This window comes from Alosa sapidissima, chromosome 14, assembly GCF_018492685.1.
Source record: "Alosa sapidissima isolate fAloSap1 chromosome 14, fAloSap1.pri, whole genome shotgun sequence".
NCBI lineage: Eukaryota > Metazoa > Chordata > Actinopteri > Clupeiformes > Clupeidae > Alosa > Alosa sapidissima.
The window spans coordinates 11,464,473-11,608,651 of NC_055970.1; the positions used below are offsets into that span (position 1 = coordinate 11,464,473).

Below are 144,179 nucleotides of genomic sequence, written 5' to 3' on the forward strand. Positions count from 1 at the left end.
TACATAAATTATCCTTCAAGAAACCTTTGATGATTGCTGCATATTTTGGGTCTGTAGATACATCACTCGTGTCCTTTGAGGCTGCGGACAGACCAAATTACTTCCTGCGGGTGGACAGGGGTGGCCATCTCAGGCTTGCGAAGTGGCAGGACAGTGAGGCCTTCTTCAACCAGTGCACGTTTGTCCTGCACCGGGACACCTGGATCCCCGGCTACGACTCGCTGGAGTCCTTCTCCAAGCCGGGCTTCTTCCTGCACTACATGGTCTCGTGGGTTCACCTCATGAAGTACAACCACTCCGACGGCTTCCGCAGGGCCACGCTCTTCAGGCTAGCAGGTCAGCAGCACTCTGGGCTTGTATGTATGTGAGAGAGATAGAGGGAGTGTGTGTGTGTGTGACAGAGAGAGAGAGAGGGAGAGTCTGTGTGTGTGTGTGTGTGTGTGTGTGTGTGCATGCATGCGTACATTTGGAAGTTCTGAAAGGTTAGCCAGTGCATATGTTTACATGCTTTTGTGTGAGATGTTGCAATGATGTGTGAGTCTTAATTCAAGTGTGTTAACTTGTATCGTATGCAGGAATGGCCAATTCTGGCACTTGTGTCCAAGTCTAAACTATTTACTTGGAGACCAGACATGGCACACAGCAGTAACACTCTAAAACCATGACCATCCAGTGAAATGTGGAAATCTCTAAACTATGCGGGCCAGTCAGCCGGCCTCAAACTCAAATCCTCGGGGGGTCGAGCAGGGTGTATGGTGTGTGTGTGTGTGTGTGTGTGTGTGTGTGTGTGTGTGTGTGTGTGTGTGTGTGTGTGTGTGTGTGTGTGTGTGTGTGTGTGTGTGCGGGGGGCCCTGAGACAGCTGAGGCTAAGAACAAAGTGTGTGTTTGCCGTAAGCCACCCCCCGTGGGCTGCCTCTCATCTGTCCTGTTGCGCACACACACTCATTTACTGTGCTAATGGCCGCTTTGTGGGCACCGCCATGTTTGGTGTTTGGCGTGTAATGGTGAGCCGTGCAGCTGTTGACTGGCACACGCCCACCCTGGTGAAAAATGACAGCTTTTGTCAATGGCGAGTGGCTGATGGCAAGGCACTGCTTTAATCAGGGGAATGTTGAGATCTGCGGCAGCGGCCACGTCAGGCGTGTGTCTGTGTGTGTGTGTGTGTGCGTGTGTGTGTGTGCGTGTGTGTGTGTGCGTGTGCGTGTGTGCGTGTGTGTGTGCGTGTGTGCGTGTGTGCGTGTGTGTGTGTGTGTGCGTGTGTGTGTGTGCGTGTGTGTGTGTGCGTGCGTGTGCGTGTGTGCGTGTGCGTGTGTGTGTGTGTGTGTGTGTGTGTGTGTGTGTGTGTGTGTGTTTGTATGTATGTTTGTGTACTGTATGTGTGTAATACTTTATCTGCTTGTTGCCAGGTGTTTATACAAACATGTATGTATTTACACGCAGTGAAGGGGGATGGGAGGTAACAGTGTTCCCTCAGACAATAATATCTTTCTGTAGGGCAGAATAGAACCCTGAGAGTTCAAGAGTGCAGCACGCACATCCAAGTAGTTGAGTACTGGGTGCTGGACAGGAAGGCACAAGCAAGTAGAAGAACGTTGAGTCCGCACACCAGAATCTGCTCCTTAGCGTTTTTTTATTTGTAGGCTATATTACCACATGTGACGTTTCGGGCCCCAGCCCTTCATCAGACAAATCATCATGTCTGATGAAGGGCTCGGGCCCGAAACGTCACATGTGGTAATATAGCCTACAAATAAAAAAACGCTAAGGAGCAGATTCTGGTGTGCGGACTCAACGTTCTTCTACTCAGAATAGAACCTTGCTCATTGTCTCTGGTACAGAATCTCCCAAGTGTAGTGGCAGATTTGAAACCCTTAGCAACATGAAGATCAAGTGATCTGTGCATCTGACGGCCAAGCGCTGTGTTATCAGGGCACCCAGCCGAAGGCTCGTGTTTCGGGGACGTGAGAAGCCCACTGCCCGTTATGAGAGTCCACTGCCCGTTATCATTTCTGTCTGGACGACGACCAGGAGCAGGGCCTGCTGAGCCAGCCCAATTACCCTGGCTAAATATACCAGCGCATTTGTTTTTGTTCATGAAAAAGTTGAAGCATTCACAGAGTTTGCCAGCAAAAGCCGCATTGGGTTTCTGGCTGAGGTTGGGGGCATGCCGGGCAGATTGGTTGAGAGGATAAAGAGTGACAGGGATATTCAGCTGATTCACCCAGTGGAAACATGGGGTCATGCTGACAGACAGTGCCTCTGCATGTAGAGGTCAAAGGTCACTCCAAACATGAGGTGATCAGATGGTGATTTTATCACACTGTGCATCTATTTTATACAAATGGTACAAGTATACATGCAAAAATATATACTATGTGGTTGTTTGTTTTCATGTTGTATCTGCTTGAGACTGAGTGAACAGATTTGATTTTGTTTGAGTTTCAGAGAACTGCTTACTGAAGTACATAGTTATCAGTGTCCCATACATGCACCACTGCTACCTGATATTCCATGTAGCACTTTAGTGGGACCCTCTGTCAACCGACAGATATACCCGTATCATGAGCGTGTTATGGCAGATACCCCTTTCTGGCTCCAGTTATCAAGGCAGTTGCCAAATAATTTGATGGTTTCAGATTACTGCTGTCAGTAATTACATGACAGCTCTCACAAACAGATTGCTAACAGTTCCTATTAAATGATGTTACTAAGCTGTCAGGGCATCACTGCATGATGCTAATCATGACAATTAGTGATCATGGTGTTATACATTGTTGTAGTACAGGGCTTAAGGACACTCTGGATATCACAGTGACTTGCAGCCTGGTTACACTGGGAGCACAACTGAAGCGTGGAGCGTGAAAATAGTTTTAGTAGTGTTTACAATGTGCACAGCACTTACGTCTGCTCTAGCCAGGTCCACTGATTACAGTGGAAGCTAATTGTTGTAGCATTCGCTCCATGATCGGAAGTCTTCGTGCCTAGTGTAGCCCCACTGTGAGGCCAAGAAATGCTGCCTGTTATAGTATTGTTAGGATGTGGTTATGTCATTGTCATGTTAGAGGATTCTGTTATATTGGTAACATAGCAACGAATTGTTTGTCATTTTACAGCGTTCAATTAATAATACTAATGTTGATATTAGTTTGATGCAAGATCCACTCTAAAGCTCATGATGTTGTTGTGTTCTCTATAAGCCCTGTCTTCAGAGTACCAGATCGGACCACGGTGCCAGTGGCGGTACGAGTCATGTGTTAGCCCCTGCTTCAGGACCTGCAGCGACCCGTCAGGCCAAAGCTGCATCACTATTCTAAAGTAAGAACCCGAAAGACGCCTCACAGTGACCCGCTCAGCCGCACACCACACTTTGTGTGGCTCACTAGCCACGGCTGGCCGCTCAAAGCCAGCGCTGTGAATATCAGACATCCACTGAATGTCTGGGGACATGACTGCATCGAATGAGTAACATGGGGCCAATGTGGAGCTGTGTAATCTGAGTCCAGTGAAAGTTCTTTGTGCTTCTCATATGCTGTTTTTGACCAGTGCATTTTGTACTCATAAGGTCATTATACTATTATAAATAAACATGCTATCAAAAGGCTGTTTTTTTTACCTCATTAATTCAAAATAATGCTTAATTACTTTTCCAAGTCCTAGTTAAGTTATATGAACACTTTTAGTTCTATTAAGTTATATCAAGTTGTATTAAGATCTTGTTTTTGTGTGTTTATTCTGTTTAGAGTGGAGGGATGTCTCCCTGTCTGTCCAGCTCACATGGTCCTGGATGAGGTCACCCAGAGATGCGTCCATCTGGAAGACTGTAAGACACTGACAGATATTAGCATCTGGTGCAAACGTTCAGACAACGTTGGCATAAATATGCCAGATGGATGTGCTCAGATTAGTTGTTAAAGTACTGTATATAAAAAGTTTAAGATGAACCAAATGTACTCATATTCACGGTTTGTAAAGTGGAAGAGCACTGTAGTTTGAGTAGACCTCATTTGCCCTTGTTTCTCGAGCAAAGTTCACAAGCTCTGTTTACAACACCCCATAATATCATTGCAGTGCTATATCACATTACCTGAATGTTGAAATATTCAGCCTAACATCTGCTTAATTAAGCTTGATGCTCTAATCTGGCTTCTCAAACTCCTGGTGATGGGGTTTCACTCTTGCCACAGGCGAAGCATTAGCCCTTCTCCCTCCCCCCTCTTTTCCACTCTTAAATGGGCGCTCTTATCTAACAGTTGCCTTATTGTTTGTCCGCAGGCACTAAGCCCCCAGTTGCCGTTCAGCCCATTACGCCGTCCAGCACCGCGGCAACACCTGCAGCTGTCACTTCTGCCACCACCACAACCACTTTGGCCCCCTCCACCACACGTGCCACTCCCCCCTCCCCCACCACCACCACCACCACCACCACCACCACCACCACCAGCGTCCCCACTCAGGCCCCATCAACCACCACCTTTGCTGTGGAGACCTTCAGCACCACAGTACGTGCCCCAACCACCAGCACTGACAAAGTGGTCACTCCAACCACTACTGTTACCGCCATAGTGGCCACAGGGTCAACCCAGCCCTCAACCCCCAAGCCATCTGCGCTACCAACAGGCACATTTGAATCCTTCTCAGCGACGGTCAGACCGGTGGTGGTGGACTCTGTGAGGACAACTGCGAGGACGTCGGCTGCCTCTCCCTCCACAGTCCCTGTGGTCACCACCACGGAGACCACAAGCAGGACACCCAGCCCCTCGACCACTCCTGAATCTGCCAGCACTCAGAAAACGACTCCCGCGTCCCCCACGTCGCTGTTCTGGCTGACCTCCTCCACGGCCAGGACAGGCATCACCTCACCTCCCTCCGCCACCGCCACCAGTCCCCCCCTCCCCTCCCTCCCCTACTGTTGCTGAACCCACCAGCACGACTCCGGGGCCCACCAGAGTGAGCACTCTGCCTGCACTTCCAGTCTCCACCACCAGGGTTACCAGTGCAGCCACATCCAGCACAGCTATGACCTCTCCCCACATCACCAGCACCTCCAGCACTAGGGCCACCATAGCCTCTGAGCCCTCAGTAGTGACTGGCAGGACAACAGCCTCCAGAGTCTCCTCTACTACACCCACAACCAGATCTCCAGAGACAACCCAAAGCACAACTGAGCATCCTACACCATCAGTCAAAACAACAACCCATGCCACTGAGACTAGGACTACTGTATCTGTTACAGAGACTACATACTCACCTGCAACTTCCCCCACTCACACCGTAGCTTCTACCACAGTCAAGACCATTCCGGAATCCACTACAGAATCAGCCACACCTAGTGCTGCTTTCACCACTGTGAAGACAACACCATCCAGAGCCCCGCGGACAACCCAGCCTCTCAGCTCCACAGTACCAACAGAGCAGACAGTGCGGACGTCCCCCACAGAGCCTCGGACATCAACGACAGTTGTTCCTGAGCCATCCTCCAGCACACTGGCTTACACAGCTCCAACAAGGACAACAACAATTGCTGTGCCTGCTTCGCCTACCTCAGAGCAAGCAGCTACCACGAAGAAAACTACCACAGTGGTCGCTCCAACAGCACTTTCTCCTCTGACCACTCGTAGTACTCGTACAACGCCACCACCTGAGGTAACAGCTACAACAGAGCTAACAACTACAAGAGAAACAGCGTCACCCACTGCATATACCTCAAGAACATCTGGGTCACCAGATGTGTCAACCACTGAGAAGATTACGACGACCTCTGCGTATGTCACTGTGGACTGGAGGCAGACTACGACCAGTCAAGCAACCACTTCCCACGCCACGCCTGTCCAGCCTGTTCTTACTGAAATCACCTCAACCACAAGACTTCCTGAGAGACCCACAACAGCAGAGCCCATTCATACAGTGTCCACAACTTCACAACTGCCCATTCATAGAGTGTCCACGACCACTCTTTCAACAGTACGGCAAACAGAGTCCACATCATTGTCTCCAACTTCTGCTGTGTCCCAGGTGCCATCCACAAAGACCACAACATACAGACCACACGTGGAGGTCACCAGCACTACGTCCCAGCCCAGCACACGAAGAACGACAGACTGGCAGACACGTCCTCCTTATCCAGAAACGTCTTCCACGCCTGTTGCTGTCACACACAGAGTGACCTCAGCCACCAAAACTTTTATATCACCTTTTCCCACAGGTGAGGCCACATCCACGAAGACCAGCACAGCTCCACCAAGCCCCAGGACTACGACAAGCATTGCCACGTCATCCACTGGATCAACTCTCTCAACAACAACAACAACAGTAGCAACAACAACAACAACAACAGCAACAACAACAAAATCTACAACACCCACGGAGAGAGTGACTAGTAGAATTCCAACAACCACAACAGCAATTCCAGAGGTGACGACAGAGGATAGACTCAGCACGCTTTCAACAACTGCAAGGACACCTCGACCCAGTACTCAAACCACTGCTGTGAGGCCGGTGACCTTACATCCACATACGGACACCACCAGAGTTCCTCCAGTAACAGGGAGGGTCGAGGTGTCGACAACAGCAGCCACCACATCCCGGCCCTCGCCATGGTCACCCGTAGTCTACACAACCTCCACCCCAGCGACCTCAAGACCAAGCACTCCTGCAGAGAGGGTCACCACCAGAGTGACCCCTACTACCCAAACTACACGGACCACGACAGCGCTTCGAACGACGTCCAGAGTCACTCCGTCCACGGCAGCGTCCCCTGGAACCCCCACTGAGACAACCACTGCAGGCACCACCATTGCCAGAATCACAGAATCCACAACAACAACAACAACAACAACAACACCAACAACACCAACATCACCAACATCACCAACAACATCACCAACAACAACACCAACATCACCAACATCACCAACAACATCACCAACATCACCAACAACAACACCAACATCACCAACATCACCAACAACATCACCAACATCACCAACAACAACAACAACAACAACAACAACGCCTTTGTCTTCCACGTCCACAGTGAGGCCGCCCCCCGGTTCCCCGACGGCATCAGAGTCTGTGTCGCCAACCCACACTCCTCGCACCACCATTAGATCCGTAATTACGGAGCTCACGACTGAAACTGTGGAGACACTGCCTACAAAGACCATGACAGTATCCTCAACGCCAGTGGTCACTTTGACATCAACAGTAGCACGACCCAAACTGACCAACACCACCACCACCACCACCTCCGCCGAGAAGGTATCGACCACAGAAGGAACTACCTCTGCCTCCACACCTACGCTGGCTATTCGCCCCACTCCAGAAGCCACTTCAGCACTGACTGGAAAGTCCACTCTTGGGCCAGACGGAGTGACGACATCCACCTCTTCAGCACCAGTGACCTCTACTCTTCCCACGCCACTCTCCACCAGAGCAACCGAACCCGTGAGGTCAACAGAGACATCGTGGTCACCCGTCACTCGGTCCACCTCAGAAGAGTCTTCCGAGGCCCCAGAAACACCCGCTGCTTCAGGGGAACCCACCACCATGACTGCCCCATCTACCAGGATGTGCACAGTGAGTTCAGTCTCACTAGACACAATACACCACCTTGTACTGTCATACCATTCAGCCTATATATACTGATAAATAATTTAATATTTTGTGTTAATTTAGTAACACACTGATACTGTAGGCGTATGGGCAAGGGTGTTTCGATATGTCAGTATGTTAATTGTCTTTATTATGTTTAAATGTCTGATTACACTGGAACTGCACTGTATAAAGTGTAGTGTAGTTTCAGTTTTAAATTAAGTAAGTATAAGTATATATACTCTTTTGATCCCGTGAGGGAAATTTGGTCTCTGCATTTATCCCAATCGGTGAATTAGTGAAACACACTCAGCACACAGTGAACACACAGTGAGGTGAAGCACACACTAATGCAGTGAGCTGCCTGCAACAACAGCGGCACTCGGGGAGCAGTGAGGGGTTAGGTGCCTTGCTCAAGGACACTTCAGCCATGCCTACTGGTCCGGGTTTCAAACCGGCAACCCTCCGGTTACAAGTCCGAAGCGCTTACCAGTAGGCCACAGCTGCCCATACCTAATACCCATAATTAATTAATACCCATAATACCCATAATTAATATCCATCTCTTTATTTTTACCACTTTTCTTTCAGCCACCGTACTCAGAAATGATTGATGAATGTACCAAGTACATTTGTGTTGGTGGACAACTGGTTTTGTTCAACAAGTCTCAGAGTTGCCCATATGACTCCGTTCCCCCTAACTGTGGCCTTCTGGGATTTGCTATTCTCGTGAATGGAGACAAGTGCTGTCCTAAATGGGATTGTCCATGTAAGTACTTCACGCAAAGACACCTTCACACACGCACAAACACAGCAAACACACACACACACACACACACACACACACACACACACACACACACACACACACACACACACACACACACACACACACATACCGGTACATGCACAAACATTAGAAGAAAGCAAATGTTGATGTTGATATGATGAGGTTTATTTCTCTCTTCTGAATCCTCTCTGGGTGTCTTCTGATTTAACACCAACAGGTCGCTGTTCTGTTTTCCCTGACCTTAATGTCATCACCTTCGATGGCAACAGCGTGGCCATCTACAAAGCAGCCTCCTATGTGGTGACCCAGCTGCCCAATGAGACTGTCAGCATTCTAGTCCAAGAGTGCCCAGTTTCAGATACGGTAAGTAGACCGTTATAGAGCTACCTGAAACATCTGTGCTTAGTATGAATGAAAGGTGTTATCATCAATAATTGTTTTCTTGCAGCTACTGTGGAACTTCACAAATCTCTGTCTGGTAGCTCTGAACATAACACACAAATCACACAATGTCCTCATCAACAGACTCCAGAGAAGGGTGAGATTTGTCCTCTTGCTCATTAAAAAATAATAATAAAAGTTAGGTCAATAAAATACATGTATTTTCACAAATCAAAGTCCTAACTGCCTTTACTTGGAATATATTCTGCAGTTATATGTGAACTCCAGGTATGCCAAGCCCCGCTTTAGGAAGCATGGGTTTGAGATCCTGGACACGGGCAACATGTATCTGATCAGGACTCCTACAGGACTGAAGATCCAGTGGTTTCATAGCACTGGCATGATGGTGCTGGAAACGGACACATACAACAAGAAACTGCCCACCATGGGCCTATGTGGTAAGTACTTCATGGAAGTGTACATATCCCACGGTTGATTTTTATTGTCAAAAATTAGTCAAATGTACTAATAATGTACTACAAATGTACTAATACCGGTAATACGTTTATTTATATATCATAAAGTTTATGTTACATTGGAATTCAAACATCTTCTTTTGTTGGTTTCTTTCTTTCTTTCTTTTCCTCCTTGTCTCTCCTCCTTTCCTTCTCCCCTCCCACGGAAGGTTGCTGTGATGGCAACCCAGCTAATGACCTGACCCTTTCCAACGGCACCACGGTGGGGGAGAGCGAGGACCCCGCCGTGTTCATCGACAGCTGGCAGCTCCCAAACACCACCAGCTACGTCAGCCAGAGCCGCAGGCGCGAGGTCAACTGCTCCACCAGCGACTGCTCCCAGTGCCTGGACATGCTGCACAACAACAGCTTCACGCCCTGCCATGACTACGTACGTGTTCCTGCTCTCCTCACAGTCAATGTAATGCTACAACAAAGATGGCTGCTGATAGGAGCGATAAAGAGTGGGATGTAAGAGAAGAGTGGTATGTGTGTGAAGACAGTGGGATGTAAGAGAAGAGTGGGATGTGTGTGAAGACAGTGGGATGTAAGAGAAGAGTGGGATGTGTGTGAAGACAGTGGGATGTAAGAGAAGAGTGGGATGTAAGAGAAGAGTGGGACGTAAGACAGTGGGATGTGTGTGAAGACAGTGGGATGTGTGTGAAGACAGTGGGAGGTGTTGTAAGATTTGTTTTTGTTTTGTCTGTATTTTTTAGTGTTTCATGACCAGACATGGAACTTTGGGGAGATATCAAATACAGACAGTATACCCTGTGCTACACAAAATGCGTATTGATTTATTTCTGAATGAAAAAGGTGTCAGTCAAGTTTGCATTGTGTGGTTTTAGGTTCCACCTGCGACATTCTGTGAACTGTGGGTACGAGATGCGGAGTATGTCAACAATCCATGTGTGGCACTGGCTGCGTATGTTGCCTCTTGTCACAAGTTCAATGTCTGCATTGAATGGAGGAGCCCTGACTACTGCCGTAAGTTCAGACTAATAATTAATAAGTCCACAAATACTCCCACTGGTGTAGGAGGGGCGGTCAAATTCTAAGTGATTCTAAGTGGTGCCCAAACCTCAAACGTACTCAAACGAGTATCTGAGATATGAAAGGAAGTTGTTTCCTGCACATCCGATTCTATCAGTGACACTCATTTAGATGTATTCATATGTCGAGTTGTGGGGCTGTATTTTCTAAACGTGAATGTTTCTGACCCCTCAGCCTTCCACTGCCCTGAGACTCTGCGCTACCAGGCCTGTCTGACCACGTGCACGGCACAGTCGTGCCCCAATCATGAGTTTGAGTATGACCCTGAGCAGTGCTCCGGCCTGACTGAGGGCTGTGTGTGTCCAGAGGGGACCCTTCTTCACCGGCCCTACTCATCCCTCTGCATTCCGCCCAGCAAGTGTGGTATGGAGAACCTAACATCTGTCTGTGCTGTCTGAGATCTGTGCTATATCGGATTATTCTCTAATTGTAAGAAAGTTGAAAAAACCCTGCAATTGTGCAATTTCTTGCAATACCAACACATTTTTTCAACAATTTTTTACTTACAGTTTGGCAGATCAGAGACAATACACTTTGTTGGCAGGCATTTGATTTAAAATCTCATACAGGCTGGGGCATATTATTAAATGCCATTCTTTTAAATACAACATATTTAGCTCAAAAAGACCAAAGTGACTTATAAGTGTAGCTTTGCTTGCAATGCAATTCTGTTGCTGAGTGTTTTTTGTACTCTGCTATTTACATACAGTATGTACCAGATAAATAGCAGTCTTGTATGTAGTGTTTGTTTTACATGCAAATGATGTTCATGTGGAAGGATACAGTTTGTAAAATAGTTTGTAAAAATCTTTTTAATTTTTCATAGAGCCAACTGTCGAGCCTCCATGTAGCTTATACACAACTCCAACAATATCATAGTGTATTTGAAAGGAGCACTAGCACTTGTTTTGACCAGGGAAAGCTATTTGTTATGGCTCCTGTGCCGACGCCGAATGATCCTCATCCTTCACAACTCTCCCTTGAGGGTTTCTGTCCTTTTGAAGCGAGCTGAGGGTCGTGTCCTGTTTCTCCCCAGCATGCACGGACAGCTTCGGGACGCCGCGTGCCGTGGGGGAGGTGTGGAAGGCCTCCAAAGATGGCTGCTGCATGTACAGGTGTGAGAACGACACCATCGTGCCGGTGGAGTACAACTGCACGGAAACGCCTCCCCTCGAGTGCAAGAGAGCAGGAGAGGTGGTCATCAGCCTGGCCGATGACAAGAGCTGCTGCCCACAGAAAGCCTGTGGTGGGTATTACAACTGGCACTAACGTGGCTGTGTGATGAAACAAAGAGCTCAATAGGAATGCTACAGGCTACCAAACATGTGTCTTTACTACAATAATGGGATTGTGATGGTGTAATTCTTAGGGAACCCTAGGGATTGTGATGGTGTTGTAGTTAGGGAACTCTAAGGATTTTGATGGTGTTGTCATTAGGGAACTCTAGGGATTGTGATGCTAATGTGACTTTTCCATTAAAAAGAGTTCAATAGGAATACTACCAAACATGCTTGCCATTAATATAATTCTGTATTAAAACCATAATAATATACATATACATCAATTACAATGTTATTTGTTAGAAATCTGATCTTGTGATTTGAGCATCTCTTTGCAAAACTGTTTTCCAGCAGTGTTGTTGTTTTGCAGTGTGTAACCAGACTCTTTGTGATGCTGCACCTCCTGAGTGTAAGTTTGGAGAGAGGGTGGTGTCGTACTTCAGAGAAGACTCCTGCTGCCCCGACTATGCCTGTGGTAAGTGGACTCACCGCTCGGACATGAGCCTCTGCATGTGAAGCATGCTTCATTATAAACTGACAGTAGTGTGTGAGACAGCAGATTTTATATTGTGTGTTGTACGGAGGAGAATGTAATAAACTACTGGAATTGAATCTTAGCCATGGCTAATGGCACAGCCAGTGGTTCAGCCAGTGGTTCTCAAATGGGAGTACGCGTACCCCTGGGGGTACGTGAAGGCACTCTAGGGGGTACGTGAGATTTTATAATATACATATATTTAAAAAGTAGGATCCATGCAAAAATACTTTAAAAACAATGGTTCATTTTATAGTTTTAAATGGTTATATGGTCACTGTTTTCACTACATTAGTTTGAATCATTTGCAATAAATTTAGTCAGTTTTTTTCCAAATGTTTGAATTTTGTATGTGTTTATCAGTTCCAAAGTTTAATCAATTAGACACTGATGGCACAGTGCTCTGTTTTAAGTCTTTTTTTCTCAACTAAAAATGCTTTGCGTTGGATAGGGGGTACTTGGCTGGAAAAATATTTCACAGGGGGTACATCACTGAAAAAAGGTTGAGAACCACTGGTCTATGAAACAAAGGATAGAGACTGCAAAGTGTGTTTCTCTGTAAACTATTAAAGCTCATGTATATGACGTATTTTTCTCTCTACAATATTAAAGCTCATGCATATGACGTGTATTTATTAAAGCTCATGTATATGACGTATTTTTCTCTCTACAATATTAAAGCTCATGCATATGACGTGTATTTATTAAAGCTCATGTATATGATGTATTTTTCTCTCTATTAAAGCTCATGCATATGACGTGTATTTCTCTCTATTAAAGCTCATGCATATGACGTGTATTTCTCTCTATTAAAGCTCATGCATGTGACGTATTTTTCTCTCTATTAAAGCTCATGTATATGACGTGTATTTCTCTGGCTGCTGTTTAGAGTGTGACACTGAGCTGTGTGAGACAGAGGTGCCACCCTGTCGGGACGACCAGACCTTAATCGCCACAAAGGCTGATGGGAGCTGCTGCCTGGCGTACATCTGCAGTAAGTCACAAATATACAGGCGTACATCTGCAGTAAGTCACAGATATACAGTACAGGCGTACATCTGCAGTAAGTCACAAATATACAGGCGTACCTCTGCAGTAAGTCACAAATATACAGGCGTACATCTGCAGTAAGTCACAAATATACAGGCGTACATCTGCAGTAAGTCACAGATATACAGTACAGGCGCACATCTGCAGTAAGTCACAAATATACAGGCGTACATCTGCAGTAAGTCACAGATATACAGGCGTACGTCTGCAGTAAGTCACAAATATACAGGCGTACATCTGCAGTAAGTCACAAATATACAGTACAGGCGCACATCTGCAGTAAGTCACAAATATACAGGCGTACATCTGCAGTAAGTCACAAATATACAGGCATACATCTGCAGAACAGGATGTCTCAAGGCTGGTGCACAGAGAAGAAACTGTTCACAACATTCTGGAGATGGCCTGATGGTAGCTGGAGATGGTATTTAGCTTTACAGCATGTTTGAAGCCTGGCAAGGAAGACCACATGCACACATCTTCCTTCTCACAGGTTTGGTGTTGGTGTTATCAGGTGTCTTGGTACTACAGTAACTCGCGTGTGTGTGTGTGTGTGTGTGTGTGTGTGTGTGTGTGTGTGTGTGTGTGTGTGTGTGTGTGTGTGTGTGTGTGTGTGTGTGTGTGCGCGCGCGTGTGTGTTTGTGTGTCTGTGTCTGTGTATGTCTCTATGTGTGTGTGTGTGTGTGAACACTGTCAGTATGTGACACATGCCCAGAAATTATTCCAAAATGTGAGGAGGGGGAGCTGCTGACGGTGGATGCTAACAGCACTGATCGCTGCTGCCCGGCCTATCAATGTGGTAAGGGGAGGCAGACTGACATAACCACCTCACGATTCCCTCTACTCTAGATTTGTATTCCTCTGCAGACCCTACCTGCCCCTACACCCTACATGCCCCTACTCCCTAATGCCCTGCATGCTGTCTAGACCCTACATGCCCCTACTCCCTAATGCCCTGCATGCTGTCTAGACCCAACATGCCCCTACACCCTAATGCCCTAATGTACAACATTTTGTCGCCACCTCATTGCTCTGCACTTCTGGTAGGCATTACACATACAGCCTACCAATTAAAAATCAACTTAACTGTTCAAATGCTTGAAACTTGAAATGCTTATGGCATACTGTACTTACCCAATGCAGTGTGAAATCCATTTCATGAGCTGATAATTAGTCTGCTATTGTACGGTAATCACACTCCACTATGTGTTCTCAGTTTGTGAGCCATTCCGCTGTGCAGAATTCTCCTGTCCGCTGGGTATGGCTGTATCTGTAGACAGCCTGCCAGGCCGCTGCTGCCCCCAGCACACATGTGGTAATGCATTCACTGTCTTCCATTCACTCTCACTGTGTCACCGGGCTGTGCGTCTTCTTTAACCACCATCTATCTGATATGTGTGTTTTACAGAGTGTGCATGTGACAAGCTTCCAAGTCTGAAATGTGCGCTGGTAAGTACTACCCAGGTGTGACTCAGTTTACCAGCAGGCGACTCTAATTCTGCTGATTTACGTTTGTGTCACTGTGCGATTTATAGCTTTGTGGTTGGCTTTGTTTTTGTTGTCCAGGGAGAGATCATGCAGCCTGACAGATCATATCAGTTTGACCCCATTAACCAGTGCGGTTGTAAGAAATACAAGTGTGGTGAGTGAATCATCAGACTATGACTTTGTTGAAAGCCAGTACTGTTGTCTGAATCTGAAGCAGAGATTGAACACATTGATTACATTTTGATTACCTGTTACTCATGGGCCTTCTCTGATTGTTTAACACTCTGTAAAACGCCATGAGACATGTGCAATGTTTTGGCGTTCTGTAAGTGATATTAAATTGAAATTAAAATTTTGATTAATTCATTGATTAAATATTGATTAAATATTGATTCATTCATCGATTAAATATTGCCTTCTTGCTTCTATTTGGTTTGCAGCTATATGTAGAGCCAGTCACCTCTATGTCTCCATACACTGAGTGACAGTGTAAAAGTTCATGTAAATGTTACTCTGATGGTGTGTGTGTGTGTGTGTGTGTGTGTGTGTGTGTGTGTGTGTGTGTGTGTGTGTGTGTGTGTGTGTGTGTGATGCTTTGATTACTCAGTGCGAGACGCTGTCTGTGTGAACGGGGAGAGGGGTGTGATGCGGCCGGGTCAGACCCTGGTGGAGCACAGCGATCAGGGCGTGTGTTCCACCACACACTGCACACACACACTAGACCCGCTCTCCGGCTACCACCTCATACGGACCACCAGCACTAACTGCTCTGCTCAGTGCTACCCGGTAGGGGAACACACACACACACACACACACACACACACACACACACACACACACACACACATATGACTGAAAGCACACTGCCACCATATGCAAAGTTGTAAAAACAACCCAGAATTTATAATGGACGACTCTATACTACTTTGTACTGTCTGCATATTAATGGATTATAATGGGTACAGGACATCCACAATAACTTGTTTTTTTAGTTCATGATGTGTTATTTGTTGTGGTTCTCTCAGAATCAGATCTACATCCCACCCAAAGACCTGTCCTCGTGCTGTGGGGTCTGTAGGAACATCTCCTGCCTCTACAAGAATGAAAATGGCTCCGTCACTCTGTATAAGGTACAGTAGGCTGCTCTGAGATGGCACATCTGCGTATTATTAGGACATCCTACACATGGGTTAAACCTAGTCCTAGACTAAAAGAGGACTTCAAAGAAGATCCTCACCAAAGTCTAAGACTAGACTTCATATGAGAAAGCCGAGCCTAGTCTTAGACTAAAAGCTTTTTAATCCATTGAGTTCATAAAAAAAAACTGTCCTGTAATGTTTAATGTTATGTGTAATGTTATTCCAGTCCATGAAGCATATTTCACCTAACCACCCCCCCCCCCCCCCCCCCCCCCAGCCAGGGAAGACGTGGGTGTCCGATTGCATGAGGTATGAGTGTGCAGGGACCCAGTCTGGGCCCACCCTCATCTCCTACTCCTACAGCTGCCCCCCCTTCAATGAGACCGAGTGCATGAAGGTGAGCGGAGCGCACTCACCACACTCACACACCACGCACGCCACCACACCCAGTGCACTCACCACACCCACACACCACGCACGCCACCACACTCACCTCACCCACACACCACGCACGCCACCACACCCACCACACCCACACACCACGCACTCCACCACACTCACCACACCCACACACCACGCACGCCACCACACCCACACACCACGCACTCCACCACACTCACACACCACGCACTCCACCACACTCACACACCACGCACTCACCACACCCAGTGCACTCACCACACCACACACGCCACCACACTCACCACACCCACACACCACGCACGCCACCACACCCAGTGCACTCACCACACCCACACACCACGCACGCCACCACACTCACACACCACGCACGCCACCACACTCACACACCACGCACGCCACCACACCCAGTGCACTCACCACACCCACACACCACGCACGCCACCACACTCACACACCACGCACGCCACCACACTCACCACACCCACAAGCCAGCAGCTAGAGCACACTCAACACACCCAGCACGCCAGCAGCAAGAGCAGTAACCTGTGGAGCGGAGTGCACTCAACACACTCAGCACACTCACCACACCCAGCACACTCACCACCAAAGATTCTAGAACAGAGCTCCGCTCTAGAATCTTTGCTCACCACACCCAGCACACTCACCACACCCAGCACGCCAGCAGCTAGAGCAGTAACCTGCACTTTATCACAACTAATAACTCACATTCATGTCTCTGAAAACACAAGTTGGCTCATGTTTGTTATTTTTAATATGAACATTTACAAACTTTCAATAGATCCATATAATATCCAAGTGACATTCCTTTATATTTGTGGGGGACATCAATGGGCACTCTTTATCTTACCTTTCAAACAGTATTTGACATTTGCTTTCTTATTCTAGATTGGTGGTACCATAGTAAGTTACATGGATGGATGCTGTAGAACATGTGAGTACTATACAGTGCTGTTTATCAGGATGAACTTGTATTGTTTAGGCAGTTCTCTTAAGTGCCACACATAAGGATGAACTTGTATTGTTTAGGTAGTTCTATTAAGTGCTACACCTAAGGATGAACTTGTAATAGTCATTCAACTCCATGCCTTCTCAGTCATGCCTCCTGGTCATTTTATTGATGAAATGCAATACCTTGAGAAAGATCTTGCATAATTATTTTTAATTAGCAGCAGCATGGGTAATGTTATTGTGTGATTGTATCTTTGAATGTATAATGCTCAATGTAACAATGCAGAGCCATGTTAGTCTCATGTGTGGCACTGACAACCTATACTGCACTGTACCAATCCCACCAGGTACTGGACTTTCCCTCTTTCCATTCCCTGTTAGCCCTTTGAAACCTACAGTTAGCACAAACTGTGAAAGAGGTACCAGACAGATATGAGACAACCAGGCTCACCAGCACCATTGTTGATTCCCAACAATGTACTGTACTCCCCCCTCCATCTCACCCAACCAATGGAAAACAATATAGGACACATGCTTTGGAAAAGACAACATATTTATTAGTTTGTCTCTGTTAGCGACTCTTGTGATACGACTCAGTCTTTCCCCATTTTGCTCTGTATGGGCAGTGCATTGTTGATCGCCAACAATGTACTGTTGGTAGTGGCCAAGTAGTGAGTATTTGTGTAGCTCTTGCATGTCTTTGTTGGAGCGTGCGATTGAAACTATCGTAGCCAATCATCTAGTTGTGTAGAGTCTGGTATGGGGGTTCTATTGTAATGCATTGGGTAATATGGCACAAACAACGCAAACAACAGTATCTGACCCAGACTCGGATACTTGAATTTAATTTAATCAGCTTTAATGTTTTAGGTTTTATTTATTCTCTAAAAAAATCATTTTTTTGCTACTTCATGTGCCTTGTTACCCAAACAATTACACCTTTCTACAATTATTATACAAATGTACAATCATATTAAAACCAGTAGGATATATTTTCTTTCTAAGTAGATAGTGATCATCTATTTTGCCATTTAAGTATAAAACACACTTTTGAACAGAGGGCACATAATTTGATGTTTTATTACTTATTTTGTAATTAAACAATATGGAAAACACCCACTTCAACGATGCCCTCTATTCTGAAGTGTTTTTAATATTATTTACTAGTATTGCCATGATTATATTAATTGCTTTGTAGCCAAGTGGGGAAAGATTTGTTTAATACCACTGATCTTTGGACCAAAGGTGTGCTGTGGGATATGATGAAAAGTTATGATAGGCATTTTGAGCATGAACAAAAGTAATATGCATAAGAAGGGCTTTCTCCATTGTAATGGCATGCACAGTTTACTTAAAGGAAAATTCTGGTATTTAGTACTTTGAGTCCCTTTTCTGGTTTGTTTTGGATGAACTAGAGTGGTGGACACCGAAATTTTGACGATTGGTCCTGTCTCGACTTTTCTGACTCGTTTTAAATCGCCTTTGACTAGTCAGAGTGGCTGCCTACAGGCATGCTCAAACATGTCCTAAAACAACCCTTAACGTTTGTTTTCAAAACTGTGCAACTCACCGAGTGGTTAGTGATGTTTGTTGATTATTAAAATCAAATATACTGCATCGGCGCAATGTATGATTTCCAGCCGTCTTATTTGCTATTGTGGAACTATTTTTTCAGACACCTCACAAACTTCCGCTCAATATTTGAGCCTGAAGCATAGATGGTGGCGCAGTAATATCAACGTGCAATGAGTCTTCCAACAGAAATCAATGGGATTTTACAAAATGCCAAATAAAACACGACAGAAACTGTATTTCGCTAAGCTACTTGTTTTAGAACATCAACGAACACCACTAACCACTCGGTAAGTTGCACAGTTTTGAAAACGAACGTTAAGGGTTGTTTTAGGACATGTTTGAGTATGCCTGTAGGTATGCCAACTAGTCAAAGGCAATTTAAAACGAGTCAGAAAAGTCGAGACAGGACCAATCGCCAAAATTTCGGTGTCCATCACTCTAGTTCATCCAAAGCAAACCAGAAAAGGGACTCAAAGTGCTAAATACCGGAGTTGTCCTTTAACCTGTGCCTCAGCGTTGTAGTGGATGAATAGTGATTGCTTTAAATGACATTCTTGCCCATTTAATAACATTTCAGGTAAAGAAGATGGCAAGTCATGCCAGAAGGTAACTGTAAGGATGACGATCAGAAAGAATGACTGTCGAAGCAACAGACCGGTATGTTATCCACTCAGACATCTCTCAAGCCCTCATACCTGAGATATGTTCCAGTATGGTATGTGAATGTCCCACACCAAGCTGTCATTCAATAACCCTGATGCTTGCTGGTGATGTCCCCTTGCAGGTGAACATAGTGTCATGTGACGGGAAGTGCCCCTCAGCTAGCATATACAACTACAACATCAACACGTACGCACGCTTCTGCAAGTGCTGTCGTGAGATGGGTCTGCAGCGGCGCACCGTCCAGCTCTACTGCAGCGGCAACTCCACCTGGGTCAACTACTCCATCCAGGAGCCCACTGACTGCTCCTGCCAGTGGTCGTAGGTACGCCACCACTCCCCCTCCACCCAGTAGGTCTTCCAGTGCCAGGGGGCACCTGTCTCACGCCATGCCATCCCAACCTAGAGCTGGCACTACAGGGGGGCAGACCAGCTAGTGCCAGGGCCAAGTGAGACACTTCAGAGTAGGGATGCCATGCCGGTCTGAACATCAGGGCCTGCTTTTGGTGACACATTAACACTGAGGTTTGTTTTTGAAATGGTGGCATATTTATTTGACAGAAATTCAAAACTGTAATGTACAGGTAGTAAGACTGGACGTTAGGTTGAGGTCAGGTATCTGAAATTGCAGATTATCACACTGGGTCTTGGCCCACACTGGGGTTGCAACACAAACAGGACCCACAGGCCTGAGATATACATTTGTTTCCCTTGATTAGATTCAAAGCAAACCCTATTTTAATGGTTACCTCCTCTCCCCAAAAATGTGGTGTCTGAAAAAAGGCCAGGATATCCACACACAAAAGAAATTTTGAAGACCATTTTAATTATTCATTTATTGCAGAGGCCAAAAAAGAAGGTGCTTCACATTTTTAGAATTCTGTAAGGAGTATATGTGTGTCTAAAGAAAAACTGTAATATTATAATCAACACCAGTACCAATATGAAAAGAACTAGTCTTAGAGCACTTATCTGGAAAGTCTCGCCAAATAAACAGCATTGTTAGATAAAGAACCTAGGCATTTGTACAGCAAACTGGGACATTCATTATGTTACATTATTATAAAATAATAATATATTATATTCATTATGAAAATGGAGAGCTAAATTTTGACCAACAGACCACATCTGACATACTATGGTAACTTGTTAATGGATGTAGGTATTGTGATCCCTGATCATGACGATGCACAGTGTGGAATTATTCATTTGGACAGAACAGCTCTATTTAATTTAGCTGGGTTGACAGGGAAGCTTTATAGGATCATAGCACATTAATCTCATCCAACAGCACACTTCAATTGTTTTGAAATGTACATAAACTAATGTACTGGATTTTGTTCCCATTCAAATAATTTCTACATTGGCATATTATGAACTATGTTATGTTTTTAACCTTAGCTATAATAATACCTCAATGCACTGTATATTAATGATTTAAGAGGCTTTATAACCAAATTAGGAACATTTTGTTAAATTCAAATCAAAGCTGTATTTTGAGCACTTTATTTATTTATTTACTGGCATCATAGAGCAATAATTCTCAAACTACAACCGTGCATACATTTATTTTCGGCTCAAACCTTTTATCTCCGCAGCTTTTTACAAACTTTAAATGAATGTCAGAGATTGTAAAAATACGCTGACAAGAATATTAATATCACATTACATTCACACCCATAATGAAAAATTCTCTTCCATAACAAATACAGTATTTCTTTCACATCATGTACACCATACTGTACAAGCGCTTTGTCATGATTTGTGTGTGTGTGTTTGTTTGTATGTTTGTGTGTGTATGCGTATATGTATGTGCATTGAATTTGGTAATTGTCACAAATTTTGAAAGCAACACCCATAGTAAAATATGTGTACCATATTACATGAATATTTGCATTTCAATAAATATTTCCTTAGAAAATACTAATGCTTGTATGTGATATTTTGTAAGTTTCTTCACAAATATCTTACAAATATACCTACACGTTTAACTTATAACGTATAACACAAATAATAAAGTAAAAAATATGAATTTATCATTAAATAAATGACCTTACACAAAACCTTAAACATCTTCGTACTTGCAACAATCATTGCTCTGTTTTGATGTTTCCTGCACCAACTCATTCTTTGTTGATTTTGAAGGGGCTTCCACTGTTACCTTACATGCACACACTTCAGCTCTTCAAGGCCCTGGCAGTGCTCATGTTTACCCTGAGGCTGCAGCTGTCTCCAGGCCTACCCTGGCCCTCTCCTCCTAGTTCTGAAATATTTCTGATCCCCTGACGCTTTGCTGCATCTACCTTTGAAAGGGACTCTGTGGCCTACCACTAATAGGACAGATGTCAAGGTGGAGAGAGAGCGAGGAAAGCTCCCTGGAGACCCACACTTGAAAAATCACATTTCAACGCGGCACATGTAACAGTAGACAGGGCCAGTGGCGGATCAAATCCGCAGCGTACCCGTAGAACAATTCACAATTATTTTTCCTCCAAGAGATTATTACCGAGTCGTGCTTTCCGGTCCAAATGGTTTCCTAGAAATCGTATTCTCCGTGTAATTAGCTAATGGCTCTGATTCGATTCATTCATTCTTGTGTGCGTGCTGGTAATACTATAAAGCTAGAGGCCCCAGAGGCTCTGTTTGACTCACTGACTGGACACGGCGATAGGGGCTTGAGTGATTGAGGAGTCTTGAGCGTGCAGGATGCTCATACGCCACCTGTCGATTCCCTTCGATCCTCGAGACGAGTTTAGTCACCGTGGCTCTAACACACTAACAGCTCCCCCTGGTAGCCACGAGGCCCACAGAGGGTTAACTGGGCCCTGTAGCCACAGCACACATGACACATGTACATATGAACACATGCACACCACACATGCACACATTAGCGCACACACACGCACACACACAGACACACACACACACACACACACACACACACATACACACACATACACACACACACACACACACACACACACACACACACACACACATACACACACACACACACATGCACGCAAACACATACGCACACATGTATAAGCACTCACACACACATATACGCGCGCACACACACACACACAGACACACACACACACACACACACACACACACACACACACACACACACACACATTCACATACATTCGCATACATACACACACACATTCACATACATACACATTCACATACATACACACACACACACATTGTGACACAGAAATCCCCACACTGCTCTCTCTGCCACGGATTCAGTGTAATGTGGGCAGCAGCTGTCCTCCCCTGAAACACTGAGAAATTGTCCTGCACATGTCAAGCCACAAAACAAATGTCCCCAAAGGCAGATGAGAAAACAAGATGTCCACCAACAAGGGCTGCTGGGCAGGACAGACTGCCCTCTCTGTGGTGGAGAGATCAGTGGCAAGGACACTCTTCCACCACTGCACTGCTGGAGGACCCAGAGAATTAGCTGAAGGTGCCTCTGCTGGCTGTGTTACTGAGGAGGAGCAGGAGGGAAAAGGAGGAGGTGGGGGTGGAGGCGAAGGAGGAGAATGAGTTAGTGGTGGGGAGTTGGTGGTGGAAAAAGAGGAGGTGGTGGTGATGGTGTTGGAGGAGAAGGAGGTGGTGGTCATGGAGGAGTAGGTGGTGGAGGAGGAGGTCATGGAGGAGTAGGTGGTTGAGGAGGAGGGGGTGGAAGCAGTAGTGGCAGATGAGAAGAAGGAGATGGTGGTGGAGGATGTGGTTGCCAGCAGCATTTGAGGAGGAGGTGGTGGTGGAGGAGGGGCGAAGGAGGAGGAGAAATAGGAGGAGGTTGGCGTGCTCAGGGTACAGCAATGATGGATTACCGCCAAGTGTGCGGAGCGTGTCAGAGTTGTGGCTTGCACGCGGGCACAGCCTTCTGCTAGATGTGGGCTGACTTATCGCCGATACTGTGCCCATTGTGTGCTGCCGAGCGCGCCAGATTACACGCCGGTTAGCCGCCATGCTGCAGGCCCACGCAGTCCGACCCTTACAGGTGCACGGGGCTTCTGAGGGCTCAGCGTGTTGACACAGGCAGCCACACTCTGGGCCTCTGTGTCACGCCACCCTAGTAAACCTCCTGCCATGGCGACCACTGCTCTGTGCAGCGCTCAGAAAGGAGTGCCTACTGTATGTTCACATCAGTGGCACATTATGGACTAACTATGGTAAAAAAGGGACTTTTGCACAAGTGAGGACACAATACTTAGAATACTTATGAATAACATACATTAAATGGTAAACATCATAATATGTATGTTAGAAACATCATGAACTTTTCGTTAGTCTTGGCCAAACATTTGGCAGCAGAAGAGGAATTTTATATCAGTGCCATCTAGTGGCCAGACAGTTTTTTTCCTGGGTCAGGTTATCAGATACACAGATGCAGATACAGTCTGATAGCAAATCATTGCCCTTCCAGTTCAGTATCTTCTCATATGTACTTATTTTGTGTCCTATAGAAGTTCAGAGAGGACTGATCAGAGTTCATGAGAGTGCAGCCGGGTGGTAGTTGCATTGCGTACATTTCTGCCGCTCAGTATCATCCGCTAAGGGAAGCGCTATGAATCATGACATAGTTCTCTGTCCAACTGCGTCATAGTTGCGGCTGTGATTGAGTGTTTTTCCAAGCTACGTCACTTTATGCTTTAGGCGATGGTTTAAATGCGACCCCCGCTGCCCACCCCCCCCCCCCCCCCCCACTCTGTGTGGAAGACACCGCAAGGGAAAGGTCGCATAGCTTTGCTGGCTCAGATATGAGCGTCTGTTATCACAGCGACGCAGGGAACTGGAGTCGCCCCACTTAGTAACGCGTCAGCACAACTGGGTCAAGGTGGGCGACTCAGCGGAGCCAACCAGAACCCTTTGGACCCAACGCAACCACCACACCCATGGGCTATGAGTTAAAGGTCTTCAGTCTAGCTTGTTTATGGACCAAACATTAATCAACATTGACATTCTTAAACTTTCTAATTTCTGGAAATAGAGACTATATATATATATATATATATATATATATATATATATATATATATATATACTGTATAAATATATACAAATATAAATACATGTGACACATTAAACTTAAGTCTTTGTCATGTACGTTATTAGTCTCTCTGACTCTCCTCCTGACTAGTTATTAGCGAGATAAAACGTGAAAGTTGGGACTTATGTCAAAACAATACTTCAATAAATATGAATTAATGTGATTGTAAAAAATCTAAAAAAGACTGGAATTTCTGGGGTAGGCTACTACTGAATTTTCACAGTGGTATCATCCATCTGTTTTCAAAACAGGCCTCTTAATCATATATTAGGATGAGCTGTGTACTTAAGAAATAACAATCAACTGGCTGGGGCACCTGCACCGTACGCCGGCGACCCGGGTTCGATTCCCGCCCCGTGGTCCTTTCCGCATCCCACCCCGACTCTCTCTCTCCCATTTGCTTCCTGTCACTCTCCACTGTCACTATCATTAAAGGCATAAAAAGGCCAAAAAAAGAAATAACTATCAAATAAAAATTTGTAATCTGGCCCAAACATCAGACAGATGCCAAAACCCTCTGTTGACATTCCATCCTCTACATCACACTCTCAGCCCGGTCTTTTCTCCTAATCTCCCAATTTCCCCAATCACTCCAGCATAATTCCCTCTCAGGATCCATTTCAAATGTCAGACCATTTCAATCCTCAGATTTATTAACACCACACCAGTATTTCACATCGCTGATGACTGATAGAGGCTCTGTGAACTGGAGAAATTTTCTGTATGTTTCTGAATTACTCTCCAAAGCTAATGAAGAAATAATATGGCTGGATGCGGGCTTTAAGTGACCTGTGTCCACATCACACACGTTTTAAATCCAGATTGTGACTATGGCTCTGTATTATCAGGTATCCCGTTACCTTGGTCTGTTTAATATATGCCTGCAACCGGAGAGTGTAAGGATGGATTAAAGCTCTCCTGCACTGGTTATGATATCAATTATGTCCAAGAGTGTGAGGATGGATTAAAGCTCTCCTGCACTGGTTATGATATCAATGTCCAAGACCACCAGAAAGGGAGACCCAGGGCAAACATCTGCCCAGGATAACAAGGGAATGGGGTTCCCTGGGGAATGGGGTTCACTGGGGTACAACATTATGACAAATTCTGCTTTGCCATTTCAGCCTTTCAAGTGATCAGATAAGAGAGTAAAAGAAAACTTGCTTTTTACACATTACCAGAAAACATGATACACACACACTCATGCGTGTACACACGCACACACACACACACACACACACACACGCACACACACACACACACACACACACACACACACACGCACAAATACATACACACATATGCACACACACACTCACACAAGTATTCCAATATGAGCACGCGCACACACAAACTCAAACATACTCAATTCAATTCACACACATAACCTTCAGAAAAATCTTCAAGCTTAAAAAATGTGAGGAAGGGGCAGAACCCGAATCCGCTAACTGACAGGTCTACAGGTCAGCATCTCTGGGGAGCACACTCTAAATAAGACAGATGTCCTGCATGTACAGACTCACTGACTGGGCCCAGGCCATTATCTCACACACACACACACACTCACACACGTGTATTTTAAGGCCAGCCTCTGAAGCGAAAATACGTCCGACCTTAGCGTAGCGCTGTGACACGATCACGGCTCCTGCGGTTAACACAGCTGCTCGCTCGGCCTTCCTGCCCTCCCGTCAGTCACTCGGTCGGAGTGGCAAATCAGGGTGACCGCCTCAGAGGGGAACTCGAGGAAGCGTAAACCTCCCCGGCCAGGACAACAGTGGAATACCAAAGATTCAGCACATGTTGTATCTGCATGCGAGTTTCTGATGCACAGGGCAGTGCATAGATGGACCGGGCATTGTCAGGACATATCATACGTGCAGACATGATAGAGGACATAGCAGCTGGTGTAAATTTGTCTTTCTGTTTATATTTTTTCTTAAATTTGAGTAATGCAATCATACATAGTGTGTGAACAACTGGTGTTGAAAGTTGAAGTGGTTTATCACCTCTTGTCTAGATTCTTTTTTTTACTATTGCTGCTAACCAAAAAATCAGAGCCCCAAATTGCTTTGTGGTCATCTCTGATTTCAAAGTCATGTCCTCAGAGCCAGCTGTATCATACGGAACTGCACGCTTTTCCAAAAGATCTAATACTGGTTGCTTTTGAAAGGCAAGCTACTGAGGCTGAACTGGGAAGTTTTGAGAAAGTTGAAAGAGAATAGGAAGAAAAAAACCTGCTCCCTGTGATGGCCACCAGATGGTCCAGTGATTTGGCAGAGTTTAGTGGCAGTTCTTGATACGAGGCAGCCTGTACTCTCCTTTCTAGAACCTCTAGAGATGCTGAATATTTTGTAACAATAGTTCTTTGAAGTGTCCAAGATAAGTCATGTACATTTGTAACATTGTCTTTTTGTTAATGCTTGTTGTGGGAGTCAGACTACAGAGACATCAAGAGGGATCGCTAATGCTGCAGTGACAAGCCACGGCAATACTTTTTAGCCACAGTCAGTATGTTAGGACAAAAAAGCCAGTTAGTAGGCACATAATCACATCTGTATGACAAAGTATAATACTATATTGCATGTCATTTGCTATAATACAACAGCATATTACATGCTACTGCTAAATTAGCCAAAATATCCCCTGTAATGGTATTTTAGCGAGAATGATGCAGTCATTTACTTGAGTGGATCACCATTAAATAACATAAACAGTTCCTACTTCCTCTATGAGTCACAGAAGCATAACATGTATTTAGATCACTTTCGAAAAAAGAAACCAGAAAATCTACTACAGTGGTCCTTCAGGAATGTACATCAACTTGAGAATTCAATTGACATGCTGGTATAGAGCAAATTAATGTGCTGCTTGACCCCATGACAGCTTTAGGGAATTCAGATATTAACTAATTTTAAACATTGTCTCACTCTCTCTCCCACACGCACGCCTGCTTGCACACACACACACACACACATACACACACTTACACACACTTACACACACTGACACACACTGACACACATATGCAAAGACCCCACACACACACACACACACACACACACAGAGACACACACAGATACACACATACACACACACACACACACACACACACAGAGAGACACACATACACACACACATATGCACACACATGTGTACTGTACACACACATACACACAAGTACACACTGTCACACATATGCAAAGACCCCACAACACACACACACACACACACACACACACACACACACACACACACACACAGATGCATGGACATGCACTGGGCAGATCAATAGGGAACCTAAGCTCCAACTTCATTCTCAGTTACAGATAACATTTCAGAGAGAAAATAAAACTGGGGTGCAAAGTTGAACTGCAGCCAAGAACATTACAGCTAAATGCCACACAACAGCCAAAGGGCCCCACACAGCTATCAAGGCCAGCTATTATAATTCACTCACATTTGACCACAAAATATAACTCTATGGCTGTTGCCAGGACATGTTGTACTTTGACAGTATTTTAAACCATATGCCAATACAAATCCATACGACTAATTGATGCAAGCATATAAGTCTATAATTACATTTGATGAACATATACTTGTAAATGTCCCTTAAAGGTGCGATTTGTTAGCCTGGCGGGCCATCCTATATCATTGAAATGTATAGTCTGGAATCGAACCATTTACCTCGCTTAATCCAAGGGGCGGGCAGAGAATTGTCTTTCAAACTGCCTAGGCATGCAATAGGCCAGCGCTACGACCATATCCGTATCCGGTTGGCAAAACGGCAAATACATCCTTCTTCGAAAGGAATTACTTAAGTGCATTGTGTTGCTCAACTTTCAAAGAAAAGCACAAGTCCAACTCCTCCAAAGTTGACGCCAACGCCGATTCAAACAACCGCTCTTCGTTAGCCATAGCCACCTTCCTTGTTGTTCACCGTCACAGGACTGTCGTTATCCTGTTAAGCCCGCTTTAAGACTCTCTAACAAAATAGAGCGCTGTGATTGGATGAAGTCCACGGCGTCAGCCAATAGAAATCCCTATGGTTTGATACTAGACGTACAGGCTGAGCAAATTAATTTGCCGCCGCTAGGGTGCGTCTAGATTTCTAGGCTAGCGATTTGTAGGATTGTTACCGAACGTTCTGTAGGCCAAAATCAAAACACTGGTGAACGTTCTCAAGACTACCAGACGTGAGCCTCTTCTGGGTTGCCAGATGTAATGAAGACTTAGCTAACGTTAGTTGACCTGCAGCTGCTTTAACGTTTCTCCAACCATGACCCAACTACACATTACGGAAACAGTGAAAACAAAAAAATACCTCTCCAACCAACGTAACATATTTAGCTGAAGTTAGCGATGCAGATGAAGTTTAGCCTAGGCTACCTGTTGTTGAGAAATATGGCCAGCTCTGCGTCAGACTTGATATTCTTCGTTTGACGAAGACGTCACCATCTCAGGAAGCTCCTCCGATGTCCACTTAATTTGTTTCTTGTTTTAAATTTGGAAATTTGCCTGCCTCTCGTAGGCGTTCATGACTACAACTGACAGCTGTTGACAGTTGGCCTTTGCTAATTTGGCAACCCAAATAGGAGGACGCGCTAGCCCATTATTAATACGCTATTCTAGAATTAATCGTTCAAAACATAAACGAAAATTCCAAGAGATTCCGCCCCGTAACTTATTTTTTTTCATGGGTTTTACGGGTTAGAGTAATGTTGTCAAATAAGCCATTACTTCAATTCATCGTGTTTCCTTACTCTCTGACAACATATGGTGATAATTTTTGGAATGATTACAGTTTATTTTCCATTATTTCCTACATACTGGACCTTTAATATAAAACTGTCATTATGATGTAAGACCTTCTGGTCATTTCTCCTTCCTATTACTGGCTCATTTTTCACTCCTGCTGGCTAACCTTTAAACAAGCGCAGTAAGCTGGTGTGGCCAGAGGATGGGGTGACTGCAAGGGGCCCCTGTGGACGCTTTGTTGGGGGTCACGTATACCGCGGCATGTCTGCCCCCTGACCCCCGCTGCCCAGAAAAAGGCACAAGGGGGTAACCTGGGTGGCTCAGGCAAGGGTCAGGTAAGGACTGCCACCGATGGAGTTATTTATGAATGACAGCAGTTGCTAGGAGTAGGATGGGCCGCCGAAGGGGTCTTGCCGAGCCCAGGAGGGACAGGAAGTTGGTCAACAAGTCAACGACGAATGGGAGCGAGCCACTAACAGGTGGACAGTTTAGGGGCTTCTGAGCACAACCCCACACTCCGCTCCACCTGTTCCCGTTGTCACTCAGCCTGTCCCAGTGGACTGAGGCACACCCTCCATTTACTGCCTATACTATCTCAGTCAATGGCCACTTTTCCATGTGGCCTCTCACAGGCATATCTCATGTATGAACGTGGAAGATATACTGTGTGCGTATAAAGTTGGGGGCTGCCCAGGTCACATGTTCTGTCCAGTTTTGAGAGCCAGCCCTGTGATTGATTGATGAGCCGCTCCACCCTTTTGGATGGCGTGAAAGCTGATGCCAGGTCTATTTTGGGCCTGGGCACAGTGTTTAGGGACTGTGTGTGCCTCTCACGGAATGGTTTTAAATGTCACCGAAGACCCGGTGGAGGCGCACGACAGAAGCCTTGACGTGGCACAACTCAACCACGCCGCAAACACGTTCTCTCTTTAGCCGCAAGCCGACAAATTATAGCAGGTCTGTGGGGGACATGTATGACGCCCGCAGTGTGTCACTGAAGTGTAGAGAGGAGTCATCTCTTGACATTTCTCCTTGGTGAGGAGGCATAGGGTGTTTTGTAAGTGCTATCAGTCAGGAATATTAGCAAGGTTTATCTGCTCATGTAGAGTATAAATGAGATTTCCTCTCACACAGAGTGTTTTGAGGCCGGCTGGCTTAGGAGTTATTTTAGAAGAAAGGCCTCTCAATCCCTGCAGCTGTTACTCCGAGGCACCGCCAGCTTAGTAACTGTTTCACTTTTACTCGCAAACAGAAACCTCCAGAAACTTCGCTGACCAGCACGGGAACACTGGCCAGCCCAGAGTCTTTAATGCTGTGAAGATTTTTGGTTTTTAAGTACAACTGTTGAATAAAAAATCCTAATCCTTTCATAATGTAAACATGTATTACATATGTAAATGTATATGTATTACATACAGTATTGTAATGTAAACATTTTATCATATTGTTTGATTATCTGTATGGTCATTAGAATGGTACATGTTCTGAGTAATACAAATATAAGTGCTTCTAAAAATATATATAAAATATATTTAGCTTTTACCTAATATGCTATTTACAGTAAATACTAAATCCTTAATGTGTCCAATTTTGCTGCATAGACAGAGAAGTCCAACTATTAATTTGTCATAAACTTCAAGTGAAATCAGGTTATCAGTAATTGCATACACACATACAGCTATGGGTTTAATGTGACATACATGTTTCTGCGCACCAGTGCCAGCCAATGTTATGAACCACCCAAGACCCAACCCTACCCCTTTCTTACACCAACACCAACCCTGATTTATTTACTTTGTTTACTGGGAGCTCCAGCCGTGTGCGTGCCAGTATGGCCCTACAGTCCACAGTAGCTGGAGTCGGTGTCTGCCCTGTGATCCGGCCCTTCATCGCGCTGCTCTTGCCGATAAGCGTCATTAATTCCCTCGGCTGAAGCCAGACTCTATCTGTAGGCCACCTGGCTTCTGTGTTAGGACGAGGCACTGAAAGAGCCTCTGGAGCCCTAATGCAGAGCTACAGTACAGCAGCCGGCGCCCAACAACTGCTGCACACACACACACACACACACACACACACACACACAGAGCACGCTCTGCCTGGGTTTGATTAGCCACTTAAATTGTGCCTTTCCATCTGGAATGCTGTAGATGAGTGAGAGTGTGTGTGTGTGCTGTGTGTGGGTATGTGGGTGGGTGTGTGCACATGTGTGTCATGAAGGTGGGTGTGCATGCAATGCTTGTGTGTGTGTGTGTGTGTGTGTGTAAAAGTATGTGTGAAAGTGTATGTGTGTGCATGCACGTGTGCCTTTGCATGCATGAGTATTTGCGTGCATTTATGGCCGTGCGTGTGCAGCAGCAGGTTGGATAGGCTTTATGTTGAGTGGCGGTTGTATGACATTTTTGCCCCCTTAAAACAGGCTGGTTATAAAGGCCAGCTGTTGTGTGTGACAGATGCAAGAAAGTCACAAGGAATAAAACATAGCTTTGACATGAGCTGAGCCAATACTGTCTTGTACAAGACCTATAGTACCAACACACTCATGCTGTGTGCTGTTTCCTACCAACAGCCTGCTCAGAGAGCTCTTACCCAGTCTATGTGAACCCTATTTAAAAGTAATTTGCTTAAAATCTTTTCAGAAACAACCAACATATTTTAAAATCTTAACTTTTGGAATTTAAAAGAAACATAGCAAAATAAATGACTTAGTCAATTAAGTATATATAGCAGCACAAGACAACAAAACACCAAGAATACAAACAAAGAAACAAACAAACAAACAAAAGTGTAAATGGAAAAAAAGCTGTCCCACACAACAATAAGCAAGTACAGTTTATAAGCCACATGAGAAGAGAAGATCCCCCATAGATGAACCACTGAGTCAGACCCCCTCTCTGGCTCCCGCAGAGAGCAGGGCCATCCTACTGCTGCCAGACCTTTACCACGTGCAGGCCAGAGTCCCGTACCCTTGCCCATGGTACTGTACATGTTCCCAACAAACAAAGCGTTGGCTCACAGCAGGCGACAGTGACAGGTTAAGGCTTAAGTTACCCAAGCTTGTGAATGCACCTCCGCATGTCTGCTCCTTCTAGATACGGACGGACGTCAGGTAACCCCCTCCGTTTTAATTCACGCACTTGGAGTCCTCTGGACGACAAAGAGCCGTTCGTCCCTGCCGAGCGGTCCCAGGTTACTGGGCTGTCTGAGTGGCATGGTCACCGTGGCGTTGGCCTTTAAAAAGATCCTCGTGTCCATCTGCTCTGCAACTGTGCAGCAGGTGCGTTGGGGTACTGAAGTGACACACCAAACCAACACGGGCCCGGCCAGGCTGGGACACCCCTCTCCTCTCCTGGTCAAGCCGTTATTGTCTGTCAAATGGGGAACCTGTCTGCTATGGCTGCCTCAGTGGCATTGGGTGTTTGGCTTGGGTTTTTCTTAAAATCTTATATTGAGAGTTGACTAGACCTGAGGCCTCATTGCCTTTATAATCTGAATTTTTCTTCTGGAAATTATGTTTTGTAATTATGTTTCGTAGTAAGCCATTTTGCAGAAGCTGAAAACGTATTATTGGACTTCTTTTTTTAAGTTGAAGTTTGTTTTTATTACATGACCACTTTATAGTGATTAAAACATACGTGATGTAAGATGTTTAGCATAGCAACATGTCAGGCGCTTCCAGCAACTGTCCACAACCTTTGCTGGTCATCAAGTCTGTTTTGTTGCGATAGCCACTAGGGATGCTGGAAGTCTTCTGTTGCAGCAGGGCAGACTGACTGGCACCCGTGTAGTCACTGCTTCATCCCAGAGACAGCTGCTGTCTGCGTGAGCACGCCAGCCAATGGGGAACGGAGCCAGAGCCGAGAGGTTGGCACTCAGGCTTAACGTGGCCGCCCAGGATAAAGTTACTGGAAGACCTGGACAGTCCAACACACACACAGCCTCAGTGCATCCTCATTCATCAGCATAAACACACATAGCGTGAACCCTATCATCTTTACAGATGGAGGGGATATTAAGCGGCACTTATCTATTACAGTGACACTACCAAAGTGTCACGTACTGAATGAATTTGAGATACATAAATAGTAATGATTTGAGTGGACAATAATAGTTTATATGACACACAGGCATGGATCAGATGCTTCAGTCAAGAGGTATACAGACTTCAAATGTTTTAGAAGTAGGTTGCCCAAAAATAAAGTACATTTTGTTCATGCAAGATTTTTATGTCAGATGTATTTACGTTAGGGCTGCCAATCGATTAAAAAAAAATATTCTAATTAATTACATACTCTGTGATTAATTAATCTAAATTAATCGCATATATAATTTAAGTATTTTAAATATTTAAATTCAAATGAATCATTGAATAATCAGCATTAGTGACATTAAAGTTCAAAAACTCTTTATTATTATTTTCACTGTTCAAATAATGGCCATAATAATCTATGATATGATCTAATATGCTGAGGAAATAAATTCAAAAGGTCTCCGGGAAGAAGTTTTTTTACATACAAGGCATTTCAGGCCACAGATATAACCTAGAGGACACAATGAAAATAAATTAATACTCCCCTCAATGTCAATACTTATTTCTTTGCATTGATGTGCGACTACAGAGTTGATGAACTCCGGTGATATGCAAATTCCTTGCTGCAGACATTGCAAAGGACTTTATTTTCAATACTTTATTTTTACCAACATCATCAGGCCATTTTTTAAAAGTAAATGTTCCAATCAATGATCCAGGCAGCATGTTTTCTTCTCTCCTTCATTTTAAAGTCTAATTTTTACTGACTAGAACGGCTCGGGGTCAAAGGTCATATGGAATCGATTAATCTGCACTAATTTTTTTAATCAGTTATTTTTTCTCAAATTAATTAATCAAAATTAATCAGTTATTTTGACAGCCCTAATTTATGTACATAAATCTTAAAAGCTGGAAATAGGAACTATTGTTAAGTTTTTACCTAAATATAAAACAAACTTAAACCTCTTAATAATAAGTTGCAGAATGATTATCCTGAGGGCCTGTTTTCAACCAGCATTAGCTGGACTTTTTGAAGTGTACAAAACTATTCTAAATGTACTTGGTGCAGAGCATTAGCTGGACTTTTTGAAGTGTACAAAACTATTCTAAATGTACTTGGTGCAAAGCATTATGGGGTCACTGTAGGTCTCATCTGTGAAGAGTCCATTGTCACTGACCTTGAAGGGCCGACAGCAGGTGTTCTGCAAGCATAGGGAAGGAAGATGATTGAGAGAGAGAGAAAGAGAGAGACCAACTGGACTTCACACCAAGTTGTTGGCTATGAAAAGATGACAGCAGTGAAAGTGACTGGCATTTCTGGAAGGCCAGAGGAATGACACCAATCCTGAAACAGTGAGAGAATGTTTTGGGCTCAGAAAACCTCTGTAAATACATACTTATTCTTCTACTTTAAGACCAGTGAGATAAAACACAAGATAAACAATGCTTTTGAGGTGGCTAGAGTTTGACATCCTGTTTCTGTTTCTCACTCAGGGAGTATTCATATACACAACTTAAAGAGATAATATGCCACAATAACAAAAACAATTTGCCCCTTTTACTAGCAACTTTCATCTTCAAATGAATATCCGCAGTATATGGCCACATGAAGGACAGATAAACGCACGTGTCTTTTCGACAAGATTATACACTCTGCAGTTCTGTGGTCTGGGTCTTGCCACCCCACTGAAATGTTAAAAAGGATTTTTACAGTGCAACCACACCGCCCTCCACATTTATTTCCACCCAAGGTAAACATGAGTAAAAAGGTATAAAAAAATCATCTATTGGTGTTTTATCTTAGTTTCACAATGAAAATCATCTTTTGTTATCTTACAGTAGTTTCACAATGAAAATCATCGGTTGGTGGTTTATCTTAGCTTCACAATGTAAATAATCTTTTGGTGTTTTATCTTAGTTTCACAATGGAAAATCATGGATTACTGCTTGAAAGGTCATGCACACTTTAATTACCTTAAAGAAGTTTCAGTTACATTTTGTTTATATGGCAAGTTCTATTGCACATTTAAAACAACAGGTGGGGCAGCCGTGGCCTACTGGTTAGCGCTTCGGACTTGTAACCAGAGGGTTGCCGGTTCAAACCCCAACCAGTAGGCTCCCCGAGTGCCGCTGTTGTTGCAGGCAGCTCACTGCGCCGGGATTAGTGTGTGCTTCTGTTCACTGTGTGCAGTGTGTTTCACTAATTCACGGATTGGGATAAATGCAGAGAACAAATTTCCCTCACGGGATCAAAAGAGTATATATACTTATACTTAGGTGTTGACCCTAAGTGTTTTACAGTTGAGGCTGATACAACTTCATTTATTAATTTGTTTGTTTTTTATTTATTATTTTGTTTATATTTAATTCTTTATAATTATTTTTTTCCTTATTGTTTTCATTGTGAAACTAACATGAAAAATCAAAAGGTGATTTTTTACTCATCTACCAGGGGTTCCAATAAATGTGGAGGGCACTGTATATCACCAAAAGACGGGACTTGCCATGATAGCAAAACTTTTATCAGTACCCACTGTGCTTTTGTTGGTGTTTTGTAAGGATTTTGCAAACCTTTGAGAGGTTGATGTTGAATTGTTACTTTTGACCAAAACTCCTAACTGCTGCTTTAAGGCTCTCATTGAAGTGGTATATTTTCCATCATTGGCACAATAATAGTAGCCCCTTCCACCGTTAAAATAGTACTTGCTGCCTCGGTTATAACTGACACTGCCATTGATTCACCTAGAATATCTTCACATTCACAAAAGATTGCTTTGAACCGATGAGATTGAAAAACATCCCAAATTGCTGCTTTTGCACCTTGCTCTTTTTGGTATGTCACAAAGAGCATATTGGGCTGTATCTGTTTCTACAGCATTCACTTACTGTATATCCACTAATGTCAAACTAATTTTGCACTGAGCAATTTTCTACATGTGTGTACATTCTAAATATGTGCTCTATTCTGTATGGGCTCTAGCGGAGACATAGTATTGTCTTGGTTCATTTTTTGATGTAAATGTTTATATGTGCTGTAAATATGTGCTCTACTGTATATGTGTTCTATATGGGCTCTATATGGGCTCTATAGGAGACATAGTATTGTCTTGGTTCATTTTTTGATGTAAATGTTTATACTGTTCTCTGGCCTCCGTAAGTTCAGGGTCACCTGCTCTGTCTGGAGAGCTCGGGTGGCTTTAGGGCCTGAGTGGCCGCGGCCCACAGTCCTGCCCCCTGTTCTCATGGGAACGCAGCAGCTGGCCGTGGGGGTGCTGAACACAAACACAGCCCCATAAATCTCCCATCCACCTGTCCATGCACACCACCGAGCCGTTGGACAGAGCATAGCCTGAGATACTTACGTGCTTAGGGACTAACATCAAAACCACTCCATGATTAATCACTTGGGACAGTAACGCTGATATGATCCATGGTGAGAAGCTGTAGTGTAAATATGAGTTCTTAGAAGTAGTATGGTAGTGCAGTGTGGGAATGGGCCGTGACGCTTCTTGCTCACATGTTGAAATGCTCTTGCTGATGTCAGTTTGTGTTTTGGACTCGTTTACGACGCGCTGGCTTCCTGTGCAGGTCGCCATGTTCGTAAAAGCTGTCAGCACCACAGGGACTTCAATCGGCTGGGCCGTTGTCGAGAGCCACTTTCAAAGATGGGGACAGCAGTGCATTCTGGGTACTCGGATGGGTAATTTATATCCGGGGGGCGGTTTGGGAAAACATCCTGATGTCAGAATCATACGAATGGATTGGCGTCTGTGGTGACAACGACAAGGCCAGATACGTATGTGAACGGCTCACAGGGCCTGTAGGACCGGCCTAGAGAGAGGGGCTTGATTGTGGTGGATAAGTGATTGGCCATCTGACATCAGTGAGAGAGTCTATGGCATTTGTCCCCCGGACCCTCCTTTCAGGAAGTCACCAGTGACCCTCTTTTACATTGAGGCACAGGCACAAGAGTAGGACTCTTTGTTTTAACCGTTATCATTGACTTAACCTTTGGCCTTGCCAGTAGGGGGACTTAAATGTTCTCAAGTGTGGACAGGGCTACCTATTAATCTATTTACAAGACCCCTGGGATTCATTAGCATGGACAATACACATGACCAAGTCTAATTCAGATTTTACACCAAAACTGTTGAGAAGATGGAAAATGTATCAAAAAGACTACCATAACTATTAGCCCCGGCTTATACATTGATTTTGAAACATTTCTTCCGCTATGAGGTTAGTATAGGGGGGCAGTTAATATGGTATTAATATGGTTTTGTTTCTTTCAACTAGCATAAAACACTATCTTGTGGCTTATACACAATGTGGCTAATACACAGGAAATTACTGTAGTAAAGCATGGAGACATTATATTGTAGGCTAAAAACACATAAAGTTTCTAATAAAGTTAGCAGATAGTCATTGAGGCGTAAAACTAATTAGCGTGTGAGTAGTATTGGGAACACATTATCTTCTCACTGCTTTTAAGTGTAATTGTTTTGACACTGATAGGGGGTGGGACGCAGTTGCGTATAGGAAATGAAAGATCAAGCCTTTTGGATAGAAGCCTTATTTAGTCATTATGGACAGAGGCTGTTTTGTGTGTTTGGTGCACACTCTCTGTAATGCCATTCACAAACTCCCTGAACTCAATGAAATGTATAAATACCATGTAATCTTAATCCTACATGCTATTTGATGGAGTGAATGAATCATAAAAAATGCCCTATGAAAATGTACAGTAAATGTTCTATGTGGCAATAGAACAACAATGGAAGAATTTCAGACTGTAGGCCTACTCTTGCACACATCTGGACTGATGTTATGGCCCTAATGATTCAATAGCTAAACAAAGTAACTTAATATCCCTGCGCACGAAATCTCACAGCATAAACTAAGAGTGGCTAATGGCTCATTACACTGTTCTGAATACGTGTAGAATGATGGAACTGTGATCTACAGTAAATAAACCTCTCAACAACCAAAGTAAACATTTAATGATGACATTGCATATCATCACATACACTGTAAGTATAACTGTCCATGGTTTCCTCAAAGGGACACACACACACACATTTATTTGTAATTGTAGTATTCACTCTCGCTCCTTTAACAAATATTTTGAGCTGCCACTTCCTTTAAAAAACATGCTGTTTTTAGGACGGATGTTTGACAACCAACATCAGATTTACCAGTGCCAAAACAGTAAACGTTGAGGAGGAACTGTTTAATGGATGTGTTGCAATAAAGGCTTTGTCATCCAATAAGGGTGTTACTTAACTATTGCCTAAATCTCACTCCCATGAAATGACCCTCCTCTTTGTCCAGTGTGCTAACCACAGCTTATACAAATGTTATGGAGGAGTGGGAGAGCTATAGGCTAAGTGTTGTAGGCCTACTGAATGGACTGTTTACCAGTTACTTTACAATTATTGTGTTAGAAATTGTCATTCTTTTTTAGTAGAAGCCGAATACACACATAACAGCCCAAGTAAACAGAGGCCAAAAATCTGCTTTCTACGCATCTCACACTTCTTGACCATAACCCTGTAATAGAAGAAACCCATAAAACCAGCCATCAGTTAATGCAGAGACATCAGGGCCATGGCGGGGGCAATCAGCACAGTCACAGGAGAGATGGGGTCGAACAGAGCAACAGAAAAGGGGCCATCAGAGTGGGCAAGAATGCACAGGGCATGACTTTGGACCAGCAGAAAATAACTCCGGGTAACAGTAATCCAGTAAGCCCACTATGAAAATCTCAGCTCTGAGTGTGCATTACCAGCAGAGCAGTGCATCGCCCACATGCCAGCTAAGTATAGCTCTACTGGAAGCACAGGGGTTGAGTGAGTGTCCAGTAGGATCTGATTCATAAATCAGGCTGAGTGACACAAGCTCATCATCACACAGTTCAATGAGCTTTTAAATTAAGGTCACAACCATTTCCAATCACAACTTAGCATGTACTGCATGTATGTACTGTATGTCACTTAGCATGTACTGCATGTACTGTGTCACTTAGCATGTACTGCATATACTGTATGTCACTTAGCATGTACTGCATGTATGTACTGTATGTCATTCAGGTGTGAAAGTTGACCGAACTTGAATTTTACTTTTTTAGTTTAATTGAACTGCCCTTCTATCTATCTATCTATCTATCTATCTATCTATCTATCTATCTATCTATCTATCTATTTATCAAAAAACTCTAACTCTAAACTCTAAATTCAAAAACTGCTGTAAGAACACTGAATGTGATCTCCGTTGGTGATCATTCTCTTGACACTAGTGATGGGGACGAGACCGCCTATGCCGAGTCCGAGTCAAGACCGAGTCTTTGAAGGGTCGAGACCGAGTCGAGACCGAGTCTGTTGGTTTTCAAATACAGTCGAGTCCGAGTCAAGACCGAGTCTTTGAGGAAGCAAGTCCGAGTCGAGACCGAGTCGAGACCAAGACCATAAAAAAATTGCAGTTTTAATATTCATAATTTAATATCACCCCAGTTAATAATCAACAGTTAGGCCTACAGACTAAGCTAGATTGGGAATTGTTTAGAGGAGCAGTCTTAACGTCTTAATATGGACTATGCTGACCTACAGACACTCACCGGCAGCAGAGCCATAGAGATAAATAAACGGCTCTGACGGCAGTATCTTTGCATTGCACCATGGGATGTCATTTTCAAATAATGCCGGTCAACATTGCATTTTATTATTATTGTTGTTATGTGTTGTCTGTTTTTTTATATGAACATAAAAAATGCGTTGGTCTCGAGGACTCGGTCTGAAATTACGAGTCCTTCTCCTCCCACTGTGGTCCGAGACCGAGTCAAGACCGAGTCTTTGAAGGAACGAGTCCGAGACGAGACCGAGAAAGCAGAAATTGGTCTCGAGACCGGACTCGAGTCCGAGACCGGACTCGAGTACTACATCACTACTTGACACTGTGAGATCAAAATAAATACTGTATGATTAACAATATGATACGATGCATGGCAGGAAAAGGTCAAAGGACATGTCCATGTTTGGGAAAGGGAATTTCAGACAGGCTGGAATCCCATGATTTAACATGGAGGCTACACAGCATGTAACTGTAACATTATTTTTACCGAGAGGTTGTATCATTTGAAAAAGGCCTTGCATACTTGTTGCAGATCTGTTTTTCTATTAGCCTCAAGTGGAAAAGTAACATTTAGACCAATGAACACACAGAAAATGTATGTTGTAAGTCAGGTTTCAAGTGATCCCAGGAAATCAACTAAAAGATACTGGAAGGCTGATTACAAAAGTAAAGCAAATGATGTAATTGAAGAAGTGTGGGAAATGTTTAAGCGTGAGGGTTGTGGCAGTAAATAAACCAATCCTCCTTTCTGTGTGACTTACTCACCACTTCTCTTCTCATCACTTATCTGATTTCACTCCCTGAACCCTTATTGGCGGTGCTGTCTTCAACCCACTCCTAGAAGTGTCCAAATAAATCACAGAACGTGCTGCGATAAGAAAATATTTTACATTTCACAGTAGCCTAATGTGTAATTAGTTCAACCTCCACAACATTTAGTCATTTGTGCACATCATAGTAGCAATTTCTCCTTCCTCTGAATAAATTGCAAATGCTTTTGAACATGTATCAGTTGCTTTGTCATGTCAGTCAAAATGAACTATACTTATGAATGCTGAATAGTCGTTCCCAATAAAACTAATAGTCTTCATTTCATTGCTTGAGTCATTACCTACAAAATTGGTTTTATCAATTTTATTTATCAAATTCTGTCACAATGCTGTAATTGCAAAGAGCATATACAGTAAAACTGTGAAACGTACATATTCAATGTCTTGTACTCACTTACTCCCCTAACTACAGCAATTTGTAACTTTAGTTTTCAAATGGCTGCAAGTACTGTATAGTGCTGTCTTGAGCATTTTCAGGTAGTGTCACCGAGTTCTGACCTTTATTTGCATGGGAAAACACTGAGAGCATAAACTGTCGTAATGAAAAAATGACAAAGCCATTTGACTATCTTGTTCATAAACGATGGTGTCAAGACTTCTCATTTTGGTGACACTGGCAGTTTCATTGACATAGATACCTGTTTTTGAGGAATGGACTATCTATTTTGAGCAAGTGACGTGCTTTTGCAGGTTATTGCTGTGCAAATGTTAATAGTGATGTGAGAAAAGCACCAAAGCGACTGAGAAAAACTGTAATTAGACGTGAGACTATCTACACTGAAAACAAGTTGTGTTGATCTTCAATGGTATTATGCAAATTGTTTTTAAAATGTAATCTGCATAAAATGAATATTCAAATGAAATTCAGATAAATCTGAAATCAAGAGTTACTGTAAATTTCTGTGAGCTCAATAATACTGTAGGTTTCATGAACAGCGGAAATGTTGGTATTATTTCTATTATTCTTACTTGTTGCATTATAGTAAATAAATAAAAATTCATCACACCCACCATGCATCACTGCATTCTTTTTTTGATCTCAACCCTAAACATAAATCCTAATCCTAATTGTAACCCCTGCCATCTACCCAGAAAAATGTGCTGTGTGTCTCTGCGTAGGAAATATACTGTGCTATCCAATTACAGTAATTCAGTATTCAGGACATAACAGCAAAGGACTGCTAAAATAAAACTTTGAATCACTGTGTCGACTTGATAGACAGATAGTGATTAGGTCCCTGATACTGTCTGATAGCAGGCAGGTTTGGCCAGCAGTGGGGCTGGACTGCTACTGTGTCCCTAACTAACTAGGGGTCATTAAACCTGTGTGTGTCTCAGCAGGGGCCTGGGCCTGGTCCCAGGGAGCCAGTGCTCCATCTGGAATCCACATCCAGCCTCCCCTGCTGGGAGCCAGGCCGCTGGGGACATAGAGGGACCCGTTTAGCCCTGCAGCGGGAACAGCATGTCCCAACATGCCCGCCACGGTCTTCCTGTCCATTTCCGAAGGCCCTGAGTTTCCCCTGCCCTGCCCCAGCCTGGTATTTGGACCTGGTCAGGAAAGGGTCAAAACGACCACGGGGCAGCACAGTTACAGTAATGCAGTAATAGAGATGTGAGTCAGCTCGGCACAACTTGGCTCTGCGTGGCCACATGTTGTAATGGCAAAGCCCTATAGCAAAGCCCAGGCCATGGACGTGATGGTTAAGTCATCTGAGTGGCTGGTGATGGGGGACTGGGGGGGGGGGGGGGGGGGTCTCCTGCAGCTCTTGTTTGTTTGTTTGTTTTTGTACGTGTGGGAATCAAAACAAGGCATTACGGTGCGCTCAGCAGGACGTCTGCTACAGATGAGCCCAGATCAAGACAGTGAGGATGTAAAGGGCTACTGACCGAGTTTCTCAGATCCATCTAGCTGGCAATGATGGCCAAATTGATTTGCCAGGATGACAATTATGACATCTGAGAGTAAATATTTTCATCATGCTGTTTTGAAATCATGAATTGCCAATGAGCGTTCTCATTGGAAGGGGAAAACATATTCAACACAAAACATTTGTCTGTTGTATATGCATCCCAAAGCTGACAGAACACCACATATTAAATGCTGAAGATAATAAAAATACAAAACGCTTACTCTCAGTATGTTTACATGCAGCATTAAACTTAATTATGCCAAGGCTACCAAAATGTCTGAAATTTATGCTGATGAAAAAATATGTTTAAGATGTATGAAAAAGTGATTATGATACAGACTGCAAATCTAATCCATGAAAGAGCTAATAAAATATACAAGGAAGATGTCAGAAATTCTATATTCTCCATATTGAGAGACTCCATAAAACCCTAATGTGAAAAGTCCCTCAGCAGAGTGAAACTGTAGACAGAACATCCAAATTATCACGCTCGTGCGGAAATGGAAATAAGCTTCAGATTAGGACTTTTTATGAATGTCTAAAACGGCTGGAAAAGCGAGGCAAGGTAAAGAGATCCATGCTGGTGAGCTTCACCCCACTCTGCTACCCGGGTCTGGGCCGGTGGGAAAGCAGCCAGTGTTGAACCTGAGACCTGAGAAAGCTCTTACTGGATGCTCTGAAGTGAAATGTATTTCACAACTGTCTCCTTCCTCTCACCACTGCTCTCAGACTTTTTTTGATGGTAGGTAAAGGGGGCAAGGGTGTGTTTGTGTGTGTGTGTGTGTGTGTGTGTGTGTGTGTGTGTGTGTGTGCATGTGTGTCTGTGTGTGTGTGTGTGCATGTGTGTCTCTGTGTGCATGCATATGTGTCTATGTGTGTGTGTGAACACAAATAAAGGTATTAAAATGTGTGTGTGTGTGTGTGTGTGCATGTATGTCTCTGTGTGTGTGTGTGCGTGTGTGTGTGTGCATGCATGTGTGTCTCTGTGTGTGTGTGAACACAAATAAAGGTATTAAAATGTGTGTGTGTGTGTGTGTGTGTGTGTGTGTGTGTGTGTGTGTGTGTGTTTGTGCTAGGTAGCCAGCTGGGCCCTGTGTAATAAGTCTGTATGCTATAGGCTCTGTACCGGAGGTGTTTAAGACCTGCTAGGTGCCAGGATGGAGGGAGGGAGGCATGGCGTCCTCGCTCGGTGGCGTCTACCACCCCGGAAAAATGTACCTGAGCTCTGCGGGCGATTATTCACAGTCTCTCAGGTTCCACCGGAGCTGGAGCCTCAGCAGATTGGCCTGGCTCTGGAGGCCCAGGCCGGGGACGCTCCTACACAACAACATTAAATCTGATCCCTGTACTAGGCCCATGGACGTGCTGCATCCAAAATGAGACCAGGCTTAATCCATGTCTGCAGTTTATATTTCTCGCTGTGGGTATTTTTCCTTTTTTTTTTTTAAAGTTGTCCTATTATTGTGTCAGGATAAAGTGAAGCCTATGGACATTAATGGAATTTAGTGTCAAGGTTAAAGTAGTGTCTACTTTGTGGCAGAACATATACTGTATTATGCATAAATCTATTACTATGGCAAAAAAAAAAATCATTAGAATATTTGCAATGTTTCCATTCTATGCGAACGTTTTTACTGGTGTGATTTGATGGCAATAGCCATCTCTGACTTCCATGAGTAAAGGAACATTTATGGAGCTGGTGGTATCTTTAGGTGAGGGTAGTGCTGTAACACCTCAATTATCTCCAACAAGGTGTAGAACTGCTTCATTCAGGAAGTCAGAAAACACCTCCAAGCCACTACGAGGTGACATAATTACTGAGGATTGGTCAGGAGTGTGAAAGTCAGGAACAAATGGGTTTGAGTTCTGAGGAGCATTTTAGCCAATAAGAAATGTCCTATTTGAGGAGAAGGGTTGCTAAATAGAATCAGAATGTGAAGTCACTTGTGCTGTCACATAGCACATGCGGTAGTAATGGAAATTTGCTAATGAAAGAATTAGTATAAGTATATATACTCTTATGATCCCGTGAGGGAAATTTGGTCTCTGCATTTATCCCAATCCGTGAATTAGTGAAACACACACAGCACACAGTGTACACACAGTAAGGTGAAGCACACACTAATCCCGGCGCAGTGAGCTGCCTGCATCAACAGCGGCGCTTGGGGAGCAGTGAGGGGTTAGGTGCCTTGCACAAGGGCACTTCAGCCGTGCCTACTGGTCGGGGTTTGAACCGGCAACCCTCCAGTTACAGGGCCGAAGTGCTAACCAGTAGGCCACGGCTGCCCATTAGATTAGAATTAGAACTATAAAAAAGTATTTTAATGTGATACAAATTCTTAGTTGTTTACCTTATAATTACTGAAGCTCTTAGTCAAGTTATTCAATTAATGGAAGGGTTTTCTTAAGTAATCAACCAATGTAAAGCAGACATCACATTCATTACTATAATCAATTCATCAAATGAGGATGGATCCTACAGTAGGCTAAATTTCATCATCAAATAATACAATGATACTGTTCTCACTGCATTCACCAAATCTCTCCAGAAAACCAAATTGTAAGATGGTGTCAATATTTACTCAGGCTGCACATAACCTTATGACAGACATGTGTATTAAGAAATATTAGGTCAAATACTGCATACCTGCCATGTGCATTAATCATATGCCTATGGATGTCTGTCTCTGTAATGAGCTGATGGAGACCTGGTTGTTTTGGGGGGCCAGTGTGAGTGGTTGGTCTTCAGCAGGTCACTGCGAGCTGAGGACCACCAGATGGCCGGCCGGTCCCAGCCTCTCCATGTCTTTCACCAGAGGAGACTGATCGTCCCGCTGGCGCTTTGTTCCCCCGGAGTGGACATGCTCTGTTTTATGAGCACGCTGCCCATAAAGGGCCTGGAGGGCTGCCCGCAGTAAGCACCATGCAGGCTGGATGGCGCCTCACATACTTAAAACAATTTTTAATGTTTTACATCACTGTGTGCCAGCGGATCATTTGCTCAGGGTGCCGTAATTCCCAGCTAAGACCAGCATGTGTGTCTTAAATACAACACCAGGAAACAGTGCACATACTCTGACATGTGGCTTACACGCAAAGCAACACATGGATGATCGTGTCAGCATTTTGAAAGTGGGCATCATTGAACTTTATTTAGCCGTGAAGCATCTAGTGGCATGTCTTTGATGCAACATTAACGTATGAGTGGTCAGATTATCAAAATAGATGATGACGCATGAATTGGGAACATACAGTAGTGCTACTTGTAAGATCTCTATTTTGTTACCCATTAAAAACTGAAATAGCGTTGTGATTCTCTAATGCAGAGAAAGTGAAAGGTATGCTCTAATTATCCAGCCTATTATGGCTGTGGCCCTGGGGACTGGCATGGTGTGGTCTGCACTCAACAGGCACGGACCAGCGAGTCCAATCAGTATGAAGATGAAAAGGCGGAGGACAGCTCCTTCAGAGTGACCTTCACATCCACTGTTACACACTCACCAGCACTGAGAGTCACATTACATCTTGTGATGCACAAGATCCTGCTCCCTCACACAACTATTTTTCAGTAATGATGTACGCCATAGAAACCTTCCCTACTAATCTATTACATTGCGTTTAAGTGTGCTATATAAATAAATGTGACTTGACATGACTTAATCTTAACTCCACACATAGCATCCAATAATGTTTGATGTATGAAACAAATCATCATCCTCAACAGTTGTTTTGTACCCAAACGACTGCCTGAGCATTAAGCTCCAATGCTGGGGTTCACAAGTTAATAAATAAACGACTAGGTGCACAACTCACTGTGTGGCTAATAGATTGAATGCGAAGAGTATTCCATGCTACTCCCCATCCCCATCCCAGAGCATCCCCCAGCATCTCCCCTGTCAGCTCCTTAAAAGAGACAGTAAGCATTGTTATTGTCTTTGTGGTGGCATTCTCACCCGTGAGTGTTGCTCCAACTCGGAGCTTCAAATGGCATTCCTTCAGAGTGTCACTATCCAAAACAATGATCCCTGATTATTTAAACCATTTGCACATGCCAAAAATGTTGCAAACTAGACCACCCTGTGGGTGATGAGCGGAGGCTATACCACCCAGGATTGAGACGTGGTAAGTACCTGCCAAAGCCCCACCATTAGGCACCTGAGCTAAATTTGGCACAGCCGCAGTGGCCCCAGCATCGCGTTCACACCTGCTGCGGCACTGTCCCAGGCCAGGGACGGTCTGCACAGTCCTGTGGGGGGAATTTGTTATGCTTAGGGGTTGGGATGCCCACCACTCAGACAACAAACAAGGACCCCTGTGGAGCCGACATGCAGTGTCCCTGGGATCTAGACTCGCTTCATGGGAAACGCACTGAAGTTTACTGGGCTTTTGAAAATTAGTATTGCTTGTTTTTGCCAACACATGATGGAAAACCTCTACATACTTATCTAATCATCACACAATGATTGTGTTGTCCAATGTAGGACAGTAAAAACGTATAAAAACAGAATATAATATAATGTCTGGAATCCAATTTATAAATTCAGTCCTCCATGTATCAACATAATGTACACATGGATGAGATTAAAACAAAAATATGTCCCATTGTTTGGCTGAGAGTGATCTCCAGTTGTTTGCATGTAAATCTCTCACTAAAGCTAATTGTGAACACTGAAAGCAGAAGCAGTTAATGGGTTAGTGCTAAAAGACCAACAACAGAACTGAAAACGGAGAAGGATGGATAACCAACAACGCAGGCTTAACTCACAGCTGAACTGATCAAACTCAACACAAATGTCCCAGCTCTGGAGGTCCCTTATTAACCAATTAAAGAGCTGTAAGTGATGAATGTTGCCCTGGCCTGTACCATTATTCCATTTGGGCCCATTCACCACCCACGTGAGCTTGCAGTGTGGAGATGGGGTGGGAGGATGGAGACCACACAGGAGAAGCAAACAATTTGACCGTCGCTAAAAAGCAGACCTTAGACTCACCCGTATCACACTGGAAAACAAACAGAATTATACTAATTGAAGTCTCCAAATAGAGTTTAAACAGAGTTTGAGTTTGAACTTCTGACTATAAAACGCCATGTAAACCAATTCAGGCCAAACTATCTTCAATCCTTACTCCATACAATCCCAGGACAGATAAGCATGTTCTCTCTTACTCTTCTCAGTAGCTTCTAGACTAGATTGGTGAGCTGGAAGGACTCAGAAAATGCAGAGTTGCAGACCTCCACCAAAGCTAATATGTCACAACAATGTTAGGGAAAGTGAAAATAAAATCCTGGATCCAGCCCTCAATCCGGATCTGCTTCAAAACATAACGGGCTATTTTTTTACTTGTTTTCTATCTCTCCTCCAACTTCAACAGAAGCAGCATGAGCAGAAAACATATCAAAGTAGGGGGTTACTTTTTGAATTTTCTTTTTCTGATTTTTAGTTTCTGTGATTTGTTATTTTTTGTTTGTTTGATTTGTCCTTCTCTTGTCTCACTACACATGGAGAGGCAAAGAGCAAATATTTGTAGACAAAATATAAACAGCGGCTGTGTGATGCGTGCTACTTCTGGCTCATGGGTGGCCTACCATGAGGCCTCAGTGTTTTCATGTTTGTGTTGCGAGACTTGTAAAATGGAGGTTTGGGAGGGTGGCAGAGGGCTCTTATAGACACTCTCTGACAGTTCTATCCAAGGGAAAATTCTTGTCTCAGTAGCCTAATTTTACTACAGACATTATTCCTTATTATTTTCTTAATTTAAAATGACCCTTTCCTGCCTCTTAGTGCACCATATGATAGTGGACAACAACAGTCATAATAGTGTACAAACTAGTCATTAGTAACTGTTCACAGCTACTAATGACCATTTATGTTTACCTAAAAGGAAGCACTGTTCATCACTTTCGAGAAAAGCCTTCAGCCACTTGCCATTATGAGAATCAGTGCATGTGATACTCCGACGGTCATGGATGTTCCAGCATGTTCCCTTGTCATTTTTAAGAACATGGCTCATCCTCAGCTGAGTAAGTGTTGGAGAGACCTGCAAACGTATCTGTGGCCCAGGCGTGAGCATGCTGACACTTCATTCAAAGGCAGCTGCAGAGTGTAGGCCTACACCCTCCAGAAAGATGATAATCGCCTTCAGATGCTCACAACATGACACAAGACCATCTCAGCAGAGAGGGAGGATTGTTTTGCACTTGCACAACCTAGAATGTGTTTCAAAGGTCCATCTGCACCCATGCAATCCTTTCACTGATATACACCATATAATACATAGAGTGACATCATAGTATGCTTAGCAACAGGCCATTATATATATATATATATATATATATATATATATATATATATATAGTACAGCAATACAGTATATATATGTTTAAAAACTAAAATACTTTGTTGTGATTATTAGTTGGATTCATAACCATAATAATAAATGCATTTAAAAAATAAACACTATTTATTGAAAATCATATATATTTTTCAAAATGTATTTATGTGTATGCTGTTGCAATGCAACAAATGCAAAGCAATGTCTAAGATGCATCAGAAGCAGGCTGCATGACACAGAACTCTTCCTCTGTTTTGGAGCGGGTCATGACTCCGTCTGCAGGGTGTCCGTACGCCAGCAGGGATTTGGCCCTAATCCTCGAGCTGCAGTGGCACAAGACCCGTTGGCCATCTCGTGCCCGTGGCCACAATCCCCCAGTATGCGGCGCAGAGTGTGGAGAAAGCCCAGCTGTAGGATGGCTGTAGCGCAATCTGTGGCCGGTCACAATGCCTGTGTTTAGCGAGTCGGGGGGAGCAGCCCGCGCTGGTTACGCAGCACAGCAGGTGTGAAGAGAAGCTCCAGGGCTGTTGCTGATTGCTCCAACCCCTCCCCTCCCCTCCCCTTTCCCTTTCTCCTCTCCTCCTGCCTTTCTGTTTTTCTGGGTTTTTTTACATTCGTGCATTATACAGTATTAGTATTAATATTATACAGTATTAGTATTAATGTTAACATGAACAAATAAATGAAACCTGTCAAAATATGTCAATAATTTAAATGGAAAGTTCATGACTGTCACATAATAACGTTGTGTGTTTAGGCCTAATTGATAAATACAAAGCACTTCACTCACATCTCACTATTTCTGTCTTAACTGAATAACCAGATGAGTGATCTGAGTGGTGAGTGAAAAAAAGGATTTATAATTTATAAGGCGTTTGTGTTCATGATTTTGGTGTTATTATTCATTTACAGCACACAGACTCTACCCGAGTCCTACATCTTGCATGGTTTGTAGATGCATTGCATTTATAAAAATGAAATGCAAATGTTACAGTATAAGGAATAACAATTGTCTCTCCAAATTATATTTTTTATTGTATATATAATTGTAAATATATATTATTGTATATATTTATCATATTATAATTATATATCTAATGTAGGTCTATTATTATATTATATGATAGTTATCTTATTTTATATATCTTTGAAATAAATAAATGCATTTTCTGGGTATGTCATGCCTTATCAATGGATCTGCATATTGAGCTATGTCTAAACCAATTGTTTTAGGTGTTCAAATGTATTGTTTAGTTTTCTTATTTTCCCGAGAAGCCATGCAGTGCCATATCTGAATGCCAAAAGTCAGCAGAGGAGTTCATCATATCAGCAGCCGCCTCCCCCCACCCTGAAATACAAACATGAAAGCTCACGTTCAGACTGCGAGTTGAGAGGGAGGAAGAGATGCATGTAAAGCCCAGGCTTAGTCGGCCTGAGGATTTAACTCTGGGCACGGTGTACATTACATCTTAAATCTGGACAACCGCGGAGATCAGATGCACGGATGCAATGTTTTCTACATTGAGTTTCAGAGAGCCAACTATGAAATACGTCATGTATGATACCTGATGCTTCACTGTGTCGGGAATTTTTGTTTTAAAAAATATGAATTTCTCTTTAGGGCTTTAATTGGTTAAGTTTGGAGAGTTTTCACCAGCCATTTCATAAAAAAATACAAAAATAATAATCTATTTCAGGGAAGACGAATAAAATATGATGAACCATTCCAGCCAAATATTATTATTAATAATAATAACAAGAAGAAGAAGAAGAAGAAGAAGAAGACGAAGAAAAAGAAAAAGAAGAATATAATCAAACAATACTATAGGCCTAATTATTATTATTCAATCATTAAGATATGTCTTTTTCATATTTATCGGAGAGTAACCCAGTATCTGGGTTGTGTATGTTTACTGCAACCCGTTATATTTTTGGTTTTCATCTTCTCATTTTCCTTAAATAAGCTTTCATATAATGTCTTCCAATTACCCATGACTAATGACCTCATAATAGTGAGCAGCATGTAGTCCTCCGTGCGCAAATTGATCTACCCATGACTCAGTGAGCTGGCCTACACTTGCGCTTTGGCTCTACAGCGTCACCTGTTGTAATTAACCGATATAACAAACTACATCTAATAGACGTTTACTACACACAGTTGTTTCTTAAGACTGTTCTTGAGAGTGTTTATGAAGACCAACTTTAAGCCCTTGAAAATACCATTGGAAATGTATCTGTAAAGAAGTGACTTGATATATCCAATAACCTAAAGGCAGGAATGAGTCAGACATTTTAGCTGTGGAGAAATGTACTATCTCCGTACAACTATAATTTTTACACACGGTTATATACTCAACCAGTTACTAATATAATCCACACCATCTGTTTAAAGAGCAGAACAGTAAGTTAGGCTATTATTCAGTTCAGTTATTTATTTAAGTCATCCCGTAGCCACTTGATGTGAAATAATAATAATAATAATAATAATAATAATAATAATAATAATAATAATAATAATAGGCCTAATAATAATAACACATTCGTTTTTGGACATTCGACTTATTTGTATAGTAAATGAAACATATTCTCTCATTGTTTTTAATTTTTCTGATTGCTTCCATTTTCAATTAACCGTCCAAACCATATCAAATAATCACCCAGTGTCACTTGAAGACAACGTGGACAACAATCTCCATAATTCATAACTTAAAGATAAATTCCCTTTTGCCATTACATGACAGACATTTCGATATCACCATTGCATTACGCACATTAAGCTTTCTGTCATTAAGTTAAAGACGCCCCTCAGCCATAGCCATTGGCTTGTCGTGTGGTTTGGACGCGCCCCCTGGAACAACTGGTCAGTATAAATCCGAGCCAAACTTCCATAGCGGTACGAAAGTTGAGGGTTTCCCAGCTTATGCACGCCCACACTTCTGATTCCTGATAGGTGTCAATACATACAACTGGTGTGGATAAAATATTCTCTGTGCCGCCAGTGGCAGTGAGAGACACATCAGCGGAAATCCTTTCAGTTCTTTGGAAATAAACAGATAAGGACCATGGAGTTGGATATCTCTTTCCCAATCACCTCCGCAGACGACTTTTACGATGACCCATGTTTCAACACCAGTGACATGCAGTTCTTTGAGGATTTGGATCCCAGGTTGGTACACGTTGGTCTGCTAAAGCCAGACGAACACCAGCAGAATGAAGACGAACACATCCGCGCACCAAGTGGGCACCACCAGGCTGGGAGATGCCTATTGTGGGCATGCAAAGCTTGCAAAAGGAAAACAACCAACGCAGATCGCAGGAAAGCCGCAACTATGCGTGAGAGGAGGCGACTGTCGAAAGTCAATGATGCGTTTGAGACGCTGAAGAGATGCACGTCCACAAACCCGAACCAGAGGCTGCCAAAGGTGGAGATTCTCAGAAATGCCATCAGCTACATCGAATCCTTACAGACCTTGCTGAGGGCAGGAGGAGGCCAGGAGGAAAGCTACTACCCAGTGCTCGACTACAGTGGCGACTCTGACGCATCCAGTCCGAGGTCCAACTGCTCTGATGGCATGGTATGTTATTCACACCGTTCTGACAAATAAATGTGTGCAGTGTGCGCTTTGATAGGTCTTCTCTCGGGTTGTAGTATACTTGCATCAGTTTATCTGACAATTTTACTCTCTCCTGTTTAGGCTGACTTCAGTGGGCCAGCTTGCACTTCAAGGAGAAGGAACAATTATGACAGCGCTTACTTCAACGAAACACCAAATGGTAAGAGTGAAGTCAAGCTGACATATGGAGATTAAATGGGCAAAGACAACTGAGATACCTTGACGGCAGTGGTCACCAAATGTGAATATCGTTTTAACATATAACCTGTTTCCTTTCAGATTCCAGAAACAACAAAAACTCAGTTATTTCCAGTCTGGACTGTCTATCGAGCATTGTGGAGAGGATCACCACAGATACCTCTCAGTGTCCGGCTGTTCAGGAGGGCTCTGAGGGTAGCCCCTGCTCCCCCCAGGAGGGATCTGTGCTGTCTGAGCCCGTTGCGACCGTCCCGTCACCGACCAGCTGTATCCCTGCTTCGCACGACCCCAACCCAACTTATCAAGTGCTGTGAGGATATCAGCGTTTGAGAAGCCAATGAACGAACTGACTTTACATTCTTCAGAACGAACTTATTCCTTTTCACATAATTGTTATTGACAATTGCCTATAGACTTATCGTTATAGACTTGCCTTTGAGATGAGTTGAGATAAATGAATGATTGCGTTCAGTTTCATGTCGGCCTTTAGCAAGTCTGTGTCCAATATCTTAAATGAACACTATTCCTGTTTAATCTTCAGCAATGATAGGTCTTTGTCAGTGTGTGTATGAATGCACTGTGTCAATGTGTGACCCTGTGGAAGACTAAAAACTAGGTGGCACTAAATCGATTAGAGATTAAGTAAATGTTTGACAGTTAGGCCTACCCTGCAGTTGAGAGAAATAATTGAAACCCACGAGAGGAATTTACTTCTGGCTACCCCCGCTGATGACCAATGAATATTTTTTCAACATTAATGTCATCTTTCGATTCCTCCGTTTGACAAAGATTTCTCACGATAATGAATGGAACACGAGGACCATTTTTGTAGATTTTGTAAATAAGAGCACTGCTGAAAATCAAACAAAATCTTTACTTATTTAATGTTGCTTGTTGAAAAACGCTTGTATTGTTGTGCCAAATGTTAAACTTTATATTTATAAGAAATGAGTGTATGTCAACATTTTACAAAATAAATATTTATACAGATTAGTTTACATTTTCGTTTTATTGATACATTAATCTTGCACTCTCAAAGGCTGATTGAACCTGGAGATGATTGTGGACATGACCAATTGTGCATTTGCTATAGCCACAGACGGCTAGGACTTCACTCTGAGTTCTATAGAATTGTAGGCCTGTCAGATCATATAATCGGTCTTGGTCTAACATATTTGTCACACATTTTGATAGACGGAGAAACATCTATGAAATAATAATAACCTAGGCCTACTTCACTTCACCTGAATACTGGAAACATTCTGGAGTTTACAAGATTGCATATCATTTTAGTTCCCCTTAGCCCAGTAGCCTACTGTAGACCTTATCAAGAGACACTTTCGATTGGCTCTTCCTCTTTTAAATCAGGCATCTGGATTTTTAATCAACAGCCAATCAGAATTATTCATCGATATTATTAGAATATAAAATCAACATTATATTTAAAAATACCAAGCACAACCTAGCTACAATGATAACAGTGTTTGATAAATCAGACAAAAGACAAAGAGATATCCAGAAATCACCAGAGAACATATACATACAATATAAATATATGACATATATGAAATATGTAATAGTTCAAATACAAAACCCTTTAAATCCGTCTGATCACTTTTCTTTTAAATTATCATTTTTTGTCTGGCTCCTATAGGTTTTGGCCCACAAATCAATATTTCCGACTTGGAAGAGAGAGGTATTTAGTGGTTTTTGAAGTGAAATTGCTTGATTAACGTATACTGTGTGGAGATACGTATACATTCACTCAACATCGTTATCTTATTTTTTACAGGCGTTTACAGGGTTTTGCGTCTGAACTCTTTGTAGGCTAATACTGTTAAAAAAAACTAAGGGAACACTTCAACCATACACTGTATCGGTACTCTGACACCGTTTGGTTCTGAGCACAAGTAAAACTTTTGAGGCGAGTGTTTTATTTTGCAAGAACTGTTAGACATTCTGTGAATGTAGTTTGAGAATGGAGAAAAGGGTGGAAGGTTTCAAAAAATGTGTTTGAACAATTGTGGAAAACTGTTCCCTTAATTTTTTGAGCAGTATATTTCTTGAATATTATAGGAAGTGAATATGATCTTTTGCCACTAGTATTCTTTCACCAGTTTGCACTGACAGAAAGATAGTAAGCCAGTATGGAGCTATGGTTTTAGATTCAACAAGTGAAAAGTGAAACAAAACATTAAGAACAGAATTTGATGAAAAAAATATATAATTTATTGTAGTGGCAATATGGACAGTATACTTGTTCTCTGGCTAATTGTTACTCTCTGGTGTGCTCCCATGGGAATATTTAAACAATGTCCACAGTGCAGACACTCCCTACCTGTATATTGTTTGGTTTCATGTTCAAGATAATATGAACATAAAGACTGTCAAGTTCATGGTTTTAAGAAGAAGGATTTTATTGTACTGCGAACAGCAGCAGAGCAACAGACATAGCTGAAGAGTAAAACGTTATTTACAAAAAACACCTTGAGAACCTAACAGCAGTCCGGGGTGAGGCAGGTCAGAGCCGACTACTACTATAATTCCAGATTGAGGCCTGTAGGAGGGATTTCACACAACACAAAAGAGATGCCAAGGCATCCGATGCCGGTCGTTTCTGTGCTATGGGTCGAGGTGCATTCTGGGCAGCTACGAGGGGCGGGTCAGAGATCCGGCTGGCATGGCGGTCACGTGCCGACGCCTCATCCTCCTGAGCTGGCAGTCTACTTTCTGCGGCGGGTGGCAGCTCCCTTCTTGCTGCTACAGTTTGGCAAGAGAAGAGCACACGTGAGAAAAGCCGGGGGAGGACACACACCCATGAGGGGGCCCAGAGGGAGTCCTGCTCCTCACACTGACCTCTAGTGTCATGCAGTGGGCTGGACACTGTCACATGGAATCGTATCACTACACGATATGAGAGACACTGCCTATCTCAATGATCCATTATAACTACAGTATCTGATATATTGATGATGGAAATAAAAAATGCTGCAATATAATAGTGTGCAAATTGTCTTGACAGAGACTTTAAAAGCATCTAAATACAATGCTTGACAGACTTCAAAAGCATCTAAATATAATGCTTGACAGAGACTTTAAAAAGCATCTAAATATAATGCTTGACAGAGACTTTAAAAAGCATCTCAATAGCCATTAACATTTGCTTTGCAATATGTTTTTGTCCCTTTTTTACACAAACTATGGCTATGGTCAATGGCTCCTGTAGAGATCCTACTACATGTCCTGATGACACATGGCTTCTACAATATGTATATCAACCTCTGATTAGTGAACACGTTGAGCCTGTGATGGTGCAGGGTTACCTCACATGGTGTCATGCAGTCATACCATGCAAAACTTACCATCATTCCTTAGTGAAGTAAAAACAAAACACTTTCATCACTCATCACACGAGATGAGCAATGAAAGGGTCATGGAGAGGATAGGACATTTGAGCTAGATGGATACAGACCTCAGCACTACTCACAATCACAATAATTAACACACCACAATAATACTATCAGGTGGCAAAGAAAATTACAAGCTCAGAGCAGAATTTAGTTTTTTTCCCAACCGAATTACCCAGCACCCCATCTTACTTCATCATGACAACAGTTGTGAGACTATATTCATGATACACGTACTAAATGTTTGTTTTGTACAAAATATGAGCTTAATTTTCTTTGCCTTCAGAGCGATCCTTACCAGATGGAAGGCAACAGAGCAGGAATGGACCGAAAGCATGATAGCCGTAATGTCCCACAAGGACCGTTTGACATTACAGCAGGTACAAGTAGTAATGATGAGGACAGTACTCTAAGTACCTTTCTGTTGCTGTGGCAACAGTAACCAGGTTATTCACTCACTCCCCTGGCATTGGATACCAGGTTCAGTAGACGGCAGAAGAATGAGTGCCTACGGTTTGCCAGTACGCTAAGTCTCACCCACATCTTCCATGCCTTTTACAAAAATGTCCTAAATACTTACGGTCTGTCTGTGCTGTGACTATGGACCACTGGCTCCAGGTGCAGTGTTTCACTTTGGCTGCTTTAGGACATTGTTTGTATGGCCTTAGTGCAAATGACAGACTCACCACAGCGAGTGTGGTGCAGTTATGTCTGACATGTTGCATAAGTGTGTGTGTGTGTGTTGTGTGGTATGTGTGTGTGTGTGTGTGTCCGGGTGGGGTCGGTGGTTGTGCATGAGAGCGAGTCTAGTGACTAGTATTATTTCTGGTCAGAAGTTATTAGAAAGGGATGATGTATGCATTTCTCAGGAGAGGCAGCAGTAGCGTTTCTCAGAATTGTGGAAATGCATCAGTCTACCATGCGTCTGGAGAGTTGGTGTGGGATCTGATGGGAAGCATTACTTACTGTTTCTGCAGCTCATCAATGCGGTTTCGCAGAGAGACGACCTGAAAGCAACACATTCACAGTGCAGTCTTTAAATAAACACAGGCTGTGCGGTGCGACAGCAGCGAACTGCTCACCTTCGCTTCTGAAGGGGGCTCCTACCTTTCAGCTGGGAACTGGGTCACATTTGAGAGACTGGATGAAACCACACACACACACACACTATGTCGAGCTGCCCTTGCGTAAACTCTGACACAGATTTGTGGTTTCGGCTGAGGAGTTCTCATGGAACATTAATGTGTTCTCTTTCTCACTCCCAAATAACAGCAAGAGGCAGGGGAGACTGTGTATGTTTGGCTTGTTTCTCCAGCTCACAAAAATGGCCGAGCACATCTTTGGAGGAACCATCAAACCTGTTTGTGCCGCTCATACGCATACAAGGGGATCATACTCTCAGCACTGATGAAGCATTCTTAGCCGCTCTGACTCTGTACACACCCACCTACCTGTAGGGGCAAAAGGCTGTTCTCACCAAACCTTGGGCACCAGCCCAGAGAGTTTTTTTTTTTTTACGGTATTTTACAAACTTATACTGAGAGACAGGTGCCTTATTTGCACATATGCTTTATGAGCCAACGTGGCAATTTTTTCTTAAAGGCATAGTCACTCTTCAGTGAGGCCATAATCTGCTTCTCCAGCTGTTTCTATATTGGATTGAACCTGCCACCCGTCATTTGATGACCTGTTGCCCCCATGTCCAAGGCTCTCTCTTTCTGAGAGAGTATCCCATGCAGGCAGCCATGCTGTCTGGACAGAGCGATGCGCCTGCTTGTGCTCAGCTACCTGAGCTCTGTTACTTACAATTTACTGAGCTCCTCCACTCTCTTACGTAGTGTTGTAACCTGAAGGGGATCAAAGCACAGCTGCATTCAATGCTGTGTGTGTGTGGGGGGGGGGGGGGGGGGGGGGGGGCTCTGCCTTAGGAGAGGAACCCTTTGCAACCAGGACTTCAGTACATGTTATCAGGAATACATTTGGGTTGTACGCCATACACGCTATCTGTATACGTGGACATTCTTGTGAAGTTGACTTAAATTTAAAGGAATGATTTAAACTCAGTTTTCGCTGTTAACTAGAGTGGTGTTTCCGAAACGTCCAACGTGATGCTGTTATGAAGGAATATTGAAAAGCATTTTTCATTGTGTTCTATGTGTCATGATGCTTGTTTTCATCATCATGTTTACATTTGTAAATCTACCCATAGTACGGATGGCAAAGGGTGATATGTAGTGGATTTCCATAACTCATCAATCGGCATCTGTCATCAGAGCAAAATGCTGTGGAAACAGCATCAATTTACAGCTCATATTGAAATAAGATAACATGTCATGGAATTGATTACTATTGATGGCTCCATTTCTTCTCCTGTGTCCCTCAGTAGGGGGTACCCACCTCATACTTCTGCCTCTTCAGCTTCTCCATGTGGTCGAACTTCTCAGACTCCAGCTGGTGCATCCAGTCCCACAGCTCCTTAGCCTTCTCCCTGTCAGTTCAAACACCAACCAAACTCAGCAAGGGGAACCAGCATACAACAGCATAACACCATCTGAAGCAATAGCTTAGATGTGGGGCAGCCGTGGCCTACTGGTTAGCACTGCGGACCTGTAACCGGAGGGTTGCTGGTTCGAATTCCGACCAGTAGGCACGGCTGAAGTGCCCTTGAGCAAGGCACCTAACCCCTCACTGTGTGCTGTGTGTGTTTCACTAATTCAAGGATTGGGATAAATGCAGAGACCAAATTTCCCTCACGGGATCAAAAGAGTATATATACTTATACTTTTTAAATAATGGTCTGTTGATTACATCATATATACTCTGACTATAATGTCTGTAATTTGATTCCAATGTAATTTGTGCAGCTGTGCCAACACTGTGAGCCATCATCGCTGAGGTGAATGACTTACTTCAGTTTGTCCTCATTCAGATGATCAATGTTGAGAGCCTTGCGCCTGTCGGCCAGGATCTTCTTCTTCTTCTCTCTCTCTGTCTGCTTCTTGCCTCTCTTTCCTTCAGCCTGCAGTTATAGATAACCACACATCTCTATCTAAAACCATACCAGCAATATAGATAACCACACATCTCTATCTAAAACCATACCAGCAATATAGATAACCACACATCTCTATCTAAAACCATACCAGCAATATAGAAAACCACACATCTCTATCTAAAACCATACAGGCACATACAGAGCCCAATGGGCCTCCCACACATAGATCAAACCTAGACTCCTCATCTAACTTCAATGGAGATTTTCTTTTAGTCTAAGACTAGACGTAATCCATGCAATCCAATCCTTCTTTTATATTTTCTTTTAGTCTAGGACTAGATGTAATCCATGTATGGGAAACCAGCTCTTAATGTTATGCGGTGGACCTATCTCTATCTAAAATACATACACGAACATAGAGAGGCCTAAGTAAACAGTAAAGTCAAGGGACGATGCAGAGAGTGAAGTCTGTGCAGTGGACAGTGGAGTATCCGAGGGCTGACCTTCTGCAGATGGCTGCTGTAGCTTGAGCCCATGCTGGACAGGGCGGACTTCTTCTTGGCCTCCTCATCAGCCTTCTTCTTTTGATCTGCCTCCTCCCTCTTCAGCCTCTCCTCCTGCAAGGCAATTAGGGTGCAGTCTATCAGAAATGTGTGTGTGTGTGTGTGTGTGTGTGTGTGTGTGTGTGTGTGTGTGTGTGTGTGTGTATAAATGTACACAGGTGAGTGGTCTGTTAGAGCGAGTTGTCCACACACACCTCACGTCTCGCCTGACGCTCTTTGTCCTTCTCGGCACGAATCCTCTGCTGCTCAGCCCTCTCAGCCCTACGTTTCTCCTGTGGGTTTGGACACGCGCGCGCACACACACACACACACACACACGCACGCACACGCACGCGCACGCGCACACACGCGCACACACACATGCACGCACACAGGAACGCACACACACACGCACACGCACACACACACACACAGTACAGTGAATTAGGAAACCAATCTGATCATACAAGCTCCTAAGACATGTGGAGTACGACAGAAGTCATTCCTCACAATTCTTTCTTTGAGAGCAATGAGCTCCTCCTCCTCCTTCTTTCTCTGCTCAAAGTGATTATCGATCAGACCCTGCAGCTCAATAAGATCCTTATTCTGACGCTTCTTCTGGATGTCCTGTGGTGCCAGAGAGAGGGCAAAGGTCACATTTATGCAACCCACTGTAGTGTGTAATATCCACATCTTAAATTCAGCGTATACATTAGGAGAACTAATGCTGACTTACATCAAAGTCAACTTTGTCGCCATCAGGGATTTTGGGGGCACTGGGCCTAGAAACATTTAAATAACATTTAAATAATGCCAAATCACCTACACATTTGAGATTATCGTAAACTACATACAGTATTATATGAATCAAACTCTACTCATAAATTCAGTTAAAGCATATAATAGGACAGACAGTGTGAACAGCATACAAGCACTCACTGTCCTAAATTTTAAGCAGCTTCATCTAATAATGTATTGCTTACACCACTGGTATTTGATACTCACTTGAACTTTGGCTTCTCCTCTGATCAATAATAAAATAAAAAAGGGAGAAGGACATGTTACAGTGTTAGAGTCACACATTCAATGGAATTTGTGTAGCCTTCAGGCAACTACCGATGGGTGTTATGTTAATGATGACAACGACTGTTATTTCAGGTTATCTTATTGTACTGGAACTGTTCTCTTAAAACAGAATCTATGGAGAAAGTAAAGTATTACTTTCAGCTGTGTGCTGTTAATATACAAAAGTCAGTTAAGAGGTAAATAAAAAACGCAAAGTGCACATAGATTGAAACACAGACATGAACAAATTATACAAAAGTGGATCAGTATACAAGTGCACAAATATCAAAGCATCAACTCCATTGAGTACTAAGAGAACAAGGGAAGCTGAAGCAACAGTTAGGGTTTTATGAATCGTGTGTTACCTAGTTATTTGTCCCTAGCTCTCATGTATGTAAATGTTAATGTTAACCATAACCTGGTTCAATGAAATTAAAAATGCGGGTGTGATTGGAGAATCACAATGATGACTAGAATACATTTTGGGTTGACCCATCCCTCACCCACCAAACAACAAAACAAAACAGAAACAAAACAAAGAAAAACGACACAGAAAACTAGACACAAGCAAGGCGACACCAAGTGTTTGTTTTTTAAAAAAAAAAAAGTTCTTTGCAGGAAAATACAAACTACCATCTTGTTCTCCCTCCTCGACTGGTTTGGCGCGTCATGCAAAGAGAGAAGCAAAGCACACAGTACATGAGCAGTGAAGTCACTGTGCGGGTCAAAGCAGAATGTGAGCATTTTATATTCTTTCACCCTTTCTCCATGTTGGCACATCATCATCTGACACCAGCCAATTGATTGATTGATTGAATTGTTGTTTTGTTTTTTATTTTTTATTTTTTTATTTGCAGTGCACCTTGCTCGGTGGAAGACGCAGGCATCTACCAGCTCAGGGGTGGCTTCGACCTCCCCACACACTACGACTGGCAAACTAACAGCCCCTCTAGCTAATAAGATATTACACACACAAGAAATGTGTCAACATACCTTCCTCTTCATAGGCCTCTGCATGCAGCAAGCGTCCAAAGCAAGAGCAGAATAGAAAACATTAGCAATTCAAACAGGTGATTACAGCCACTACCTCACATACAACTTGCTATGACGGGCACTTCTGCAAGTGCTCAGCTCGGCTTTAAAAATCCATATTGAGGTGTCTATAGGGGGAAAAGGGTGGTTTATTTGTCGTAACTGAATATGGATTAAGGGTGAATTATGACAAGTCACACTCTAAGACACCTCAATAGGAAAAGCATTTTTTTAAATTATTTTTTAAAAAAGGCAGTCCATTTCATACGTCATAAACTTCTCAAATATCACTCATCGACTCTCAAGAAGATATTTCATTCTTGTAATGAGAGAAAGGACAGGAGTGTAACGCTTGGAGACTTTCAAGAGGGACAAATAAGTCTTTACAATGGCCAGGATTCTCTCCATACCGCATCAATCAAACACAGATCTCGTTTTGGAGCTATGCTACGTATAGATGCCTCTGCGCGAAATATGACGGGATGGTGACTTCTGAGATGCTGTAAAGAGCGGTCATGGAGGAACACAAGACACCCTCCTGTGTAAAGGCCTAAGGTGATCGGTGATCACCACGGATCTTGCATGTTGAGCAGGTACATTTTAAGAGGACATCCTAAAAAAGGAGATGCACAGATCCGTTCTTTGTCCCTTTGAGGAATTGAAAACAAACCAGAACTGGCTTGTAACCATGTAATGTGCACCACTGACATTTAACACCAAAGCATCCCATAGAGGCTTTAAAACCCTCAGGTCTACTGCAGAGCAAAGAGTAACACCAACACATGCAACTACACGTCTGTACAAGCAGTTGGCTTTCTTCAAATGCAACTGAAGAGAGCAGTGCTTCGCTGGACAACAGCGCGAGGACTGCTCTCTGTTTTGTAAGTGTGGGGGTAAGCAGGAAGAGTTTTAGCTTGGTCATAAGCACACTAAGAACTATTAAGCTTCAATGGTAATATTAGAAATGGGAATAAATTACAGTATTAGTGGTGGTCTTCCTCAGAGGAACCATAGGCACTCTGGGCACCATCTTCATGGCACTAAACAGAAACAATTGGTGACAAGCTGCTAAGAAGCAGTCTGTGGGAGCATGGTAGGTGTGAATAGCAATGTCATTTCAAACAGAGAGAATTCTCCCGGTACAAGATATCACCAGGTCTCCTTCATACTGGGCAGTTATGAAGAGGAGGTACCTCCAGTGTTTGTTAGTGACTTCAGGGGGTGGGGAGTTGATGCTACAAGGTAGTTGATGCTACAAGGTTGGTACACAACAGTTCACTACAAGTCTTCAAGTATTATTGTCTTTTAATTTGTTTAATTCATTTGTTAATCTATTTTTTATTTTTATTTTTTTTGTTTTTTTTTGCACCTCTTAATACAGTTTTGGGGAAGGATGAATGAATATCCATGCCACATACCTTCCTGCACCTCTGGCTCAGGCTCAGGCTCAGGCTCTGGCTCTGGTTCTACCTCTGGTTCTGGTTCTGGCTCAGGCTCAGGTTCTGGTTCTACCTCGGGTTCTGGCTCAGGCTCAGGCTCTGGCTCTGCCTCGGGAGCTACTTCTACCTCCACTACCTCTTCGGCTAAAGAGCATCATGCAGCGAGCAACCAGGGAGAGGAAGGTTTATATTAGGGACTGGCCAAAGTGAGAGGCAAAAGCATTAGAGTATAAGAGAGATCAGCGATGAGGAGGAGGGAGAGAAGAAAAAGGGTGAGTAGAGGGAGAGCAGGAGGAGGAGAAGAGGAGAGGAGGAGCATAGAGGAGAGATTAGGGGAAGGGGAAGGCATGGAGGAGAAGGCCCACAAACAGCTCTGCTGAAACAATACAGCTGGCAGTAATCATCAGAGAGAGAAAGAAAGATGAGTCAATGAAACACACACAAACATGGAGAAAAGCGAGATGTTGATTAGATGAACACGTGATACTCTAGATACCGGAGATACCTGGGTTTTAGTGGGGTTTTTTACACGGTTAACTCATCATTGCCCGATTACATTTGACCTCAGGGTTTGAGTTTCAGAAAGTCATCCAGTCATTCAAGCATATGTCACCCTTAATTAGTGTGTTTGACAGGCAATGCAATGCAACTGACAGACATGCAGATTATGTCAGTTGGCGACACGCATTGTGCACAGTGACGACACATAAACAACATAAACAGTAAACAACACCAGGGACTGACAAATGGGGGGAAACTCAGTGTTTTTGGCTGTGAAACGGTGAGCAGGTCTCAAGCACCACTAGTGTCCTGGTGTGATGAGGAGATGTGTGTACCTGCTGTGTACTTAAGTGCCCTGTTAATGAAGCTGAAGCATGCCTTTGATTGATAAGAAATATCCATCATCCCAGAGACGGGCTCAGTAGCATGGATACGTACATGCACGTACGTATAGGACCCCAGCCACTGAGATGACGACCTTATCTCTGCATCAAAGGCCATTTGCTTTTGCCTATTGCTAGATATGTTAATCTTATTAAGTAGGCTATATTTCATTTTATTCTGTTATTATTTGAGTATGTATGTTTGCATATTGGTTTTATGCACATTACAGACAGGACAGTGAATATAGTGAAGACGTGTTAATGCTATGAAAGCACAATGACTGATTTTAGAAAGTGTCAAACACATCTGAAATTAAGGGTGGGATGGTGGTACAACAATTAGTATGGACATTTAATGTGATCTAATCATCTGTGGATTTTACCTTCCCCCTCGTAATCTTCATTTCCGAAAAGAGAGCAATAAATGCATAAGATTAAATAATATTTATGGCTATGAAATAACTACTAATAATAATAATATGATTTAAAAACAATGTATCAATGCTGTCATGCTGAGCATACACATATGCTGGCCTCCAAAACTGATATTTAATCATTTAAGGGCATCAGAACATTGAATTTTAGGCCACAAGACAAGTCATACCATATTCAGTTTAAGGAGGGCAGTATAATAGCAGAGCATAACATTATTAGACATAGTTGCAGGACAACAGATTAAACATAATTGAATGTTACCTTAAGAAATGTTGAATGGCTATAATTATAATACATGCGTTCAAAATATGTGTCCAGGAATTATCAACAATAGCCTATTGATTTTAAAATATATATGTAACAGCCTATCTGTGTCCTGTGACTATGCATCAGGAAAACCTTTACAATACATTCCTGATATCATCAGCGCAAGTGGCTGCATTGCTACAGACAGTAGCAAAGAGGCACACATCTTCATTCAAGTCAGGCTGACGAAAATGTGATGCCAAAAAGATTTTCATAAACACCCACTACAACTAAATGTAGCATACAGATGGAGGTATCCGATTTGTAGGAAGGCAGAAATGCAAAGGCTAAGATATCATAGTTGCAGTGTATCACATCCGTCGGTAGAGGGGGGTGTAACGCCGTATATCTAGAGCCGTTTACAGAGTGGTGTGGAAACGCAATTGGTTGAAAATCATACAAATTATTTTTTATATACCAGTAAAAAATGAACAAATATTATGTTCTGTTTAACTGTCTGGAAACAACTTACCCTCGACCTGATCTCTGCAGGGAAAAGCAGAGACATAAACAATTAGGCCTAGTTATAATAGCAAAATATAGTCTAAGAAAGTTTTTACTGTACAATGTAATCAATAGCCTACACAATACGCCGGCCAACAATGTAAAATAGCCTAGGCCTACTTGTCTAAACCCATGACAAATTAACATATCGACGAATTAATGCATCAATTAGCAGAAAAACAGACAATTAATATACTTACACTTCAGTATCAGACATGATGACGGAAGACTTTACACCTGTGTATGACAAAGTATTAACATCAGGCTATGATTATGTGACAACGTTTATAACCAGGCAATTATATCACAGAATATTTTTAGATCGCAGGCCTATGGGCTTAGTTTATCTTCTCCCAACCTTCACAACTTCGGCAAAGTCGGCTTCTGCATCTTGAAAAAGCACGAGCGAAGGACACAAAAAAGAAGAAATCTTTTCAAGAGCTCGTTAAGGTCGCATGCACTTTGCTGAGGACACCTGTTCTTCAAGTGCTTTCAACACTTCAGTTTCTGTCAACATTCAAGAGGATGTGATTTTGGCCACTTCTTATCAGTAGCCAGCCTATCTATGGTGCTCACAGGTGACACGGTAATAACATCTTCTTGTGTGCCATTTTATCAAACAAGTTAAACAGCGAAATGAAGATTTATATTGTTATAGGGCCTATGCTTTCTTCTGACACGCCATTGCGCTTGGCTGATGCCTGCGTTGGAAAAGCCACCGCCGGATGACTCCCGCCATAAGCGCTCGAGCACAGCTGTAGAGGATTAACTAGGGATCGTATTTCTCAGCATCAGCGGACGCCCTTTTTGTCTGAATAGCTGTCATAATTACCATTACGCTTCCTTATGTGGTCATAGCAGCCACGAAAATAATATAATTGGAAGCTAGTGATAATAACTTTTCATAAAATTGGCTCCACACATGTAACGGTCTCTACGAGGGACTACGGAGTTGAGATTCTTCATACAACTGTCTGAAAAAAAGAACTTTGCCTTAGACACTTTTGAGAGGCCAGAAGTGCTAGATGTTTGATTCCTTGTCTTTTAAGTGACAGGTATGGCTTTAATTTACCATTGATACTATAGACTACAAGAAAAGGAAGTGAAGTGGCATTATATGAGAGATTCATTGCTAGGACTGTCTGAGACACCTGCCAATTGTTTCAATCCCCATTGGCTCATCTACGGATATGCGGCTCTTACAGTCATTATCAGCTATGCTTCGATAAGCCTCTATTGTCATACCCAACAATGCAATGATTTCAAAGTGGCTGTTTGTAAATCCACAGCTTGAAATACATTGTGGCAGCTCTTCGGAAACACGTTGCCAAAACCACTCAACAGTCCAGTTCATTCTTCATAAGCACAAAAAAACTATGCCTTAGTATCAGAGTATTCCAAGCTCCCACTCACAGACTTCCAACTTTTGTGTATCTTAATATTTCATACAGAATAGTAATGATGACACTGCCAGAAATAGCTATCCAAACAGTACAATAACTCATGTCTGAAATATGTCCAATTCAGAATTTAATCCTCTTCAAATCCGTCCAAGGCAACAGGCTCAGATTGCCTACAAACGTATCACACTTAATAGTAGTTGTCCAAGCACTAATAAATTCCGCCTCATAAAAAGATTTATGTGTCCTTCTACTCTCTTTTCAACATGCCACTTGTGCCAGAGCAATAGACCTGGCAGCAGGTGAGGCAAAGGGATTTTACCCACCAGCTTCTTTGAAGAAAAAAAGAAGAAGAATCTGATACAGTAACACCAATTACTGTATTTTAACTATCCATGGACCTGCTGAAGCTCTCTCAGGTGAGTTATTCCGGTTCTTTCTCTTTTTCCCCCTCTTACCTCAGAAAAGCCGAAAAGAAGTTGAGCGTCCTGGTGGCGCAGACTGGCTGTAAGGTTCTGCAAACTTCCCACAGCGAATAAGTCCTTCTGTTATACTGATACTTGATATGCTGAGGAGCCTTATTGGCTGAGGGTGTGAGTGAGTGAGGGTGTGCACAGGGGGGGTAGGAGACATCTTCTCCTCTGGCACTGAATAAGGAGATGGGTAGAATGTGCTGGATGGAAGGAGGCTCAAGTTTGGAAAGGCGAGATGGCCAGTGGCTATATTTGTCGCAATACAAGGCAAGCAAAAATTAGTCCAAGGGGTACTCAAGCAAATGATGTTTGAGACAGACAGGCAGCAATATACTGCTACACATGAGGTTGGCATTTGAATAATGCCTCTGTTTATTTTAGCCAAGAGGCCGTAAGGACATGGACCTGGTCAATGCAGACAACTAGGCATAAATCGATTGATACTGGATACTGATAGTGTAAATAGACCTGTGGGTTGCTGTTTCTTAGATGTGTTATACACGTAAAAATTTGTAAAAAATATTTTCAAGCAGATATGATGTTTGAAATGGCTTGTATTGTATAACACATATAAACCAAGTTGGTATATACACAGGTGATGGCTTGCGTTGTATTGCATTATATACATATAGACCAGGTTGGTACACAGTTTGTACACAGGCAATATTCTATACTGTATGATCAAAAATACATGAACTGCATTCTCAACAAGTAAAACAAAATCACTGATGCATGAGGCCAGGAATATGTGTGACACTGTCTTCACTGAAAGAATCAAAGTGTAGCTCACAATTCATATTTTGTCACCAGTTTTTTTCATAGGTGTTGATCCATGACAGTTTTAATGATTGGCAGCACTTGTACTAACATATCGTTCCAGAGCAAACAAGAGACAATTATGCTGTATGGTACAGTGATAGAAGTTGTAAATGTGTAATTACTTGAAGTAAAAGACATCTAAAGCTAAAAAGATTGTGATAGGGGGTTATGTCTACTGTCGTCAATGTCATTCAACTGTTGAAAATAACATAATGAGGCAGCTTAAAGGTTACCCTATGACCAGAGATCAAATTCTCTGAGGTCAAGTTCAAATCTGTTAACAGTGATTTACAATCTCTGAAATGTACGGTAAATTATTCCACGCTTTTTTCCCGATGCGTACTCTTCGGGGACAATTTTACAAAGCAAGATTACTAAGGAATAATCACAGTGAAGTCACTGTAGAATCATTTGACATGAACACAGATTAAGGGGATCAAACTGTGTGCATGTAAAATGTACTTTATTTAAATTGTTTCCCATTAATGCACACCAATTGTTATTCACATGTAAATAGCTACTATAACCTAGTGCCAGTCAACATAATACATCTGATTCATGTACTGTAGTGTGTCAAACTATTTGAATGATTTGACTTTCATTCTAGTCCATAGTTTTTTAGTTCAAATTATGTCCATTAATAATAAACAAATATATTTACTGAACAAGTGTAGACAATATGGGGATATAGGGATACATTAAGGCATTGTTAAAAATAGAATTATTCTCACTACTAATTGCAGTCACCAAATAGACCTTGTTATCTCATAATTATGCTGTGGTCATTAAATTATGTGACTCTGACGTCTCGCTGTTTACCGTCTCAACAGATAAAATCCACACCACCGGGCAGTGATTCACGAGCTGAATGGTTGAAAGACACTCCCACTGATGTAGCCCCTAACATCTCGCCGGGGGCTTCCTTTCTAATTCATTTAGGGAAAGGGTGCGGTGAGAGTCTGGATGTAGTAGCAGCCAGTTGAAGGACTCCTCAACAGACAGACACACGCACAGAGAGAGGCACCAGAATGCTCCCTGTGGCCTGCAGGGGTAGCTCCATGCAGGCCAAGGAGTGAGGAGGTATCGCAGGGGCCAGTGACACCACCATATATCTCAGGTGAAGTGGAAAGCCCCCTGCCCGCCTGCCTGCCTGGTTACTGCTGCCTGCGTGTTGTCAAAGTAGAACATGAATTTAGGGCAAGGGTTTTATTTTTGGAGTAGTTGCTCTCCCATGGGTAGGCAGGGTGAGGTCCTGTGTTGTCCCCTCTGACACTCCAGGCTGGGATTTGCAGGGAGCAGTCAGTTTCCCCCTAAAGCAGCACTCACACAGGTAAACCGAATAGAAAAAATGCAAGAATCATCTATATATTCAAAGCTGTGTTTCAGTGAAAGATAATTGGCAATGGAATGTATTGAGCCCATGGGTTTCTGGGGCTTTTGCCCCCAGGGACTGGTTTGGGCCCTAATATCAAGTGCTTTATCCTTTAGGGAACTTTTTTTGCATGTTGCATTGTATAGCATGCACTGCTTATGTTGGCTAAAGAATGCTATACGTAGTATCTTGCACTTGTACCTTGAAGAATGTTAAGAATTTTGTGAACGATATATGCTATCAAGTACTTTATTTCTACAGCAGTAATATGTAATTCATTATTGTCAATACAATGATATGAGTAATAGTGAGAACTTTGGGAGTCTTAGCACCCTACATTTAAAACCCTTAAACCAGTGTAATCTCTCTCCAACAGACGGATCAAGGGTCGTCGTCATCCATCATCAAGCCCTGGTAAGTCATATGAGAACGTGATCTTTTTCCATCCCTTATTGGATGGCCTCATACATAAATCAATGCACCAAAGAGATTAGTCAACTTATACTTTCAAATTCTGTACTTTGTACGATCAATTTCTTCGCAAAGGAATTGTGCAAGTTGTTGTTTGTGGCCACTATTATTATACTGCCCCCTTTCAAGCATGTATGGTAGTGGTGCCCCATATATCCAGTGCCTTAAATGGATGACCTCTACTCATGTGTCCGTCTGGGTCTTGTGTCTGGTTGTGTGTTAAACTCATTTTCAAATGTAATCCTTCCGTGGAGGCTTTGGAAGACACTGGCTGAACACCTCACATTTCAAATCATCAACACACTCATGATACAGTACAGTATATGTAATGGTTGATGTTTTATCATTTGTGGTCAGAAACATCTGCTGTTGTAGTTAATGCCAAATGCAGAATGAGTCCTGCAACCTGACATTATGCCAGCACTCTCTGGTGAGGCCTACAAAGTTGAGCTGCTCCTCAACTTTGAGTACTTACCAAGCCCACTAACTGATCAAACACAAGTATTTTGGAGTTCTTTAAGTGTTTCAAGTGAACCTTGAAATCTATACTGGTAAGATTAATACTATTCTTAGGTAATTTTACTAGTGCTAGTTACTTATGCTGCTCTCTAAGGATCAAGTTAAAATTAGGTCAGAAATGACAGGGTCCTTATTGCCCTGTCATGTTTTATGCCTAGTGCTTGGGTGAAAAAGGGGACTGACTGAAAGTATACATATTATACATATGCAATTGTTCATCCACACTTGTAACTTTCACAGGAAAGAAAAACAATAAGCAAATTGTATTAAACATCATTTATGTGCTATTTTCATCATTGATCCCAATCCACAACTTTTTTCCAGCATCTTCTAGCTTTATATGAAAACGAAAAAAGGGAAATAGGAAATTAATGTCTGTAATACAATGATCAACAAGTAGGGTCAATTATGTTTAGCAATGCCAGCCTGTGTAAACTTAATAATAGGACTACATATTTATTTAGCCAAGTAAAAACCCTCTATAAATACACAAGGTTAATTTCACTTGGCTTTCATGATGATGACTTATTTCTTAGCTCTAGCATACTTTCTCCACTCTGTTATTTAAAACCACTTCACTACAATGTTTTGTATATCTTGAAGGTGGTTTTGAATGTTTGACACATTAAAAATGCTTAGGCAGTCAAAGCAAGTCTTTATCATTGTGACAGAACCTCAGTCTATGTTCCTGAAAGCCACATGCAGTGCAAAATGAATAGAAAATAAACGCAGCTAGCAGTCGATTCACATTAATAAAACATTGCAGGCATTCAGACAGACAAGTACGTACTGAAGAACAATCCATGCTTATTCCCAGTTTATTGCTCCTGATTCTGTTTCTATACCTATTTCTGAAGAAACTGCGGGACTTAAAACAACAACAGTCTCTTCAGTGTTTTAATAACATATGGAATTACTGAAATTGGAACTGGGTCAATAACAAAAAAAATGATAACACGGTAATCATAAATACAAAACAAATATATTGACAACAAAGCAAAACATATTTAAAGGATAGAATAGATTGGCATTATCATAGGGTACATAGGAAATACTGAAATGATAAGGAATGACCATGGAAAATATTACATGTTGAAAAAGGGGGATCTAATGTCTAATATCCTAGGTGAATGTGAGAGAATTGTCACAATGTCTTTGAATGCTCTGAATCTGCTTCTCAGCTGGTCTTTCATAAGTCTTCACCTGAAAAATTGACAGAAGATTGAATTAGTTTAATTTACAAAGGAGGACTGAAGCATAGTTGCAGCATCAAAACCATTTGTATGTCATAATTTCTTTTAAAGTCTCTTAACTCTTAAGTAACATTTTCCTTTATATTCCTTTTTATTTTCCAGGGGGTTGAAATGGTGATGGCGGTCAGTTTTAGCAATGGACCCCTTCCTGACCTGGAGCCCTCCCAGTACCCTCCCCCACTGCTTCCCAAGCCAGGCAAGGATAACGCCCGCCTGCAGAAACTCATCAAGAAGTCAGCCAAGAAGAAGTCTTCCTCCTGTTCCCAAACACCCATCCCTTTCCGCTCGAATCTCTCTCCAGTTAATGAGATCAGTGACTTAGAATTTAGTGACACCTCAACACCACCAAGAACACCAGATGTCCCGCTCTATGGCAGTTCCCTCAACCTGAACTGCTACTCAGCCAGACCCTTCTACCAGCAGTCACCCACACCCTTGTCATACCGACGTAACTCTCCTTTTCATGGATCTGAGGCTGCATCTACGCAGTCATTGTCAAATTTGGCTCCTGTGCCTGAGTGTCACATCGCACCCCTGTATGCATGTTCCTCATTTCTGTTTGATGATGCCACCCCCATCACTGAGCTGTCAATCACAGAACCCACAGCCAAAGCACCTGAGCCAGCCGCTGGTCAAACAATCACACCAGGCCCGTATGGACCGAGACCGGCTGGGGTCTGTCCAGCACCACCAACCTTACAACAGCAATCCCAAGCACCTGTGCCAAGTTCTTTGACTGCAACAGTTCCAACCCAAGCCTACACAGCCCCCCCTCAACCTCAACCTCAACTCCAAGGCCCCATCTCAAGTGCCTTACCCCAGCCCTTCACAAAAGGCCCCTATGGCTCCACTGAGGCTACCCCTTTTCCAAAAGCAGCGCCCGGACAACAGAGTTCTGGTTCTTTACAAAGACATTTGTCAACTTCAACTCTAACACTTGGATCTAGTCTACCCCAAGTGCCACCACCTGTTTCTAGTACTTTCAATCAGACGTCCATACCAGGATCCTATGGGCACAAAACGTCAATCCCACTATCCAATCAACCACCAGGACAACAGCTAGCTCCAATGGCCCCCTCAGCCCCTCAACCAATACAAACATTTGGAAGTGCTCAACCTCCTAGTATCGCAAACCAACTCTCAGCAGGCCCTTATGGACCCACTGCGGCTGCTCAATTTCCTAGTTTACCAAACCAACAATCGCAATGCCCATATCGACCCACTGTGACTACTCAAGCTTCTAGTTTCCCAAACCAATCAACACAAGGCCCGTATGGACCCACTGTGACTACTCAAGCTTCTAGTTTCCCAAACCAATCAACACAAGGCCCATATGGACCCACTGTGGCTACTCAAGCTTCTAGTTTCCCAAACCAATCAACACAAGGCCCATATGGACCCACTGTGGTTATGCCTCCACCAAGACCATCTCAAGAACAAATGCTCCCTGTACCGTTTCAAAGCTCTCCAGGACCTCTTGCTCCTCCACAACTTCCTGTCTTTGCCCAGACCCCAAGTCAACCTCATGTGCCAGTCCTGGCGTCAGTATCAGTCACAAACCATAAGCCAGAGCCTGAAATGTATTCACAGGGCTCTGCCCCTCACATGGTTTCTGGAGAGTTATCTGCCATGAAAAAACACTTGAAAGTATATACATCTAAAGCCACATTTTATGAGTTATCTAAGCCTCCATCTCTTCAAGACATAACTGGACTTAACACATCTTACAATGGAGCATCTCTTTCAACCATACACAGGGAGAAAACACCTACCTCTGAGGTGAAGAAGAGTGTGACTTCTTCCTATGATCCTACAGGAAGAAAAACCCCATCAGGGCGACCAAAGACTCCTGCTTTTCAGGTCTCTAGGGCTAAAACTCCAGTTTTAGAAATATCTAAAGCCAACCCACTGCTCTTTGCTGCACCTCCAACCTTTTCCTCCACAAGGGATGTCCACCATGCAGTTAAAAAAGAGGTTCAGGGACCCACATCGTCTATCATCACCAGAAGCGAAATATCTGCTATACCCCCTAATCCTCTAAATCCTTCTGTGCCACAGGAAATAAACAAAGCTCAAATTCAAAATGGCATTGACTTAAACGAGCCTCAAAAAGAAGTTAGTCTAGCAGCTAAAGTTATCGCTGAGGCCCAGTCAATACCTAAGTTACCATCGGACGTTTCTTTATTGAGAACAAAACCGACAGAGGCCTCTCAGCTAAATGCTACAGCAAGTGTGGAGCCTGTGCCTACTATGGCCCCACAGGAGTATCAGATTTCCAGGGCTCAGACATATGAGGCAGTTGCACCAGCGACACCCTCAAATGAATTTACCATACCAAGATCTGTGAGCCAGGGCCTTCCAGTCCCTGCACCTCCCCCTCAGAGCTATCAAAACCCCATCACACCCTATCAGACCCCGATCACCCCAGTACACTGGTCACCAAGACCTCCATCACGATTACTTGGAAATCAAAGACTGAATGCATCGACAAGTGAGCTCCACAAACCTAGGGTGAAATCAACCTATTACGGACTGACTCCTGTTGAATATGCTGCTTACGGGGGAATCAAGACTTATTATGGTCCCTCTGCAAATAAGACACAGTCAGGTGATGCACCCAAAAGTTGTCTAGATGATTTGTCATCTTCAAGAACAGTCAATTCAGCAACACATGATATAAATTCCTCAAATGCTATGAATAAACCTGAGGAAAACTCACAGCAACTTGAAGGAACTACAAAACTGCAAAGTGAGGCACAGAGTGGAACTAAGCTGAGCACCTCCATGATCCATCTGTCTACATCTCAGAACTCTTCAGAAGTGACTACATCATCTGACAACACTGTGAATCAGTTACAAACACCAGTATCTGATGAGAAAATCCCTGATACATCTGTATTAGCTAGACAGGCTCAGGAAACACCAACAGAAGGTGTGTCAAGACTAAATGCACCGGTATCATCCCAACAAAAAGATATGGTGCAAAGTTCAGGCAGACAGGCAGTTCTGGCGAGCTTAAAGGAGCCCATTGAACAAATAACTGAATCAGTTATGGCAAATGGGTGTACTGTGAGAGAAGATTTGAAGTCATCTTCGGTGAAAGACAAAAGAACACTGACGACTTCGGTCCTAACCCATGGACAAAGTATGCCTATTTACCCTTTGCTCAAAACAAACATTAACAATGAAAGTTCACATGCTGCAGAAATGCCAGTGAAACAAATGGCACAACAAATGCCTCAATCAACTTTGTGCATTCAAGAATCCACATCTAAACAGCAAGTTATAGTCAGCAAACTGTCATCAAATTCAACTTCACAACCTCTTCTAAATAATTCTACTTTGTCAAAAGTCCAGTCAGATATATCCACAGAGACCAAGAAATTGACAAAGACCACTGATACAAACTCTCATAGCATTCTTGCTACCTCAAATGCAGCTACTACAAAGTCAAGTGTAGAGACCACAGTCTCTAAAACTATTACAGGCACATCTACAATAGAAACAAATACTAAAACCACTTCAAAAACGATCAATTCAGAACCATCCAAAACACTCCCTGGAGTCATGCCTTCTGCCATCAATTTGGCAACAGATTTAAATTCTTTGGTTATCCCTACTAGTGATAGTCAGTTATCAAAAAAGCTTGCTGACAGCATTAACTCCCCAGATGTATCAAAATATGTTAATCCATTCAGAAGTACCAGTGCAGTTCCCTTACATCCACCTACAAAACCAGATAACAAAGAGACTGGACTTCCTAGCATGGTCAAAACAGGAACTGAAACTCCAGCTTCAGACACTAAAGCTGACACTTTAACAAAATCAGTTATCTACTCCAGAGCACTAACAAATCCTTTTAATGATCTCACCACAGCTGTCAAACAATCAGCTAACTCTACAACAAACATAGGAACAACTCCAACAATGGCCAGGAGAACTTTATCAACCCCAACCATGGAAAGGAGGCCCACTTCAACTCCAACTGTGGACAACAGAACCACTTCAAATCCAACCATAGACAGGAGAACCACTTCAACTCCAATCATGGACAGGAGAGTCTCATCAACTCCAACCATGGACAGGAAAATCTTATCAACTCCAACCATGGATAGAAAAAACACTTCAAATCCAACTATGGACAGGAGAACCACTTCAACTCCAATTGTGGACAGGAGAACATCTTCAACTCCAACTATGGAGAGGAGAACCTCTTCAACTCCAACCATGGACAGAAGAATCTTATCAACTCCAACCATGGACAGAAGAACTTTATTAACTCCTATCATGGACAGGAGAACCTCATCAACTCCAACTATGGACAGAAGAACCCCTTTAACTTCAATCATGGACAGGAAAACATCTACAACTCCAACCATGGTCAGGAGAAATGTAACTACTCCAACTTTGTCAACAACTCCAACTATGGACAGAAAATCTTACACAACACTGTCTACAGAAAATAAGCTTTATGCAAAATCAACCATGGATATCAGGCAGTCCATCAAATCTGACAGTGAGATTAGGTCCTCTGACATGCTTTTTGCAGACAATGGATTATCTGCAAAGTCCACCATGGACATTAGGGCCTCTGTGATGACTGCTGACACTAAACAAATGATGAACACAAGACAATATCTTTCACCTAGATTAGAGAACAAATCCATACTTGCGACTGGCTCTTCCACAAATTCTTCTGGAGATGGTAATGTCAGCCATTCATTAGAAAACAAACCAAATCAGAGTACAGATGAAAATGCTACTTCCACCAGTATGTCTGATGTTAAAGTCACAGACATAGTTGAAAAAAACTTCGATCTATCAACCAAGTTTTCTTTGAAGCTTACAAAAGACAACAAGCCCTTCGTACAAACAAGTACAGGCCTTATGCCACCCCACAAGATCAAAAATGATACAACAATCACTTCATCTGACTCAAAGTCTACAATGGACTCAAAGGTACCGACTGAAGTGAGTTCTGATTCTAAACACCCAACCTCAATAACCATAGAACAGACGCAAGTATCTGTCATAACACCACAATCACATGCCCCCATTAAAACAATGCAAACAGAGGCTCCAAATTCAAGGAAGACATCTCTTCCAGCCATAGATAGGCAAACACCTACAATCACAACAGCCCAATCCCAACCGCCACTCCCAAAAAATCAAACCAAATCTCCAGTGACAATACAGCCACAAGTTTTAACCACAGTCACCACCACAAAACCACCAGGCTCAACAGTGGAAACACAAGCTACAGTCACAACAAATACACAACCTCAATCCCTTCCTCAAGCACAATCTGAAGTTACCGCCACAGCACCACAACCACAAAACCTATTCACAACAACACAAACAGAAGCCTCATCCACAGAGAAAACACGACCTCCAGTTTCAATATCTCTGACACAACCTATAGTGGAAGTGGCACAAACAGTGCCACCAGCTGATTGTGGTGATACCACCGAGGACAAGGTCTCAACTGCAACAACAAACCATAAACAGTCTGCCTCCTCAACTACACCTTCAGCAACACAGAAGAAGGTGGATGAGGTATCGAATGCTGCCCCAAAGGCAGACACTAAGGCCAAAGCATCACTGAAACCCAAAGGACTAAAGGCCAAGCTGAGCGGCTGGGGTAGACTAAAGAAGCACATGGTGGTTGAACCTGAGGAGCCCAAGTTTCCTGAACAGGATCCAGAGATCAAGGAGGCAGAGGATGACAGAAAGAAGGAGGGTGAGGGCAAAGATGGAAATACTGCTGGTGCCAAAGATAAACCCACAGGACAGGAGATTGTTAAGAAGGAGGCACCCCCCAGGGCTATGAAGATGTGGGATGCAGTTCTCTTTCAAATGTTCTCCACCAAAGACAAAATCTTGAAGCATGTGAATGCCAATAAAAGTGAGGAAGATAAAAACCCCTTAAAAGAAAGCCAGGTTGACATCCCTTCGTTTGTGTATCATTTGCCTGTCCTTCTTTATAGTCCACGTTTTGATGCTAGGAAGCTAAGGGAGGCTGCTGAAAAACCACTGAACAAAATTGCTACGATGTTTGAGAGAGGTCTAATACAACGCAAAACTCAAGAAGAGGAACCCAAGGACTTTAACAGAACAGCGAGAGGATTCGGTATGTCAAAGTCCAAAACAACTGATGTCTGAGAGCAGAGATTTTTCAGATGTTTATTTTTAAACCTTCTAAATGTATCCAACTCAGATCAGTTTACCAAGAAGAGAAAAGACAAGCTATCATTTCAAGAAGGATTTGCTAGCAGGCGTTTACAAACTTTTAGCTTTAGCTACACTGTACACATGGTACATGCTTGAGAATGTCCAGTTTTTTTTTACTAATTGCTTTTAACCTGAGCATGGGTGTGGCAGAGTATCTACCGTACTGGGCCCGGCACTGCGGGTGTTTCTGTGTGAAAATAGAGCTTGTACATTCCTGGATTGACAGTGTGGAAGGACAGTATAAGACGGACAAGCACAGCTGTGTGAGGCAGTGACTTCATAAGTACAGGGGGAGGGAGGCTGGAGGCCAGGCCTGGGGTGCTATATTTAAGGTATGTATATTGAGTATAACAGTAAAATCTGTTGGTTTTTCATGTTTCCGGAGGTGCACAATAAATTAATAAATGATTGCAAATTGGACAAACTTTAAAATGTACAGTAGTTGATCATGTTGTCTCGGGAAATATGTTTTGACGAGGGACTTGGTGGAAATGTTTTAGATTTGGAATGGAGTTGGGTCATAGAATGTGACAGAGGGTTTATTGGATAACTAGCCAATGTAGTTTGACATGAGCAAGTAAAGTGGATCAGGGTCCTCTAAGTATCCTGTGCATAGATGGCATGTTGTTATTAGAAGATGAGAGAAAATCCTTGGATGCTCTGAGGGTACGGAATGGCTTAAGTGTATTTAGGGGATGCCTTAATGCAGGTGCCTTCTGTGGGAAACCTTTCTATGGCTTTGAAGACACTGTCTTACAATGTTGTCCATGTCATTAATAGCAGTACAGTATATTTTTGTTCGAGGGGAGGGTAATTTTGGATGTTCTACGTTTTATCTATGGTTGTTTTTACTTGCATGTTCAATATTTTAAGAATAGTAAAGAATAAAGTGCAAACGTTTTGTATTTCAATGAGTATATTTGCTTTTTGATGGATTGATTAAAGTAATTTCACATACTTGTTTCAACCATTCTAAACGTCTTAATTTTGTGTTTTGACATGTTTGTACAGTGTTTCATATATACTACTTTGAATTTACACTAATTAAAATCTAGAGACCCAGACTACGCATGCAAGGCTTGTTTCAATAGTCTCTACAAATACTTATTTACCACCATAAAGTATGGCTCCATCACAGGTATGGTTTTGTAGTTGTGTACAGATTTGGCTTATGTGTGTTGTTAGCAGAAAATGTTTCTGAAAAGTCCTGTCGGTTTAGATTTTTAAATATTCATAACCTTTGTACTTTGGCTAATGTATTCAGTGTACAAGGTAAATGCTGATAGTCTGTCCCACACCAATTGTTCCACAAACATTTGTTCATAATTTATAACCATACATTAAAGTTAAAGTTAACCCTAATTTAAGTGGGTCTTTGAATGGCAGGCGTGACCTGCACTAGGTAGAATCCTGGTCAGGCATGTGAATAATCACAAAGACAGGACAGTACTACTTGTGTCAAGGCACACATAATCCTAGTTCCTGCTTCCTGACAGTCTTGCCCAGTGTGCTTAAATACTCTGCTCTCCACACCTGGCTACCCTCCCCTCACAAAGTCACAGGGGATTAGCAAACCTCTCTAATGCCCAACCCATCCACATGTACAGTATAGGGAACCAGACAAGACACTGGCATGCCCTTTTAATGGAAGAGATGTGCGTGGGGCTGTGACAGACCTCTCCTATTAAAGGTGATGATAAGTAGCCCATGGTGTGAGGATCAAAGTCAGCACAACATGACAACTGTCTGATTTATTCAAATTAGTTTCACATACAAAGTGGCTCGTCAAATGACAAAGTATGACAATGGCAAAAGATATTATCTTGGTCATGAAGCAGTAGATGCTTTTGTTGACACCTCAAATCCTGTTTTATTAATTTAAATTGATATAATATGTTCAAGAAAAACATGTATTGTAAAGATATGTAGTGTCATATGAGTTAATTTACTGTAAGATAGGTGTATCAAGAAATGTATTTAAAAACAAAACATGAGAAGGAACGTACCTGATTTCTCAAATGTGTATTCATCATCAACTGCAATCTTTTCATATTTTCCATGCCGGGTCTTGACAAATTTATACTTCTTGCCACAAGGAGTGCCCTGTAATGAAGTAAACAATTACACTTATGGTGAAAATGCTGTATATCTACATTGACTTTGCTGAATCATTATCTAGTCAAGATAATCATAACGTTAATAATTAATTCAGATGTTTTATTACTCAAATCTACACGTTATGCCAATTAATGCATCTAATATCCATTAAGAGAATCTCACAATAAGCATATTTCTGTCTTATTTTTGAAAAAAGTCAAGTGACTGAGATTACATAAAATTCTGATTTAAAGAGCAATTCAATACTTTTGCTCCGGGTCCAGAGTTTCCAGGTGAGTCTCCTAGATTTTCCCAGAGGTTCTTCTTGTTTAATACATCACCAGGCTTCACTTCCTGTTATAGAGGAAGGAACATCAATGTATTAAACCAAAACCTGACCTCTAAATGTGAACACCTTCTGAAGACATTTGAATAGAGCAGCCTAGTTAAGTGATTGATTGATGACATGACAACCCGTCTCATCCAAATAATGTTCATTGAAAATTTGAACAGTAGGGGGCAGAATTTCACAGATAACATCCACCGAGCAAACTGGATTATCTGTTGAGAGACTCCCTCAGCTGTGAACGTTCAACCAGAGCTGGTGCGCTCATTCAGTTTAATAGCAGCACTGTCTGACTTGGACTTTGTGTTCGGCCTTGTTCAGATCAATAAAAGCTATGGCAAAAGAGATGGCAGATGGAGAAAGTTTAAGATGGAGAAATACATGTAGTGGAAAAAGAAAGTTTCAGTTACCTTGGAGAAGGAAATGGTAAGTAGAACACCAGACAGGGGAGTTGAAATAAGAAGACTGAGGGAGTAGAAGAAGAGAAGAGGGGAGAGATAGATGCAGGAGAGCTAGCAAGTCTGAACAATTCAGAATGACCCAAGAGCTGTTTATGCAACATGTTTAACAAAACATGTATTATACATCCGTTATACCTGAGTTTTCAATGCCTGCTAAAGACACAAATTTAATTTACATGTTATCAAAGCGGAAATGTGCATTAATGTCAGATTACATGCAGTGAGTGTCTTGCTATAGACCAATGAAGTTCATTTACAGTTACCAAGTCTTAGTATTTATACCTAGCAACTACTTTCGAAGGAGAGGTCATCTTTAGCTAGTATTTATTAATGTTGGGTAATGTTTCAAGATCAAGGGTTTAGCATGCCTGCCAAGAGACATATAACGGCTGTCCAAGCTATTTTAGATTGTGTGTTTACCTTAGTGACATAAATGCTGTCATCTTCACATAAACTACTCACTCTTATGGTTACGGAGCCATACACATGAATGAAAAACTGTGGCAGATCTCAGTCACAGCAACTGCACTTTTTTTTGCTGTTAAGTATAACTCTCATAGATCATCTCACCGCTGCCTTCGAGGGCGAGGTCTTCACACTCCCGTCTGAGCTGCCCTGTGCCCATTTGGTGATAAGGTCAGCCACACCCACCTTCAACTCCTCTGCATCCTAAGGCACAGACATTGAACACGGTGTTATTTTAATTATATTACATTAGTAGATTTTAATGTAAATGGCTGTGCTGTAAATGTTCTTTTAATGTATTCAACATATATAGTATTCCATGACCATTTCTGTCCTCTCCACTAAATGTACAGGGCAGATAACAGAACATCTCTCTGTAACAGAACAAAACAGATATCTTATGTACATATGTCCATGGATTAGTAAACTACTGTACTTTGGATGGAGTGGTCTTTGAGGCATTCTGGTTCCAGGCATCTCCTGCTTCAAACAGGCTCTTCTTTGAGGCCACGGGCTCAGGGGGGCTGGGGATCTCCATCAAAGCTTGCTTGGCTGCTTTAGCTTCCTTTGAGGAAATCTGTAAGCACAAGTGGGGGTGTTATAAATTTTGGGGCCTGACAGGCTTTGTTTGAGAGGAAACATGTTTTGTATTCATGCCATTTTGCTGACTCTTGCGGTTGTTTGAAAACAGCACACACATTTCTTTGCGTTTGCCAAAGACGGCCAAGGGCATTGGAGATAGAATTACTTATTTTGGGCCATATGCTACACAGGCATGTCTAAGTGATTTCTTTTACAATTTTTCACAATTGGTACTGACACATGTTCAGTCAGAGACGGTTCATCTGGGTGTGGATCCCAAGAGCCATACGGCTAGACATTAGCTTAAAAAATTGTATGACTAACAATATTACTTTTGGCTGGACGCACAGTGTGTGCATAAGTCTGTCATTCTTGCAGGTGTATCTGACTTTGTTCCAAATGAGGATGCTGCTGGCACATGGTGAAAAACATGAGCAGGTGGTTACACTGGGCTGTGTTCAGTGTGTAAGACCTGGTTTTGCTCCAGGTAATGATGTTGGGACATGGTGAGGAACTTGTGAATGACTACTGGTTCTGAGTCAGTGGTGACATTTCTTCACATCACAGTGCTACAGAGGATAGTGACTCAATCAGTCCCGCACATCTGCTTTCCCATAACTGAGGGGGGTGGTAGGCAAACGGGGTATTTGTGTACCACCCCCACCCTGCAGTTAAATCTGCCAGCCCAGGAATGACGTGTTGTAACTCTGAGACGAGACAACACCTCAAAGGCTCAAAGGGCCTCCTAGTTCATTCTCACTGACAAGGGGAAACTCAAGATGATTTGTTAGATAGAGACGCAGATTACGTCAGTTCATGTATGAGAGCATGGCTTGGATTGAACATGTCAGAGCATGAACACTTCACATCAGTGTCTGGGAAACAGGTCCTGTGCAAGGTGAAAATTACGCGTTGAGAAATGCACTTTTTTTTTTAAGTTTGACTCATGCTGGTGTTAAGTATCTGACCCTCATGAACCGCCATAAGCAAATGGAGAACAGCTTACCTCAATGGCCTGATTGTACTGTTCCAGTCTGTCGTCAATCTTGGCAATTGGTACAGGAGGTTGAGCGCTCTTCAGGCTGTTGCTGTTTTTAAGAGGGGGGGAGGGAAATATTATTTGAAAATAACAGCTAAAGTATATTACATGTCATCCATTCATGACTTGGAGATGATAACTGTATTTAGTACTGTTTGCCAAACTAATGTCCAAGGACTGGATTTAACCTCCCAATGGTTTCACAATGGTGCTTTGTTTCATATCGAGGACTTTGAGCAATCATACAAACTAACGAGTCTGCCTTCTAACTCATTAAGTATGTGTATCATGCTTGCAGACAGAGGAGTACATCCATATTATATAGCTGATATCTGTGCCAGGCAAAAAAATAGTGCACTATAATTACAGAGCACAAGAAAGGAGGTGAAATGATGGGTTTGCATTTCTTTTCCTTTCCGGTATTCATTTTTATGTGCTCTTTGAATCCTCTCCAGCCGTCTTGGATGAGATCATGCTGCAGTGATTAGAAAAAGATTTGGGAATCTTAACCGAGGCTGTCCTAAGGAGAGACAGAGATGAATGAACAGTGAGGGAAGGTGTTTGGATAAGACCCGATGATGTCATGCTCTCTTTACTGGAGAGGGGTTAAGTGGCGCCCGGCAGCGGCAGGACCTGAGGCAGGATGTCTTCCGTCATGTTTACATCAGCGAAGTGAGATGCTTCCTCTCACCCGTCGCCGCTGGCATCTCAGCAAACAATGAAAGGATGCTCTGCACACCGATGGCAAAGTGGAGCCCCCCTCAGCCAGCTAAGTCGGCCCAATTGGATGTCAAACGTGTGACATACAGACAAGGATTCTCCTTTCCTTCATCTAAAACCTTGATCTTAACATATCTTAACTCTGTGACTGTGACTGTCTGATTCACTTTCAAGACATCTGCCAGGCAGCATCCTACTGCACATATCTCTGTGTGGCAGCAAGCTGTTTAGCACTGATAGTGAACAGGCTCAGACAGTGTGGAGCCTGACAATGGTTGTGAGTGCATATCTTACCAACCACCAAATGCAAACACCAGGGCAACATCTGGAGTGGATTAGCTGTGCCATAAATCATGTTGAACAAAAGTAACGCAATAAAAGGAAAAGTCGCACCCAATTGCCGGGCTCCTGTCAACTTTACTGTCACACAACACTATCCATTTAGCCAAATGTGGATACGGTCAAAGACACAACTAGCGCTTTTATCACCGGCAGAAAAAAAAGGTTTATGACCACATCCCTAGTTTCCACACCCGTGTCACCTAGTGTGTATACTTCCTATTCAAGAGGACAATTGGGTTATGTCAGTGAACTCACCTTTTCTTAAGCGAGCATTTCAAAGACTCTGTTCTCTCTGTAATCTGAGGAGAGAGAAAAGGATTGGATTCAATGTCAGATCACCACTTGGCATGTGCACAGTAACTGAGGGAAACTGGCAGGATGCCTTCATGCTGATCACACAGTTCAGGTGCTGTCATCTGTCAGATAGCTGTCATCATCAAGCTAACATAGTGCTTATCCCAGTCATTTCACCCTTCTCTGAGAGTACTCCTACAGTAAATAGTCTTTAAAGTGCTTAACATACTTTCAAGTGCTTCACACTGTTGTTGACCATATGTTTTTTTGAAAGACAACTTTTATTATTATGAAATAAACGACTATTCAAAAAAGTTACTGCAGAGACTGAAGGGACACAAAAGCACAACACATCCAGAGCAGCACACAAAGAGCTGGCAGATGCCTGTCACACCCACATTCAAACCACAGTTTTGGTTCTTTCCCACTGCACCTTGGGACCATGAGACCTGAACCAGTGGTTAGTGAGTGAGAAACTCACCGAGCATGTGCTTTCTGCAGTCACCCTCTCTTCATTCTCATTCTGAAATTACACAGGCAGAAGCACATTGGCAGCAAGAATGATTCAAGCATAAAAAAGGCAGACACCACACTTGCTGCAGACAGACACACATACTTTGCACAGGGACACACTGCACAATAGGATTTTTTTTTTTTTACAATTTTAGAAATGTTGTGGAGGAAAAAAACTGAACCCATGTCACAGAGAACGTTTAGCCAGTCTTGATTAGTCAGTGTGAGAGATAGATAGCATCTCTTTTTTGTCCGACTAATAGCTTTGTCAGACTGGTAGGTCTCTGAAAGGTTGCACACATGCAGTGTTAGATAGGACTACACCTATGTCCGGAGAGTGTAGATGTTTAGATATCATCTATAGTCAAGGCAAGAGCACAGCAAACACATGCAGTGATCAGTTGATCCAATTCTGTTATGTCCTAATGTTGCAAAGGAAACAGAGGATATGTCAACATGCAATGAAAGGGGAAGCGGCAACAAGTCAGGAGGACAAAACGGGTACGACAGATGAGCATGTGCAACACTGCTTCACACCAAATACTCAGGTCTGAAATCAATTACTTATTGTGATTATACAGCATTTCACAGATCAAACACCTAACCACCTCACCACCACATTTACATCATCACATCAAACTTACTGGATAGAACTGAATGAGAAGCTTCTGAATGTGATGCATGAAAAACAGAACATAAATGCCACCAGTAGTATGAGATATTGGGAAGCTTTTTAATAAGCATTCAGCATGTAGGCTACAGTATGAATAGACATCAGGCTACATGATAAGTGCTATCAGTCATGCCTGTAGCCTAGCCTACCTTAAAAGATGGGCTCCTCGGACTGAGGGGACTGAAGGGCTCCTCCTCGGCGCTGGAGGTGCTCAGGCGTTTCATCCTCCTCTCCGTGGCCTCCATCCTCCTCCGCTCGATCTCCTCTCGCATCCTCTGCCTCTCCTCCTGATGGACCAAATAAAGCATTCACATAAGAACTCATACGTTGTGTGATGAGATGCATTGCATTGCATTGAAGATGCAACTAAGCAGAAGCTAACTAACTAACTAGCGTGCTAATGTTAGCCACATTAGTGTAAGCCTTCTGGGTAGGCCTACTCAGATTAGTGTAGGCCTAGCTAGTTTGTAGGCTACGACAGTTGTGTTTATCTTTTTTAAATGGATTTGACTGTTTTAGGATGTTATACAAACTAGTTCCCTAAAAAACCTGCATTATGTAAGAGCTTATGTGTGAACTTGATATGCCTGATATGTCTGTGTGTTGTGCAAGGGCGGGCTGCGTTCATTTGACCTCCTCTCTGGCTTTGCGCAGCTGCTCTTCTTCTTCCCGCCGTCTTTCCTCCTCCTCGCGGGCGCGCCGGCGCTCCTCTCTCCTCATGTTGAGATCCTCGAGCTCCTGCTGGGCATCCATGCCCTTCTGCCTCAGCTCGTCTAATTCCTGCTGCTCCTTCTGCTGGTGGCTTAGTCGGATGCTCTGCAGTTTGGCCTCCCGCTCCTGGGCAGCCTCAAATGCCTCATCATCCTCTGCAAGACTCTCAGCCCTGTGGTGACAGCAAATTAAGTGAGAATAGTGAGCTGGTCATATAAAAACAACGAATATTACGTATTTAATAGGGTTTAAATATGAGTGTATTCACTGCGGATTTGCATGAGCTAGTTTTGTTCTATAGGTTGCACACCACATTACACAGTCATAGCAGAGACTTTCATAGTTCTAAAAGTCTTAAAATCATAAATCAGAAAGCAACAACACTTAGGCTAAAATTTCCATCTGGCTAGATTTCCAAAATGATATAATTGTGGCCAAGTGGTTTACCTGACTCTGTGGTAGCTGGAGGAGGAGGATGATCGTCTTCTATCTGTCATGACTGACTGTGTATAATTATGTGTTCCTGTTCAGTTTACACTAAGCTGAACAGGAACTGGAAGGATGTCAAATTTGAGGAAGTCAAGAAAGTTACACCAATTTGTGTGATTTCTCAATATGTGTTCAACTCATGTGTAACTTTCTGTGGAATGTTAGAATATTTGCATCTGTTTGTCTGAGCATGTAAAGCCTATACCTTCACTAGGAATTATGTTGAAAACAGGTAGGCTACATGTGGTCACCTATTTTGACTGCTAATATCTACTGTTCCTGACTGTAAAAGAAACTATTAGCTCAGTCCGGTGCTTTAGAATAATGTTCAACAGTGATGAAAGGCAACATGACTGAGCTAAAACCAGTGGAGATGACTTGACACAGGCTGAAATTACATGAAATTATGAAGCCCATTTTAGCCTATAATGGTCTCTTACCCTGGTATGATCTTGGATGTGGTCATGTGTGATGTCACATCCCCTCCGTCTGTCACTCCATTGCCGTTCATGTACCTCACATCGTGCTGCAGGACCAGCTTGGACGTGTATGAAATTATCAGCGGCTTTTTGTCTGCCTGCAAGAAGGAAATATGTGCTTATTTGAGAGTCGGTGGAACCTCAGTTCTGTAGGTCTTATTTGATACTTGATTGTTGCATTGTACCTTGGCCTTTGCTCCTGTTTTCCTGATGTCCTCCTCTCCCTCCCAGTCTCTGTGACCCGTGTCCTCCTGCTCCTTGTGTCTTCTCCAGCTCCAGCCCTCCTCCTCCTGTGGCCCTCCTCCTGCTCCGTTATGCAGTGGTCTGTGTGTGGTGGACTTCAGGATGGAAACGCTCGTGCTGGTGTGTCTGGTGGTGCCGTTCTGTCTGGGTGGCGCCGGTACCGTTCTGTCCTCCTCCGTCGAACTAGCGTGCTCCTCCATGCGCTTCTGCCGACGCTTCTCCAGCCTCTGGGTCCAGTCGCTGAAGCCCTCGTCCTCCTCCATGGCTGACTGGTGAGAGGGCTTGAGCTCTGCACTCTCAGAGCTACAGAGAAAATTAGACAAAATGGTCGGAATTCAATGCATAATTAACCTGTGTGTCCGAGGGTCTGGTTTTAAATACAAACTATTACCCAATTGGTTTACTTACAGCATTCTGTAACATTCCACCTCTATAGACCCTTTCAACAAGGTAAACAATGGTTGAACATTCTATTTGGGCCCCAATCTACTTCCTCTGCATTAAGATAACATATGGAATGTTAAAAAGGAAGTCTTGTGGGGCCAACTATGATGGTGATAATGGAACTCTCTTGAAAGGGTCCATACATTTCAGTATTGCCTAACTTATAATCCTCAGCCCCGTTTACATATGTGTAAGTATATATGCCATGTGTTTCCTATGATCTACAATAGGAAAGCATACACCAAACCTAGCTTTTCTCAGTCCACCAAAAAACATACAATTTGTTTAAAATCGCACAGGGTATCGCTATTGTGGATCACCAAAGCAACTTCAAGCAGGCACAAAGCACTGACGGATGAGCTGCAGACAGCATGGTGTTTAAACAGAGGGCCATAGACAAAGCCCTGCATGTGTGAAGGTCAGCCAGCAGCCATACTGTGATCAGACGTCTGTCCCACTGTGCCCAACAAAGCGACACCTGTGCCAGTCGGCACGGAGCACCACTGGGGCACTGTTTATTTAACCAGAGGGCTGTGCCACGCAGTCAAGAGCCGGGGCCAGCAACAGGTGTGCGCCAGGCACTGGGATACCATGGAAACAAGCTGAGCGAACATGGAAATACACACAAACCAAGAGGGGAAAATGTGTTTCCTGTTTGATGCCCATTTTATCCGAAAAGGGCTGCCGTTCGTTCAGCCAGCAGTTTGCAGAGGCTGTCCCCTGAGGACTCACACTGAAAACCCTTTGTGCTCTTCATTGTCAACTGTACTGTATCTTTGCTCCCATATAAAAAGTACTCTCCCCTCCCTCCCCCATATAAAACTCCAAATACTTTTGGAAGTGTAACAAAGGAAGAGCGTTCTGCAGCTGCAGTGGAGCCACAGATTTAGGCCAAACATCTTGCTTTCTTGCCACTCGGCCGCCAATGGATCATTAGCTGGTTATTACCTCAACAACAGAACGTTTTATTTTGGGCTTACAGCAAACACTTAGCAATAAGCCATTTGGGGGGGAAATCTGCCAACAAATGTTTCTCCGTCTCAGAGTTGTGCGTGTGACGCCACAACAAAACAAAATGTGAATTAAATCATATGATCATTATATTACAGATGAAGCAAAGTGCTTCTATTCTGAGCATACGTAGTGTTGTCTTTGGAGTGCTGATGAAAGCATGTTACATGCTTCATTAAGAATATTCCACTGAAGAAGCTAACTATGCACTCTCTCCATCTGGGAGATGTAGTCAGCACTGCTCACTGACACAGGCTGACTGAACACTCCATACAACTTGGCTGTATTTACCTTTGCGTCTGGCTAGAGAGAGAGCCCAGGTCAGTGTGGACACTCATCACTTGATGATTAAAAAGGGAAACTAAAGAATGAGCACAAAAACTGTTGAAATGAGCATTAAGTCATTTGGATCCATTACAGAGTGCCACCTAGAGAGCACATACTCTGCCATGTCCACAGAGATGCTTGGAGTGTTTGCTTTTTGACTTAGGAACAGAGGCAGCACAATGACTCAGTGTGGTTTCCCTTCTTGGTTTACCCAGAAAACAATCTTATCTTAGTGTGGGTCATCATTTAAATAATGACATTTTCAAACTTTACTTTATTAACAGTGACGTGATCGGTGGGCAGCTAGTGAAATGGCGCCAGCCACATTCATAGCGTTTGCTCATCAGGACATTGTGTTAAACAAGAAGAACTCAAAAAAGATGTGTGGTAAGTTGAGGGATTATGCAATTCAACCACAAATGTCAGGTTACCTCATTGTGGTATGGTGTTTCCTCTATCTCCATATCAATCTCTGACTTCACCAAATCATTTGGGATGAAGGTTGATGGGAAGATAGGAAGTAATCCTTGTTTCTTTGTAAGTTCATAATTATTGCATAGGGGCATTTCAGAGAAATGAAAACTAACAGGGTTAACAACAGCCTATACTTGTTGAGTTATCCTGCACCAAAAGCTCAACCACAAGCCATCAGTAACGAGATCAGTGAAGCATACAGCATCAGCCTTGGTCCAGTAAAACCCTTGATACTTACATGTCGTCCTCCAGTGTATATCCACCGCTGTGCTGGGTCTCCCCAGACCCTGCTGAGCCATTCTGGGCCCCAAACCTCTGCCTGGCCCTTCGTCTCCGCTCACGCTCGATCTCCTCTGCATCCTCAACACTCCTCTGGGCCGTTATCCTACAAAAGGGAAGGACAAACTTAGTTCATTATATCTGTCTCTTCTTGTTTTGTGATGGGTTAAAAACCTTTGGGATATCTTACAAGTAGTGACACATGCGGAAATCATGAGATGCTTAGTTATGGAGATGAGATGCTTAGTGCAACCATATGTATATCCCGTACAAACTTTACCTTGCAAAGTACCATGCAAGAGCTAAGTAGATGTTCACTGTAAATCATATGTGTCAGCACTGGGAATTGCAGGGGCTACAGCATAGTGTACCGTAGCTTCTGTGGTGTCATTGCATACAGTATGTGTCAAGCAGTCATGCATGTGGGGGGACAAGAAATACTGGTGATGTCAAAGTGCATCTACATGGCTGTCTTAAGACCTGGACATCAAGAGACTCCAGTGACATTCAAGGAGCTCTATATTTAGGGACTGGTGAGCATACTTGCGTCTGGGCCATGCTGAAGTATCATTTATGTGTCTCGGGGTACAGGAGTCCAACAACTTAATGTTCTGCTGACACAGGAGCTGTAAATCAACAATTTATCTTTCAGCAGCAGAAGAGGGGCCAAAACGAGGAGTTTTCATGGACCTAAGTCACGGTCGGTGAAGTGTGAAAGACGTCACCTCATCTTACCCAAACTGCACTCCTTGGGCATTTGTTGTGTTTCCACGATCAGTGCACCAGTGCACTAGTGCTGTCGTTTAGCTAAACTAGTGGGAGCCAGTCCAGTGGGCTTGATGAAATCATTTGTTTGAGCAACCATTACAGATAACAAACCCCCCCGATCGGGTCAAATGGAGAAATCAGCTCAAAGGCTAAAGGAATGGGGTGAGAGATGGAGAGGTCTGAAGCGGATCTGAGGTGTGAGAGTCCTCAGTGGGCTTACAGCTCTCAGCGGGCTCAGTGTATCAGATTACAGCTGCTATTTATCAGACATCTGCTATGGTGTTTGTGGATCGTATTTCTGCTCCGTGCTGCCGGCTTGCTTTAGTGTTTCTGCCATGTTTTTATTGGGGTGACGCTGTCGACCATAAACACCCACCGACACAATATCCCGATCACTGTCACCCTGATTGTTTTTGTTTTTTGCCCTACATACAGTGCGCTTCAATATAGCCCCTTTAGTCCAAAGTCACCAGCCGCGCTTTGCACTTTGATTACTGCTCATCTCTTTTTCCTGTGCTCTTGCCACTGAATTAGCTCATTGCCTTGGCTGCGCCAGTGCGCGTAAAAAATGAGGAAAGAGGGTTCGGTCACCACGGCAAGCGAGGCAGCGGTTCACCATTTAGTAGGCCAATGGAAGGCGGTCACGTTTTAGGGGAGGAAGAGAAGTCCCTTTGGCCAGGAAAGCGGCTGTGTCCTGCCTTGCTCTCTGACAAAGATATCACATTTACAGGAAACTTCCCCGTGACTTCCTGTGAATCGACAGAGATGACCCATATATCATGGAAAGTACCCATACTTTCTCTGTTTTGGTCAAATGACTTTTTGTGCCACATGTTTTACCTGAGGTACACATAACGTAACTGCAAGATGGCAGTGGATGTACTTTTGATTGACTCAAATGCACTATAACAATAAACGGCCCTTGTTTCTGTTTAAACATCTGTGTAAATGAGAGTCTGTCCCAGCCAAACACCCTCTTATCCCATGTAATTGTTTGGCAAAGAGCAGAGAACTTTCCTCTAGAGCCCCATGAAAGTCCAAGCAATTGACCAAAACTTTAGCTTGGGAGCTGTTGGGAGTTCAGCTTTTTGAAACACCTCAAGCAACTCTGCATCTTTTGAGTGTTATTTACAAAGGGTCACATTTGCGCATCTTTTGAGTGTTATTTAAGTCTGTACAAAGGGTCACATTTGTTTGCTTTAAGAGGTCTTATAGATCTTGGTGATGATCTTGGTGAATGATGATGATTAACCTCACTGTTTTCAGCAGTGAACAGTCAGTCTTTCAGTTTTTAAAGGAAATACAACTATACTACCGCATAACTCTAGCTGAGGTGGGGCGTTTAATTGCTAGAGATTCCACTGGAAAATCTGGGGGGAGATGGAGGCTGACCGATGTCCAGGAACTCCTGGACAGGAAAATAGGTCACCGCTCCGAACCTCCGGTTCAAGCAGGAGCACAACGGCAGCCGTCAGAGGCTAGTCCACCACACAGCCTCTGATCAACAATCAGGTGCTTATTAAAACCTGTTAATCTCTTTATGCATGCATCTGTGACTTGCATTCATTTCAGGGTTGTGTGTGAACTAATTAGCATGTCACCAAACCTGGAGTTCAATATGAGCCCATAATCTCTTGCACCGCCAAGCTGACAGCATTCAACAGCTAATGACTGGACAGGATACAGGTTTTCTCTGTTTTCCTGTTGTTGACGTTGTGTTCTGAGACTAGAGCTAGGGCTTAGAGCTGAAACAGCCAGGGCTAATTGTCCTCATTAAACCGAATCAACAGACACAATGTCCTTCATAAAATCAGATCTCTTGTGTGTTTACTTTCAGCTATGGGCTAAATCGTGGTCGTTCTCGCACACCACAGAGACCCAACCATTCCAGTGATCAGAGGTACTTAAGCCGAGTGAATCAAATTTAGATATTAAGGGGAGAGGAAATTGAACCCATCTGTGCTGCCCTTTTCCAATTAGCCAGTATTAGTTCCCTTAACAGTTGATCATTTAGCTCAAAACAACATTAAATAGCTCTTCTGTGATGTGCTGTTTTGAGAATGCTGTTCTGAAGTGCCCCTGTGCATTCACAACACTTTTTCATATCACTGACAAGGGATGTCAGAGGTTATCCTCAGGAGGAAATAACAGAGTGCCTTATTTTCTCAGATGCCTGCTTTGCATGGCAGTGATGATATCCACCACCATCACCCTATCCTACCCCTCTCCACGTATCCCTGGCTGGTCTGATGATACGAACGTGCAGTATGTCTCTCTGTGGTGAGGGCTTGGCTTGATCTGATTGCCCTCATATTTTCCACTCCTGCGAGGAGGCAGCTGAGGCCTGTGACACAGATACAGAGGGGTGGGGGGTGTGTGGGGGGGGTGAGGAAGAGAAGGAGGAGGAGGGGGACTCGACTAGATGAGGTCATTGCCATTAGGGAGGTTTCAGCAATAAAGGAAACCATTGAGACACACTAAATATCATTTTCATGATGTCATAAAGCGACACACCAACAGGCTTGCAAAGAAACCACAGCTCATGTGGCCGCTTGGAGTCTGTGGGGCAAAACCATTGACTCCTAGGAATAATGGGGCCGATTCTGCTCGCAAACTTTACACACGAGTCCTCAGTGACCTCGGTAATAACTCTGACCGAGCAGAATGTAGATATTTTCGCGAGCGTGTTTGCCAGTGAGACGCTGGTATTCACAATGCCCCTCAGTGCAGTTAAATAGAGAAAAATTCACCACATTAGCTTCTCGTTAGGGCGATGTAGCATAGGAGTGCAAACAGCCCTCGCTTCCTGAGCCTCTGCCCTTTAACCTGCCCCAGGCCCTGATGCACAAGATAAAGAGCAGATAAAGGGCTTTCTCCGAGTTTGTCAGCTTGTTTGTGTACTGGTTTACTGCATTCTCCCCTCATCTTATCACGCTGCTTTAGGTGGGGGTTTAGATGGGGCTTCTGTACAAGACAGACCAGGGATAAGTAGCTTAGCCTGGAGTAACTCAATGTGCTTGGCCACAACCAGGGCTAAATACTGGGGCAGAATAGGCTAACGTTAAACACTCTCCATTCTCCCACGTGAACCAAAAGCACGCCAGCACTCACATTCCACTTCTTTTACATCACCCCCGCAATTTCATTTTTAAAGCTCAACGGGAGGGCGCACGGGGCAGTCTTTACGAAGTGTTGATTTGAACCAGGGCCTCCTTGTAATGATTAGCACACAACGTGTCTAATAGATCATAAAGTGCAAAGCCTCTCTGGGGCTGACACCTTGCACTGGCACCTCTGGCAAGCAGTAGAGACAGAGGAATGAGACGAGACTGACTGGGAAAGCCTGGTAGGCTACAGCATGGCGCAGTATGCCTATATCTATCAGCAGAAGGGTTGCATTTGGAGTAGAACATATTATTCCGACATATCAGACGGCTAAGCAGCTCAGCAGGTCTGCACAGCTGTGCATCATAGGGTCCTGAAGTTTGGTGGCCGTGGTCTGTGACGGTCAGAACTGGCTTTACAGTGCTGGACCACAGAGGGTTCATAAGGGATAGCAAGAAGGACCCTGTCTTTACAGAAATATATGGGGCGGGCAGCATGAAGAAGACCACACACAGGCACACACACAAAACACTAACACACACACACACACACAGTCCAATGGGAACATCAATAGGATCACATGCTGAGAAAGCTTTTGGTGGGAGGTGTTTATGAATGATGTCATTTATGTTTCCTAACTGAAGCAGAGCAATGCCAACAACAGAGAGTTTTTGAGGTCTGACATTTTAAAATGTTTATCCACAAAATAAAAGACAAGCGTCTCCTCCAAGAGTGGCTTATAAATATATTGTGGTTTAATTAATGAGACCACTACATTTTTTCAAGTGCTGGCTCAGTTACAGAACTATTGTCTTGTTCAACTATTTGTTTTTGTTCAATGTTAATGTTGTTAAAGTTTATAATGTAATCCAGATTCTCCTAACAAAAGCTGCAACAAAGACAAATGGTGATATCTGCTCTGTCCAAATTGTTATTTTAAAAGACAGAAACACAGCGGTGATCCTTTGAACCCTATAGGCACTTCAAAGCTCATGGTTTACATTGCGTCTCAGTGGCCTTTGACCTCAGTAGTACTGCAGGATGGAGGCAGCTCAGAGGGCACTGCAAACTGATCACTCCACCCTACAGAGGGGAGCTACCTTGAGTCAACCCCAAAGACACCCTGAGAGGCTGAGCAATCTCAACTTCTCAAGGCTCTCAATCATGAGGGGCAGGGATACAAAGCCTACACAAAGACACACATATTCTCTCCCACATATATAGGAGGAGACCTTATCTTAACTCACAGAGAAACCATAAAAAAGTGCTCATGGAGGAAGGGGTGGATGGCAAGATAGATACAGCCAACAACACAACACAATGCAGCCTCTCCCGTTCTGGAAATCATGACAGAAAATGGACCGTCAATAGCAACTGTCCGACATGATGAAAGCTGGCGATAATCTGCCTTGGAAAAATAACAGTAATCTCCCCAGATCTAAATCAAACACCTACAGATTAGTCCTAGAACAATGGGGCCGACGCAAGGGGCTGCCCCCCTGACCCACATAACTCCACAGCCTCAGCAGTCTCCGAGACACTCCCTGAATCTCCATCCAATAACAACAAGCTTTAAAGGCAATAGAGACACAGTGGAGGAATAGTGTTCAGCTGTTGACATCAGAGGTGGTTGGTGTTTCTGGTTATATTGAAGTGGCAGAGTATTCTGTGGAAATTCTCGTCTTTATTGACGGCATGTGGCCATTTCTTTTAAATGCCAAACATGCATCCCACTAGGGAGTTACCTGTGGTCTCATGTTGCCGACATTCTGAACAAAGGACAGCATCTGGCTGTTCAATTTGAAGTCATGACATACTACACTCAGCTGAAAATGCAAACACACCTGAGACCTGATCATTTACTATGGGTGTGTGTTATAACCCCAAATTACTGAGGTGACATAACTTTGGTTATATTTTTCACTAACCTCTGGAGATTCTGTAATCCTTGTTTGCTGGAATTTCTTCTCAGGATTGAGCTGGACATGGCTTCAGTCTGTCTGCCGGTCGACTGCTCAGCTGTGAGGAGATGGGCTGGAAACAAAACGTTCACCCCGGTGAGCACACTCTTGAGCACACTGTGAAATGTAAAGCCCCTATCAGCCACTGAGGAGGTGTGGAGTCTCCAGGAAGGATGTTTCTTTGTGATTCCTCCCTCTCTCTCTCTCTCTCTCTCCTTCACACAAAAACACAGGGTTTCCTCTCCTCCTGTTTGCTGTGGTTTGGGAATGGCAGGGTTCTCTCCCAGAGCTCTCTCTTTACAGCCAGAGAGGCTTTAGTCATCATGCATTTCCTCCTCCCCTCAGCCTCCCTCCTCCCTGTTTCTCCTCTCTCTCCTTCCTCCCCCCCTCACCCCTTTTTTCTAAGACCTGCATGTGGTTCTTATTGAGAGTTATGAAAGCCTGGCCCTATTGCCACCCCCCCTGCCAACACACACACACACACACCACCAACAACTCATTCTGCAATCGGCAGGACACTGCAAGGGTCATGTGACTGCTCCCTTGAGGAATGTAAGATGATATCCACACTATACTTCACCATTTGATTATATCCCCTCAATACTTTAACATGGCTTCTATCTTCCACAACAATTCAGCATTTGTTAATTCATGCACCCATAAATCACATTCTTGCATGCACAAACACACACACACAAACACACACACACACACACACACACACACACACACACACACACACACACACACAGACACACTTGTTCGTTCATCATCTGACCAGTACCATACAACAGTGGCATACTTATGAAGTTATACTTGTTTGAAAGTCCCCAAATTTCTCATAGTCCTTATGAGAATCACCTCACTGAGAAAGAAAATCTGGGGTTGTGTGGACACACTGTGTAGAGTCAGTAGGCCACTGGTTGAGTTGTCTTCACTTTTGTTGTCTAGGTATAGGACAGGCAGGGCATTATGTTTAAAAGCCTTTACTATCACATAAGAGTGCCATATATTAGAAGCATGTTGGACTGGTACTGAATAAAGAGACTTAAAGGTGCAGTCAGCAATTGCCCAGGATGTCTGTTTATGTTTATATCTTAACATTTTGTTTATATTTTATATTTATTAAGTTTGTTTATGTTTATATTATATATTTATTACATTTGTTTATGTTTATATTTACATTTTTTAGCAGATGCTTTTTCCTAAAACAATGTACATTATATTTTAACCAAGGACCAAATGAAACACACCAGAGAAATAGCAGAGAAATATTTGGAGGGCAGGCTGACGCCACTTTGTTTGTTTCCCATGTTCAGAGTTTTCTTTTACAGTGTACTCACGGAATGGGCAGCTAGTGGTCGTGAGGAGATGATTGTTGAATGTTGACAAATGCTTGAAATCGCATAAAATCGCTGACTGCACCTTTAATTTATCTTGGAACTGTAAGGTGGAAAATCACACCCTGTAAACTCATACTGTGAAGAAAAAAAACAGGATGAGAGCAATCAGCAATTACCTAGAGAGGTATACCAATGCCATCCAATTCCTAAACATCCTATAATTCACACAAGGGAACATTATACACATATTCAGCTTTTCACAAAGATTAGGCACAGCCATAACAAATCAGTTTCTAGATTTCTTGGCATTGTGCCTCGCCTAATGAAATGTACATAGCATGCCATGAAGTTGGCCTCCCACATGTGAACGAGAGATCATTATATCTGTCATGTTAATATTTCATTCTCTGAAGGCACAATGCCTGCAGATCCAGGTGGTCAATGGGCAGATAACATTACATCTCTGTCTCGCTCTCTCTCTCTCTCTTGCTCTCTCTCTCTCTCTCTTTCTCTTTCTGTTTCGTCTTTCATCACTCAAGCATAGAATAGAATAGGAGCTTTTCATGAAAACTAAAGTGTTCATTCTGAGCCTGGATGTACAGACCGACACTCAGTTCAAAGACTTCAAAGACACCATTAAATCTGTGCCCTCCCTTGTCTTTACCCCTGAAACACACGCGTGCACACTCACACACTCTCTCTCTTTCTCTCTCTCTCTCTTACACACACACACACACACACACACACACACACACACACACACACACACACACACACACTGTCACTCCCCTCAACACACTCTCCCACACACCTCCCTCTCCCACATGAGCACAGCCTGCAACAAGGCTGTTGCCATGGCAAAAAGGCAAAACATTCAGATGAAGCTACTCTTTTACTTTACGGTTCTGACTCAAGCTGCAAGTTTGTCCCCGATCTGGGAGACATAAATGAAAGCAAATCCACAGAAACAACAGCAGCAGTTCCTGAAAGAAAATGTTAAAACATGTAGCTCCAGTTTGCAGAAGTGTGAAATCTCCTTTGATTCTGGATGACAGAGGCAGCCACCCATTCCCCCTCTGTCTCTGTTAACACCTCGTTGCAGGCCATTTGTGGACCGAAAAAACTGCTAAGGGAGGCCAGTCTATATAGAAAATAAAAAAAATAAAAAAACATTGCAGAGTTTAAGTGGTGCTTACCCAACTGAGAGGCCTTAAGATGGCCAAAGCACATTCAATGGGATCACTTCCCAGCCATCCAAGCAGTGAAACCTGTGCTTTCACTTTCGTGGAGACAAGCATGGCGAAAACAATATTTTTTTTATTCATTTTCAATTTCTTCCCAACTCCGTTCAGTATTGAAGTCAATATCCATTTGTTCTATGTAAAAAAAAATGATGTTTGGCAACAGGGTTTATTTAACAGTCATGCATTAGAATTTTTTTGTTGCTAAAGCCCTAAACTGTGTTTACGGCTCGGTCTAGCAGTGCCAGCAGTCTGGCAGATAATGCATGAAGTATGGAATAGTTTAGCAGCTGCTGGATGAAAGGGGTGAGTATGAAACCATATTTAACTATTCCTCACAGGCCTCTCTCACGCAGCATGGGCATGGCCTGATGTCCAAGGCTTGGTGAGAAAGCCTGTTAATTGTATCCCGTTCCCTGTAGCAGTTTTACAATGACCCAATGCAAAAAAACATGTACAGTGGCAACACAGGCCATCCTTGACCCCTGAAATGGCAACAGTAGAAAGCATGGTCAATGTCTCGTCTCATTTACTGTGAGAAGAGCAACAGCCCAAACATTCCTCTGTTGCACACATGCTCTGTTCAGTTGGATTGAAATGAAGTGCTGAGAGAGGCATTAAGATAAATCTGACTGCGCCACTGTACTCTTAGTGCAGTGGATGGATTGATCGTTCTGGCAAGACCTCTGAATATCAGAAACAGTGACCTCAAAGTATTACCTCAATGTAGTGGAAAGCTTTAAAACTCAGTTGCCTTGGGAGTCACTGGCTTGTGTGAAGATGACACTCTGCGACATCATCAGTCTTTATGTTATTGGTGTGTGTGTGTGTGTGTGGGGGGGGGGGGGGGGGGGTGCTAGTAAAGTTCCAGCCATTGTTTGAAACCATGTGGACATCACTTCCTAGATGATGGGCACCAACACAAGTGCCTTATTTCAGACAGATGTACAGACAATAATTCCCCGTCTGGTCAATGACTCACAGCAGATTTCAGCTCTGAAGAATGTCTAGGAACTCATGGGGATCATATTGCTATTTACACACTACTTTTCTATTTACACACTGCTATTCATATTTTAAAAAATATATACTGATTACTGTATGTAGTTTACAGGAGAGGAGTTGCAGGCAGGTGCTTTCAGTTAGGATGTGTTACATTCCACCAATGTTGATTCCAGTGCATTAACTGGCTCATTGTAGTTGTTTATGGTTGAAAATGACAGTCACCATATTGTAAAACATGATTTATGTAAGACAAATGCCTCAATAAAAACATATATGATTTGAAAGGGTTGGTCACTAATTAAGTCGAGTGGAAAATCTTTGATGGTTTACTTCAAAAACGAATTGCCCATAGCCCATTTTGATGGGAAGCCTAATCTTAGATGGACAAGCCGAGAGCATGATGAATTGACTGGGAATAAGTCACATGGAAGCATTTAAATATAACAAGCCTATTGTGTATGGGCAGAGTCTCAGTGGACCTCCCTCTTTCTGGATGAGGTATCACTATAATTAAGACTTTTAAAAAATCATCCCGGAGAGGGAGTTACAGATTGCAACGGATAGTTTTAACCACGCCACATAAATGCTCATTCCAAAAGTGTAGAGAAAGATGTGATGTGCCAAACGGGTACATTCATTGAAAATATAAGGATCCTTTCATACATTTTGCATAAAAATTCAAGTAATGGTTAGCTATGTCTGTTGTGTGTCTGTTAGCGCATTGGCTTCAGTCTCTGGGTTGCACAGTATCAGACAAAGTGAATGCCAAAGGAAGAGTGGTGTGCAGCACATCAATACTGTTCCGATGTTTTGTTGATGAGGGTAACGTTGGCTTTTTACTCTATAACTCAAGTTCACTAGGAGTATCAAGTGATCATATAGTTTCTTGGTGACAGCTTTAAAATAGCAGCTACTATATCAAACCAACCCTGACCCTTCTTTATTTGGATGGCCACCATCAACAAACTTTCCGTTGACCCTGCGAGAGGTTAGGGTAGGGTTCATTTTAGGTTGTAGTTGAAAATTATTACTTTAGAACGTTTAAAAAATCCTGATGTAATTTTTCAATACATATAAATATGAGTGATTTATAAGGTGTTGACTCAACTGCATGGCCCATGGCCCATGAAAATTAAGCATTAATCCAGCTCCAATGGTATCAGACGTTAAGACTGCACCTCCTATGGGTTCACACAGAAAATTACTTCCTTTGGCATGTTTTGCTCTACCAGTCCAGACAGTTGCAGCTGATTATTTAGATAAGATGCATTTGTTGTGTATTTTGAGCAAAATTGATGAAATATTAAAATGTAATGTTAATGTATGGGACATTTTTATTTCAGTGTACAGTGAAAGTGAAAAAAAGGTGAAATGGGAAAGAAATGTAAAAAAAAAAGTGAGTGTGTGTGTGTGTGTGTGTGGGGGGGGGGGGGGGGGGGGGTCCTGGATCCGTCCCTTGATCCTAATTAGTTCTTCATTGGACCACAGACAATCAAACTGATATTAAAACATCACCTCTTTGGTGGAGACAAGTTATAACTGTAGAACGAGAGTGTACACCAACTAACGGAGACCAGCCTTTCAGTATTTGCATTGAGCACATATGCAAGCACTCAGTACAGTACTCACAGCCAAATCTAAGAGGGATTAATGTACAATGCTGCTGGTTAAAGGAAATAATCAGTCTGCCATTAATAGTCTGCTAGGGATGATGTGAGTGAGTCACTCCAAAGTTAGCTGTGAGGAATCCGCCCTTGCATTAGCCACTGCTCTCTCAGCAGTTATACTTAGGAAGAGCTCTCCTTGGTGCCATGCATCTGCGCTGCTTGTGGTAACTTAAGATGCAGGAGGGGGGCACGGAGGAGCCTTGGAAGTTGGGAGGGGGCTTCTGGGGGGGGGGGTTAGAGTCAAATGTCAAATGACCGTAGAAGGACAACAGAGGACACCCATGGACGAGGCAGGATACTGGCAAAGAGGAGGGCAAAGCAGCACCTTAATCTTCATCAGAGTGACATGTGACCTGTCAACACTGCTTCTGCTAAAGACTGTGGGAGATGAGGAGAGGAGAGAGGAGGAGAGGAGAGGACAGGGGAGAGGAGGAGAGGAGAGGAGAGGGGAGAGGAGGAGAGGAGAGAAGAGGACAGGAGTGGAGGGGTGCTCTGGTAGGGAGGAGGAAGAGGTGTGCTCCTCATAGTTTAATACATGTAATTAAAATGTGACCTGCAGGGTAAACACATGATGATGTCCATCAGTCTGTCAGAGACCTTTTAAAAAACATACAACTAGACCAGGACTTGCATCAACCTGAATGATACTGGACTTTTGTAACATATTTTGTGTGCTGTATACTTTTTCATTTTCAAGTTTTACTACTGCATGATTTAACTTTTGCCAAAACACTAATTCAGCTGTCCAGTAGATGATATATTACCAAGATTAAAATCTGCACTGCCACCTTGTGGTTGACAGAAAGAAATATCTAAAATTCAACTAAGATCAGCTTCTCATAATTAAGTTTAAATGATTGCCTTATAGAGAATCAAATGTCAAATTACCTTATAAGTAAAGGTAAATATGCCATCCTTTATTTTACGACTGTTGTTTTAAAACAGGAAAGGATACACTCTTCCTAAACAGAACAATCCATCCATCTTCCTGCAATAAAACAGTGTGGTTTCTGGCACACTGCTAATTCCGACTCATATTTCGTTGGTCGTTAGCTTGGCAGTGTCCTAGTTCATCGTAACCGTTATGGTGACTCAGGGAGAAACTCTAGAAAGCTTCAGAAAGGTTTTCAGGTTTCCACATGACACCTTGCTGTGGTAAGGATTGACACGCTTCATCTCCTGATAAACCACAAACAAATAGTATATTGTAAAATCTAATTTTGCCACAGCTTTAATATCAATAATAAGCAGTACTAAAATATATTAGTTATAAGGTACAATTAAGACTATAGTTGGGAGATATTTTACTTTCTGTTCAGCATTTGTATTTGTAAAATATTTCATGCTGCATGAGATACAAATAAAAGATTTGCTTTGGACAGGTCAAACTCTGTGAGTCACCGTGTGGACATTCTTTTCCTCTTTCCTTGAAAGAAGTCCTTGTCTCACATCTGGCCTCATACTAGACATGCATTTTCAGCTCTCCTAGCTCAGGTCACATAAATCTACACATGCAAAGGGTGACTGGCCGCGTCCTGTTTGTGAAGCCACTATGGTAACAGAGAAGCCAGCCAGGCGTTCCCGCATAAACAGTGTTTATGTGCTTAAATAGTTCACATGCCTGCAGCACATGTGTATAGCGCAGCCTGGCGGTCTATCGGCTGAACAGCACACATGCTCCTTCTGCCCTGTACCACAGCTATTATGAAACTGATCAGTGGCCAAACTTATTAGAGTCTCTGAGTCTTTGAGTACTAATTCTGTTAACTGAACATCTGTAACTGCTTTAGTAGCTCACAGCTGAAAGCATCACTCTTTGTAACCTTGACTGTTTTCATAAAGGCACAGTATGAGGCTGCAGGATGAAGGCTTGTGGTTTTGGTTTAGGTCATTGCTGTTGCATGTTTGTCCCTGATGCAACTAAAGTCACTTCTCCTGCTCTATTTTTATCTTTTAGTGTAATGTAGATGATGGGTTGCACCATAAACTGAAGGAACAGACGCCCCCTTCTGGTACAGAAAGTCACTACATCAGTCTGTTAAAACAATCTCTGGAGGTACAGTATGTTTGAGTAGGGCAATTAGAATCAAAATATAAAGTGATGCAATTATACAGTAACTACACGGAGAGAGCCATTATAATATCTAAACAGTGTTAGCGTGTAGTCCTGGAAGTATAAGTATGTGAACAAGTGGAAGTGGAAAGGCCAATTCTAATGATTTTAAGAATGTTGCAGCAATGCCGTTCTATGGCATTACCTACAAGCAAATAAATGTATAAACTTGTCTAATAAAAAACAGTGTTTTGAACATGAAAGAAAATGCATGCTATGACAGAGATATGAAACGTGAGAGTTGTCATCGGATACAGAGTTTATTTACAAAGGCCACCTACCAATTAGTTAAATGTAGAATATATGAAAGTTAAAGAGTGAATGTTAACAATGGCCAACTACAGTCATACCAAGTGTGGGTAATTGCATGATTGTTTTGGCATATTTACTTGGGTCATACCAAGTGTGTGAATCTAGAGATGAGATACATGCAGCTGCAGCATAACCTAGACAAAAATGATGTATTCTATGAAGATTGGTGGCACAAAATGACTTTACGCCTCAGACTCAAACATCTTCTTCCTGCCGTCCATGCCAGCCTTGTCTTCAATGTTCTTGCGCCAGTCGCCAACAGACTCTTTCTCCTGTGGGGGGCACATGGCAGGGGGTGTGTAAAACAAGACGGTGAAAAAGGTGAGTCATCAGCTGTGAGGCATCAAGCACCAGCTGTCCACATTGCTCAAGTATGAATCAGTTAGTATAAGAGAAACATGTGTTGCAGTGTGGTTAAGGAATGAGGTGTGTCATTACTGTCAGTACCCTATAAACATTCACAAACTGAACAGCAGGGTCATCGCTCAGTTAATTCATAGTGCCATTTAACTATTCATTCAGCTGGTTAGCATGGGCATACATTTTCAATGTTGAACTCTCTTTAGTAATTGGTCTTTATTGCGTTATGTATTTGTTAATTTGTTTGTGTGAAGACCAGACATGAATGATTGAATAGGCTACAACTTAACCTAAAAAACATTTCTAAAACTGATAGTTCCGGTCCTTGACTGTGATTGGCTGAATCACGTTCGATGCCGGTGTAAAATGCTGCATAAATATACACCTTGACCGCATTTCGTTCTATATTACTGCGCTACCATAACTTGATACAAAAGTTAAAGTAGCTGCGTCTCGACGTTGCTTGGCAACCATTCAGATAGAGGAAGAATGATTATCTAGGAATAACTCGTTATATTTCTAGTTGCTGTGCCTTTACTTTATGAAACTTTGCCGGGTATTTATAGTAACAGTTTTAGAAAAGCAATAAGCCACTCGAGTCCGTAGGTTACACTGACTCGTGCCTAACAACGCCCCTTAGCTGTAGAATCAGTGTAACCTACGGCCTCTCGGGGCTTATTGCTTAAGTCAGTACCAAGAGATACTGGAGGAGGCATGAACCCACCTCTTCTTTCACCTCCTTCTTGACTTGTTTCAGGTTAGCCCTCAGGTCCATGGACACTTTGTGTTTGGAGCCCAGCAGGGCCTGGAGCATGGCATCTGCCGACATGCGCACTTTCTTCAGGGCCGGCTTCTTGAACTTGCCCTTCAGGTCCTGCACTTTTATTTTCAGATCCTCAACCTAAGCACAAAGGCCACAGCTCAAATCATTTCACTGCTGTGGCCACAGGAGGATCTGTAGGCCATCTTACAGACAGGTCATCCAGTGGTCAATTCTAAGACACTGCTCTCACTACTAGGGATTACCCAAACTGTCTGCCAGGCGCTGATAACAGACATTGTAAACTTTATACATGGACTAAGCCTAGTCCTAGACTGAAAATAGCTGTAAAAGTAAAAATCTAGACTAAGTTTTTAGTCTAATAGGCTTAATCCATGTGTAGGAAACTGCCCCCAAGAGTTGCAAATGTGTCCTGCCTGTCACCTTGGCGGCCTGGCCTATCTGACAACACATTCATTCCTCACAAATTGGTCCTGTGCCACAACTGTTGTTGTTCAGAATTATGTTTTCTGTCATGTAGTGAGTAATCAGTGATGCAGGATTACATGTACAGTAATGTGCTTGTGGGCATATGTAGTGCGTTGTCTGTGAGGCTGGATGCATATGTTTGCTTAGTTTAGGGTTGTCTGTGATGTGGCATATCTAATGGGTTGTCTTCAGCACCTCTTTGTTAGCTTTGGCGACTTTGCTTTCAATGTCATATCTCTGCTCATCCACAGCGTCGATCTGCTGGTGTAGCTTCTTACACAGGTCCTGGAGCAGATTATGGAAACAACATCAGATAGATAGATAATATGTATAAGTATTATATACTCTTTTGATCCTGTCTCTGCATTTATCCCAATCCGTGAATTAGTGAAACACACTCAGCACACAGTAAACACACAGTGAGGTAAAGCACACACTAATCCAGGCGCAGTGAGCTGCCTGCAACAGCGGCGCTCGGGGAGCAGTGAGGGGTTAGGTGCCTTGCTCAAGGGCACTTCAGCTGTGCCTACTGGTCGGGGTTCGAACCGGCAACCCTCTGGTAACAAGTCCAAAGCGCTAACCAGTAGGCCACGGCTGCCCCCAGATAGATAGATAGATAGATAGATAGATAGATAGATAGATAGATAGATAGATAGATAGATAGATAGATAGATAGATAGATAGATAGATAGATAGATAGATAGATAGATAGATAGATAGATAGATAGATAGATAGATAGATAGATAGATAGATACTTTATTGATCCCCAAGGGGGAATTCAAGGAAATCAGTGGTTTTACTAAAAGCTACAGCTTGTGTATAAGAACAATATGTATACAGCATCATCAAATAGTTCCCCAGTATTATGAGGAACTCAGCCCATTTCATTCTGTACCTGTAGTCCTTGCATACATGTTGGGAGGTCAAGAGAAATGCAGTTCTCCTCCATGTATCTCTCTTTGTCTACTTCGGCCTGCTTGGCCTCTGCCTCCAGCAGTTGCTGACCTCTCTGGAGCATCATGCTCTACAGGGATGGACAGTTTGGAAGCGAGTTTTGTCAGATCATTTTGAAGACCAAGCATTACTTTTGCTGTGTTGCTGTATATGCAATCAGATGTCAGTATTTCTCGTTTTCTTCAATGAACTTGCCACTCTTTGTTTACCTTCAGGTGATGCCGACGGCTTGATGTCATCTTTTTCCTTTTGAGTTTAGAAAATAAATATCCCAAGTCAATGAAAATTGTAGAAATATCTATCAAATTAAACATACAATGCAACAATTTTTAATATTTCACAGAAGATAATATGTTTCATATACGTAAGTATATAGATGGAAACACTTACTCAGACATCTTGCTGGATTGTTGTTACAAGAACCTGTGAATTGAAAACAATTCTTCCTTTTTAAACCCATCTGAAACAAAAATTGTCTTTGGTGCCACAGAGTCTAATCTCTCTCAAAAGCAAAGTATGAGTGGAAGTTCTCATGTCTAAAATGGGCCTGGCAGAGGGGGACCAGTTGTCTTCACAGCCCTATGGAGTGTTCCAAAACAAAAGGTCAACAACAGCTGAGACTGGCCCTGCCTAGAAAAGAATTTCCTCAACTATGCTGAGACATCAAGCAAAATCTCCATGTTTTCGTATTCTCCAAGCCTCCATATTGCCTCTGGGAGACAATTACCGGCCTGGTTACTGCTGCAAATCACTTTGTTATACTTTTTGATCAAAGTTTAACATACATACATATCAAGAATGTTCATAGATATATCACAGTGACAGTACCAAACTTCTAGTTACAGACTCAGTTTTCTTTCCTACTGTATGTACATCTATCAGTTAAAACACGTCACTTCCAGTATGTTTCTACTGAACTAACCATTATTTATTCAGGGAAGATTGACAAAGCATTAAGCTCTATTTATAGCATTGAGGACCGTTTCTCAAAAATATTGCTCTAGTCTCAACTCAGCATCCTGAATCCAACAAATTTCAGGGGAGGTTCTATGACAGATGCCTTGTAGGCTAGATGTTCCTCTCTAATGTAGCCTACATTTTCAGAAAACAACAAGCACAAGGAAAGAATAGGCTATTATGTCAGTCACACTCAGAATAGCTAAATATGTGTTTTACAGTCACCTAGCCCTCATTATCTCCCTATCAGACTTCATCGCTGATAAGCCACCTACGTGGCATACATTCAATCTCCATAGACTAAACCATCAAATTCTTGGGACTCAACGCCCCAGTCTCCAAATCCATATTACTGCACACCACCCCTAGAGTCCAGTTGAGAAGGTACAAGCAGTGACCTCGAAGGAACGGAGAGATCTCACCTATCAGCCCGAGGGAAGGATGACCAGATTGGATCTGATGTGGGGAGGATCAGTGAGATGGACAAGCGATGGACAGTACTCGATCTGAGTATATATAGTGCTCTCAGATGTCCGAGCCAAAGTCCATCTCTCTATAAGGCAGCAGCTTCTGGCTCAAGCCAATGGGCTTTGTTGTCTGCTGGCATCCCATCTTACCCCTCCCCTGTCCATTATTCAGAAATGCCCCCACAATATTTCCACATTAATTCCTCAAAGACCTACACAGCACATAACACATACAACACATATACAACTGCATAATTTAGTCTGAAATAATCTAATGAATATTTTTGTTTTTAGAAATCAGATTTATTTCACCTTTTTAGATGGGTGATTATATACACACATACAGTGTGATGATGAACATTTTAGTTGTTTTCTTCCAATAAGTGATTGTCAGAGATTTTCTTGGGTTTGTGAATATGACTGAATCTGAGTGCGGACAAAGGACAAAAAGACAGAGAGGCAGGAGATGGAAGGACCACAGGGGAGTGTCTGTGATGAGTGATCCCTGAGACCCCTCTGTACCTCCACCTGTTCTTGTCTGTACTGAGTGTGTTTACTGGTCAGACTGAAGATGTGGGACTGTCTGACAGGTGTGAAAACTGTGAGCATACCACCGATCCTCAGATGTCCAGCAGCAGTGTAAATCACACACCTATCAACTCCTACAGCTACGGATGTTTTTAGACCAGTTAATTACATGGGAATGAAGGATTATTGCCAAGAAGGATACTTGATTAGATCTGCATTTGCCTGATGCCATTAACAGGACATCTTACAGATTCAAATATTATGAAATTCTAATTGAAATGAAAGATAAAAATGTCTTACCTTCTTTTTAACTTGCCCATTCAGATTGACAGACTGTCTGGAGCCAATGCAGCTATAAGGTTTTAAACTTCAACTTCAGGACTGCATTTCAGCTCCATCGACTCAAGTCTTTAGGCAATCAAGTTCATGTCAGTAACACACATACTAGTATAATAGCTTACACAGCACCATGTAAAATAGTCAGTTGCCTGAAAAAGTGTTGAGTATGCAGAGTGTTATGTAAAATGAAAAGTGTATGTAGTGTTTGCTGATTTCCATGCAACCCCAAAAGAAGATCCAACATAGAAATGGCTTGTATCAGGTCAGCCCCACTGTTGTTCACACAGATATAACACTACTGCAACAGGTCAGCCCCACTGTTGTTCACACAGATATACCGGTAACACTACTGTAACAGGTCAGATATAACACTACTGTAACAGGTCAGATACAACACTACTGTAACAGGTCAGCAGTGGCGATTCTAGACATTTTTAACAAGGGTGGCACTAGTGGGGCACTGATTAATTCAAGGGTGGCATGAGGCAAAACATCCTGATAAACAGGCTCAAGATGTGAAATTAGCACAAATACATTAGGAAAACCAGGCACCAAACACCATACTCATAAATTGAAGGACAAAAAACACAAATACCTTACTCTCACATAACATTTCTTTGTATTTGAATACAAATAACCAAACATATTAAAGTTAATTATCTGTCACTGGGCTATGCTGTGCTAAAACAAATTCCATCATGGGGATATTAAAATATATTCCATCTATTCTATTCTGTTAAATGAAACAAATATACTCATCCAAAACATTTTCCCCCACAATAACTTATACTATCTATGGCTATCTATTTTTAGCTGTTAAAATATTTTGACCTGCTTTTTTGTCTATTTGTTTATTTCTTTATTATTTAATATTCTATTGATATTATTGTTATTATTACTATTTTGATTAATATTGAGGATCATATTGGCCTATGAGGGTCCAGGGGTGCTGTTAAACATACCATTTTAACGCAGTTTGGGAGGGACAGAAATACCTAAACAGAACAAGCAGGGCTCGCCTAACTCAGCTAGGTGACTTAAACATTGGCTACTGTACCTGCATATCACTTCACTACTTGACAGTACCCTGCATCAGGGCCAGCCCTAGGTAGCACTGCAGCCAACAGAGTGTAGCACTGTAGCTGCCTGGCTACTCTAGCTGTTGGCAGGGATGAACAAAAATACATCAATGTATTTTAAAATAAAATATCAAATACCCTCATTTTAAATGTATCAAAATAAACTATAAAATACATAGCCACACCATGTATCAAAATCAACTGTATTTTTCTATTTTGAAAGTACCAAAAATACTTTAAAAGGAGCATGATATCACTTTGCAAACCTTCCATATCTATCTAATCTATTCCTTCATCAGTACACTGACTCTGTTGATTAAGTGGACAGTGTTTGAGGTTTTTTAGTTTTTCTCTGCCTACGAGACATGCCATAACCTGCAAACAGTCAACAGATCAATTATGCTGACCTGTTTGCTACATCTCATCGCCTAAATACTGTATCAGAGATGCACTCAAAAAGTCACAACTGAACTTGTCAAGCGGTACAAAGTGGAGACAAGTCTCTGACATTGTTGATACATGCCCAGATTGAACAATGTTGCAGAGCAAACACATTACTAGTTCCATGTGTTCCGATTGGATGATTAAAGTTCTCAAGAAACTGATCATTAAAATGATCAAGAAACTTGAGGCTGGTATGAGGGATTGTATTGTGTGTGAGCAAGTCTGGGCAAATTATTAATTAAATAAAACGTTTTGCTTTAGGCAATACATGGGGCAACTTGTTGCAGGGCAACCACATGGTTCCATGTGTTCGAATTGGATGACTTAAGTTCTCAAGAAACTTGAGGTTGGTGGAGTGTATTGTGTGTGTGAGCAACCTATATGTTACTTATCTGCCTGAATCTCAATATTCTGATCACAACAACTCTGGGCAAATTTCAAGTCAGCACCAGTGCTGCATTCATTGTTTTGCACTTTTATAATCACATCACCAAGTGGGTTATTGGTTTTACCAAAAATATTTGGCAGTATTTTTAAACTACAAACCTATAAAGTATTTTGATACAAAATATGATGCCATTTTTTTCCAACTAAATAAAATACAAATGACAACATACTATTTTGTATTTTAAATACATGGCTCTGTAGACCAGCAATCTACTTGCCGAGGAGGCTCATAATTTGAGAAACGCCGCAGATCACAGAGAGAGAAAGCATGATTAAGAAGGCAAAGAAGGCATGATTTTGTTGTCACGCACTACTATGGAAAATTTACTTTGTGAAGACCGGCTCGGCCAAAAAAGAAAAAAGTATGCCAGATGGCCAGTCCAGGAATTATTCAGGAATTATTTAAGCAAAAGTGGAACGTGTGCAATGTTTCATTTATCCCTCCTGATCGGGACGAATAAAACAGGCATGGGGGACGAAAGAAACATACAGTTTAGCCTGAGCTATGTAAACTTCTCATAATTTCAATATTTTACAACAAATGCTTGACTGGTTGAATGGTCATGTCATCAGAACATCGCTACCTGTAGCCTAGATGCAACGAGTGTTTATGAGTAAGCTTGATGAACCATAAATGAAAGTTGTCTTTACATTAGGACATTATTGTCATTAAACACTTTTACAAAATATAGGATAGCCTACAGTTAACATTTAATGACCTAGCAAATGTCAGCGACTTAAGTGTGTGATTAGATAAATAGGCACTGTCAGATGCAATAAATAGATATCTTTGAGTGTTAGCACAAACAATAGCCTGTAGGCCAATAAAGGCAAGCACGTTTGCCACTTACATTTCTGACGTCTGACACTTCAAACTGCTGCAAGTGCATCAAGAAAGGTCCGACCTTAGACCATGTTAATGGCAAATCGTAGACTAGGATTTGGGGGTGGCACCTAGGGTGGCCAATCGAATCTCAAGGGTGGCCTGCGCCACCCGGAGCCACCCCTCTGGCTCCGCCCCTGCAGGTCAGCCCCACTGGGGTTGTTTTCTCAGATACAACACTACTGTAACAGGTCAGATACAACACTACTGTAACAGGTCAGATATAACACTACTGCAACAGGTCAGTCCCACTGTTGTTCACACAGATATAACACTACTGCAACAGGTCAGCCCCACTGTTGTTCACACAGATACAACACTACTGTAACAGGTCAGCCCCACTGTTGTTCACACAGATACAACACTACTGTAACAGGTCAGCCCCACTGTTGTTCACACAGATACAACACTACTGTAGCAGGTCAGCCCCACTGGGGTTGTTCTCTCAGATACAACACTACTGTAACAGGTCAGCCCCACTGGGGTTGTTCACACAGCCTTCATAGCCTCAGTCTCTCAGAAGTCAACAGCAAGCATCAAACTCAGACACAAAAGAAACACAACACACCCCTAAATCAGAAATGGTTTCAAATAAAAGAAATGGGTTAAATAAATCATAGGTTGAAAGATGTTCAATCCATGTCACCACTGAACCATTTTGAACCAAAGAAATTATTCATTTATAAATTAAATTGTATGGAAGATATTGTTAAAGTGTATACATTTCACAGGTAAATTGATTATGTTAAAAGTAAATTGGAGGATTTAACATGACATGATTTTACATTACATTACATTTGGCTGACGCTTGACCAAAGCGACTTCCAACAAGGGAAACAATCAAGATAGAGATATGGACAAGTTAGTGCAGCAGTACAGTAAGTGCTACTTCTATACAGTCAAGTGTCAGTTCTAGTCAGGTGGTAAGTCTAGTTGTAGGTAGTGCTACAAGAGGAGATACTCTCTGAAGAGCTGGGTCTTCAGGGATATTTTGAAGGTAGAGAGGGGCGCCCCTGCTCTGGTAGTAGCCTAACTGGTAGTGCATTCCACCAACGGGGAACGACAGATGAGAAACGTTTAGATTGCCCTGAGCATACGGGTGGGAGAACCAGACGTCGTTCATCTGAGGAGCGCAACAGTCGGGAGGTAACATATATGCCTATATGAGGGCATTCAAGTAAGTGGGTGCAGAACCGGAGACAACTTAGTAGGCAAGCATTAGTCATTTGAATTTGATGTGGGCGGCTATAGGTAGCGAGTGTAGCTGATAAAACCCACACTGCCAGCTGTCTTCCATTTCAAACAGACCCATAGCGTCCAGCTTGTTTAGCATTATAAATAACATCCTCATATGGATAGAACTGCAACAGCATTAACGGGGTTGAGCAAGTGACTCAAATGTGACAACAAAGTCACATTAAAATGTTAATTCCAAAAATTATATGGCATGGGCTTGCCAGTACAAAAATGTTTATAAACAATGTCCACCTAATACTGACATCATATAGAAAACACAGACATGTAGGTGAAAAACACCCACTCATTTGACACTATTATGCACATCAACTTTATTCTATACTCAACAAGTAGCCAATTGCTACTCAATTAGTAGTAATAGTGTTTCCAGTCAGGATTTCTCAAATACTCATACCATGTACACTGTACTCTCCAATCCCATGTGCTGCACATCTGGAAGATAAAGGAATAAAAATGCAGGAGAATTCCACTAACCAGAGACATCTAACCTCCCCTCCAATCTCTCTAGTGTAATGTGCAGTCTGCTCTCCCCCTTTCTTTTCCTGCTGGCGATAGACTGGGTGATGAAAGAGACAACAGAGGGAAGGCAAAATGGCATTCAATGGACCCTGACAGAACAGCTGGACGATCTCGACTTTGCCAACGACTCAGCCCTAATTCACATAGAAGAAAACTAAGTCAGAGTGAAACAACAGCTGCAAAGTTAGGAATGATGATAAATATATAAAAAGAAGAATAAGAAGCAATGATTTAAAAGGTATACATAAATGCTTCTCTTTGGGGTAGCTTGATAGTAGATAATAACCATGTGCCCTTTGTTACACTGCTGAGTATGGAGGCCTTTTTGCACATAAGCAAAACAGTTTGTCATCAGCAATACCCAAACAATGGCATTGGCCTGTGGGTGACCGTGATTTGTTCAAGTAAGAGTTGTTCCTGGACCAACATTCTAAAGACGGTCCTGGACCAACCACTCTTTAACCAATCACAGCCTTCTGATGTCATCAATGTGAGGCTTCTGCTTCTCCCATTGCCATGTATTGATGAGTTAGTAAGTGCTAATTTTTGATGTAGTTTAGTATTTTCGTCTTGGAAATCCATCTCATTTCAGCATGTTGGGCCAACACACTGAGATCAATTCCAATCGGCAGTACAAATTCAGAAGAAAAAAAAATAGTTCCAATATAACTTTTCTGTCTGAGCTCTCATTGTGCAGGTCTATGTAGTCAGTCCAAATGACTAAACCATGGAAGTGCCACCTAGGACTAGCTCTGCATGTGATTTTCTGTCTGTGCCATCATTTCCCCACCATACCAGAAGGGGCCTAGCTGAGATAGAATTCTAAGGCCACCAACATTCTGATAGAGAACATTTTGTGTAATCAAGGAAAATCAAACAAATTATATGCTGATCTTGTGAGATAGTAACAGTGCAACGTAGATATTTGAGATATATAGAGGTGGGACAAAGTCACTGGCCAAGTCCAAGTCTCAAGTAAGTCTCAAGAAAGTCCAAGTCTAGTCTTACCAAGGCCAAGTCCTTATTTGTTTTTAGTCCTAAACAAGTCACTGTCGTATTTATGCAACCCAGGGACGGTTTTGGCCCAGAATATTAAGGTGGGCTGGTATGAAACTGTGAAACACATAAACCTGTGGTCAAATTCATCTAGCTTTCTATAAATTACAGGAACGTCTGTCTGGCTGTTATTCGCATATCTCTTGAACCGTTCCTCCGATTGATTTCAAACGTGGCAGAGAGTCCAGAGTTCTTGCGGGAGCACAATTTGAATTTGCTCAGCGAGTCACTCTGGCAATGAGTATTGATGCTCATTACTTATATCCGTTGTATTGTGGGGCACCAATCACATCAGTGTATCTGATATAGGCGGACCAGAGGCGAGCTAAACAGATGACAGTCATAGTGTTATCCAATTGCGTTGAAGTCCGGAATCAGTCAGTAAACATTGGTCGTATAGTGTTATCCCATTGAGTGCAGTGAGATTTTCAAATGCATGCTTGGTGCCGCCCCTCGTGCCTGCCCCATGGACAGACCTAATCTTTCGGATTTGGGTCTGGAATCTCCAGGCTAAGGTGTCATGCTACGGGCATGAGTAAGTGCAGTGTCAAGTTTGGCATTGTTTGGATAAGTAATGCAGATGCTGTTTCGTTACCTAACTTCCCAACTATAAGCCGCAGCTTATACATTGATTTTACAAATTTTCTTCAGCTATGAGTTTAATATAGCCTGGCGGGCCATCCTATATCATTGAAATGTATAGTCTGGAATCGAGCCTCGCGTAATCCAAGGGGCGGGCAGAGAATTGTCTTTCAAACTGCCTAGGCATGCAATAGGCCAGCGCTATGACCATATCCGTATCCGGTCGGCAAAATGGCAAATACATCCTTCTTCACAAGCACAAGTCCAACTCCTCCAAAGTTGATGCCAACACCGATTCAAATAACCGCTCTTCGTTCGCCATAGCCACCTTCCTTGTTGTTCACCATCGCAGGACTGTCGTTATCCTGTTAAGCCCTCCTTAAGACTCTCTAACAAAATAGAGCGCTGTGATTGGATAACATCCACGGTGTTAGCCAATAGAAATTCCAGGCTGAGCAAATTAATTTGCCGCCGCTAGGGTGCGTCTAGATTTCTAGGCTAAGGTTAATACACAGGGTCAGTTAATATGGTATTAATAATTTCAATTTCAATTCAATTTTATTTATAGAGCGCCAAAACATTAAACGTCTCATGGCGCTTTACAGAGTGTTAGACAATCAGAGAAAAAAAGAGAAGGCCCATGGGTAACAGGGGCGAGGAAAAACTCCCTAGAATTGGAGATACATATATGAAGAAACCTCAAGCAGATCCACGACTCAAGGACCTGACCCACCTGCCTCTGCACAATGACAATAAAGTTGAATCTAATCTAATCTAATAGGAAATCACAACAAAAAAAAATTGGAGGATACCTTTTCTTCTTGGTTCTCAGAATGTTACATTTGATTTTATATATAAATTACATATTGATAGCTGATGCCGCAAACAAGGAGTTCTGAGTGTAATTACCTGGCTATTTACAATTCTTTCTGTAGAGCTGTGGTAGAAAATAGGTATTTATCCACAAAAGAGGCAAAAAGTAACACACAGGCAAGCCGACCATACAGCAGAGTTCAAAGCTTTATTCACGATGCCCGAGACAGGTTACCAGGGCCGGAGTGGGGCCACTTTTCAGCCCGGGAGTTTCAGGCCCAAGACCGGCCCAATTTTTCCATAGTGGTGGAAATTGGATAAATTAATGTAGTTTTTATTAGTATGGTTCAACAAATGTGTAAAGGTTATATAATAATTCACTTCAACTGAGAAGTTAACAAAAAATATTCCACTATTCCACAAGTTAACAAAAACAGAAAGAAAGAAAGAAAGCCTTTGAAATGTAGCCTATCCCACGCTTCCACAAAGAGGCATATTGAACTAATGTTTAGGCTACATGCTTTTTTGCATGGGTAGGCTATATTGTTTGGTGATTTGGCTACTCCTTTACTACACCCTCTTCTGAGCAAACAAGGCATATAGGTTTATCATGTAGCATAATTGCACTTTCTTACATTAAATAACTTTAATTTATCCTCTCTACTTGTCCCTGTAGTCATGGCCTCCTCATCACTAATTTAGGGCTCATCATTTTCAATGGTCGACTGGTTGATCTGCTGTTCAGAGGCTACAATTTTTACCGCAAAGGCCTACACAGATCAAGCTTCAGTTTTGTTATTTGCATACTGCAAAGTCTATGAATCGGATACAAAAGGCTATATTTTAAGTAATTTAATATGTTGCTTACGAATAGCTTGACAACGCTACAACGTCCAGCCCAATAATTGCATTGCTAATAATCATTGCCTATAGACTATCTCTCTTTACCAGTTGCCACTTTTGTCTGTAATCTGGAAGCTATGCACATTTAGCAGCATTCTACCTGGCCGTTTAAGTCCCTCCTGGCCTCTTTCTACCATCCATCCTTCCTGACGCTTATGGCTACTGTAGGGCCGGCCCGGCTGAGAAAACTTTTTGGAAAAGACGGGCTATATGGACCCAACCAACTCTTTTTGGGAGGGGAGAACTCCCTCACATGATAGGCTACAACCCTTACAGAGGCAACGGGAATGCACAGAATGCGGAACGTGTAGCCTACTTATAGACTAACGTGACAAATGTCAACATTTTTTTCCTCGACCGGCCCAAAAGTGAAGCGGCCCACCGGGAATACTCCTGGTGCAACCCCAACCCGCTGGCGCCGAAAGCGCCGGTCCACAGACATGCGGTCCAGCTCCATATTGACATCCTGAAGACAGTGGCCTGCAACCAGTCCAACCACTGTCCTTCCGATCTCCGCAACCCAGATATAGGGCTCTACAATTTGGGAAAGCAAGTAAGCAAGTAAGTATATCATCATGCTTGCCCATTTTACTGCCATTTTCCTACTCATATCAGGACCGTATTTCCCAATTCTTCATCTTTCATACATTATGCCCTGTATGTAACATAGGCTTCTATACATAAATGTGTACAGATGTACTCTAAATTTGAATGTACAGTTCTATCTCCTAGAGGACATGCAACTGTTGAATAAGAAAAAAAGTTGAATTAATTCACCGGAGGATTCCATGTAGTAATGGTCAATGTCATGCATGTCCTGCGCATGCTGCAAGTACCCATTCACCACTTTCCAACTGTAGTAGTACCGCACACGCAACACTAGGGGTAGTATGCAACAGGCCAACCCAGAGCCGCTCTGGGCCAACCATATTGATGCGTATGGAGCACAGCTGAAGACGCACTGTCACGAGATATAAGCAACTCCTCTGCAGGATAAATGTTGTTTTATTCAGTCATTTGAGCAACATTAGGGTAAGTGTTGCTTTTTCCAGCCTATGTTTTCGGTGGTAACCCATTGTCAGTCAATAGTGAAAGTAACTGCATATAACTGTCTTGTCGTTGACTGGCTCCTTGGTGAAGTTAGTTTCAGTTTACCAATGAGTTCAAATAATGCAAGAGTGCAAATGCGTTAAGGCTATGCTAGGTTTTAGTAATTAAAGCATGGTTTAAGAATGACTATTCCATACGGTCTCGCAAGCAGCCTCCTTCAAATGCGCCGTTGAATGCCAAAATACCGATGCATTTATTTGACATATCGCGCGTTGCGCCGTTAAAGGGAATGACAGATGTCATTCTCATTGGTTTAAAATGATGTTACGCCCCAAACACACCCATATGGCTGATTAAAAGACCTAGGAACACCTTGTTACTCCATGCGCTCCACTTTTGATAATGAAACCCCTCCCAATGTGAACTGGACATCCTACTAAATTTGAATAGACTTTAACGTAGCGTAGCATCATTTATCCTGCAGAGGAGTTGCTTACAGTATATCTCGTGACAGTGAGTCTTCAGCTGTGCTCCACGTGTCTCTAGCCTCTCCCCTAATCACATTTAACCGTCATTACCCATTTTCAAATGATGGTGAATAACTACTCATCATGAGATGTACAGTATTTCGTAATATCTTTATTCTAATTATGTTTCCCATTGTAATCGTGCAATTTGTAATGCTTTGCATGGACGTGCGCTGGTGTGCGTTCATGAATGATAGAAGGATGGTGCGTGCACCTGCCAATATGACTGTTGACATGTGTTCTTAAAATAGCCTATGAACAACTCGCCATTGACTTCTGATCAGGTTTAGGTGGTGTACGATAGCGATTTTTAGACAACGCGCCAGGCCCCTCCCTAGGTTGTTAATTGCCACACCCCTGGGCGCAATGTTTAAAAAACAAACGTGCAAAATACCGAATTAAACTTTGCGCGGGTGAAAAAACGAGTTTTACTGCGCTGGTGTGCAAAATACAGCCCAATGTCTTTTTAGAGCAAATCCATATAGATTATTTGTCAAATTAACCAGTAAAACATAATTAGGGGATGGAATATATAACATTCACACTCATAGCTCATATATTTTTTAAATAAATCAGTGAAAAAGTATCCTGACAAACAAGCAGCATTTTAATGCCTTGGTCATATTTCATAATTTCAGTTCTTCTGTAGGTTACCTGATAGCCCAGTTTGAGAGGCAAAACGTGTGACATTATTTATTTTTGTCGTTTTATTTTATTGATTTGATCTTAGTCATAGAAGCTAAATTCGAAGGCAGGCCACAGGTAAAATCCAATGAATCGCATTCACCCCGCAAGCCAATAGTTGAATAGCCCTCTCCTAGAACTTTTGAGATATTGCCACTGCTCCAACACTGAAAGGCACTGTTAAAATGCTTGGATCAAGCCAGGTTCAGCATAGCGTATGCCACTGTCTGCTCACGTTGCTGACCGGACCAGGGCAAGCACACTTACGCAGTTCCCGCCGGAAATGCAGTCTAGTTAAACTAGCAGACTCATGAGGAACAGGTGAGGGGCGGAGACACAGGCACAGGGAACTGAGACATGGCAAGACAAACAAAGGAGCACATGGCTGACAGGAACTAAAACACAGGAACAGGAAGTAAACACAGGATCACATGGCACAGGAGGTAAACAATGGAGACAATGGAATACAAAAACACACTGGGAGAACAAAACTGGAACAGATCCTTACATGTGGACTACAAGGAGGCAAATAAGCAAAGAAGATTCCCTTACCACCCTAACCACAGACCACTTCCTTTTTGAAGTGCCCCAGCCAGATGAACTGAAGCCTCCAGAAGGTGAGTGTCAATTGATTGATAAATTGATTGGTTTATTGGAGTTGATTGATTGATTGATTAATTGATTGGGTTACTTCTGGTCTAGACCACGTTTATACATAGCAGGGTATTCTGAAAAACGGATATTCCTCTTTCGTTTTAAAAAATAATTCCGTTCACACCTATGATAAAAACAGCGGGAGAAGGGTGTCGCAAATACGTCGAGCAAACAGGTGGCCAATCAGATGTTTCAAACAAACGAGGGAACATCACCTCACAATGCAAAAATTATGTTTACCCCTGTTTACATGCTAACATGGAGCATGGAGCTGGAGTTTCCCCAAATCTCCACTTTGGCTGTGCATGTCAGAAATGATCGTTTTCAGTGATAAAACCTCCGTTTTCATGTAAATGAAAGGACAAACCGCATGAAAATAATAGCGTTTTTCCTAGCCTACGTGTAAATGGGGTCTAATGCCACCTAATCCCATGTGTTACAGGGGTGCCTGTGGTGTTGTGTGTGTAGTGGCATGGAGGACGCAACCTCTTCCGGTATCCGTTCCTCAAGACAAGCAAGATAAAGACAAATCCAGTATGGGGAAACGTGTGTGTATGTAGATCTGTTTGCATGTGTTTAATTGTGGAAGCATATGTGTGTGTGTGTGTATGTGGATCTGTTTGCATGTGTTTAATTGTGGAAGCATATGTGTGTGTGTGTGTGTGTGTGTGGATCTGTTTGCATGTGTTTAATTGTGGAAGCATATGTGTGTGTGTGTGTACAGTATGTGGATCTATTTGCATGTGTTTAATTGTGAAGGTGTGTGTGTATGTGAATCTGTTTGCATGTGTTTAATTGTGGATGCAAATGTATTTATTTAATGTTAGATGGGCTGTGAAGGCCTCCTATCCACAGCGGATAGTATATTTTTGTCATAATGTAGTAATTCCTTTTGGGCACCAGAGGGCTCTAGTAAAACTTAAAGTAAAACTTCTGACACTGAATTACAGTAAGTGGATCTCTCAAGCGTGCCATATTCTCTCATAATCCTTGTCCAATTTAAAAAGTTGGTAAGACTACATTAAGGAGAACAGCAATAATAAACAACATTTGAAAGCAGTGGTATAAAACCAATTGGGAAAGATACAGCACATATTATTCCAAGGCTGCTGAGGCAATGGCAGCGTACAAACCTGGCACTAGAGCTGTAACTGGTGCAGTATAGATGAAACTGACTGTGTGTGTGCGTTCTGGAGCAGAGAGCAGTAGGATTGTGTGTGTGTGAGAGCCGAGGTGAGGAGGCTGTGGTGCTGTGTGTGTGTGTGTGTGAGAGCCAAGGTGAGGAGGCTGTGGTGCTGTGTGTGTGTGTGTGTGTGAGAGCCAAGGTGAGGAGCCTGTGGTGCTGTGTGTGTGTGTGTGAGAGCCGAGGTGAGGAGGCTGTGGTGCTGTGTGTGTGTGTGTGTGTGAGAGCCAAGGTGAGGTGGCTGTGGTGCTGTGTGTGCGCATGCAGAGTCCTGGGCAGATGCGGTCAGGTCCAGCGCTGATGATGTCATCGTGTGCTCAGCAGTCAGTTACCTAGCGTTCATGGGCTTCGGAAAAACCTTTTTCCGAGTGAAAACATCATCATTCCGCGTCATTCACGTCATGTCAGAGGTCGGAAACTGGGGCTAGATTTTGCTAACAGAGTTAGGGGGTCGTCATCAGTTTTGATGTCATGTTGTAGTTCGTTTGTAGTCCATGTGGCCTTTCATGTCCAACCGTTTTAATGTGAACTTGGGAATTTGCCGTTTTGTCACTTGACAGCTGCATATCTTTCTTTCACAAGCGTCTTTTAAGCAAATACAGTTGTTTGTTTAGGATTAGTGAGTGTATGTTTTAACCTTTGTTGTGGCATCCGTGTTTGTCACACATTCCGACGGCAAAGCACATGAACACTTGCTGTCAGAAAAACAAAGTAGCCATGAGGGTGGTCCTTGTCATTCCGAAGTGCCCTGAATACACCATTACAACTCCCGCCACCTGGCAGCTCATCTCATGCCTCGTCACTGTCTGAGACATGATAGGACATATTCACACACACACACACACACACACACACACATGCATGGACTCTCAACATAACACAAACAAATTACTTACACATTTAATTCAAATAAACATGAGCATGCGCACTGAGCACAAACAGATACATACACACCTATATAGTACCATTTGCATAAGAATCTGTAATATTCAGTAAATATGAGTTTATTTTCATATGTGTAAACACCACTGCCTTGTGCTACCGTCACTGTCTTCTTAGACGCTGTGCTGAGAACCATGTACTTTATGGAGCTCAGTCCTCCAGTGGCATCCCAGCATCCTCTCTGGCCCAGAGCCCACCTGCTGGTGACATCTGAGTCTGGAGAGTCTCATCACATTACTGTGGGGCAAGAGGCATCCACTGAACAAATGGTTAAAAAGTGAGCATTTAATTCATCAAACGGATACAGTACACGAGTGCACACACACACACTCAAACACACACAAATACACGGGTACACGGTTCCCATGTGTAGCACCACCACAAAGGAATGTGTCCACACAGTGCACTGATGTCCCCTTTACTCTTCTCTCTCAGAGACTTTTGTGTTTTGGGCTTGTCACACTTCACTTATCCTTGGGCTGATAGAGACCAAATTAGCCCTGGACTCACCGACCTTTTTACAGCAACATCAATCAGGTGTTTCCCTGTAATTATCCCGGGGCAAACTAACCCTGGACCAGAGCAGACCTTTTAGGCTCGTCCACGGAGAAAGAGACCTATGATGAATAGTGTTAATCTTAACATTTTTATGCATGTTTCGTTAGTCTTTAGTGTTCACTTAAAATAATAGGCTCTTTTTGATAATGTTAACCTTGGGCTTAGAAATTCATGTGTAAATCCTCCGTCTTGCATTTGTTGTTGAGTTAATGTGTGAAATGGGTTAATTTCACACTTGGCTTTCTGTAGGCAAGGCGTGAGGTTCGCCCTGAGCAGAGAAAGAGGATTGTGAGATCCATATTTATGTCTTACAGGCCCAGAGATCCAGACCCTCTCACCACCAGTCATGAAGCCTGTCTCCTTCCAGTGCAGCCAGGTCAGCCAAAGCTCTTAGATCTCAGGCAAATCTCAGGATTTGGATGGCAATCCCTGATGCAATGCAACCGGGATCAAGATGAGAGGAATTGCCATCCAAATCTATTACTTTCATGGATTAATGATAATAATACATGCAATTGCTTAATCCTCTGATTTTTTTTCAACAACTCATCCACTGCTCTTGATCTGTCCTTTACCTTTCACCCTATAATTGCCATCTTTCATTATATTCAGCTCAGATTATATTCGGATGACCAGCATGACCAATAATATCTTATTAATCACATACTGTATGTTTTTAAAACACTTATTACATTACATTACATTACATTTGGCTGACGCTTTTTTAACCAAAGCGACTAACAACATGGTAAACAGTAAGTTTTAGAACAATTCTCACAATTTTAGGACAGTTTAAAAAAAAACACATTAGAGTACAGTAAGAATAAGTGCGTCGGTGAGTGCTGTATTTTAACAGTTACTTGTCAGTTTAACGGCTGGTGAGTGCTAGGATCAGTAAGACTTGTTGTAAGTGTTGCTATGAGAGTAGATGTTCTCTAAAGAGCTGGGTCTTCAGGAGTTTTTTGAAAGTGGAAAAGGATGTCCCTGCCCTTGTAGGAACTGGCAGTGTGTTCCACCAACGAGGAAAAACAGATGAGAAAAGTTTGGATTGGCTTGAGCGTACCGGTGGTAGAGCTAGACGTCGTTCGTCAGAGGAGCGCAGCGGTCTGGAGGTAGTGTAAGTCTGTATGAGGGCATTCAAGTAGGTGGGAGCAGAACCGGAGACTACTTTGTAGGCAAGCGTTAGAGACTTGAATTTGATACGGGCCGCCATAGGTAGCCAGTGTAGCTGGATGAGCAGCGGGGTAACATGTGCCCTTTTGGGTTGGTTGTAGACCAGGCGCGCCGCCGCGTTCTGGATCATCTGAAGTGGTTTCACTGCGCAGGCTGGGAGACCTGTCAGGAGGGCATTGCAGTAGTCGAGTCGTGAGATGACTATTGCCTGAACCAGAAGTTGGGTAGCATCTTGAGTCAAGTAAGTCCTGATTTTCCGTATGTTGTAGAGTGCGAAACGGCATGACCGGGCGACTGAGGCAACATGATCTGAGAAGTTTAGTTGGTTGTCGAGAACAACTCCTAGATTTCTTGCAGTCCTGGTCGGTGAAACAGACAGGGAGTCAAATTTGATGTTGATGTCATGGTGTATGGTAGGTTTAGCTGGGATGACCAGCAGTTCAGTCTTTGAGAGGTTCAGCTGGAGGTGGTGTGCCTTCATCCATGTAGCTATGTCTGAAAGGCAATCTGAGATCCGTGCTGAAACCAGGGGGTCGTCAGGTGGAAAGGACAGATAGAGCTGTGTGTCGTCTGCATAGCAGTGGTATGAGAAGCCGTGTGAACGGATAATCTGTCCCAAGGAGGTGGTGTAGATAGCAAAGTGGAGGGGGCCCAGCACTGAGCCCTGGGGGACCCCTGTGGTGAGATGGTGAGGTGCAGATAGCTGACCAAGCCATGATACGTTAAACGAGCGTCCTGTGAGGTAGGATTCAAACCAGGAGAGAGCGGCTCCGGAGATTCCCATGTCAGCGAGTATAGAGAGAAGGATGCGGTGATTAACCGTGTCAAAGGCAGCCGATAAGTCAAGCAGAATGAGTACTGATTTAAAAGAAGCTTTTAAGGCTTCTGTTACAGACAGCAGAGCCGTTTCGGTAGAGTGGCCGCTTTTGAACCCAGACTGATTTGGATCCAGAAGGTTGTTCTGTGAAAGGAAGTCAGAGACCTGTTTGGAGACTGCTCGTTCAATGCCTTTGGATAGGAAAGGCAGTAGTGAGACAGGGCGGTAGTTCTCGACTTGAGCAGGGTTGAGAGAAGCTTTCTTAAGTAACGGTGTTACCCGAGCCATTTTGAACGCTGTTGGAAATGTGCCGGAGGTTAACGAGGCATTGATCACATGTGTGATAGCTGGAGCGATGGTCGGGCTGATGGACTGAAGTAGGCTCGTAGGTATAGGGTCCAGCGAGCATGTGGTAGGACGGCTGCATGTCAGGAGTCTGGACACTTCACTCTCGGAGAGAGGCGTGAATGCTGAAAAAGATGTTCCAGCAGTCCCTAGAGGTTGTAGGAGTGCGGTATCTGAGTCAGATGCGTTGAGTGGGCATGTAGAGAATTGACTGCTGATTGCCGCCACTTTGTTTGTAAAAAATGAGGCGAGGGTATCTGCAGTAAGGCTGGATGGAGGAGGAGGCAGCTGAGGGTTGAGTAGCGATTTGAAGGTTGAGAAAAGTTTTCGAGTGTCTGTAGCACTGTTGATTTTGTCATTGTAGAAAGCAGTCTTAGCAGCAGTGATGCTGGCTGAGAAGGAGGTCAGGAGTGTCTGGTAGTTTTTGAGGTCGTCAGCTAGTTTGGATTTGTGCCATTTCCTCTCCGCGGCTCTGAGTTTGGTGCGCTGCGATCGGAGGGTATCATTTAGCCATGGATGAGAATGTTTGGATCGAGCTGGCCTTGTGGTAAGAGGGCACAGCTCGTCTAGACACGAGGTCAGTGTGGAGCAGAGCGAGTCAGTGGCTTCATTAACCTCCAGAGAGGAGAAGGTGTTGAGTGGAGGTAGACCGGAGGCAACCACAGAGGAGAAGTGCGTTGGAGACAGGTTCCGGATGTTGCGGCGGAACGTGACCATCGGCTGAGGAGCTGGAGGCTGTTCTGTCAGGCTGACGTTGAACTGGATGAAGAAGTGGTCAGAAAGATGGAGAGGCGTCACCATGAGGGTGTCTGTGCTGCAGTTCCGAGTGAAAATCAAGTCAAGCTCTTTGCCAGCTTTGTGAGTCGGTGGGCTTTGAACCAGTTCGAGGTCAAAGGAGTGGGCCAGGGCCAAAAAGTCCGCTGAGCCTGGGGCATCTAAGTGGATGTTCATATCACTGAGAACAAGAAGCGGACAGCCATGCTCAGGGATGGAGGATAGCAGAGTGTCAAGTTCGTCAATAAAGTCGCCTAGTTGGCCTGGAGGGCGGTAGATGACCAGCACGTAGAGTTTTGCTGGGGCGATCATTGTGATGGCATGGAATTCGAATGAGACATATTTATTTATCTTACTTATTCAGTTGTAAATCCCATTCCAAACAAACGTTAATGTCTGTAGCTGTTGCGGGATCGACACAATATATCAAACCAACCTGTTTATATCCTTGATTAATCCTATGCCTGTAACTTACTAAAGCAGGTAGAATAAATGGTGTATTTCTGAAAGCTAGATCACTTTGATTCTTAAGCTTGAAGGAACACGGCAACTTTTTGGGAAATGATCGTATTTACCGTCTACCCCAGTTAAATAAGAGGATACACTCACTTCTCTTCTCTAAGCGTACAATAATACCTACATAATATAATAATATTGTGCACATAGAGAGGGTGTGAATCCTACCTATCTAACTGTGGGCTAGACAGCAAGTAAGCTCATTTCCCCAAGAGTTGGCTTGTTCTTTTAATCTTCTGTAGCTGTGTCCTGTCCTGTCCTGTCCAGACTCTACTCATGCAGAAGAACGGCTCTGTGTTCATTCTGGTTGAGCTTTGTTAACCCTCTAGGCGCCACAGGCGACTATAGTCGACAAGATGCGGTACTGAATAAAACGGCCGATTTAGTCAAATAGGGTGTCATATTTCGTTCGACTTCCACTCCACTAGATGGCAGACATGTCATACGTCATCCCCGAGTCGAAAAAAGGACACGCTTTAAACAAAACTTTCTAGCTACAGCGCAGTGAATCAGTGTATGAAATACCGGAGCTAGTGTGCGTGTGAGCCACTTTGTCAGAGCGATATTGTCAACGTCAGCGAGTATTTGCATTAGATTATCGTCTAATGGCATCAAAAAAGTTTACCTGAAATGAAGTGTTGGGTCTTCTATTCGCGGACCCTGATTCTGAAGGGGAATATCTGCCTTCAGAAAATGACGGTGATTCGTTTAGTGAGGCTTCAGATGCGTCCCTGCCTTGCAATGATGCAGCTGGACAAAGTGAGAGTTTACTCCATAGTTTAGCTTACACCAAGCACAAACGTTGAATCGTTTGCCCAATGTCACTGGTGGGAATAATGTTTCACAGGTTCGGAGTGTTCATCGGGAAGTTAGCAGGGTGTTAGTGGTGTGGCGAACGAGGCTGGAGGTAGCCTAATATCCATAGCGCTAGCTTCTGTCTTCTGAACGTGTGCCTCTCCACAATCGCGGCGACAGTAACGTGGTGGAGCCTTTGTCTAATGCCACTGGGTATGTTAGACGAGGTCGAAGTGCTCATAGGAAAGTTAGGGGGGAACGTAGTGGCAGTGTGGGGAGTCGCAATGAGAATGACAGTAGGCCTAGTCCGAGCTGCGCAAATTCTCTCCACTCGGCGCGCGCGAGGCAGATCTGGCCATGCTGCTCGCATGGTGGAGGTGGTGACACGCTCTCTCCCTCTCCCACACACACACACACACACACATTAGGTCATGCATAGTCTATCACAAGATGATGGGAATGCCGGCCCTGTATGGATAGGGATAGGGAGTCATTATCTCTACAGCAAAAGGCCTGCTACATAAAAAAAAAAAAGTCAGCCATTTAGTAATGATTTACACTGTTGATTTGCTATCTACTTCCCTGATCATTTAGGACATACAGTACACTATGTGTTCCTTTTTGTGTGTTCATGTCCTTGTGATGTGTGTGTCTTTGTCAGCTAAGAAAAAAAACAAAAAAACATCAACAAAAAGAAAAAAAATACTAACATTGTCTCTTGTCTTGTCTCGTCATCTCACTCCTGATCTGTGCCTTGCCGTGGCAAATGAGCTTTTGAACTAAACAGGTCTTGTCTACTTGTGTTTGTGTGTCATCTGAATAATATATATGTGCCCCATACATGGAATCAGAGTGCCTACTGTATGTAGTAAATGGAAAATCTCTACAGCAAAAGGCCAGTCTACCGCTACATGCATTTGGTTTGTTTCTGCCATTTATTAGTAATGATTTACACAGTTTGTTCACTACTTACTATTTACCTGAGCATTCAGTATTGTGCAATATAGCATTCAGAAGGTGAGGGACATTTTGGGGGGAAAGAAGTGGTGCATTTATCATTCAAACATGCAACTTTTCATGAAAATTCTATAATCCAAGATGGCCGCCACCATATGACGTCATAATATGCAAATTAGATATAAACATTTAATCTCTACATGCACTTTGGGTCATCCTTAATATTTCTCTAATTTACAGAAAGTATCTATCTCTTATCACTTTTAAGATATAGCCTTTTGAAATGAAGATGTCAAAATTGATCATTTCGGAAAAAAACCTCTGGCGCCTAAAGGGTTAAGAGGCTGTTTGTCGGCTTGCACTGCCAGACACACACACTTTGGCCTCACCCTAGCTCTGCATCTCTCTTTCACACACACACACACACTCTCTCTCTCTCACACACACACACACACACACACTCTGGCCTCACCCTGGGAACTGCATATGAGATATACATGTAGAACTCTCTCTCACACACTCACACACACACACACACACACACACACACACACTCTGGCCTCACCCTGGGAGCCTGTGTTTGGCTTCATCTCAGCCCAACATATTAACTCTGCCTACGAGGTATAGAACTCTCTCTCTCTCTCTCTCTCTCTCTGTCTCTCTCTCTCTCTCTCTCTCTCTCTCTCTCTCTCTCTCTCTCTCTCTCTCTCTCTCTCTCTCACACACACACACACACACAAACTGACCTCCTCCTGGGAGTCTGTGTTTGTCCTCATCTCAGCCCAACACAAACTCTGAATATGTGGTACAACCCTGACAGTGCCTACACAGCCCACAACAACTCACAGTTGAAGTGCAATTATTTACTGATCACAAGGACACACTCACAGATACAGACAGACAGACACACACACACACCTCTATTAGATGTGTGAGCAAACAGATTCACACAGATCACAGACTGATATGATATTAGGCTGATATACCGTGCATATTTAATTGGGCATGTATATTTGCATGCTGCAGGAGATAGAAAGAGGTCTGTAAGAGAGGTGTGTGTAAGAGAGGTGTGTGTGTAGCAGGATGCAGCTGCCTGGGTTACGCTATGCTTAACTTGCTCTGCTCTGCTCTGAGTGGCTCTGGGCAGTTAACTGTGAGCCAACCGCGATGGCCAAACCCCTTTATAAACTGGGATTTCTTTGTGACTGTGACTGGCACGCATGAGTGTCTTGTTTACCTGTCCAGTGATCCGACGTCGGCCTTAGTGATCCGTTCCACCTTAGCACCGCAGGTATGACTAGCTCCGTTTCTCCTTCCACCCATTTGACTTCGTTACTTGGGCTTATAGGAATTATTTCGTGTTGTAGACTCCCCTGTGCTGCAGCAGCCCTTTCACTAGCTGAGTGTGTGTCCTGCTAATCAGCAATCAGAGTTTAGGGCCTGTGACTCAACGCTGTTACTCAGGTATGTTGCCACTCCACGTATCAGTTAAATGATTAATGTAAGGCACATTTTAAAGTAGACATTTTATGTATTTCAGGGAGTGCTATTTAGCCGTGGTGCGACCGCTAGTTGGCTACATCGGTGCTGAACGGCTGCTGCTTTGCTTGGACTCGTTCCACGCTTCAGTTCGTCTACGGGTGGCTTCGTTGTGCTCGGCTGCTCTTTCCCACGGGATCTGTGATCTGTCTGACCCATGCTTGCCCCAACTCTGTATTTGTAAATGGGTGTTTGCATGTAGTGTGTTTGATGGACTGTCACCACTGTATTTGTTTCGTTCTCTTCTGTTTCGTTATATGTATGTTTTCCTTGTTTGTGTTATTTCTCTGAACCCTTGTCTGGAGGCCGTTTTTAGGCTGTTGATGTCCAAGGAGATTGGCCTGTTTGTTTTGTGATTTTTACCATTTGTTTGAAATCTTGTGTTGCCCTGATTTATCCACACTGACAGGAGACCTTAGAGGTTGCTGATCCAGTGTGGCAGTTTCGTCTCTTTGTTTATTATTGTGTATTGTCTATTTATGTTTATTTTGGTTTATTGTTTGATCGTTCACCTCTTGTTAACCCTGTACCCTGGACTCTAGAACGTGTGGTCTATTGTGTGTGTGTGTGTGTGTGTGTGTGTGTGTGTGTGTGTGTGTGTGTGTGTGTGTGTGTGTACGAACATCTGTGCATGACTTTCACCTGTTCCCTTTCTGTTTAGGTCCTGAGGGTTGCCTGTGGGAGCAGTGGCCTTGCGGTGGTGGGTCCCCTTTGGTGTGCAGTGGCTGTGTGTTCACCAAGTGTGACTGTCTCCCTGGTGGTTTGTGTGTGAACTTGGCACGTGTGAGTGGGGTGCTTTCCATGGATGCTCACTGCTTGGGCCACTAGCCTCCCACCGGTAAGCTTCAGTCCTATTCTCCCTCTCCCTTCTGTGTGTGCGTCTGTGCACGTTGTTTATGTGTTTGTGCCTTCTTTGATTTGGTGTGCAGTGCAATTGGTTGCTGTGAATTCCCATATGTTTCTGTGAAGTCCAAACGCATGTTGAGTGAGTTACTGTGTGTGCTCCCTGGGTTTTTAAAAATAAAAAAATCTATATTTTTGTACTGGACTACTGTCTCTGGCTAATCCATCAACGAACCTGAGTGCCTTGCTTGAATAAAATAACTAATTCTTTGGGTGCAAGTCCCATCGTGGCGTAGTCTGCTACTTGTCTGGGCCTAAGCCCTGTTACCTGTGTTACACTTGTCACTTGTGCATATCTAATTGTGCACGTACTGTATATTTGCATGCTGCAGGAGATAGAAAGAGGTCTGTAAGAGAGGTGTGTGTAAAAGAGGTGTGTGCATATATAATTGTGCAGGTATATTTGCATGCTGCAGGAGATAGAAAGGGGTCTGTAAGAGAGGTGTGTGTAAGAGAGGTGTGTGCATATCTAATTGTGCAGGTATATTTGCATGCTGCAGGAGATAGAAAGGGGTCTCGTCTTCTCTGGGGAGGAGAGAAGGACACTAATATGAAGAGACACATCTATCTACCCCATTCTTCAATTTGGAGAGGAACTGCAAAGCAAGGTCCAGGCAAGGTCAGCAATATGCCTGTGTGTGTGTGTGTGTGTGTGTGTGTGTGTAGAAGGGCAATTATAGTTCAACTGAATGTCAGTGTAACATTAAGAACTAATGACACATAATTCAGTGTTTCTGTGTGAGCCCAACAACTCAATTTATCTTAACCCTCCTATTGTGCTCGTTTATGTTTCCTAGTTTTGTGTTCCTGGTCAAAAATGACCGTTGCATTATAACTTGTAATAAATCCATAGTAACACACATATTATCATGTAATGTTGTGATAGACCTTTGGATCAACTTGTGTTCTATTGGATATAACCAGTTTTGTACTTCCATTTCTTATTTATGGCCTGCAGGCCTCACTTTGTGTGTGTGTTTTAATGTACAGAAGCACATATACAGTCCATCTGATCAAAATGTATGTGCCTGGACTCAATTTTATACATTGACCATTTTCTCACTCATTCATTTCTAATGGCCAGTCATTTTTGACCGGAAATACACATGGGTGTTCTAAAGTTAAATAAAACACTCAAATTGTTATAAAATTGTTTTGAGTGCAGATGCCCTGTATTAACAAAGTCAAGGAGCCTCATGATGGTCAGAATAAGTTAACATTATTTTTGAGAGAAAATAATTGTCAATCGGTCACATTTGACCGCGAACACAACACCAAGTTCACATTTTGCCATGGAGTTAAAAGTGATAGTTTAAAAAAACAAAGTTTCACACTTGATTATGCAAAGCATGACATGATTACATCAACCTTCCTTTGTACTTTGTCAGATGGCTAATAAAGAAAAGGCCTTGTTAAGACTGCCCCTGCAAGCAACACATCAGCTCTGTCTCTTGGTAATGAGCATTGTTGTTGTATTTTTTTATTTTTGTTGTATATTTTATCTGAACTGACAATTGTTAATTTCAGAGCTTGGCGCTGATAACGTTTAAGTGGCTCTAAGAGCAGACCGTGTGCAACTGAGGACACACGCAGTCTGGAGATGTTTATCCGAGGGCTTTCAGACTGCAAGGTCTTATCTGAGGAGCACTGAGTTCAAGCTGTACAGGGAAAGAGAGGTTGACGAATTGTGCACTTGGCTGGTTTGTTACCTTGAACAGCAAAGAAAGCAGGTTTCTGGACAAAATGGCATGTCCTCCTTGTGGAAGTACACTACGTACAGTAGGTCACTGAGCCATGTTAGAAGGACAGGTTATCATGTGCCACACACACACACCCCTACAGTGGCAGTTGACTCTCGTTCACACGCACTGTATCTTGTTTACTGGGTAACATCGCATACATGGCTTGACAGGTATGGTCATTGGAGCAATAATAGATATTCAATTGCAGATGTTTTCTGTAGAGAAATGTTGTATTTTCTATAAAAGCATTAAATCTGAGATATTGGTTCTGCTATTTTACAGTATGTTATCATCTTTTTATGCTGGAGAGCACTATGGGCCATGGATGCTAACCGCATTGAGGTTAACTTTTTGCCAGCTAGTGACATGGAGAGTAGAATGTCTTTTGTGTGAGCTTAAGTACATTTTAGCTTTAATGAAACTCACACCTTTATGGGGGCCAGAAATTGTATAAGCTTGAAACTCAGACTTGTAGAAAAACACAACAAAATGGTCGCGCCTTAAAGAATGACTCATTGAAATAAATCCAGAACATATTGTACAGAAGAAATCAGGCAGTCTGTCTAGCATCAAATACTGGCAAAGCATTCAAGTGTGCCCATTCCATAATGATGGAACACGATACAAAAAGACTGTTGCTGGAACATATTTGATTGGGAAGAGCTGTTTCAAAGATTATGAGTATACACAAATGGACCAAATGTGTACCTTGCATGGTGTGTGAGTTTCATCATGTGTGTGCTCTCATAACAGTAGGCTACATCAATAGCATCCATTATTGCCTGCTGTCTGGGTGTCCCTATTTCACTTTGCTGATGCCTGCTGGCCCTTTTCAACGTTCAGCTGGGTTGGGGTGGCGCCCAAAGCAGATTTTGGACATACAAGAATAAATGGCAGCTGTGACTGTTGTCCAGACATCCTTTCACCTCCATTTTATTTGGGTCACGTATTGAGGACATTGTGACTGGCATAAGTTAAGTTCTTTTTTTTCAGCACTTTTTGTATTGTGGTGCTGTTAAGCATGGGTATGTGATCAATGAGTACTTTTACATCATTAATATTCTGATATTAACCCGGTTAAGTCTAGTCTAGAAATCTAGACGCACCCTAGCGGCAGCAAATTACATTTGCTTCTAGGGCTAGTCTAGCAACTCTCCGGAGTCTAGCAACTCTGGCTTGTGAGCTCGAAAAATTAAACTTCTATCAGGCTAATCAAATCATGTATAGAGTCGTTAGGCGGGCTTAACATAATGATTGATGGCAGAGTTGGCAAAAGTTTGAACTAGCCAACTAGCTCCAACGCATGGGACTCAGCGCTGTCCTATTGCGTGCAGAGGGAATTTGAAAGACAAGCGATTATCCGGCCCCTCGGACTGAGTACTGCGAACGGTGAGTGCCCAGACCCTACATTTTCATGTGGGTCTGGCTCGTCAGGCTAGGTTAAGACAGTATTCAGAATAAAAAATACTGCCATGTAAACAGCACATTCTGATTGCCTTAGCCAGAATAAGATATTCAGAATAAGCATAACCGAAGTAAGGTATGTGGAGTGATTCTGATCTTATTCACAATATGAGTTGCATTACATCTAAATACCATATTTGCAATATTGTCTTATTCTGAATAAGGTCAATACTCCATTCCATGTATAATTCCATGTAAACATACTCATTTAGAGTTAAGAATCACAGCTGTGCGAGGCATAAGGGTGAGGGGTTGGTTATAATAACAACAATCAAAGCCAGGACACCTCATCCCTATCCTTGGTTTTGTTTCACTGGACCCATATTTGTGTTTATTCATTTAAAACCCACCACTCAACTCAAAGAAGGCCTGATCAGTCACAACATGAATTTGTTGAATGAACCCCAACCTTGTTTTTCAGTATGATGCTTGTAAGGTAGAGCTGTGCTCCTTGGGTTTCCAAGGATGTGGAGGTGAAAATCTATTGTAACCATTCAGACGCTTGAATAATCCATTAGTGTGTGTGTGTGTGTATGTGTGTGTGTGTGTGTGTTCAAGAGAGAGTGTAAAACAGGAGACAGAATAAATCCATTAATTGCTTGACCAGCCTTTTATTTTCAAGTGTTTGTGTGGAATTAGATGCAGCTCCTTACTAATGGCTAGCTGACCACCCACTCACAATGCTGTTATGCTTGTATGGATGTACCCAGACATCTTCATCCATTAGTTGAACAACACATACTCCTCCCTCATCTCATGGTCTCTCCACCCCTGCCAGTTTTTATTTGCACCTGCTTGAAGTTTCTCTTCGGACACCTTTGGGTCAGGACACAGCTCTAGCACGTACTGTAACTAGTGTAAAGTAGAGCTAACATTTTAACCTGACCTGACCTCAGGGGGTCATCTAATCTATTTAGCTCAGCTAAAATAAACCTGACTTCCAAATGTATCATTTTACTTTATGGTTTGTTTCTCTGTCGCATTTTTATGCAGTAGTGGAGTGGTAATCTGAATATTCGGGAGAATTCCCAACCGGTAACTTTTTGAGCCTGGGCTGATTACTGTGAGTGTAAAAATGGGCACGATATGATATGATATTATGTTTGAATAAGTTCTTTGCTTTGCTCTAGAGCGGCTTCTCCATCTCACCCCCTGTGCCCCCCCCCCCCCCCCCCCCCTCACAGCCCTGGTAATAACAGTAACATGATGACCTGACATGCAGGTATGAGATGTGTATGAAATTGCCACAGACTACTGAATATTAGAGATGAGCGGCCATGGCATCCCGGCATCCCCCTAAAATAGGAATCAGGCTAAGTCGGGTCATGCTCCCCTCAACACCCCCGCCCCCTGTTGGGAGAGGTGCACTGGAGCTTGAAATCTCCCGGCAATATTTAGTGTCCAACTCCAACCCTGCTTTTATGTCTTCATTCGGAAAATATCATTGGTGGATCATACGCTTCAGCTTGCATTTTGCAGCATATACACCATCACAGGACTTTGGATTTGCTCGGAAGTCTGTAGATATTGCCTCGTGAAATACATTTGCTGAGATATAAGAATGTGGCCGTTACATGCTTGTGTGAGTGTGTTTGCTTTCACGGCACACATATTTCAAAGTGTTCGAGTGTCCGTTTGTGTGTGTGTGTGTGTGTATGTGTGCAGGGTGGCGGATGATGTGAGATCGTGGGTAAAATCCATGTTTGACTCTGGTGTGTGGGTGTTATTGTTTGTTTTTATGGCTTCCACTGTAATGACATTTATTATGGGATGATGGGTCACTGCCTGTCCGCTGTGGCCAAAGGGCCAGAATATTCCAGAACAAAGGAGAGGTGTCACATGAGCTGTGAAATTCCTTCATAGTGCCCCTTGGACAAATCTTCAGCTTTGCAAATTAGCATCTGAATCTGACGTAACCCACAAGACTACAGGGGGCTGTACTGGAAGCAATGGTTGTGATGTCTAGCACGATGAGGGAATACATTTTGTCAGTATTGGGTGACCTATAGCTTTGAACTTGCCTGCTCTATTTTTTGGTAGTTAAGCCAAAGGGGAATCATGTTGTGTTCTGAGTCACGGGCGAAAACACACTGTACAGTGCTCAGATAAGATTGTTTTAATTTGGCTTCTCTCTCTCTCTCTCTCTCTCTTACACACATACTGCAGAGAGATCCAGCTACTAATCAAGACCACTGGCAGTAATCACCCACTCCTGCTTGATTGTTCAAGTACCTCTCATTCTTTGCACACTTTGCCGTAGAATTTTACATATTTAGCATTGGACATTTTCTCAGTAATCAAAATGACAATACTGCCCAAAATAAACTATCTATTCTCTATGATTCCAACCCAGCCCACCACCCTCTGGTTTAAGTCTCTCGATTCATTAATCACTAATTCTACTGGAAAGATAAGACCCCAAGGATCAAACTCGCCACTCTCCAAAAACCAAAAGCAATGGGAGGACTAGAGGCCCCACACTTCCAGCACTATGCCCTGGCCAACCAGCTCCACTTCATCCACAAATGGCTACACCCCACCCCCTCAGACAACACCTGGTTAGACCTAGAACAAACAATCTGTAAAGAAATTAAAATCTCAGATCTCCCTTTCTGCAGTCAGTCGGTCAAAAAACATCCATCCTTCAAAGCCCCAACAATTTCAGCTACTCTGACAGCCTGGTGGAGATTCTACCACATCACTGATTCACCTATAGCACCATCAATTCGCACCCCGATTTGGAATAACCCAGATTTCACCGTCAATAAAAAAACACTTAACTTTCACACATGGATGGGAAAGGGCATCACTCGCCTTCAACACATTCTTCAAGACAATAATCTGGCCTCATTTTCCTGTTTGGTCCAGAAGCACGGCATCGAGAGTAAACACTTCTTACAATACCTGCAAATTAAATCATCTATCCTAGGAAAAATTAACATCCAGACAGCTAACCTTGACATTCCCCCACCAATCTCAGAGCTGCTTAATATTCCCTCTCCCAAAAAAATACTCTCCCAAATTTACAAAATTATATCTCGTTCAGAAAAAACAATTGGCCTGCCATATCACAAATGGGAATCAGACTTATCAATTACTCCCGGTGCCGAATTCTGGACCAAAATGTGCAAAAACATCTACCTCATGACAAAGAATAGTAATCTACAACTAATACAATACAAGGTTCTTCACAGATTCCACTTCACTGCACATAAATTGGCTAAAATGGGGTTTGGCTCGGATCTTTGCACTCACTGCACACAAAATAACCCAGATACATACATTCATGCGGTTTGGCATTGCACTCCAATCAACCACTTCTGGGTGAGTGTCACAAAATCTCTCTCTTCCATCTTTGGCTGTCACATCCCAGCATCCCCTTCCTTATGCATACTTGGTGATACATCCACAGTCAATTTAAGCAACTCCTGCAATAAAACACTGCTGGTAGCGCTGACTATCGCCAAGAAAACAATCCTCATGAACTGGAAATCTAAGAAAAAAGCTCACATCACTCATTGGAAAAACTTGTTAACAGACTATATATCATTAGAAAACCTATCAACTACAAACTTAATCAATACTCAGGATACAACCTCTCCTTGGTACCCCTTTATCACCTACTTACAGTCCTGACCCTCTTTGCCTGTGTGGTTTTGGCATTGGTTGGGTCCTGTGGGTTATCTATTGGCCCTGGGCCCCCGGTGTGCCCCCTCCTCATACGCTCATGCACACGCCTTGTCCTGGAAGCACACAGCACGCTTTACTCTCTTTAATTGCACTACATGTTAGGTGACATACATAAACAAAAACTACAAAACAGGCTAGGGTAAGAGTGGAGTGCAGGTAGATGCCTCATCAGGTGTCTATCTGCATGCCTCACTTATTTTAATGCACACATTGAGGAGGCATACATCTTACACAGGGTAAGTGTGGTGTGCATGGGGAAATCCTGACAGATATTCACCATGCATGCCCACTTCTTTTAATGCTACACTCTAGATAGACCCCTCAACCTAGCCATTCACATACTGTACATATTTAGGTCAAGAGTGGCGTGTTGGGTGAAGGTCTGGGGTCGAGGTGTGGTTGGTCGTGGTAGTGGGGGATGTGTGCATATGCTGGGGGCCTGGGGCGATGGGTGGCACGCAGGTCCTCTTCTTTTCATTCCGGTCATCAATTTCATCCCTGATAATCATATCTGTAATCATCCTGGACGCAAATCATCCTTAGCCTTTCTGTTATTAATGTTATGTTGTGTTATGTTTGTGGAAGCCAAGTCAATGTGATGTCTTGTTAAGTTACAGTATGTGTTTATGTACATCTGTTATGTACATCTGTTATGTACATCTGTTTGTCGTATGTAGCATTCATGTGCATGTCGTAGTGATGCATTTTCTGTAATGTCAATGATGTTTGCAAATAAATAAAAAAAATAAAAAAATAAAAAACATTGGACATTTTATTAAGACAACCCTTACATTGGACATTTTATTAAGACAACCCTTGAAAGTTACATTTGAAATACAAACATTGAAATGCCACACTCTCCTCTTTGAATAGATTAACTAAACAAAACAAATGGGAGAATTTGTGTTTTCATAAAAGAGCTCTTACCCTAGAAGACTTGAGTCATTTGAACACATTTGCCATGGTCCTCAGGAAAATACCCCCTCCCACCCCACACTAAACAAACACACAGAGTGAAAGTTAGTGATTAGATATATGGATATTTCTGAGTTTAATGATGCCCCCATCCCTTAACACTCTCACACACACACACACACACACACTTACACACCCTCAGGATGAAGAAACAGATTAATTACAGTGTTCCTAACAACACAAGACCAAAGAGAGAAATATTAAGAGTAGATGAAATATAAACTTATGTGAGAAGAATGATTAAAACCACAGAGAAAGTAAGAGATGTACAGTCCGCTTACATAGAACCCTTCACAGAACAGAAAGTAGAAATACTTATGTGAGGGGGAATATTTTCTGTGTGGGGGAAGGTGTCTGTTACTGTGTGACACTTGGAGCAGAAATGCACAGTAGACTGATGATGGAAGACAGTGGTGTGTGATAGAATCATGAAGATGACAAATCAAAACAACACATCCACCATCACAGGACTGAAATATATCATGCTTTTTCTTGCACACAGCACATATTTTTTGGTGCATTGAACATGAAGATTTTAAATATTCACACAGCATATATACCATACTGGGTAAATACATTGGGTAAACAATATGGATTTTTGTGTGGGAGGATCTTCGCCTACTGTGAACCCTATATCCATGAGAAAGACAGTCATTGATCTGTAGGAGAACACATAAATGTGCCAAGCCCCCCCCCCGGTCCCACACACACATTACCTGCATTTCATTACTGCCACGAAGTTGAGGAGCCATTATGTGTGATTGACAGCTGCTGCATGGCCACACAAGGAGGCTACTTTGATTTCATCTTTTTGGCCTTACAGGGTATGAATGGTAAATGAATGGTTACTATGGCCAATTCTTTTTTTTTCATTCATAGGTGTCCCATTATTCAGAACTAATAGTCACCCCACCAGCCAATCAGAGAAGAGAAGTTCTTCTCTCTGGGTGATAACAGTTTGTAAAGGTTGGGTGAAGTCAGAAATAATGTTAGGAATACCTGATCAATTTGATTTGATCAAAATGATTTCAAAGTTAACACAAAGTTTACGGCCGTTATGATATTAGAGTTGGAAACATTTCCCAATTATGACAGCCCAGACTCTCTTCACAAAGTGAAAGGGTCTGGTATTACCAGGCTAATTCAAATGTAGGCTCATACGTTTGAGTCTTTGCATGTGTGCATGTCTGTGTGTGCGTTCATTTGTGTGCGACAGTCTCACAACAATTCATCAGAGTTGCACAGCAGGCTCTGCTCTCCTCTCTCTCCTTCCTTCCTTTGCTCCTGCGTTCGACTCGCGTCTCGGTCTGTCAGCTGCCTGCAGCTGAGCGTCGTGACGTGGGTGGTACTCTCCATCTCCACGGTGACGGCGGGCCTGCTCCGGCGCAGCGGCAGCGAGAAGAGGCCGTAGATGAGCGGGTCTAGGCAGGCGTTGAGCAGGCCGAACAAGAAGAGGAGGTGGGTCAGCGAGTCCGACACGGCCTCCACCAGGCCCTCCGGGCTGAACCAGTACCACAGGCCCAGCAGGTAGTAGGGCGTCCAGCACACGATGAAGGAGCTGACGATGACGATGCTCATCTTCAGCGTGCGCATGCGAGCCTTGGGGATGATGTTGTTGTTGGAACGACGCAAGCGGATCTCATTGGCTGATGCTGGGGAGCACACAAACAATGCAATTTCCTGTCTGATGTCAGCAAGTCTCACAAAAACTGACTGATCTCTTCATGACATACACGTAGACATAGAGCATGTACGTCAGCATTCTGAAAATATTCCTTTCTCCAACAGTTATGTCTCTTCCTTGTATTGTCCCAGTTCCGATAATAGCTCTATCAACAATGTGCCTGGTCTACTTCTAAGCAAACACGTGACCCTGTACTGTCTAAAGGACTCCTCTAAAACCACCACTCATTTTTCACTTTCAAGTGTTCAGTTCAGCCTATGGTCAATGGCTAGTATCTACTACTTTCACAACAGTGTGTGTTAGCCTGTTAGGCTTGCCTTTTAGGCGGGGATCACATTAGCCAGCGGCAAGCGGCAGGTTTCCTATTGTTCTCTATTGTTCGGCAGCGGAACGGTGGCAATGCTGGCGTAAAGCTAGCGTTGAACAAGCTGAGCGTTGAACTTGGTTCAACTTTCAAAGCGCAACGCGAGCATATTCAGTTGACAAACCGTTTGTGTTGCTTAGGAACTAGACAAAACTTATTATGGTCTGAGCGTTGCGTTACGTTTGCCGCTGCCACTTGTCGCTGCCGCTGGCTGATGTGATCCCCGCCTTAGGGTTCAGTATGGTTTAGAACAAGGATGTCAAAGTAGGTGTATCAACACTTTTGACCAGTAGTGTACATTTACTCTTTTATGGCTTTTATAAACTACTGTTACCTTGTAGAGCAAAACTAGAAACTGAAAACTATGAATTAACAGACGTGGGATAAGAGTAATGTAGTAAACAAAAAAGAGTAAACAAAGCTGTTCGTTTACATGTTTTATATTTTAGGCTCTTCAAAGCAGCAACTTCTGCTATGATGACAGCATTTCATACTCTTGCCATGATGGGAATGGTTTTCTAACAGTCCTGAAGGAGTTCCCATACATGTTGTAATGTTAGACACTGGGAATGGTTTTCTAACAGTCCTGAAGGAGTTTCCATACATGTTGCACGGGAACTTTTTTGCTTACTACCTAACACCTAAAAGAGTATGTGTTTCAAATCTTTTGACTGGTAGTGTACTCCTTTACTGCACCCACTTATGAGCAAACAAGGCATATAGGTTTATCATGTACTGCTGTCATATACTGCTCTTTCTTTCTTGAAATACCCTACCTTCCATGTCAGTCTTTATCTTTTTCACTGGTCCCTGGGCCAAATCTTTGGCCCTCCTGGTTTAGAACCATTTTGTAGTGCTGCTTGAACTGTCCACTAAATGTTATTCAGTGTGGAGTAAGCCACAGCTTTACAGTGATATTTGGGGCATGGCACTCACAACTGTCTCCCAGCATGCCGCGGGAGATCTCCAGTAGGATGCGTGTGTAGCAGCTGACCATGATGAGCAGCGGCAGCAGGAAGAGGAAGCAGAACGTGAACATGTTGTAGAGCGTCTCCTGCCATTGCTGCTGGAAGCTGCCGTGCGTCATGCACTGCGTGAAGTGCGCCGGGGATGTGATGGTCACCTGATGAAAGAGGAAAGCCTGGAGGAGGGAGAGAGAGAGTAGGTGTTGGGTTGGAGAGGAGGTCATCTGGGTCAATCAGTCATCTTCAGTTAGGCTGACAATGAACTTGCGTGGGAGTGTGACCGAATGGATTTATGGTTATGGTATTTGGCAGACACTTTTGTCCAAAGCAACTTACAGTACATTAGTTAAAGATAATAGTTTTAAATAAAGTTGACAAGCCTATTAAGCATAATAATAATAACAACAACAACAAATATCAACAATGAAAATCATGAGTTTCCATATCAACAGAACCCCTAAACATTCAGAACCATACTCCTGTAAGAGAATTAACTAATTGTGTGCAAGGTGAACAGATAAGTCTTTAAACAGTTTGGAAGAGGACTGAGATGCTTTAACCAGTCCCATCTGATAAAGGGGTTAATTATACTAGAGAAGTGTATGGCTTTAGTAAAAATTGGCTTCTATCTATGTGCTGTACATTTTTAAATATTTAAGTCCTAGAATAGTAGGCTATAAATAGAGAAAGTAGACACACCCAAAGCAAAAAATGTATACCTATGAATGAGCAGGCATGCAACAGACATCGAAGAATGAAACATGATGCGCTTGGTTAGCTCTATCTCACCTGAGGCAGTGATAGAACAGCACTTAATGTCCATGCCACCGTCAGCTGGATTGTGTTCCTCCTCCTGGCTTTGTTGATGGCTAAGGGATTCAGTATGGCAGACTGCCTGTCCAGACTTATCACCACGGTAACAAACGCGCAGGAATACATGGCCATCAGCTTGAGAAACATCAACAGTCGACATGCAAAGTCTCCCGCCAGCCACTGCACCGTCAAATTCCATGCAGCATCCAGCGGCATCACGATAAACGTCACCAGCAGGTCTGCCACGCTCAGGTTCAACATTAACAGGCGCACGTGCGACTTGCGACGGCCGCCGTAGGCACTGCAGATCACCGCGAAGTTGCAGATTCCAGAGACGGCGCACAGGATAAAGGTGATGGTGACACGAACTTTTGCCGCGGTGCTGAAGATGGGCAAAGTGAGCTGTGTGCCCAGGCTGCGGTTACAGGTGTGTGAGGGGAAATCGCAGCTCATGTTCCACTCCGAGTCATACGTCTGGTACAGCAAAGGCATAGGCATAGTCTCTGGTGATCCTTATCTGGTAGATTTCTTAGGAAATGTTTGTCTGGTGTCCTGCGCTTGTTCTTTGCGGTACGGGGATACTAAAGCAAATATGGGTTTGAAAGAATGCCTGATTTACTCGCAGAGGATGAGCCCCATGTTGGCTACTTCAACACACAAGTGAAAAATAACAGCTGGAAATGTCATCTTTAAAGCCAAAATTAGATTGTTGGAAAATTGGAATATGGAAGTTGGCGATTTTATAGTAAACCATCTAAATCCCCTTTCTGCCTTAGTTGTTGGGAATAATTTAAATCCAAATTAATCTCACTGAGCATACAGTCAAATAAAATAGATTTACGTTTCTGGATGTATTCTCTAATTGCGACTGATTATTTTATCAGTCAGCGGATATATGAACAATTCCGCGCCTGTATGAATTACTCCGTGCGTAAATGCATTTTGTAGCGTTCACAAGCCCATTAAAGTTCGGATTTAGCTCTCTCGATGGAAACTTTTAAGTCATATGACTTGGATAATACTTTGTAGAATGTCAAGTGCAATGAAGATAATGTACAGTGACATACCTGAGTTGTCTGGCCATCGGAGCTATTGGAGTCAAATTTTCGTCTGTGCCTCCGCTCTGAAAATAAAGCTTGTCTCACACGATAGAGTCTATAAACCTTTCAGTATGCCATCATGATGACGCAAACGTGAGTGACCAATGTGTGTGTGTGTGTGTGTACAGACAGAGAATAGACCAATGTGTGGAGTTTTATGGTGATAAAAGTTGTGTGATAACATTAGCATCAAAGTGTGCTAGTTCGATTAAATTGATTAAATGTTGTATGTGCTTGTGTGTATGTGTAATGGTCATGAATGGTCCATAAAAAGTAAAGGACAATCTGATCTGGGACTCACTGGTCAACCTTGCACTGCATCTCCGTGACAACATGCCCCTAGTATTAGTTTCTCTCGCTCTGTGTGTGTGTGTGTCTGTGTGAAGAAAGGGTCATTTTGACCAGATCAATGCCCTTTGCATAACCAATCACCCCATCCAATTCTTTACATTTGTAAACAGGCCTACGTCATTCTGCCTCAAACCGAGCCCGTCAGACCGGTTCACACCAACTCCCACTGAACATTTTTCACATTTACACATGCACACGTGTAAAAGAAAGGATGGCTGAAAAGGGGCCAGTGTTTTTGCAGCACCTGACGTCATTTTATGGCAGAGATCAAAAAAGAGGGGCAGATGCAGGAATCCTGCTGGTACTGCTGCTGCCTGCTGCTGTGTCACCTTTATCAGATGAACCCAAGACTACATATTCACCTCCACTCCCATCAGGTTATGGAGCACACACACACACACACACACACACAAAAGACACAAATGACACTCGCCACTGAAGCTTGCCACTCACACTAACAAGTCTTGCACACACAGACAGACACTAACAGACATGCATGCACAAAGTGTGCCAGTGCCTGTTTATTTCAGTGTGTAAGAAGCAAACTTATTTCATTTCTGGAAGAGAACAAAGTGTACATTTTATGTTCATTTGGAAACTGAATTTATGTAATAGTACATAACTTGTGTATAAGTATAGTATAAGTATATATACTCTTTTGATCCTGTGAGGGAAATTTGGTCTCTGCATTTATCAAAATCCGTGAATTAGTGAAACACAGTGAACACACACTAATCCCGGCACAGTGAGCTGCCTGCAACAACAGTGGCGCTCGGGGAGCAGTGAGGGGTTAGGTGCCTTGCTCAAGGGCACTTCAGCCGTGCGTGCTAACCAGTAGGCCACGGCTGCCCCTTGTATATGTCAATGCAGATTTCATACTTTGATTTAAAACATCAAATGGATTATAACAAGCACCATTTTATTCTATAAAGCCTGCATAATTTGAGCATATTTTCTGTTTATCATAAAAAGTATATATATTTTATGTTTTATCATCTCAAACCCTCAAAATGTCAGGTAACGCAACCGTCCGAGCAAATTAAGACTATGTGAAAAGTATTAAATATAGAATTTAAAAGGTAAGGAAATTAAAAATAAATATGGGGGCATCATTTTATGTTGAAGACCCTTCAAAAATTGAAATTAGTTGCAAAAGTCAGGTGGCTCAACTGCTTTGTCAGGTGGTGCAACCAGGTAAATAAATAGATTAAAGAGAACAAATGGTTGAAAATTTGCTGTACCTAATTATTCATAAACAATATACTTTTGTAATTTGTAAAGTACTTATTCACATTTTAAATGTAAAGTT

General features: G+C 42.9%; 7 protein-coding genes across 27 annotated transcripts in view; 3 read left to right on the forward strand and 4 right to left on the reverse strand.

The window, feature by feature from the left end:
- otog (otogelin) overlaps positions 1 to 21,350 on the forward strand; it is a 49,908-nt gene extending 28,558 nt beyond the window's left edge. The window contains exons 35-59 of the mRNA XM_042062563.1: positions 58 to 336; positions 3,198 to 3,315; positions 3,741 to 3,820; positions 4,273 to 4,881; positions 4,916 to 7,575; positions 8,182 to 8,359; positions 8,598 to 8,743; positions 8,829 to 8,918; positions 9,033 to 9,219; positions 9,447 to 9,667; positions 10,125 to 10,263; positions 10,504 to 10,692; positions 11,366 to 11,575; positions 11,980 to 12,084; positions 13,034 to 13,138; positions 13,892 to 13,993; positions 14,411 to 14,509; positions 14,603 to 14,643; positions 14,761 to 14,836; positions 15,290 to 15,468; positions 15,708 to 15,812; positions 16,099 to 16,218; positions 17,151 to 17,196; positions 19,366 to 19,445; positions 19,573 to 21,350. Of these exons, the coding sequence (XP_041918497.1) occupies positions 58 to 336; positions 3,198 to 3,315; positions 3,741 to 3,820; positions 4,273 to 4,881; positions 4,916 to 7,575; positions 8,182 to 8,359; positions 8,598 to 8,743; positions 8,829 to 8,918; positions 9,033 to 9,219; positions 9,447 to 9,667; positions 10,125 to 10,263; positions 10,504 to 10,692; positions 11,366 to 11,575; positions 11,980 to 12,084; positions 13,034 to 13,138; positions 13,892 to 13,993; positions 14,411 to 14,509; positions 14,603 to 14,643; positions 14,761 to 14,836; positions 15,290 to 15,468; positions 15,708 to 15,812; positions 16,099 to 16,218; positions 17,151 to 17,196; positions 19,366 to 19,445; positions 19,573 to 19,773 (6,365 nt within the window). The 3' untranslated portion in view covers positions 19,774 to 21,350. The remainder of the gene's footprint in view (positions 1 to 57; positions 337 to 3,197; positions 3,316 to 3,740; positions 3,821 to 4,272; positions 4,882 to 4,915; positions 7,576 to 8,181; positions 8,360 to 8,597; positions 8,744 to 8,828; positions 8,919 to 9,032; positions 9,220 to 9,446; positions 9,668 to 10,124; positions 10,264 to 10,503; positions 10,693 to 11,365; positions 11,576 to 11,979; positions 12,085 to 13,033; positions 13,139 to 13,891; positions 13,994 to 14,410; positions 14,510 to 14,602; positions 14,644 to 14,760; positions 14,837 to 15,289; positions 15,469 to 15,707; positions 15,813 to 16,098; positions 16,219 to 17,150; positions 17,197 to 19,365; positions 19,446 to 19,572) is intronic.
- A 30,540-nt stretch (positions 21,351 to 51,890) lies between these two features.
- Positions 51,891 to 53,814, forward strand: LOC121682319 (myoblast determination protein 1 homolog 1-like). The gene is made up of 3 exons (XM_042062417.1): positions 51,891 to 52,579; positions 52,700 to 52,778; positions 52,898 to 53,814. Exons 1-3 carry the CDS (start codon positions 52,067 to 52,069, stop codon positions 53,128 to 53,130), a joined length of 825 nt encoding a protein of 274 aa, XP_041918351.1. The 5' UTR covers positions 51,891 to 52,066; the 3' UTR covers positions 53,131 to 53,814.
- Positions 53,815 to 55,212: 1,398 nt separating this feature from the next.
- Positions 55,213 to 67,428, reverse strand: tnnt3b (troponin T type 3b (skeletal, fast)). 16 transcript variants are annotated; one of them, XM_042061846.1, is made up of 17 exons: positions 67,284 to 67,425; positions 65,626 to 65,662; positions 65,394 to 65,407; positions 64,564 to 64,578; positions 63,355 to 63,440; positions 63,276 to 63,318; positions 61,819 to 61,836; positions 61,459 to 61,479; positions 60,766 to 60,784; positions 60,497 to 60,542; positions 60,271 to 60,387; positions 59,976 to 60,053; positions 59,722 to 59,835; positions 59,133 to 59,242; positions 58,621 to 58,711; positions 58,030 to 58,070; positions 55,213 to 55,576 (listed from the first exon to the last, which is right to left on the reverse strand). In XM_042061846.1, the coding sequence occupies exons 2-17, from the start codon at positions 65,640 to 65,642 to the stop codon at positions 55,540 to 55,542; spliced, it is 867 nt and encodes a 288-aa protein (XP_041917780.1). In that variant the 5' UTR covers positions 65,643 to 65,662; positions 67,284 to 67,425; the 3' UTR covers positions 55,213 to 55,539. The 16 variants fall into 16 exon arrangements, with proteins under 16 accessions (XP_041917780.1, XP_041917775.1, XP_041917774.1 ...); XM_042061841.1 differs by lacking the exon at positions 58,030 to 58,070 and adding an exon at positions 57,190 to 57,230 and having other exon boundaries at positions 60,497 to 60,536; positions 63,276 to 63,440; positions 67,284 to 67,428; XM_042061840.1 differs by lacking the exon at positions 58,030 to 58,070 and adding an exon at positions 57,190 to 57,230 and having other exon boundaries at positions 63,276 to 63,440; positions 67,284 to 67,428.
- A 1,630-nt stretch (positions 67,429 to 69,058) lies between these two features.
- LOC121681727 (mucin-17) lies at positions 69,059 to 78,930 on the forward strand. The gene is made up of 3 exons (XM_042061645.1): positions 69,059 to 69,447; positions 69,866 to 69,903; positions 71,835 to 78,930. Exon 3 carries the CDS (start codon positions 71,844 to 71,846, stop codon positions 77,892 to 77,894), a length of 6,051 nt encoding a protein of 2,016 aa, XP_041917579.1. The 5' UTR covers positions 69,059 to 69,447; positions 69,866 to 69,903; positions 71,835 to 71,843; the 3' UTR covers positions 77,895 to 78,930.
- Positions 70,741 to 97,841, reverse strand: LOC121681728 (caldesmon, smooth muscle-like). Of its 4 annotated transcripts, none has more exons than XM_042061646.1 (16): positions 97,825 to 97,841; positions 95,754 to 96,001; positions 89,912 to 90,058; positions 87,360 to 87,720; positions 87,136 to 87,272; positions 86,129 to 86,378; positions 85,645 to 85,782; positions 85,467 to 85,490; positions 84,791 to 84,832; positions 84,271 to 84,314; positions 82,921 to 83,002; positions 81,769 to 81,909; positions 81,438 to 81,536; positions 80,328 to 80,414; positions 79,970 to 80,066; positions 70,741 to 71,682 (listed from the first exon to the last, which is right to left on the reverse strand). In XM_042061646.1, the coding sequence occupies exons 2-16, from the start codon at positions 95,810 to 95,812 to the stop codon at positions 71,669 to 71,671; spliced, it is 1,722 nt and encodes a 573-aa protein (XP_041917580.1). In that variant the 5' UTR covers positions 95,813 to 96,001; positions 97,825 to 97,841; the 3' UTR covers positions 70,741 to 71,668. The 4 variants fall into 4 exon arrangements, with proteins under 4 accessions (XP_041917580.1, XP_041917583.1, XP_041917581.1 ...); XM_042061649.1 differs by lacking the exon at positions 97,825 to 97,841 and adding an exon at positions 90,496 to 90,578 and having other exon boundaries at positions 95,754 to 95,823; XM_042061647.1 differs by lacking the exons at positions 85,467 to 85,490; positions 97,825 to 97,841 and having other exon boundaries at positions 95,754 to 96,051.
- Positions 97,842 to 103,396: 5,555 nt separating this feature from the next.
- LOC121681684 (troponin I, fast skeletal muscle-like) lies at positions 103,397 to 107,476 on the reverse strand. Its single transcript, XM_042061560.1, has 7 exons — positions 107,411 to 107,476; positions 106,422 to 106,454; positions 106,241 to 106,277; positions 105,973 to 106,101; positions 105,272 to 105,361; positions 104,552 to 104,728; positions 103,397 to 103,739 (listed from the first exon to the last, which is right to left on the reverse strand). The coding sequence occupies exons 2-7, from the start codon at positions 106,427 to 106,429 to the stop codon at positions 103,650 to 103,652; spliced, it is 531 nt and encodes a 176-aa protein (XP_041917494.1). The 5' UTR covers positions 106,430 to 106,454; positions 107,411 to 107,476; the 3' UTR covers positions 103,397 to 103,649.
- Positions 107,477 to 137,439: 29,963 nt separating this feature from the next.
- Positions 137,440 to 142,535, reverse strand: LOC121682350 (putative gonadotropin-releasing hormone II receptor). Of its 3 annotated transcripts, none has more exons than XM_042062460.1 (4): positions 142,487 to 142,535; positions 141,396 to 142,000; positions 140,578 to 140,782; positions 137,440 to 139,245 (listed from the first exon to the last, which is right to left on the reverse strand). In XM_042062460.1, the coding sequence occupies exons 2-4, from the start codon at positions 141,915 to 141,917 to the stop codon at positions 138,812 to 138,814; spliced, it is 1,161 nt and encodes a 386-aa protein (XP_041918394.1). In that variant the 5' UTR covers positions 141,918 to 142,000; positions 142,487 to 142,535; the 3' UTR covers positions 137,440 to 138,811. The 3 variants fall into 3 exon arrangements, with proteins under 3 accessions (XP_041918394.1, XP_041918395.1, XP_041918393.1); XM_042062461.1 differs by having other exon boundaries at positions 141,396 to 141,893; positions 142,487 to 142,528; XM_042062459.1 differs by having other exon boundaries at positions 141,396 to 142,526.
- Positions 142,536 to 144,179: the final 1,644 nt, after the last annotated feature.

What these genes read in the sequence shown, in the direction of transcription:
- LOC121681727 (XM_042061645.1), top strand. Translation starts at nt 71,844, where the DNA reads ATGGTGATGGCGGTCAGTTTTAGCAATGGACCCCTTCCTGACCTGGAG.
- LOC121682319 (XM_042062417.1), top strand. Translation starts at nt 52,067, where the DNA reads ATGGAGTTGGATATCTCTTTCCCAATCACCTCCGCAGACGACTTTTAC. An exon ending in CCAACTGCTCTGATGGCATG is followed by an intron (nt 52,580 to 52,699) that starts GTATGTTATTCA and finishes TCTCCTGTTTAG; the next exon opens with GCTGACTTCAGTGGGCCAGC. An exon ending in CTTCAACGAAACACCAAATG is followed by an intron (nt 52,779 to 52,897) that starts GTAAGAGTGAAG and finishes GTTTCCTTTCAG; the next exon opens with ATTCCAGAAACAACAAAAAC.
- tnnt3b (XM_042061840.1), bottom strand. An exon ending in TTGCTCTCAAAGAAAGAATT is followed by an intron (nt 60,054 to 60,270) that starts GTGAGGAATGAC and finishes CCAAACCCACAG; the next exon opens with GAGAAACGTAGGGCTGAGAG. An exon ending in CTGAATGAGGACAAACTGAA is followed by an intron (nt 58,712 to 59,132) that starts GTAAGTCATTCA and finishes TTGAACTGACAG; the next exon opens with GGAGAAGGCTAAGGAGCTGT.
- LOC121681684 (XM_042061560.1), bottom strand. An exon ending in GCCGTCGGCATCACCTGAAG is followed by an intron (nt 106,102 to 106,240) that starts GTAAACAAAGAG and finishes CCATCCCTGTAG; the next exon opens with AGCATGATGCTCCAGAGAGG. An exon ending in CATGTATGCAAGGACTACAG is followed by an intron (nt 105,362 to 105,972) that starts GTACAGAATGAA and finishes AATCTGCTCCAG; the next exon opens with GACCTGTGTAAGAAGCTACA.
- LOC121682350 (XM_042062460.1), bottom strand. Translation starts at nt 141,917, where the DNA reads ATGCCTATGCCTTTGCTGTACCAGACGTATGACTCGGAGTGGAACATG. An exon ending in CTGTTCTATCACTGCCTCAG is followed by an intron (nt 140,783 to 141,395) that starts GTGAGATAGAGC and finishes TCCCTCCTCCAG; the next exon opens with GCTTTCCTCTTTCATCAGGT. An exon ending in CGGCATGCTGGGAGACAGTT is followed by an intron (nt 139,246 to 140,577) that starts GTGAGTGCCATG and finishes TGTGCTCCCCAG; the next exon opens with CATCAGCCAATGAGATCCGC.
- LOC121681728 (XM_042061646.1), bottom strand. Translation starts at nt 95,812, where the DNA reads ATGTCCAGCTCAATCCTGAGAAGAAATTCCAGCAAACAAGGATTACAG. An exon ending in ACATCCAAGATCATACCAGG is followed by an intron (nt 86,379 to 87,135) that starts GTAAGAGACCAT and finishes CTGTCACCACAG; the next exon opens with GGCTGAGAGTCTTGCAGAGG. An exon ending in CAAAGACCACTCCATCCAAA is followed by an intron (nt 81,537 to 81,768) that starts GTACAGTAGTTT and finishes TCTGTGCCTTAG; the next exon opens with GATGCAGAGGAGTTGAAGGT.